Below are 141693 nucleotides of genomic sequence, written 5' to 3' on the forward strand. Positions count from 1 at the left end.
AGGTAAGAAACATTTATTTTTGCCTCATTAGTGACTCAGCCCAGGGAAACTTACTCCTGCCAGAGGGAGTAGGATATGTGTAGGGCATGGTTCCACAGGGGACCATGGGGTTTCTCTGCATGCATTGGTAGTTTCATCTCTCTCTCTTTTTGTCTAGGATCCAGGTGGATGCACCTAGGAGCAGGTGAAGAAGCCAGGTCTCTAGGTCACAGAAGCTTCCCTTGCTGCCTCCTCTCACTTGCCAGATAAACTAAGCAGGTCAGCAGAGAGCAACCTGCTGGTATGCTGTGTGCTTGGAAGTGGTAAGAGCTGATGTTTCTTCTCATTTAAGGATATAATATTGATTATTTCTTTGTCATATTGTCAGCAGTACTCTGTATCCTATTTTTCCCTGCAGGTAGAAAACCGAGAAGCTGCTTCATAGAAAAAGGTCCCCTCACAACAAAAAAAAAATAGAGCAAGTATCTGCTTCCCTTTCCTTCTCTCTCATTTTCTCACACTTGACTTTTTAAACCTTAAATTGTGCAACGACCTGAAGTTGTGATTTCTTTATTTATAGAAACGGAGGAATAAACTTTCCCAGCTTCTTACTACTCATGGCTTGATTCAATGTATGTTTATTTGCACCACAAAGCTCCAACTGCACACAATTCCAGCTGAGACTTTTGGGCAAAACTGTAGTCAGAAACATTAAATACCATACACTCCCTTCTCTGGTTACAATTCTAACCCAGTTTGCGAGCTATGCATATTTGCAAGAGTTTTCCAGGCAGCCTCTTACAGTCAGAGGATGCTGAGGGTCAGATGATATTTGTGTCTGTGGAGCATTTGCTAGCTTTGCATGTTGCTTTCCAAGATGTTCCCCTGTTGGGGAACGATCTCCCACCCCTTCCAATCACACAGACCCCTCTGTGCTGCTAAATGTGGCCAGGACAGCTTGCAGGTAGCAATGGGGGGCCCTGTCTGCCCTCCTGCACCACGACTGCACCCCGACTCCTCTTAGTTCTGCACAGTCAAGACAAACATCTCGATTACTGGGTCTATTGAGGTAGTTTTATACTTTTATGAAAAATAGGACTCTTCAATTGAATTTTCTTCAAAATGGAAAGCGTGCTTTAATTCTTTGCTCCGAACCAGATTGTCACTTAGAAGAGATTTCTCAGCAGCAGAAATTACAATGAAATTGCAGTGTAACTCATTTTTTTCATGCAATGTAATCTGAGATGCAGTGCAACGTATTTTTTATGTCAAAGCCTATTTTTTATATTCTTTCTTCCAGCTTTCAAAAGTCAGAGGGGCCTTTGCCCAGGTCAAAGTCCTTCTGTACTCATGAAGATATGACCTGTTAACTCTCATTTATATCACCCTGCTCCGTGGTGTATGTGTATTCTGAATATTGCATTCAGTTTCTGAATCTAATTGGAATAATTTTAAAAGTGTGGGATTAATAAAACAGCCTGCCACAAAGGTGAGACAGAGAAATGTTTTTTCAGGGTTTCAAAGCTGTATGCAATCCATAATTTCAGCTGATTATATGCCCAATAGTTTATCACATATACTGGCATCAGGAAATAACATAGTGAGAAATCAGTATGTTTGTGAGAGTAAATAAAAATAATAATAAAAAACACAAAAAGAAACAAAACTAAAAAATATGCATAAGTGAAATTTTAATTTATCAGAAAGTCTTGCATTTTCATTGGAGTGCTATTACTTTCCTGGTTAAAAATTTAGCTTTGCAGAGGCCTAAGTATCTGTGTACTCAGTCTTCTTCCCATGCACTCAGAACAAGTATGTTGAAGGATCAGGAGCTACAACATTTTTCCTATTCCATCTTCCCCATGCTCAGCCTCTTTAGGGGTGACTCCTCGGAGGAGGATGTATGCAGAGTGTATCTGATTGTGCCCACTGATGAGACTGTCAGCTTGCCTTGGTGAATCCGGTGTCAGGTCTCCAGTAGAAATATCTCCCAGGGGTGCCACCATGGGAGGCTGTGTATATGCAAACCCCATCTCTGACAACAGCTAGCATGAGATGTCAAAGGAAGATAAGGAATAGAGCAGAGGCACATTGATACATCCTCTGCTGCATCCTTGCAGCAATCTGCAGCTTGGGAACTTCCTGAATCAGAAGCTGTATCCCTTGTCCTTAATAGTTCTTGATGGCTTTCACTTCCATGAATTTATCTTATCCCCTTTGGCACCTACAGCATCCTGTGGCAATAAGTTGGACAGTTTAACTACAGATCTTTCTGTGTTATAGTAATGTTTAGAGACTTCACTGTACCTATGTCTTTGTGTTTACAATCCCATTTCAGACAAAACTCTACAAACAGATGTAACATTGGAGGATGAGAGGGAGAATAAAAGGTTTAATGGAAGGGTTTATTTGTCACTTGTCAACAGAAACTTCCATGTTGGTATCAGTATAATTTCATTTTCCAAATATTCTGTTGGAGGCCTCTTTCTCAACCTATGTATCATGTCTTTCAGTTTTTGTAGAAGCGCGTGATATATTTGAGGTTGGCTTCTCACTGCCCTCTGCCAACCTCTCTGAGCTCACAGCTCCTCCTCCGGCAGGAGAGGTCTCACAAGGCAGGACCGCAGGTAAAGGGGGTTACGTTGGGCTTGCAGCTCCACAGCTGCCAGCACATGGTTAACTGCACCAACCTCTTTCTGATGGGTCCCTTCATCTCTCAGTTACTCAATGGCTTAGCAGAGTAGACAAACGTGCAGTGTCTTTTTCAGCCTGTTATCATAAATTAATGACATAGTACGCATATCAAATCGAATCAAGTGTCTCTAGGCTACCTTTTATGCAAGATACTGTATAATCATATTGTGAGAAGCTGGTGGTTCATGTCTCTCTTGATAGCTTCTTGATATCTACTGATGTGCAACACTACAGTTTGTGGGTGTCACCCTCCCCTCAATGCATAACCCCAAATCAACAGTGCCGACTTTCCACTGATTTTGGTGTCCAGCAATTATGCTATTGTTGGAATATTTTGTGCAATTCTACCCTTTGTCTCTCAGCAACAACCTTCAAAGTGTGCAGGCAATCTATTAAGACCAGTTGAGCACCCTCGCTGTGCTGCGTATTTTCTCCATCAGCTACACAATTTGGTGTGAACTAATTCCTTTGGTCGATTTAAATATCATCTGTTCTAGGAAAACACTAAACACAAATGTTTGCTTTTAATTTCCCTTATGGGAAACAAGGTCTAATCCATTGTTTTTAGTGGGTGATGGTTTGGGGTCAAGTTTGTTTTTCAGCAGTCTTGGAATTTATTTCTGTCACTTAAAGCTATTTTGAGATCAATAAAAACGTCTTCCCACACACAACTAACCTGAATGTTGTTCTTAATTTGCTCTTTGTGCTGCAGCTGGGTATTTAGCACAGCATCAAACTGCTGAGACATTAGACTCCAAAATTGTCCTAGACACCTCTCCGCACAGTCTCAAGGCATACTGCAGTCCTATATCGAACACAGTTTGTTATCTTTGTTACTCTTGGTCAGGGAGCATTTGTGTGACCATTTCCTCTCCTCTACATCATCATTCTGTCTTCATCACTGAGTTGTTTGTTGGCACTAATTGTTGTAGACAAAACAATGCAAATAGACACATTGATATCGGACAATCCCTGGTAATATGGGGAGACACTGACCCCAGCAATAGCTGATGGCTGTTCACCCTTTCCATGGACTATGCATATAGCACCACCAAATCCAGACGGGATGTTGTAGCCATCCCTGCCTCACGCATTTTATGCTCTGGTCCAAAGCCTGTTGACATTGATGGGACGTTATCCAGGGAGATGAGCTGGCTCTGGATCCTGTCCTTAGATGTGTTGCTTGTGGCTCAAAGTACTCATCTTCCGTGGAAGTCTACCTCCTTACAGCCCAGGCAGAGCAACCAGCTATGGGTGGGACTAATAACAACTTACTGATATTTATTACAGCTATTGAATATTATCTTCCCCGTGGTGATATATTTCCAATTAATTTCTCCTGCATGCTTTTAAAAAGAAATTTTGCCAATATCTACTTTTTGCTCCCTATTAAATAATCTGTATCTTTATATCGAACATGAAAGGTTCAAACATGCAGAAGGAAAAACTAACAGACAAAAAATATTTAAAAGACATGAAATAGAAAATATAATTTGTTACTACAAAACAGTACAATAATTGGAACCGGTTCACTTTGTTTTAGCTTTTCAAAATAAGATTTTTTTCTAATAAAAAAACTTTTCACCTTCCAAAAATGTATCAACTTCTTGAAATGTTCCTTTTTTTTTTGTTTTTTTACCAGAAACTTACGCTTTCTTGTTCTCTGAAAATCTGTTAGGAATTATTGAAGTAGTTGCTGAATGCCTTTTTACCTGAAATTTAACATCATCAAAACTTCTGAAACACTAATTTAGCAGCACTTTGTAATGTGTTTTGAAATAATTTTATCCAAAGTTGAACACTTGGAAAGCGAGCACCATTCCAGCACGTTATCATTGAACAATTTTCAGTGTTTCTCATTGAACCCTATTGTGGTAGTAGCACAACAATGAGAGCAAATCATGGGGAGAATAAGCCATAAAACACACAGAGTAGTGAGGATCTATTGTGTGGACAGTTTTTGCTGGCTAAGTGAACCTGACAAGGAGACAGGTTAGTTTGTGCCGTGGCCGGTGATGTGCTGCTGCTGGACTCACTTATCCTCTCTTCACGTTTGACTAAAGCACAATGTATTTTGTTTTTTTTAGGAGAACATTCATCTCAGGGGAAGAATAAAACTCGGCAGTGTGATGATTCCTCTTCACACCTCAGCAATAAATACGTAAGTTGCTTACTTTTGTCTCGTGTCATGTAATGTTAGTCCTTGTTAGTCTCAGTAACACTTGTTAGTCTCAGTATTGTGCCATGTAAAGGGGTTAAAAATAGTGAGCAAAAAAAGTGAGCAATAATGTCAGCTGAGGCAGCCTCAACGAGCAATGGCTTAAACAAAGCTCAGCTTGAAGCAGAGTCTCAGGCAAACCGAGGCTGCAGAAGCCCATGGCAGCTGAAGAAGCTGCCACCTTGCAAAGGCAGACTTTTACAGATTTCGCATTTGGCTTTAACTGTTCAGTATTCATTTCCTGGTTGTAATTCCCTTGGCAAATTTCCTTTTTTTGTTTGTGTTAGAAGTAAGAGATTTCTTAAGACAGTTGTCTATAAGAAGGAACTTGATACCCAGAAGTGTTCAGCTCCTTTTGTTTCCCGAAAAGGTTTTGTCTGTTCCACGTCATGCAAAAGCAAACGCTCTTATTGAGATGGTTTAGTATGGCTTAAATTTATTGATTGCCAACATGCAAAACTGGCAGGTGTTGGACAAAGTTTTTGTATGTTCAAGGGCAGGGACCATCAGAGCACCTAGGAAATCCACTGTTTGAGGTAAGGGTGTTGCATTTTCCTGCACGCATGAAGCTTTCTAAGGCACCATGATCGGTCCATAGAGTTGCTTCCCTTGTAAAGGAGATAGAGGAGAAAGATGGCTTGAAGAAACAGGTATCAGATCATACTGTCGGATGGACTGGAAGAGACAGATATGCTGGGCCCAGACAGAGCACAGACTTGCACCACCATTGTGGGATGAAGTCCCCCTAGAACAGGTCCCATCACTGTCTACTGAGAGAGATACAGTTGAACAGAAACAGGGAGAGACCCTTTTGCAAAACATCTTTGAAGTTTTTGGCCTGTTCTTATTTCCCCTGGGAATGCCCGAAATGAGCTTTCCTGATGCCAACAACAAAGAAAAAATAAACTAATTTGTCCCTTGAATTAGAGCATCAGAACCCAATTTTGCCTACATTACCAAAAACTCAGAGCTTGCTCTGTTTGTGTAAATGCAGGACAATGCCCCGGATGATGGATTTACTCCTTGTTGTCTACTCCACATAGGATTTACTCTATGTCTGTCATCTATTTCAGTTTAGTGTTATGTTTTTGAGCAGCCTTAGCTGGAATAATAATCTTGAGGTATTGTTGTCGTTTCAGATGTGAAGCAGCCTGTTTTATCACAACGTGCAGGAATGTCTCATGAAGGTTGCAATGCTGCAGGAAATGTGGAGTAGCTGAAGCTTTTTACCAGGCAGGACACTTGTGTTAATGACCAGCCCTTGACTTCTAAACCTCAAGTGTCTCCTGTCCCTTCTGGAATGACATGTGCTTTTTTGATGGCTTATTAACTGGTATATCATATGTATTTATTATTTTCTTATATAGTAAAAGCAGGAAAGCTTTCAAGGAGGTTGAAGAGCGTGTTTGCATAGTAATTATTAAAAATGTTTTCTGCACATACAGGAAGGAATATGTAAGCATACTTTGTTGAACTAATGGTAGATAGGGTTCTTTTAATTGTATGTAGCAAAATACAAACAGGGCCCGACCCTTGAAACAGTACTGGGCAAATTGCCACTATGAAAGTTAATTCAGTGATTTCCATGAGACTCCTCACTGTAGCACACACTTCATTTGTCATAAATGTTTACAGGATGGGATGCCTGGGTGAAATCCTGAAGTGTGTGCTTTATTTCTGTGAAGGGGGGGAATATACCTTGCACTGAGGGGTTTTCGTTTTCGTTTTTTTTTTTTTTTTTTTAATTTTTTAAAGTTCTGTAAATCGCTGAGTATGGTCCTTGTAATATAGCAGGCAACATAGTTTATTTTCTCCTGTTCCTTGGCTAATCACTGTATTATGCATGCTATAAATGTCTCTCCTACAAGCTGCGGTGCACAGTGGGGATCAGCAGGATAAGAAATTCTGCAGCTGAACCCTGTGTTCAGAGTAATGCATGGGATTCCTGTTGACTATTAAATAACTCCGGAAGTTTAAAGAGTGTTTCAAGTGATAATTACAGACACTTGATTTGTACAGAGCTGGCACTTCAAAAATATCAAGTAGTGCTTCTACCTGCGTGTATCCTACTTTGCTAGAACTATAAATGTTTGAAAATTGTATTCTTTTGAGCATCTCTGTCTCAGTCCACTGACTCTGGCAGTGTGCTGAGAAGCTCCATCGTTTTATTGGGCAATGGAAAAGAGACAATTGGTGGTGTAAGTGCAGGACCAAGAGCTAGGACAGTAATCTGAGTTTTGATACCTACTGATACAATGCTTTTGAGGAACTTCTCTCTCCAGTTTCCTTCTCTGGGGCAAGAAAACTTACCTAGCAATATGTTAAGAAATCGAGCAGATTTGTTAGGTCATCTTTATACACAAAGATAGTGTTTGATTCCCTGTGTTTGACCATTGCTCTTATTTCATCTATGATGGATCTGATCCTCTGTCTTAGCAGCACCAAGATAAACTTTTGATGAAGTTTTGTAAAAGATGGGGAACCAGCCAGGGTGCTCCATGATGCAGCTGAACTTCTATGGTTTGTTCAGGTGTTCCTGAATCACTTGGGTTGCTCTGGAGCAGAGGAATCTTGAATGCCTGCTTTGGAAAAGTCAGGTCACTTAAAACACGCTGTTTAGCATCTGCACCTAGTCAGATTCCTGATTGCTGAAGTTTCCTATGAAAAAAGCAATCACTGTGGATTTTCATATTGGTCAAAAAAAAAAAAAATTACTTCATAGAATATTGCATCCTACTGAGAGCAGAAAAGAGCAGAGAAAAATTGTGAAAAAATGTGTATGTATAAAATTTGTTAAGAAACTACCATGACGTGTCAAGAAAAAAAAATATAACAAACACTTCCTATTAAAAGTTATTCTCTTTATTAAAAGGCTCTTCTTTTTCTCTTTGCAGAAAGGCAATTCATTATGCATACCTAGTACCAGTATCAGCCATTATACTGCACTGCTGTAGCAAAGGGTGAGCTGAACTCATTCTGGAGAGCCCAGAGAGCAGGTTAGATGTTTGGGGCACTGTGGTGGTGGGGGAAGCATCAGGCCTTGCAGAAGACTTGCTGGGGGTGGAGTGGAGTACAGAAATCTCCTTACACAAGTTGACAGGGAGAGAGAAGGGCTCACTGCAAATCCAGGTACTAGAAAAGTGAAAAACACAATGGGAGGGGAAGGTGCTTGGGCTTTTCATGGTGCAGGGCACAACAGGTGACCAAGCTCTTGCCAGAAGGCTGGGAAATGTGCCACAAAGTGACTGACTTGTGTGAGCCCATGTGATGCAAAAGAGGTGGATTTAGTGGAGAGCAGAAATGAAGAACTTGTGAGCCTGTTAACCCCTGAGGTGACAGAATTAAACTTGAAACCCAAAATGTTTCTACAGCTGCTGCTACTGATAATGTTAGAGTTAAGCTAAGAAAATATTTAAACACGGGCTACACTTGGAAGAAAAAGATTTTCTGTGCCTGTGATGCAAGAAAAGTGCTTGCAGTATGCCAGTAATTTTCGATTTTTCTCTATGCAAGCTCCTAAAAATGTTCCAATGGAGATGAAGACTCTCGTACAGTTAATTCAAACTTGATGACAGGGACCTTACTTTCTTCTCTTTAATTCACTTCTGTGATGTCCTTAGAAACAGTCCATGGTGCCTTGAGGGTCTGCAATTCCAGGCTGTAAAAGTACTCTACTGTGTCATTGTCAGAAAGGAGCACAAAAGTCTAATGATTATCCTTATCTCAGAGGCATTACAGAAGTCTTGTCAGTTCATTAGGTTGCCAAACCAACTACAAGGGGTGGGAGGAGGGACAAACAGGGACCATTTCAGTACTCACTAAACAATAGCCTAGAAAAATCTTAAACAAATAATCTATTATCCCTTATGAGTAGAAGATCTGGTGGTGAAATGATGCTTTCTTAAGTTTTTATAGTTCAGCTGTGTTCAGTGAAACAGGAAATTGTAATACAATATAATACAAATAACTATCTTTCCAGTCCCAGATTTCTTTTCTAAGGAGCAAAAACCATACTTGTACTGAAATAGCACATACCAGGTGGCAAAGGCTGCCCAGGAAGGCTGAGCCTTGGGCCAGGCGAGGCTCCATAGCACCTCTAGAGCCCTGTGGCAAAAGGCAAAGCCTCTCCAGCACCATCAATCACAGCTCCTCAATTTCTTCACATTAGGACGCTATATCTAATAAAATAAATAAGCTTAAAGATTACTCTATCGATTCCCAATTGAAGCTTTTTTTTTCTGCTTCTGGCCAAGGGCAATCCATAAAACACAAGCTTTAATTCACCCCAGCAAATGCAGTAGACTTGAAACACTGATGCTTATAAGATGCACACCATGCACGGCTGAAGAATCTTCTCAGCTCCCTCTCGTCCACCCTGCAGGATCGCCAGCGCCTAGAAGAGCAGTAAGAAACCTTTTCTGAGGTCAACAAAGATGGAGCTGCCAGCTCTACACTGCAAGCCTCTTCTAGCTCCTCTACATAAAAGTTATTCTTTTGACAGCTTTAATGCACATGAGCACGTTGCCTGACTGTAGCTGGTCAGAGAGGGAGGAAGGGTGAGGAAGAGTGTGCCAAACGCAATCTACCTGGCTAGGGGACATTTGGAGCCAGAGCTGAGCTCTGCCGCCCAGCTCTGCCCTGAGAATAACCTGTGGGAGAGACAAATCCATCTCCAACCTTCATTCTCCAGGTACAGGGGGTCAGCATGAGCCCCATGCTGCCACAGCCCCCAGTGCTACATGCTGCTTGGTCTGGTCACCCTCGGGTGCATTTGAGCTGTTTTCACGAGCCCCATGAAGGCACAGCTGCACCTTTCCAAAGAGGACGTAGGCCAAGGGAGTGTAGCAAAGAGCTGCTACTATCCACAAAATAACAGTAATAATAATAATGTGAAACTGGAACCTGGGATCTAATGGTCAATACTACCTCAATACTACCTGACAGAAAGGGCAGAAAGGAGGTTATCCAGCCCGCCATTACCCCCTGCCCTTCCTTCAGGAGCCTCTGTAGCGGGACCATGCTTGGCCCCAGTGCTTCACAGGGACACTTCTTACTGCTGTGGCTGGTTTTGCTCCCTCTTGCACTGAAATACCACACGCCGGGTCACCAGGAGGAAGAAAGCAGACTGATCAGCTGTGGAAGAATGCTTTCCCTCAGTTCCCAGGTCTAAGGTGTGCCCTCAAGGCTCCCAGTTCCAGGCCTAACAGCAGAGTCTGTGGCAGGCAGACACAGTTAGGGAAGGTGTAAGGCAGCTGGGCATGCACAAGTCCAAGGAATTAAAGGGGGACGCATTCAAGGGTGCTGAGGGAGGCGGTGGAATTCACTGTGAGGGCTCCTGTCTGTCTTCTTGGAGAGGTTATGATGATCAAGGAAAGTTCCTGAGCAGTAGAAAAAGGCAAGCTTTGCGCCCATCTTCAAGACAGGCAAATAAGAGGATCCAAGAGGCAACCAGCTGCTCACCCTCCCGTCATTATCTGGGAAGACTCGGGCCCCCATCTGCCAGAAGATCGCTGAGTGGCACACAAAGGACAAGGTGACCTCTAGGAACATTTGAGGGCAGCCCTGAAGAGAAGGACCTCGGGGTGTCAGTTGATGAGAAACTCAACATGAGCCAGCAATGTGTCCTTGCAGCCCAGAAAGCCAACCTGGGCTGCATCCAAAGAAATGTGGCCAGCAGGACGAGGGAGGTGATCCTCACACACTACTCAGAGCCTCCTGGAGTGCTGCGTTCAGCTCTGGGGTCCCCAGCACAGGAAGGACATGGATGTATTAGAGCAAGTCCAGAGGAGGGCCACAAAACAGAGCAAAGGGCTGGAGCACCTCTCCTGTGAAAGCAGGCTTAGGGAGTTGGGGTTGTTCAACTGGAGAAGGGTCCGGGGAGACCTCCCAGCTAGCACCCTTCTAGTACCTATCAGGGACCTCCAGAAAAGCTGGGGAGGGACTCTTCGTCAGGGAGTGGAGGGATAGGACAAGGGGAAATCGTTTAAAACTAAAAGAGGGTAGATCCAGAGTAGATATTAGGAAGAAATTCTTTACTCTGAGGGTGGTGAAGCAGCAGGATTGTGTCAGGTACAGTGACGTTTTCCATCCTGGTACAGGCCGTAAATCCAAACAGAAGAATGAGGAGGAGGAATCCAGGCACCGAAAAAAAATCAGTGGGATTGCTGCCTCCTTGGGGAAGGCATGTGCATATTTATGTACCCACATGTAGTCAGAATAAAAGTAATGAATGTGGCCCTATATATTTTCTTGGTAACATTGCAACCATCTCTCCCAGTTGGAAGTGCAGATACCATTGCAAGGACAGAAGTGTAATTTGGAAAGAGGAGAGAAGGATCATTGTTTTCTTGCACTCGAAAACAAAATATCGTAAAAGCTGCAACTTTCTGACACTTGCCATGGACTGCAGGATGAAGGTGACTTCAGATCCAGAAATATTTGATAAAAATATTCTGGGCGCGCTTTTTTTTTTTTTTTTTTTATTATTAAATGAGGGCACCTAACCAGCTGGTTTACTGTGCCAGTTTTAGGAACATGATCATTAGGATTCAGCTGCAATGGTAAGGCAATGCACTAACTTTAGCTGAGCCTCAGTCATTAAGCACAATTTATTTATTTTTTTTCCGTAGCTGGGTCTGACATATAAAATAAGTTATTTTGTCCGTGTGTGTTGGAAGCAGCAGGAATTAATGCGGAATATAAACAGCTGATCTGACAGAGCAAAATAAGGAAAAGTTAATGGATGTAATTACTGGAGAGAGCATTCCAGGTATTCAAGGTGGCATTCAGGGAAGAAGAAGAAGCCCTAATTACAGTGGATAAAATAGTTTCCAGGCAGATATCCCTTTCACTCATCTTATGTAACCCTGATAAATACTTGAGCAGCACCAGATGCCCAGAGTAGAAGCTGACCTGTGAATGTGTTGTGCCAAATGCTATGTCCGTTTGTTCAAAAATAAAAAACGAAGAAGGCCACGAAAGGAAAACAGGAAAACAAAAGTCAGTCTAATGGTGGAGAGGGGAATTTGGAGAATTCATCTCTCTTGACTTTGCTTGAAATGAATCTGCTTTGCCTTCCCATCGGTAATTTTTAGCTCTCTCTCCTTTAGGAGAACTGATCAGAAGCAGTCTCTGACAGCCTCCATGCACTTGCATGGGAAAAACATTTCCCCATCAGCATCTGCTAGCGATGGCCCCAAAACCCTAGCAGATGAGCCTGCAGCTTGTCAGGTCTGGACTCTCAGTCAGATTGATTTTTCTTAATTATGTGTTGGGTGTTAAGCAACCACAAGCAACACAATCCATAGCTAAGAAATACTCTGTTGCTAAACACCCGATGCATAACAAAGACCTCAGAAGCAAGTCACAAACCCGGGCACCCTCCGTCCTCCAGCAGACAGAGGGGAGGGAGAGCACAGCAGTGGACTGTTTTTAACATGAACCAGAGCAGTTCCAGCAATACTTCCCTCAGCATGCCAGTGGCAATGCATGGGTCCCAGGGATGCTGGTTCCAAATACACGGCCCTGAGCTGGGGGGACTGAAGCTCTGCTGGCTCTGGTGTGTAATGTTCTTACACAGAGCACCACCAAACTTCCCAGACAGATTTATGGATGCTCGATGAACCGACAAGTTCTTGCCTTGGTGTCACTGCGCTGTAGGGAAAGGCAGCCAGGGCAGGATTTCATCTTTGCAGGCAGAGACCAAGAGCAGTCACATACCGATGTGCTGTCAGGTTGTACAGGGCCAAAAAACAGTGCCGTTCACTTTGGCAATGTGAGGCATGTGTTACAGCAGGTGCATTCAGGTTTTCCCAGCCTGTAAGCTGCTTTGGAAGGGCATTAGAAAAGACTGTGCACTAGGAACCACCAGGACACCCAGAGTGGAGGGAGCACCAATCTAGATATTCTCCATCAGTCTGGGTGTTGAGCACCACAGGAGCATGTGAGCTGCCCAACGATGATGTCCCCAAGGGGTTGTCACCGGGGAACGAATGAGGACGTGTCCGTCTCTGGCCCCTGACTGTCCTGGTGGCTTCTCTTCATATCGGCTTCAAGCTTGGCACCATGGGTTTGGCAAACACTTGTTTGCATCACAGGCTGTTAATGAAATGGGTTTAAAAGGAGTAAACAGTTGAAGCAGTGGTTTTGATTTAGTTTCCATGAGATCTGTTGGAAGAAGTGAATGTACAACTTGCTAAATACACAAACTATGAAATGCATAAACTGTAACAGAGGACTAAATAATTCCTATCCCCAAAATACCTCTTAACAAGTTACTTTATGGAGGAAAGCAGTGCTTTCTATACAGCACAACTTGCAGCAAACTCCCATCTTTTAAATCAGATTACCAATAGACCAGAAACATTGGTGTAACTATACCACCATCCTCCATTTCTGTTTCCATCAAAGCAGAGAGAAATTTGGCATTCTGATTGCAAGTGCCCTTTATGCCAACCCTCATCATGGTGCATCCAGCAGTGGTGGGTAGGCAACAGCTTCTGAAGTCCGTGTTGGTTTATTTTTCCCTGAGAACAAATGTATCCATCCCCAGTACATGAAAACCCTATTGATGTAACAGAAAAAAAAAAAATTAAAGGAGAAACAAAAAATGTAAAGTGAAGCGAAGGGCTCCCAGACAGGAAGGCTACAGCCCCTGAGCCGCGAAGTGCCATGGCCAGTTAACAGATGGAGATGTTCACAAGCAGCTAAACCAGATCTTGTGAAATGCGTAGGTCTCGCTTAGCCCTGCAGGCAATTGGAGATAAGGCCTCTGCTTTCAGCGTGGTGTTTCCTTCCAAAAATACGGAACAGTAGATGCTGTTGTAGCTGTAGCTCCCTGTGACTGATGGGACAGCTTGCTGCCAGCCCACGTTATGAGCACCCTGGGTCGTGAAGCTCCTACTGGCTCCTTGTTCCCTCTGGAAATAATTCCCTTTTTCAGTAGGAGAGGTAGCTAATGGTGCTGCTGCTGGTCCTGGTGCTGGTGACAACCCAGCCAGCAGCCTACCACCAGGGAGACGCCAGAAATATCTAACCCTAGAGAGAAAGCTCTGGAGAAATGTGCACCTTGTTTCCATTTGGCATGGTTTAAATCTCAGGCAATGCCATCTTTCTACCTAACAAAGCCCTCCAGGTCTTTTCAGCCTCAAGATCCTCCACATTCCCCTTTGATAGGAGAAACCAGGGGTGAGTTTCCATCAGGGAGCTGGCAGGATCAGCCCAGCTCTTTGCCCTGCCGTGCTCCCCCATGGGTTGCTTGAGGGTTTCCCTGCTTCTTCAGTTCAAGTTTCCTCTGTTTGGCATCCTAAGTGTTGAGCACACCAGTTCATATCATTATAACCTTGTGACTGCCTTTAAGGTTATAGGCTTTTTAGAAGGGGAAGAGCTTCAAGGGCGCTGGCCGCACTGTCTCAAGGTAAGTATTAAGCTCATGCTTTCTAAATACATAGATTTTGGTTTGGTAGCTAAAAGAAAAAAAAAGAAAAAAGAAAAAAAAAGAAAAGAAAAGAAAAAGAAGAAAAAAAAAGAAAAGCCCTTCCTTATCCCTTCTTCTGGATATTTTTTTTTCTATATTTATTATTTTCTTCTGGATAGTATTAGAGTCTGGTGCTGGAAACTCTTATGAGACTGTTCTAACTTTCACCCTACTAAATAGCAATTAAAATGAAATCAAAGGATTTGATATTTTATTTTTTTTTTCCTAACTGGTGAAAAACTAACACTATGTTCTTACTGAGAGTCTGATACCTTGAAGAGCATCATTTCCAGCTGGAAGGCCGCTCCTCTGCCCATGCACTGTGGCTTGCCTTCCACCAGCTCTTCCAAGGGTGTTGGAGGAGTTTGTATGCCCCTGTGGGGACAGTGCCCTTCCTTCTGCCTGTAACGCTTCCCAAAATCTGCCCATTGGGTCAGAAAAAAGGGGCAGGAGACCCTCCAGGAACCCTCAGCCCAGGAATGTATACATTCAGGCTAATGTTATTCTATAGAAATGGAATAGGGCAGGAAGAAGTATTGTGAAAGTCCTTGCATGGTTACTTGTGACCTGCAATGGCTTGATTTACTAAGACAAAGATCAAATATTTCAATATAATTAATTGTAATTAGCACTCAGTGGTTTTAGGAGTTCATTTCCAGCCCCAGTGATCAATCAGCAGTCACCGGGACTCAGCTGGGCTGCCACAAGACGTCCTTTGAAGCCTTTCCAAGTGACAGCTTCAACCCCCTTGCACAGACCATACAGTAATTGCCTTCTCTTTTCAGCGCGGGAGATATGCTTTGTTTGAAGGAGCTCCTCTGCCATGCTTTTTGTGGGATATTTAAGGGTAAAACGCTCCGCAGCACATTTCGGGAGGAAGCCTACAGGTGCTGTCTTTCATGGTGAAATTTTTGGAGGGTGGCTGAGAATTTTTTCTTCCTTTTTTCACATCCCTCTTTGGGTTGCATGCTGACCCAGGTGAACTGCAAAGCTCACTGCCAACAGCTGAAAATACTTGGTGGTTTGTGCTTCCAGCAGCTCAGAAAGGAGCTCCATTTAGTGGCAGCAAACAATTTGGTTTCGTGAGGTGGTGGAGGTCCAGAGAAGTAGCCCAGTACTTCATCCCCAAAGCCTTGTCTGTGGTTGACCCAGGGAGCCTGGCTAAAGGTAAGTTGGTTGGACTACAAGGGGGACCCAAGCAAGAAAGTTCTGTGTGGCTGACAGAGAAGTATCTACTAGGAATGGTTAAAGTAGAATGAGACTTTTTTAAAGCCCTCTGATTGTAGGCAACAGTGGGTCAATTGGTCTGTGAGACAGTTATGTCTCTGATCTCTTCTTTTCTTTTTTTTTTTTCCAGTTCTCCATAGGAGCTTGAAGCATTTCTGTGGAGTCTACATCGGCTTGGAAGCCATGCAAGATCTGTAGTATGCACCAAATCCGAGACAACTTCTGTGAGTATACTTGCAGGGAAATGTGTGTAAAAGGCTCTTTGGGCACTAACCAAAATTGTATTATTTTTCTGTAAAACCTATATTGCTTTTTCATACACAAAGCCTAGTGTTTGGAAAACTCGTCTTCCCTAAATTGCTTTCTGTGAAAGCAGGTATCATACAGTGTGTTATACAGCGCTGGGCAAAATATATTTTTAAGGATCAGGTCACTATGGTAACCACTTCTTATCTCAGAATCAAAAAGCAGTTATGATTGTAATTAAAAAAAAAAAATGTATGCTGTCTACCAAGAATTACTCTGAATTATAATTCATTTTCTGTCACATATTGGAGATATTTTTATTGCTCCCAGAGGCATCGATTTTTATTATAATTCAGCAATGCAACTCTTCATACAGATAGACTATACCCTGCTTCGAGTAGACTGCCAGAAATCATGGTCAAAGATTTCAGCCTCGGAAATATTTCAGCAAAACACCAGGAACACTTTGTGTCCTTACGAAGGGGAAACTGTGAGATAAATACAGCCTGTTTGAAAGCTCATGCTTCGTTGCGAGTGGCCACGTGTCCCAAGACCAGTGATGATGAGTTACAGACATGAAAACTATGAACTAAGAGCTCCTGCCTAGTTATTGATGTCTGCTGTTGCTGGCAGCTGGTGGAGAATTTCCTTCAGCTTGCTCAGAAGAGTTCTCCTTTAAAAAAAAAAAAAAAAAGGAAAAAAAATAGATGATGAAACCCTTTCTCTGCTTTTCTTCCTCAGGCATTTGTGCCCTTCACTTCTGTTCCCAGCACCAGGGCCACGTGTGGAAGTCTCGGTGAAATCGCTGCGGCTGCCTTTAAGAGCCATAAAGTAAGTAACACAAGCATCGTGCTCCAAATGGTCCCGAAGGAGCTGCTTGGGAGTTCAAAAGTGCGTCTTGAATTCGACAGGAGCAAAACTGGGCTCGTGAGTAGGTGACCTGCTCCAGCTGGCTCTCACAGGGCTCAGCCCCACGCTGCTTTGTGGAGGAGAAAATTACATTTTTTATTAGATTATTTTAACCATTTTCAAATAGCACCAGGGTGGCCCCATGGCTTCCTCCCCAGTTTGGGTCTGCTCGCAGCTGGAAAGCCAAGAGATTGTTAGCGGGATCTCTGGCACTCACCCCAGTATTTCATTTTTTTGGACTGCAACCTATTCATCCTTCAGCTAATATGCTACAGAGCAAATATCTGCTACATTTTATGTAAGCAGCAATAGAATTGTTTGCCTAAATTGTTTTTCTTTTTTTCACCCTTTCCAAGAGGGAGGCAGAACAAATGTTTATCTTCCCCAGACCTGTAGCTTTAGACACTTTTTTTTTTTGGTCTCATTTCTCCATGGTACAGTCAAGCGCCCCCACAGATGACCAAGCACTTTCCCTTAGAAATGGATTTACTGCTTGGTGTCTGCAATTCTTCTAGAAGCGCACCCTGGAGAGCCTTTTTAGTGCCTAAAATGTGGGATTTACTCATCCTGGTGTGGGGAAGTAGGCTCCCATGATGGGGCAGCCTCCCAGTTAGGAGTAATCAGTCAGGTTAATGAGCCAGGGACTAATCCTTTGTATTCTTTTGGAGCTGCTCCAGCACCCCAAATGATGTGAGGTGAATGGGAGGTTTTAATGAATTAAGGCCCCCCTTTCTCCTTCTTCTTCCTCCATCTTTTCATCCTCCTTTTTCCACCCCTCCTCCTCTTCCTCACCAGGCCCTTGCTTTATGGAGAGAGCAGAGGAGTTTTAACCCCCCTCCCCCCAAATCCCTGATGCCCTAAATTCCTCCTAGAGCTGGCAATGGCAGGGAAAGGTTTGGGTGTGGTGATGGGATGGGGTGGGGAGGACCTGTACAGGTGGGAAATGAGGGTGGCAGGGTATAAGGAGCCGTGGCTGCAGGGTGGTGGTGATGCTTGCTGTGTGCTTTATCTTCATGGGTTTTGTGTATTTATTTTTTCTCTGTTAAAATAGCTCACTTCCACCAGAGCAGAAAGCGGTTGTTTGTATTTCCCTGTATTGCAGCAGTACTTCTGAGAAATCTTGGGTGTTTTTTCCCTCCAGCAGGTAAGATGAAACCATACGCTTCATCTAGGCAGGATTAAACCACTCTTATCCGCTCCAGAAAGTCTGTCTGCGTAAAAGGAGTGATGTGCTTTCCTTTTAGTAACCCAGAAGAGCACAGACCCCCTCACCAACACCATGGCTTCCTCAGGTGGACACTGAGAGAAGAGAAATGCTTCACAGTGGCTATAATGCATTTGAATGGCAAATGACTTCATTAAGCCAGCAGTGATAATTAGTTTAATCAGCTGAAGTGCGGCTCAGCGCAGCACACTTCAGAGGTGTGTGGCATGGCAGGGGCTGCTGCTGCTGGGCGGGAAATCATCCTCGGCCCGATGTGTCTTCAGGCAGGGGGCCGAGCAGGGGGTCTTCCTGCTCCTCCCGTCATCTTTGCAATTAATTTCCTGCTTTAATTAATTCCCTGATGCCACTCGGTGAGACCAGGCTGAGCTTCTGGGAAGAAATCACAGCTTAGCTGTGATTCAAGCTACAGGAAAATGTCCCATTCACCCCAAAACCCCAATGACTTCTCTGCCTGAAATCCCACCCCAGGCACCTGGTGTCCCCGAGCCCCACCAGGGAACAGCATGGGTCTGTGGTTGTCTTTCTCTTGAAGGGGGAAAAAAATACAGAATAACAAACACTGTTCTTCTCTTACTTCTTTTGGGACCAGACCCAAAGGAAACATGTCGCTTTGGGAGCGGCTGAGGCAGATGCCCTTCTTTGGCATGAAAACTAAAGGGGTCCCCTCGCGCTGATGTTCAGATCTTTATGAAAACTGCTTCAGTACCAGACGTCACAACTGCATTAATGTGTCGAAACACTTGCATTGACCTCTTGCACCTATCCTGTTTGTCTTTTTTTTAAAAAAAATTATATTTATTTTTATTTCACTTCTTGTTTGTAAAGGATGGAGGGTGTGTACAATACTAATAACTCTCAAGGGCATTTAGATTTGCAGGTTTGCAGAACCTCCCTAGCACCTGAGTCTGTCTTGCTGGGATCTGGCTGTTGTAACTTGCCGTGGGTTTTGTACCTGTGATGGTTTTAATGGCCATCATCGCCTTCTAGTCTGGTAGTGCTTGTGGAGGTCAGTCTCCAACACCACCATGGGAGGCTGGCCTCCTCTGCTGCCCTTTTGTCTTTCTAGATCCGTGATGGCAATCGCTTGCTGTTGTAGCACTACCCCTAAATGCACAATTTTATAGAATGAAAGGGGCTTGTCTGTGTCGAGGATAAGGATCCTATTTTCATCTTTCATTGTAGGGAGCCTGCTGTGAAATGCTTCTTACCATGAAGGCCGTGCATTGTGGTCCCAGACAGTGGAGATCTCAACTCCTCCCTTCATGAACCGCTTGGTGAGCAGTAGAGATGAGATGTGCTGCAGATGAGGGCAGAAAGGTGCCCGAGCACCACAGCCTCAAAACAGGAGGGCTGGCCGGGCTGCTTTCATAAAGCAAAAGGTGGGTCTCAAGCGAGTGTAACTCCCATTGTTCTCGAGCAAACTCACCTGACAATGCCTGTGCCATCTCACACCAAAGAGCTCATCATTTTGGGCGGCCTACTCCTTCTTGGAGCCACCGCAGTAGGTGACCCACAGCAAATTCTCCTGCTCAGAGGGAGGACACTCCGAGGCAGCTGCACCAGGCCCACACGGTGTCACACAGGCTGGATGGAGCCCAGGGACCTCCCTTTTACCCACCAACCCCTCTCCTTCAGCAGGAACCTTGTGCAGTACCATGGCTCCAGCCATCCTCACGCTAAGCCGTGAGGAGTGCTTGTGACTGATAATTATTCAAGATTAGAGGCTACAGCAATCAGAGTGATGCTGAGCTTACAAGAGCCTACTTCAGCTTGAAGTACAGTAACGTGCCTAGTGCTGGAGAGCAGAAACCAGCGTGAAGCGCCCAGCCTCGCTTCGCAACACGAGGAGCAAATCCTGCTGCTAGAGCTGGCTACTGCGATAATCAGGCCATCCATCTGTTTTTTCAGCCTTGAATTCATTTCCTCATCCTCTGGAGAGGGTAGGACGTGATCATCTTTGCCCATGAGACCTCAGAAAGAAAATGACCTCACGGAAATGGAAGGGATTCACTCACAAGACAGAAATAGCGTGTTGCTAAGGTAGGACCAGAGCTCCCTCCAACCCATCTGTTCTCCTCCGGCAAACAAAACTAATAAAAACCCTCCTGGAGTTCCAGATCCACTGCTCTCATCCTCTACCTATGGCTCTGAAGCTAAGTACATATCCTTAAGAGCTTCTGTGTGCAGGAGGGCCTGCCCTGCAGCCTGCTGGTGGAGTAGCTCAGAAGGCCGGGGTGTCGCACTGCTTGTACTTCTCACAACAACCTCCTGCCATGCCGCTGCTTTGTGGAGCAAGCTGGTTAATGGAGTCAGGGGAGAGGAACCAGGCCGAAAGAGGTGGTCAGGAGATCCAGGCAATGAAGTGTTGTATCAGCAAAGTCTTTCAAACAGGAGCCCTCGTGGATGAGAATGGAGGTGTGGAAGAACTGGATGCAAATGCCTTCAGCAGATGTTGTGTGTGAGCAGATTACTCGCTCTGAGAGGCAAGCACCTGGAAGAAACAGCCTTTCATGGTTCTCTGGACAAGTTCAATTTTCCAGCCCTGTAAATCCACCCTGTGAATAAAAATGAGGCAGAAATCCTGGGAGATCGTGAGTTTCGTGGTAGAGGTGGCCAAGGAAAAGCAACGCTTACACAAAGCAGGGACAGCCCAGTCCCACCTCCCTGCTGCTCCCACCATGTGCTGTGACATGGGATCCCAGGTTGATAGGTTTCATCTTTTCTTCTTTTCTTTATTTTAACCCTGCCCTTCCTTCAGAGAATCACAAATGTGGAAGAAGAAGGTTTTCTAGTGCTCAGGACAAAACTGTTGAAAAATAACAGTTGCATTGCTGACCACAAGGGCTTCCTGTGTAATGGAAACCTCCACTCCAGAAACCCATTGGGCACCGTCTTTGCAATAAAAGAACAACCCCACCCATCACCAGAGCCATGGTGCACCTAGGTGATGGAGCTGTGATATAGAAAGAGGGATGCATGCATGTCTTGAAAATAGTTTCAGGAAGCTTCTCTCTGCTGGGCTCCCCACGCCTCATAAGAAGGGAAATGTGTGTGCCTTTCTTTTTTCCCCTCTAAGATGTGAGCTGTAGGACAGCTGTGGCTGCTGTTTTGTGAACAGGCTGCAGGCATGCCACCTGAGAACAGCTGGAGGTGCTCTGCAGACCAAAGATCCCAAGTCAGTTGCTTGTCCTGCTTTATAAAATAATTTAATACGAAGTAATTCAGGCAGGGACTCAAGTGCTTTGCTGAATTGGGGCTTCAGGGCAAAACATGCTGGATTTTTTTCTTCTGATAAAATCCCTCTTATCTTAAACAGATGTTTATCAGAGGTTGGGCAAAACCGCTGACATTTTGCTTGGAAGTCTTTCACAAAGATCTCATTAGTGATAACCTGGACACCAGCATGCGGGCATTTGGGAAAAAAAAAATAAAAAAGAGCATAAACCAGCGCTGTGTTGGGTGAGTTAAATGGGAGAGGGAGAAATCATCCAGTTTAGCTATTTTTAGGCAGACAACTGTGCAGATGTGAGACACAAATAGAGGAGAACCGGGTGAGAGCCAGCTACGGTGGAGACCTTGATGGCCAGCTATTCATTTCAGAGGAAAATTGGCAGTGAAAGGGATCTGGTCAGCATTAAGCTCCGGCAGCACTTGCTCTAATCCTGTTGAGCTGACTTCTTGCTGCCACTCAATTAAATGGCTGCTTTACAGGGAGCAGCAGATATACCAGGTGGAGGCTGCTGTCCCACTTTTGGGTTTTCTTTTGAACACCAAGATTGGTTTTCAATGGCACCCAGGCACTAACCTTTTGCTAAATAACAACTTAATTCTGGACCAGTCTTGGGTCTTCAGAAGATCTCATGGCAATCAACTTCTCAGTTAAACTCCACGCAGTGCAGAGAAAAGAAAAAAATACATATATATGCTTGCAGGTTGGCAGCCTGATTATTTCATTGCATGCTCCTCACTTCAACAAGAGTCACTGACTGACTGCTTCAGGCAGTAGGTAAAGATTACCTTTTAAATACAGACAACGAAGTTGCAACTGTACATGTCTCTACCTATTTTTGGAGGAGACTTGGATGGTGTATTTGTATGTTAATGCCTCTCATTAACCCAGTATCAAAAGGCAAACATAGTAAAGCCATGGAAGAAAAGTGGTAGTTCAATTGCTTTTTCCCCAAGTTTCTGTTTTCCTGTGCCTGGATTTTTCTCAGGGTCTCAACCCATTATGTTCTCCATCTCACAGTGCTCTTTCAACAGGATTAAAAGAAACTTGAGAAGTATGAGGAATGTGGTTGTTCCCATCTTTACACCACTAAGATACAATGCTGGCTCTACAGAATTTGAAAGCAATGTTTTGGTAAGTCACGTCTATGGTTGGTGGTGTAAATGGGGCTGGAAAGCCAGGGCTGGAAGGTGGGTCAGCAGCTAGATGTGAGTGCCTGGGCACCAGTCACAGATATTCTGGATCTCATGTTTGTCTCTGTCTTTAAAATAAATTAAATATCTCTTTATTGTGGCTGGCAAGCAGCCAAGGATGGCTCAGCTGTGATGCTCCCCAGGATGAGCTGTGTGCGCTGTGTGTGGATGGTTTTGTTCAATAACCCCTAAGCAGAGAAAGAAAAAATTGCCAAAGCCTGGAAAAATGGGACTTCTTATCTGTAAGACCCCTGAGCTAAAACATTGTCTTCCCTCAGCAGCATTATCCAGGCTCAGCAGAGGAGACTCATTGCTTTAAAGCAGGATCTCCTCAGCCCTAGGCTCCACGAGGGAGGACGGGATGGCCTCTTGTCGGCAGTGACGGGTTACTTTTTGCCACGGGATTCCTTTATTGGGAGGCTCAATCCTCAGCAGGTGCTGTGCGACATGACAGCGTGTGTGTGTCCGGGAGGTAATAACGCTGTGCTGATGTTCTACCATGCCGCCAACCCCCGGTGCAGTGAAGTGTTACAAACAGCATTCATCTTCCCTTCTATCACTGACAACGCGCCCTCGTGCCAGGAGCCGTCTCACCCGAGCGGTGACGGATAGGCAGCGGGGAGCGGCGTGCTTCCCAAGGCCACAGTGATTTATATCACTGCACTCCACAGAGTGGAGGCTCTGGCTGTGGGATGGGGCACGGCCTTGTTTTGCTGCTGTCTTGTTGCATGTGTCTTGTAGGGTCTTGCATTTTCATTGCTACTTCTGCCTCTTTTCTTTGTTAGCCTTAAGAAAGAGAAATGGTAAGAAGCATCATGGTTTTCTGAAAGAAATTTCAATCATACTCCATGAAATACTGCTATAGTTTCCTCCAAATCTACTACTAACCTTCGTGACAGAGTCCCGTATGGATGGACCTGTAAAACATTTCCCATGTTGGAAGTTTCCCATTGAAACATTTCCCATGTTTCCTTCATACTACACAAGTTGCATCTCCTTGGTTCTCTGCTGGCCAGTGAAAACTGTGGGGCTTCAGCTCGATTTCAGTAGAGGGAAAGGAGCAGGATTAGATGCGTTTGGGTAATGACTTGTATATGCATTAAATATTTTCCTGATTATGGTTTTGGATAATTGGGGAAAATTTCAAAGTAATTAGAAGCCACTAAAGGGACACGATGTTGTTTCATGTAGTAAGCTCTGATTAACTGAAGTGTGGAAAATTTGCGCTGAAGAAAACAGCCGAAAACTTAGGGTATGTCTTTCATACTGAGTGGGCCATTACAGCACTCACTGCTTTGTAGCTTACACAACCAGAGGTCATCTGTAAGAAAACCCCAGTGCTGGAGACCCTAGTGTCACCCTTGGCAAGTCACTGCTAGGGCTGCAATTCACCCCCAGTCCTCTGTGTCTGGTTTTTGTCTTAGTCCCTAGCTGCCAGCAGCTTGATGCCCCTGAGGCTTGCAGAAGTCTTCCCTTGGGTTTGTGCATTGCCCTGACTCCTTCAGGAAGGCGCCAGCTGGTGCCCTGGGTCTCCATTCACACATTGGCTAAATAGCTGCTGGCATCGTGAGACCACCAGTCTACCAACAGAGCCAACGGTGGGATAACGTGTAGTTGCAGAACAATTACATGGCATCTGTGATTACGCAGATGTCTGCGTGTTAGTAGTTGTGATGATAAAAAAAAAAAAAGGAAAAGAAAGCTGGCCTGGCTCTTGAATGCCCCTAAAACGGGAGAGGTTTCTGCCTGGAAGTGGTGGGATCGCTGTCCCTGGAGGTATTTAGGAGATGTGTGGATGTGGCACTTAGGGATGTGGTTTAGTGGTGGACTGGGTGATCTTAAGGGTCTTTTCCAACCTGATTCTACGGGTCTAGGTGTCAGCACTGTCCCCAGAGCCACAGCCTCACTCCCCAAATGTTGGAGATGAAATCCAAATGACCCAAAACCGAATTTATCCCCAAGCTGTGCTGGCAGTATGAACCGCTGTGCTGCTGATCACCACGTGTCTTTTTAGCTGTGCCTGTTCCTAAGGCTTCCAGCTGCGGTCATCCATTCTCCCTGTCACTGTGCCCAAAGCAAACCCACAAAATCTCCCAGAGAGAGTCTGGACCCAGGCCATCCCGAAAGCACGGGGGTTTTCCCTGAAAACCCTGAAGACCGAACTGAAATAGGTAGCTCTGTAAGGTGCTTTTTCTGCCTGCACTTAAGAGATTTCCCAAAAAGATTTTGGCTTTGAATGCTCAGGAGCATGCATTTACACATGGGAAAGCTGTAATGTTCATAGAGCAAGCTATCACGGATGGCCTTTGGGAATACCCCAGGGGTGACTGAGTTTTTCATTAATTTCTATCATTTACTTTACTGTCCAGTGACAAAGTCCAACAGCAACGCAAAGGTGTTTCGGCTCTCTGCGTTGCACGTTAGGCTATAGGTGAAGGAACTGACCATCTTAAGGGATACCTGGAAACTTGCTGTAACGGGGGGGTGCAGATGAAAACCTCATTCAGAGGCATCTTGATAGCATAAGGGAAACTGAAACAACCAGAAATTACTTGGATTTTATTATTTATTATTTGGATTTTATTGCCTGGGCATCCCCTGTGCTGTGGTTCCTTGTGAGCAGTGGGCATCCCCTGCACTAAAAGTCCTAAATCCTGTTTTAAAGCAGCTGCCAGAAAGTGCTCTATGCAGAACACCAACAAAGCATAAACACGGTGTTCACTTTGTGTCTGTCTCACATTAAGCATTTCTTAAATACTAAAGGTACGATATTGTATTTTTCCCCTTTTTAATCCACTGGGGAAGGGGTGTGGCTTATCACGTGATAATCTGCGGGCTGAATATAGAGCTGTCAGGCGCAGGACATGGAGGTGGCAGCCCTTTAAAGTGCTGTGATGGTTATGTTGGATACCTGCATCAAAAAGCATTCATTTTAGCCTCAGAAAGTCAAATCCACCTCGTCTTCCCTCTCTGGGGGCCTCCTTAATTCGAAGCATTGATATGCATCAGTGGGATATGTAGCAAAAGGGTTTTCCTGACATTGTCTGTGCTGTAGGTAAAGTTACCTCCCCTCTGTGACCTGAATCACTGCAGTGCAATACCCAGCGGTGTGAAGCCGTGTTTCTAAGAGGGTTTTTGCAGGCTCCGTGCCCTCCATAAAATGCTGATCCTATGGGATCCTCGCGGGATGCTCTGCGCAGACCAGCTTGGGTTTGCATCTCCTGCCAGCCCAACCCTGCAGCATCCCAGCCCTTCTCAGCACCTGGTGGAGGTCCTGGGGGAAAATTACACGAGGAGGAAAGCCCCGGTGACAGCACCCATTGCCTCACACATCTTGTGGTACGTAGCCCTGCGCCGTGCCCTTGGCGAGGCACGGTGGCTTCTGCTCGGCTTTGTGTCAGCGCATTCCTGCTGCTTTTTGCCTCTGGTTTCAACAGAGCCTGGCTGGCGGGTGGGGGGGTGTGAGATTTATGTTGCAAGGAAATTCAGGGAAGCTTGAGAGTTTCTTTTTTTTTTCTTTTTTTTTTTTTTTTCCCTACAAAGCTTTTGAAAATCCACTGGGGACCCCTAATGTTTGCCTGCTGCAGAAGCACACACCTCTGAGCTGAAGCTGCAGGAGCCTCTTTGGGTATCCCTGGGTTTGGTTGTTTTGGTCGTTCAATGGTAAGAGCCCCAGAATGCTTTGGGGTGCAGAAATCTTCGTGCTGCCCATGTAATGTATGGGAGTCCCTTGTGCCCTGAGCCATGACAGCAGAAACGTATAACATGTCCAGCAGAAAAGTCAGCAGAAGGAAAATAGTGCTTGCTTTGCTCCATGGCAAGACATCATCCATTCAAGCAAGCAATCATTAAAGGGAAAAATACATTCATAAAGTGGGTGGTATGGCAACAGGACTTATGGTCCTTGTCAAAGGCAGTGGGAGGAATAACCCTATCAGTGTTTTTTTTTCTTAAGGCCACTCCACAGCCCCAAGATCAGCTTTATTCTGAGCTCTCTGAGTCCCACCCCATCCAAAAATGCTGCTGTCATCTTTCCCAGACCAGAAGCATCATTGTTATCTCCCACCCTCAATGTTACAGAGGAACCAAACCTATCCGAAGCTTTACACAGAACAACACTATGCTTGCAACGGGAATAAATTGCCCTTCTCTCTTTCAAGCCTCCAGCCCCAAAGCCAAGTAAATCAGCAAAACCTGGACTTTAAGTGGCTTCTAACGTACTGAAAGTCAATTAGAGTGATTAAAATGGAGCTGCTAACCACAGGTCTTCATCACCGATGCCGTGCTGAACATCTATTCTGTGTGGTTTGCAAGTAAAAGTGCATGGAGAGGAAAGGATTTTTTTTTAAAGCAGCCAAATTGCCTCTAATTAGCAACACAACTGTAGTCAAAACATAATGTGAGGATAATAAATTGATATTTGCATAATGGAGACACTACCAAAATGTACTTCAAATAAGCTGAATTGGATTATAATTAGAGCTGTGTTTTGGGAAAGAAAATCCTCCTAATTGCCTCCGTACCGACAGCATCAAGGAGGAGAGGGCTGCAGGCATAGGGCATGGCCCCGAAACAGCACGGCAGGGCTGGGGGCCTGCGGGAGTGGCTCCAAAAGGCAAGGCAGGCTGCCTCTTTTCCTTTTTTCCTTTTTTTTTCCAATGTTGGGAAACACTCCCAAAGCAGCTGCTGATGCTGGGAAAACCCCACGAAGCTCCTGGCTTATTTTCTACAGCCAAAACAGCACAGCTGAGCTGCTGGGTGCAAGGCATCGCATGCCTCAGCAAATGAGGATGAGTTTAGGAGCCTGTGACTGGGCTGGTAGCAGCGGCAAAACATCCCCCTCCTTCAACACTGTGGTTCGTGTGGTTGTGCTGAAAGAAAACCTGGGGGAAATCGTGTGGGAAAACAAGCTGGGTGGGAGAAACGTGTGTCTCTGGGGAGGCAGTGCAGGGATAACAGTGCAAGTGCTATTTCCGTGCCTCGCATGAAGCCTGTGGACGAGGGGAAGCATTGGTGCTGCACCAAGTTGCCATAGCCTTCTACCAGCTTTAGTCAATCAGCAGTTACTTGTTTCTGTTGATACGTATGCAAGTTGGCTCTTATTTCCCAACCATTACCAAATTAAATAAATAAAAAAAAAAGGCCAGCTGGAAAGCAGTGGGTGACAGGATGATAAGCCACCAGCTGGTTGTATGGGGCCATGGGTACCAGCAAGGCAGAGATCGTGCACCTACACGGGAGTCCCCAGGGAGCAGTGTTATCGCCAGTAAGACACCCTGGGGCTCTGCGTAGTGAGTGAGCTTTCCATCAAATGCAATTGCTCCCGCTGTGGTTCGAATGAAGGCAGTTTCCATTAAATTTAATTACGTTCCCCCCAAGCTGGTGCAGTAATGGCGAGCTTGTTAAGGAGAGGCAGCTATGCAGTGAGGGCGTTATTTATATTTTCTATTAAACCATGGTTATTTCTATTACAAATGACATCACGCATGTGTGTCATGCTGATTTATGATGACAAAGATAAGCTGTGATCATTCATTGCAGCACATAACCAGCACATGAAATACACGCGGCACAACGGCACCTACAAGCTCAGGTCAACGTCTGGATCTAGCTTAATATAGCAGACGAGTTGGTACAAGATGTGATTACCAGCTGGCAATTAATTATTGGTAAAGGAGAGGTGGATCGCTCCTTCTCTATAACATGAGCAGTTCTTGTTCAGCAGTGTGTGTAGGTCCATTGTCGAGATAACCCTGAAGACTATTCATCTCCCTCCCACCTTTCCAGAGTTGTTCAGACAGAAAGCACTGATGAAACCAGATTCAGCCCCGATCCCACTGGAAGAGATGTCTGTAACTCTTTTTCTTCCTCCATCTTCAAGAAGTCACTGCCATAGACCTCATCGTGGTGGTCCAGTGCAAAACAAATGTAGTCTCCTATTAAGGTTTCAGATACCTAAAGGTAAGACACAGCACAGACAAAGCAAGGCCACCAGGTGCAGAAGAAGGCAAAGCTGGAAGAGCATTGGTGCAGGCATTCAGGGCAGGTTTCGGCTCTTGAGGATGTTCTCCAAAAGCTCCTGAGCTTCTTGGAGCCCATGGGCTGCAGCCACACTGAGGAGTTTCTCCACTTCCCTGAAGGACATGAAATCTTCATAAAGAAAATCTAGAAAAAGGTATGGTTCGTTCCTATCTGACTTTCATTTACCCAGATTTTTATTAGAGGACCATGATTACTCAATCTGAAAGAATCTGTGAAGTCAACTCTCTAATACTCAGAAAATGATCTGGTTTTCTTTTTGCTTTTCCCTATGGTCTGGGCATGCGTATTTGGGGTTTGGTGATTTTCCCAGCCTAATTAAACTGAAGTAGAAATGATTTGGAGCTCCTGAAATACATACACCTTATAAAACCGAATAAACGAGTCTGCCTGTCTCGGGAGGAATTGGGCCCTCATCTGCAATGGAAAGGGGCAGGAGCAGCTGGGGTTACCCTTCCTCCAGCGCCGCCGTCATGTTTCGGAGAGCTCCCAGCGCCAGGTTGAAGGAGGAGTGAGGGTGGCCCTGTCCTGCTGCCTGCCTGAAGGGAGGAGAGGGGGCAAGGAAGGCATAAAGGAAAATACAAAAGAAAAACCTAATTCGACTATTTCCCCAAGCACCTGCAGTCTCGATCTCAAGATATTTTTTGGCCTCCCACTGGCTTAAAATAAGCATGAGAGGATGGGGAAGGCAGAGCGAAGTGTCTTGACCCCAAGCGAGACTCAGGGAGGGCCGGGCACGCACCAGCGCCGTGGGATGGTGCAGCGCATCTCTCCCCGCAAAAGTATCACCAGTTCTTTTTCCTCCTCCCACACCCCGACAGACTTTCCCAGAAAAGAGCCATGCACCGTGTCAGGAGTTATTTTTTTGCACCTCACCTGAACCAGCGCATGGCCAGGTCCTCGCTTTTTTCCACTCCAGCTCCTGAGATGGAAACAAAGCAGCAGAGTCATGGTGAGGATGTAACATACGGTGCCCAAAGCCCAGGGTGCAGAGCCACGTTTGTGTTCCCTGTACACAAACGTCCTCTGACAGGGAAGGTTACCTTGCAAATACCTCTGCCCCACGATGTGCTGGGCATGGGGGTACCCCAGGCGAGCGTACGCCTGCGCCACGCGGAAATGGAAGTCCTGGTAGCACAGCGCCATGTACAGCAGCAGCAGGCCAGCCGCAGCCACAGCCAACAGCTGCAAAAGAGGAGGTGCGAGGAGAGAAAGGAGCTGACGACCAGCTACAGCAAACACTTCATCCAAGCTGTAAAGCCTCCCGAAGCTCTTCCCCAAAGAGGAATGGGTGGAAAGCCTCATGGACCCACAGAAAATCAAAGTAACCTTTGATGCAGAGCCACTTCCAGCACCCATTAAAGCCAGCAGGAAAGGCTCTGCTGGCTCCAGATGGGTCCCAAGTCAATATCACTTCATTTTCCAGCAACCCTCGTGAAGTAAAAAAAATAAAAAATAAAAATCATAAGCTCGGCACAAGACACTGGTCTTTGAAACTAACATCAGAGGCAAGAGCTCTTCAAACTTTTGGTGCAAGCCTGCACCAAAAGACGCCACAACGATGCTGGTCACTGCTCATACCTCATCCTTGAGTTAAAATGCTGCAAATCACAGTAAGACTGAACTTCGGGATCCTACCTCAACATCCAAGCCAGGAACTGAAGCAAGCCCTTGTCCTGGCCCCCACCTGCGTGGCCAGGACAAGTCTAGTTTTTTCTTTGTGTATCACTTATTGCTACAGGCACTTGCAAATAACAACTGGTTCTGGCCATCGCTAAGTGGGATTAGTGGGTGACGAGACTTAAAGGAGCCCTGCTGGCTAGTTAAGCTAAGTAGTTAAAATAGGTGAGCTATAATTACACACAAATGCCCCAGCATTTGATTTTCCGGCTGATGAGCTTAAGGACGTAATGACGGTCCTCCCTCCTGGAAAAAAACAGCTATGGTTGGAAATACGGCAAGACGTGCCCCTTGCTGGAGACACAGCTGCTGTAAAGGGTCCAGCCCCAGCAAAGCTGAGGAAAGATCTCCAGGAAAGGAAAAAACAGCATTTCTGGCAAAGAGCAGGGGCTGCTGAGTAAGGTTTCGCCCAGCGGCTGTGCACGACCCGGCAATGTTACTTTGCAGTTTGGCCACCGCGGCACCAGACAGGCTGCGAGAGGTGGTGGGGGTGCTTTCCTTCCCTGGTGACTCACTCTGAAAGCCCCCAAGCTCTGCTCATATTGCAAAATCTTTTGCAAGCCCTTCATCATGCTCCCTGTGCCCGTGAACACACAGCCCTGGGGACTCTGCAGAGGCTGCGCTGACGCTGCCAAATTCAACCTTCACCCCAAGTCCCACGCTTACCTCGCAGGTGCTCCACGCCACGCTGGGGGGCTCCCCCCCTCGCGGGGAAGGATTTTCCTGACGGGTGCCAGCGCTGCCCGTTCCCACCCATCGCCGCCGCGCCAGGGGCTTGGTGTCCCCCATGGCTCCCAGCCGCTGGAGCTCTGAGAGCTGCCTGCCCCCCGTCCTCCCTCGCCGCAGGTCCCCCTGGTCACCTTCTCCCAGCTTTGCTCCTGATTTATGGTGGTAGCAGCCCAGCTGCTTGGCTGAGATAAGAGGGATGGATAGGCATCCCTCAGGGCATCACAGAAAAGGGGACCATCCTCTGCCAACACCCTTTAAAACTGCTACCATTTAACTCTGCGCTGGATGCTTCTCCACCTTCAGACTGCGCCAGGGCAGGTAAACCGTTAAATTTGACAAAGTTGAGGAAGAAATTAAAAACAAAAGTGTTTTCTTTTCCTGCTTTTCCCACGAGAAGGCAAGTGCTTCGCGAGCAGTGATGACGCTGCTCAGTGCCACAAATGTTCAGCAGCTTGTTATCTCAGTTGCTTGGGCTCCACAGGCTCCTGTCGGGCTTTGAATGAGCGAGATAAGATGCGGGCCCACCCCCAGGTGAGAAAATTAGAAAGGGTGCAATGAGGTATAACCAGGGAATTATCAGAACACACAACCCCCCGCCCTGCCCCAAAGTTTGATGGGATGGCATTATTATTATTTTTCAAGCTGGAAAAGGGCTTACATGCTAAAGGCAGTCATTTTATAGCTGTGTAATTGTGCCTTTATTCATCTGCAGTAACTCCACCTAGTGAATTTCAGACGGTAAATCATGTTTTGCCTTCACAGCTGAGCAAACGTCTGTTTTTAACACCAGGTGCTGCCTCCTGCATGTTGCCTTTTCTGCTCTGGAGCCCTAGCCAAGGACCTTCACTGAGTGGCAAGGCAGATGAGATGCATCTCATGCAAAGGGCTGACCTTGCCTGATTGCCTAAGAGTAAAAAATTAAAAGTTTTTTTTTTTTCTTTCCAATCTTACAGCAAGGGGAGTGCCATGCTGTGGTTTTGAAGGCAGTGATGACTCAGCCTAAAACCCTTACTGAAGAGGAAACCCTTCATTCTTCTGCATTGAGGTCAGGTTCTCATTTCTGGTGTTGTGCTGCCATCATGGGGCCAACCTCATTTGCTTGGTCACAGCCACATTACAGTCTGAGGTCCATCTTCATGCTCCTCATCCTCTTGATCAAAATGCAAAGCATTTTCACAGTATATAAAGCGAATGGGACATGAACAGTCGTACCGTAGGGTCAACTGCTTCTAAAGCAAACCCTGAGGAGAAGGACCTAGGCTGCAGTGTCCTTATGCTCATTTACCTTTTTTTTTTTTAGCTACGATTATTGGAATTTAAAGACAAACAAACAAACAAAAACTCATGGAGTCATTCTACTTGGAAATGAACCAATCTGTAGCTGCAGATCCCAAATTTTGGCAAAAGTAAGCGCCTGAGCTACTGTTACCATTGCTCATAAAGGATTATCTGCAGTAGATTCATCCTGACACCTAACCTAGCTCAATGAAATTATACTTTTCTCTGTACAGTCAGGTCCTGGTGCTTGCAGTTCTTCATTGCAGGTGACTGCAGTGATACATGGGAAAGTGTTATTACTTGCACATTAATTAATTGCACGTTATCAGTGAGGGGCATGCTGCTTGTGCTATAAGCCAGATGTGGTAGTGGTTCTCACGCCTGCAGTGAGCTTGAGCTGCTTCTCTGCAAAATCAGCCTTCAGCACAAGGAAAAAGTAAATCGGGTTGTCGATGCAGCAGCCAGTGATGGCTGTAGTAGCTGCCTCCTACCAGCACAGAAGAGTTGGATCACTTCTCTCTACCATGGCTTTGGCAAGGAAAGGACAAGGGGCAGGTGGCGTTTCTATTCCCCCTTTCATCTACAGCAAACAAGTTCTGAAGAACGACTTCCATCTTGTACAAATGAGCATTTTGATTGAAAACCTGGAGCCAGCCACGTTCAGGAAAACACAATTTTCCTCACGTTTCTTTTTCACTTGAAGGGTTTTGCTAATCATGTGGTTTCTCTTTTCCTCCTTGCTGTGTCGGTGTGGTTAGGGCTGGAAGCACTTAAATGCTCCATTTCAGTTGAAAGGTGGAGATTGAGTGCTGGAAGAAGAATGGGTGGCTGTGACTGGAAGGAGTTAATAGGACAACACCACTGTTCGGGAGAGCTGATGCCTAGACTGAGTCCCAGAGAGACAAGAAAGGAAAGAAGAATAATGGATTGCACTGAAACCCATATGTGAACACTGTGTTCATCCCTTCTCATTTGTTTTCTTAAAGTTTGCTATGCTTTGTCCCGAATGAAGAAACATATAATTGTTGAAAGAATGGTAGATGAAGGCTACGAAACCAAAATAAGCCATGCCCTTAGCACATTGCCAGTTCAAACCAAACACATTGACCTCGCCACCTCAGACAGAGAATCCAGGCACTGCCTAGGAGTGTCAGTGGCTGATCAGCCTCAAGGAGTTTTTCCAATTCACTTTGTTAGGAAAAGAAATGGGTATAGCCAAATTGATGTAACTGGTACGAGTCTATTTAATCAAAGTGTCCCCTAGGCACCGGTAACATGGGGCAGATTGGATTCACCCTACTTGTTCGCCAACTTGAATGTGGTTGAGTGCGTACTCACATATGGCTTTACAGCACAATACAAAACAGTGTGAATACTCCTCATCTCAGTTACCCTGCTGGTTGGAGCTCAAATGGAGGTAGCAAGGGGGACCGAGGTGTGCAGCAGCAAGGCCTTCCTTGCAGGGCAATGGGCAGGAGGTGGGCAAGGACTTGTAGCTGGCATAGTCTCTGACAGGCTCTGGTTTCATTTTGCCTAACTCTCTACAGCCTCCCTTCACAGCTGGCTAAACAAGAACGAGATAAAAATCTATTCAGACCAGTCATTATGGCATTATTAATAGCAGACAGAAGAGTGTACAATAAGCAAGACAGTAGGTATAAGGGGAGTTCGAGTCTGTCTGATAATCAGCATGCACACATTGTCTACAGATCTATTATGGAGATGTGTGAAGCAGTTTCCAGATACCAGATTAACAAATGCATCTGTTAAACCCAACAATTGCCCCCATTCATCATCACGCGCAGCACCACAGTGCTAGCAGAGAGCAGGTGATCCTCCTGAACCCAGGCACAGCAGCCAGCAGGGAGACCTGACGGAGACCGCCCTTTAAGGTGCAGCTGTGGGCACCTGTTCTGCTTCTTCATCCATTTTAAATGGCAAATAATTTTGCCCAGATGTCATAGACTTGTGATATATCTAGACAACACCACATTCATGGCCTGGTGGTTAGTGAGGGGTGGGAAGGGGTCCCTGCTTTACAGGATGTGTCCATGCTTCAGGGGTGAGTGAAAATGAGTGTTAGCCCCCAAGGAAATCAGATTAAGTAGCAGACAGAGCAGAAAGGAAAGCGGCACTGCATCCCCAATCTCCAAAGATGTGCCAAAAAACAGAGGGGAAAGCAATTACATTTTGCAAGAAATCATCAATCCCCAGGACAGGCCTAGGCGAAGCACTGGTAAGGCACATCTTCCCCCGAGCATCGCCCAGGTGTGGAGGTCAACTCTTACACAGTGACAAACTGGGGAACTACTTTTTGGGGCATAGCCTTCCCTGTGAAGTCCATAGGAAGCTTCAGCCTCTCATGCAGGGTACCCCTGGAGTTCATCCAAGTTCCCTAAAAGTACCTTACAGGCTCCTGTCCTTTACTGTGATGGACATGCTACACAACAGAATAAAGAAATGCTTCCCTTGTGACCTGGTGTGCTCCAGCTAGATGTTTGAAAACCACAAATGTCAGAAAATAGATCTGTAAATCCATACCGTAAGCAAAACCTGTGTCTACCCTATACTTTGCAGACAGAGGAAAATTAATCCTGCACATTGTCCAAGCTGATCAGAGGGACCTATCAATGTTAATTGGACCAACAAATGCCAATTTACTGCGCTCTGCCCCATTGAAGCGTATCTTCCCACTGCCACCACAAGGTGGTTATGCTATAAAAGCCATCTGAGTCAGTTTTTATTTCTCTCTTCTTAAATATTAGGGAGGGAGTTGTGGCGAGAGGCTTATTAGCTAGTGTGGGGTGATCCGAGACTAGTTTCACATACTGTGGCATGTCTCTAACCCTATATATACTGCATTCAATACATACACACCTTTGCATTAGCTTAGTAGCTACATGCCCTGGTCTTTGGTGCGTGCTGAACGGGGCTGTGCTTGCTGGAAGCCCATTGAGCAAAGCAGCACCTCAGGTGTTACGCTGCTTTGCCCACGTAGTCCAGGCTGTAAGGGAGCCGGGTGGCTGAAGGCACACGGCCACAGCGAGCTGCTGGGGAAGCGCATGAGAGGCCTGTGTCAGGGATCATCTCCAGCTGGTAGGAGATGGACTCCTTCGTCTTTCTAGCACTTCCCTGTACAGAAAACAGGGAGAAAATCAGCTTTCTCCTCCAATGTCTCTGTTGCCAGAGGGTCGTGTGACCAGGAACTTGGCTTCTCTTGCCCCTAAGGGAAAAGGTGAATCAAGCCTTGCTAGAGGCACTTCGGACAGGTCCCGTTTTTAAAAACAGCAGGTGGAAGGAGACCTTGACTTCCACAGGCTTCTGTAAAATCTTGATATTTTTTATTTTTAAACTCAAAAAACCCCAACTCTTCTTTCTTGCTGAGGGGAAAGCACAAACAACTAATGCTTCAAATAGAGGTACCAGACAGTTACATAAAATCAAAATGCCAGCCTCCTGCAGGTAGGAGTGTCTGATCCCAGCTTGGCTCTGCTTTTCTGTGCTTGTGGAGGTGGGTTTTTACCCCAAAGCCGCATTAGCATGTTGAAAGTAGACAAGTTGTGTTGGGAAGAGTAGCCCTACCATAACTTTATGCGTTTATCTCCTGTTAAATGTCTGTCTGCCAGAGTATTCCTCGTGCTTGGGACCTTCGATACTGAGGCAGAGGACATGCATATCATCTGCTACTGAGGTGACTGAAGTGTTTTGTGATTAGGTTGGTAACGTGTGTGGCTCGTGGTTAGGTTGGTAATACTGAGCTACTGGGTTGGCAGGCTGAGCTGCTCTTCCCTCCCAGAGCTGCCCAGTTCATGAGGTACCGGGATTTCCCCCTGGATACGCGCAGGGGACCTGTGAGGTGTACGGTGTTGTGGAATATAGCACAGTGTGCGGTTATTGACTTGGAGCTGAGGGAGGCAGATGAACTGAGGACCCCTCCAAGCGAGCTCTGAGGTGAAATGGCTTGGCTGCTTTTTTTGTGAAGCAGGAATAACGGTGCTGTGCTGGAGGCGGCACCTGAGACAAGACACGGGGCTAAGGGTCCTTGTGAGGGGGACGCGGCCACGGGCGTGATGTTAATTAACTGTTACGCAGTTAATAGACAAAGGGACGCGAGGCTGAGGCGATGTCCCCGGGGCCCCCCCGTAAGAAAAGGCGGGCGCCTGTCCCTTTAAGCGGGGGCGGGGCCTCTCCCGCAGCGCCGCAGAGCGCCGCAGAGCGCGACCGGCCCCGCCCCGCACCGCCATTGGCTGTCGCTGGGGGAATCGCCCCGCCCCCGCGCGCTGCGATTGGCCGGCGGCGAGGCCGGGGTTCCCGGATGCGGGCGGCCGGGCGGTTATAAAGGGCCGGGGGAAGGCGGGAGCGGGCGCAGTTTGAATCGCGGCGGGCCGGGACAGGTCGGTGCTGTGGGCCGGGCTCGGTGCGTGCGGGACGCTCTCCTCATCCTCATCCTCTTCCTCCTCCGACGGCACCCGCGCGGCGCCGCGCTCCGCTTCGCGATGGTGAGGAGACGGGGAGGTGGGGGGCGGGGAGAGGGGCGTACGTGCGGCAGCGTCGCCGGCCGATGGCGGGGGCCGAGGGGAGGCAGCCGTTGGCGGGAGGGGAGGGCGAGGCTGGCGGCGTGCGCCGCGGGCCGTTACCTGCCGGTAGGCGGCGACGGGGGGGGGGGGGGGTTGGGGGAGCCGCATGCGCAGTGGTGATACCGGGGAGAGGGGAGGGGCGGCCGCGCATGCGCCCTGGGGCCGGCCGGGGCCGCTGGATGTGGCGGGCAGCGCGCAGGCGCAGGGTGGAGGGGATGGGGGAGGAGGGGAGCGCATGCGCGGCGCAGCGCTGCGGCCTCCCTCACGCGTCTGCTGTCGTCGTCCAGGCTGGTGGCAAAGCCGGGAAGGACTCCGGGAAGACCAAGACCAAGGCGGTGTCCCGTTCGCAGCGCGCTGGGCTGCAGGTGAGCCGAGGTGGGGTGGGTATGGCGAAGTGGGGTTGGCCTTGCATCTGCCGCCTTGTACCGTTTTGAGTCCTGCTGACAACCTTCAGACTGCCCGGACCGGTGTAAGGAGCTGTCCCCCTCTGTTCTTTTAGGGCTTCTGCGTGTCTGTGCTGGGGTAACAGCATGGCCTTGCTGCTGACGTCGAGTTGAGAATCTAGCTAAGGACGCTATGCAAAGCATAGAGATTGTGTTATGTACAGTGAGGTATCTCGGGTGTTACAGCTCAGTTCGCTTTGGTTGTACATCTTTTACTAGGGCTCTGTTGCCCAGCATCTGTTTCAGGGTGGTTTATTTCTTTCGTTATCTCTGCAGTCACAGCCTGTTCATGTTTCTGTTACTTTTCTAGTTCCCTGTAGGCCGCATCCACAGGCATCTGAAGTCTAGGACTACCAGCCATGGGCGTGTGGGAGCCACAGCTGCTGTGTATAGCGCTGCGATCCTGGAGTACTTGACAGCTGAGGTAAAATTCATGCCAAGGGTGCATGCAAGCTGTTCAGGTCCAAAATGGCACAATGACCAGAGCCTCCTGTCTCTTGCAAATTTGGACTGGGGCGCGAACTCTTCACTCACTTTGAGCCAATTTTAGCTGTGTGCTTCCTCAGGAAGTTGCAAAGCATGCGTGGAATTTCTTGCTTTGCATTTTATGAGGATCAGATAGCTGTGATTTACAGCCAGGATGGAAGTGTGAAGTACTTGATAAAATGTGTAGCTGCAGCACTTCACGTCTGCTGTAAAATATTTTGTTCCTGGGGAAAACTAAAGCCGTACCTTGAAAGGAGGAACCCTTAAAGATGCATTGTGTGCTGTCTTGGTGGCACTAACAGTGCATCTGATGTAGAGAGTAAAATGGCTAATGCCATGCAGTTTTCTCACTTGATTTGTGTAACTCATCTGAAAAACATTCTTGTCTCAAGGTTCTTGAGCTGGCAGGAAATGCATCCAAAGACTTGAAGGTGAAACGTATCACTCCCCGTCACTTGCAGCTTGCGATCAGAGGAGATGAAGAGTTGGACTCTCTCATTAAGGCAACGATTGCTGGCGGTGGTACGTAAACTGCTTGTGAACTGCTTGTGGCGAGGCCTCTAACAGATGTAGAGGTGGCTTTTCTTGAAGTGTGAAAACTAGCAAAATAGTTGAAGAGAAATAACGTTATCTTAATTGTTGCTCTCCCGTAGGTGTAATACCGCATATCCACAAATCTCTCATTGGGAAGAAAGGACAACAGAAAACTGTCTAAAGGCTACGAGGATCCCTTGTTATCTCAGGACTCTAAGTACTTATTGTCCAGTGTTGGTGATTCCAGTGGACTGTATCTGTGAAACACAACTTTGCCTTTTTGTAACTTTAAGAAGCTGAAGCTCACCTGAGCTTTCTAACAAACCAAATTTCTGCATTGAAGTCTTAACCGTATTTAAGTGTTACCATGGCTTCAAAGAAGCTATTGTATTTGCAGTGGGTTTTGATTGAGCTGACTGTTTTTAGATTGGTTTGACTAAGTAAATGGAATTTGACGAAGTAAATGTTTGGTTTTGTACAGACTTTTCATCCACTAGAGTGGAAATATTCAATAAATGTTATATGAATACTGACCGTCTCTTGTCCGCTAACTGAAAAATGGTTGGTCTCTACAATGCCGCTCTTGAAGAGCACATGGCCCTGCAGCCTGCGAGCTGTACTTGAGGCGTGGGAAACGCCATCCTTGTGAAGTACCGCACTTGGTAAACATCACTGGGAGAAACGGTGTGCATGTTCTGGCAAGAGCTGTTTTAACTTTGCATATCTCAGGGTGAGTTCCCTTTAGCAAGGCAGCTGTAAGGCTTCTGCTACTGGAGGATGGCCCTGTTTGATGGCAGCCCTCACAGAGGGAGGGGTCCCTCACAAAGTGAGGAAAAAGGTGAGCTAAAGGGATGGATGTTGGTAAGTAGGTGGTGTCAGCCCCTTTTTTATTGGAGACCCCAACCTTTTTTGCCACTTTCTGTAAAAGACTGTGAAGACATCCCTAAAAAGGCACGTACTGCAGCAGTGTCTGCTGGCTCTTGATACGTTAACCCTGAGGACGTCTAAAACCAAAGCAGCAGTCAAGTGCCTCCTCCTTGACACGTGTTTTGTTTTCCTACAGCCAAGTCAAGGTAAAGCCCACCTGGCTGCAGTGGTGTGGGCTGGAAAGCGTTTCCGTTGCCTGCAACCCTACAGCTAGGTGCCAAGCTCCGTGACTTAGGGACGCGGGGGTAGAGCTGTGGTTTGAGCTCACCGTGCAGCAGGAGCACGCCCAGTGCTGGGGGCCTAACGGGGCGTTATTCACGGCCCTAGCTCCCTGCAAGCCCCTTATTTATTTAAGGAGGGGGCGGGAAGCTGGTGCCCTCTGAGGCCGAGGGCTGCAGCGGCTGGGGAAGGGGAGCTCTGCGCATCCCCGTTCCCGTGCGGGCAGCCCGGTGAGGTCGGGCCTCCAACGCGGACCCGAACCCCCCGCCGTGCCCTCCCCGCTCCGCCCGTCCCTACCGGTGCTGCCGGGGCCGGGGGGCGGCGCATGCGCGGCGCTGCCCCGGAAGCAGGCGGCGGGCCGGGCCGAGCCGAGCCGAGCCGTGCCGGGCCGCGCTGCGCTGCGGGTTGGGCCGGCACCGAGCGGCACGGCGGGGCGAGGGGCGAGGGGCGAGGGCAGGGCGAGCCCGGCCCGGCCGAGCGAGGGGACCCCGCCGCCCTGCGCCCGGCCCCGCTCTGGCTTCGGGCCCCTTCTCCCTGCGCTGCGGCGGGCGGAGGCGGCGGAAGGAGAAGCCCATGGAGGGGAACCGGGACGAGGCGGAGAAGTGCATCGGCATCGCGCGGGAGGCGCTGGAGGCCGGCGACCGCGACCGCGCCCTCCGCTTCCTCGGCAAGGCCCAGAAGCTCTACCCCACCGACACGGCCCGAGGTGAGGCCCCCGCCCGGGGGGGGGACCGGGGCCGGCGGCCTCCCCGCGGCCCGGCCGTTGGTTTGGGCCCCGCTGCGGTTTGGGGGTGGAGGCGGCAGCCGGGTTGTGCTGCCCTGGGGGAAACGGGGCGCGGAGCTCCCGGTTCTCGGGGCTGCCTCCCGCACCGGTCAGCGTCCTTCTCGCCGTTGGAAATCCTCACAGGAAGGGAGCGCGCTGGGGTTTCCGCGCTCGCCTGTCCCCGTGCCTTCGGGGAGCACGGCGACTTGTGGCGTTCCTTCGGTGCTCGCTCCGGGTGTCCGTGCCGCTGGGGAGGCAGGAAGGGCTGCGCCTAACGCCCTGTGCTGACCTAAGGGCCTCGCTACGGGACAAAACACATCCCGGAGTGCTTCCAGTTGCAGTTTCGCCCCAAAGCCACGCTCCAGAAATGGTAAACGTGAGGCCTTTTTTATCGTTAGATGTCAAGCGAGGAGATTCAGTGACCGTTTTCCATCCTCTCTTACCTCCCAACTCTTATACATAGGCAATAAGCTAAGGTGTCATCAGTGCTCTTCTTTTTTTTTATAGCATATAGGGTTTGTTTGTTTTCTCTGCGAGACCGGATGGATGTGGCTGGTAAATCAGCAGAAAGAAGGTAACTCTGCTGCCTTGTTTGGATCAAGCATGTGGCACTGTTTGTATTCTTGCCGCTTTACATACTTCTCAGAAATGAAAGCAAACAGAAGCTTTCTGTGTTCCCCTAAATTTCTGTAGTGTGAGATGATGACATGCATGGAAACGTGTTCAGCTTTTTGGAATCTGTGTGGGCCAGGAAGGCTGAGGGTTTCAATTCAGCCTGTTCCACCAAAGGGCACAACTTGTTTTGTCTGCTTCACGTACCTTATTACTACCCTTCGCCTCCAAAATGAGTTAGAGTAGCTCTTGGGAAAACAGAAAGACATCTCCATGTGATTTGTTTTGAGATCTTGTGTTTTGTTCTGTTTTTTATTTTAAGTAGGACCGCTACTGCGTAACCACCATTGCAAAGTATTCAGAGCAAGAAATAGATGGCTAATTAGGCTATTGTCTGTAGGACACTGGTTTTATTCACTGTGGAAATTAGCAAAGTGTGTCACAAATGAGGTACGGATCTGGTGAAAAGAGGATGGTCCTGTGGTTGTGGTAGTGGCCTGTGATCTGGGGAACTGTGCACTAAGTGCCTCACAGCATTTCTCTGTGAGGTTAAGTCACTTCACTCTGTTTCCATTAGTGGCAGCTAATTGCTTGTGCTTCGTTTTCCAGGTATTCAGCTTGAAACAAGGGCCTGATTTGTGGAACTGGTGGGCAGTTAAAGCTCCATCTGAAGCTAATGAGAATTGCAGATGCCCTAATACCACTGAAAAAATCAGGCCCTAGGCCTGATTTGAACTAAGTACTTAGAAATAAGGGGACACTGTAAACCTATAATATCTCTATGCTTCAGTTCGCTAGCTGTGGAGGTTGGTAATTCTTTTTTAGTCATCCCATTTCCTCCCAAAATAACACCAACTCCTTGAGTTTGTTTAAGTTTGTCAGGCACTGAAACTGACCTGTTAAGAGTGCAGAAAGCTGCAAAGACACAGAATATCCTGTTCTCAGGACAGGAACTGGAAATTGTGCAGTAAATCAGGGCTGGAATTTTACAGGGACAAAGAATAAATGAAATGCCTGCTTCATTATCTCATTGTCCTTTTAGATAAATTAAGTTAGGGGTCCACCTGGAAAAAAAAAAGAAAACAGTAATTCGTTAGATAATTAAAAATTGTGTCATGGCATATACACAGGAGAAGAAAATAGTTGAGGTTTCTGACTTAATTCTAACACAAATTCTTATTTTACAGATGTAAAACCCCATAAAGGGTTGGTTTTCTATGGTGAAAGGATAATATGACAGCCCTGGTTGCCCTTGTGCTGGCTTGTTCTCTCTTTGGGATATGTATTAGGAGGTACTTCTTTCCAGTTTCTCTCTGAAGTCACAAATTCACCATAGGGCATACCTTTAGTGTAAGTTTGGGAATAATTGCCCGCTGTTTCATAAATGATGTTCCATCGGTAATACAAGCAGCGAGAATGGTAGTGCTGAGTTGGGTTTTGTTTTTTACTGGTGGGACCTTCCTCCTCCTCGTGTTACAGTTGATTGCAAAAGGGCGTAGAGCAGGTTTTAACTGTTATCTCTAAAATGATATTACATGTGGCTTACTTTTGGCAACATTTGCATTTAAAGTTCGGTCATCAATGAAGTTTAGTTTTGCTAAACAAAGCCTGAAATGCGCTGACTGCAGCGGTGATGCTATTTTAAGGCTTTACTAGTGTGAAGTGGAAGGTCAGTGTTTATTCAGTGGCACTTAGCTGATGACTTCATAGGAACCATTCACGTTGACGTCACTCTTTGCTAGAAAATTGTTGTACAATTCAGCTGCTCAATCAAAATATTAAGTTTGATTATGATTTTGATAGTGATTCATCTTGCAACTGAATGGAAACTAATTGCTTGTCTGGAAAAGATTTGTAAGAGTGGATTTAAAGATAACAAAGGATGATCTCCTTTTCAAACATATGCGCCATTCTGCTTGGAGCTGAAGGCACCAGATGACATTACGGACAGCTTTATTTTTCAGGGCTTCTCAAGATTTCTTGCACTGCTTCTGATGCTGCCTTTAAATGCAAACGTTTCTTTTCAGGAGTATGTGAGCTTCGTTTTTTTTGGGGGTGGTGTTCTAGTAGAAAGAAGTTCAGCTGTTCTTTCCATTAGTGAAACAGGAGTCGTGTTCGATCCACAGTGGAATCAGATGCAGTGCGAGGATCTTTCATTCAGAAATGAGTAACTGTGCACACAAGAGAGCCTTCGTACACTTGGAGGTGAGATTCATTGTCCTAACCTGCCAAGAAAATAAATCATTGACTCCTTGCATATCCTATTTTAAATCATCTGTGCGCACTCTGAAATTTCTCTTTAATACACCGTTAGTAGTGCCATTCTAACATCTGGTTTTACCACCACCAGTTCATGGATGAGTCAAAATTTGTTGTGACTATGTAAACTGAATATTTTTTACCTGAAGGAAACCACAGCTCCAGACCCTTTGTAGGATTTTCTTTTTCAACGGAGAGCAGTAGCATGTTTGTGTGCTGTGTCCTGCTAGCTTGCAAAGTTAACGCTTACGGATTTGACTTAATAACGCTTACTTTCTGCGAGTGTCCTAGACTGTCTCCTCGGCACTGCAGCTCCATTACGTAGATGAGAGCTTTGGCAAGGTTTTTAGGAAGTAGTGGTGTTGAAAGCGTAGTGCAGGCAAGGCAGCTCCTGAACAGACTTACCGCCTGGATTTGCTCTGAGGAGTTGCTGGAGGTTAGAAATGCAAATTGTTGCCTGCATCTGCGTTTCTGCCATTACTAGTGCTTCTGCTACTGCACAAGCGTTAGTGTAGGGATGGGGATTTTCTAGAGGAATACAGGTACAAAGACAGGCTCTGCAAAACTGTTCATTAAGCATTGTTTATAGAGGGTAAGTCAGGGTGGCGTGATCGGTAGCATCCCACATTATACCATCATTAAATATTGAAGGACACAAAATAGAAAAAGAATAATTTCGTTTTCTCTTATCACTTATCTGGAGCAAATCTGGTCTGCAAGCGCTTCATTGTGAGGGCACTTGTGTTCACATCCCTATTCTCGATTAGTTATTACTTCACTGACCTGAGAACTTTAACTGCTGTACCAGATGGTATTAGAAGCAGCTTGCAGCTACTCAGATGTGTGCTTCAGTTATAATCCTTATTGCAACTATAGCTTTCCTGTTTTCAAGAACCTCACTTCGTCTGTAGTGAAGACATCCCCTGAGTGTACAAACCAGCATATAAGTGTGAGCCTCGTCTTTATTTCCGCAGTGAAAAGCCTGACCTGACCATTGATGAATCGTGCTGAGGCAGGCGCGAACGCGAGACCAGCGCTGAAATCAGCTGACTGTCTTGGTCAGGCCGCGTGGGGCTGTCTGCCTGCAGACCTTCGGGCTGCTGCTGCCAGCGGGTCATGGGCAAAGTATCAAGTAAAAGCAAACAGGGGAGCTCTAAGAAGCACGTCTCAGAAAAGTGCTTCTTTTCCTTTTAAACAAAGCTCTGCTTCCTTTTCCTTCCTGTGCTTCTCTGAGGTATAAGCTGGAATGTGTAGGATCCCAGTTTGCTGCTGCTTTGGGAGAGACCGTGCTAGTCAGAAGAGATTTTTTTTTTAATTAGATTTAGGAGAAAGTCCTTCAGGCTTCTTCTCATTAGCTTCTAGAGGAAAATGCTTTTTAACAGTAAAGCTACAACATGCTTCCATGGTGCGTGGGATCTTTTTTAATGACACTAAATCTTGCTTGTTTATGAAATGCTATGTAGTTTGCCATCTTGCTCTGGAAGACTGTCTCTTCAGTAAAGAGAGGCCGTTTAATAACCTATTATCTACATTATGTTTCTTGTGCAGTCCCCTAGGTTAGAATGGGACTGGTTCTGATTTATTGATAAGACGGATGCCCCCAGAATGCAGGCTTATATCCAGAAGGAAGAAGGCAACTTCATGTCTGATGCTTTGTTAAAATGACTGTATTTGAGATCTTTCCTTCTGTGATCTGAGAGAGGATTTAAAGACCTAGCAAAAGTACACTGGCTTTCAAGATTGAGGAATCAAGAGTTGGGAGTAGCTGACTGGTCCCAATTTACCTGGGGCAAACAATAGTTGAAATTGCAGCTAGTGTTGTCTGAAGGGGGGTATAGAACATCGGTTTGTGGCCACTGATGGCTCAGGTTACAAATACCTGTATAATGCAGCAGCTGACATGCTGAAGAAGCCCCTAGTAGGGTGTGTTGCAATTTTCCAGTCTGACGAAAATGTGGGTTCATCTTTCTGGTTCTCATCACTCTTGCCATGACGAGACATTATCAATGCTTTTCTGAGATGTAGGGGTTCTTGTTCACTTCCCTGGATAAGCGTGGGCTAGGTTGTGACACTAGTCAAGTCATTCATCCTGGAGCTCAGGAACCGAGCCCATGCCCTAAGCCATTCTTTGTGCATTGGAGTAAGGATGCTGCCTTTGTGTTGTCTGAAAGCATTAACACCAGTGTAATGAAGCAGCCTTTATTTTGGAATCCAAGATTGCTGACATTCACATGAGGCCTACCCCTGTTCCACAGGCAGGGAGGTACTTCAGTCCTGCTACCTATTTTCTGTTTCCTCTAAGCATGTATGTGTTCTGTCATGTTTGAATTTAATCAGGAAGTCTCTTGATTATGACCTTACTAGAGGTAATGAGGTAACCCCAAGGCTGCTTGTTGGGAAAGGCATGGAGCTGAACAGCCCTGTTTTCCTTAGCAGCTGCCAACAGAAGCCTGCACCTTCAGTGCAAATGATGCCCAGAGTTTGCAGCCTAGTTTGGATTAGGTGCCATGGGCTTTTCCCTGGGACATTATACGTTACTTATCTTTTTTATTTTTTTAAAGAAACAATGGAAATGAATTGTCAGTTTTGCTGTAAAGTCCATAACTCTTGGTTCAAAAGGCTGTTAACCAGATATCACCAAATATTATTGTGTCATAAATATCAATAAATCTGTTGTCAGGACAAGTTTGCCTACTTAGGCAAACCAGGAGCTGGGTTTGGGCTCTGGGTGGAGTAACTGTCAGGTTCTTTAGGGTGTTAGATTCGTTCCTCTTTTGTTTGCAGTTACTTATTCAGGTACTTTGATGTTTTCACCCCAAAGAATGCGTTCAGTGCCTCTAAAACACATGGAGATGGACTACCTGGAGATACTCTCTCCAGTATTAAATTACCTTGACAGAGATTAAGAGAATTCCAACCATGAATTTTGAAACACTTTTCCACAGTTTTGCCATGAAAAGGAGTTGCAGACTGGTTTCAGATATGTTTGTGGTACAAAGTGATGATTGAAAAGAAAGGAGAATGTAGCAGCTAGTCTTTTACGATGTAGTGCTCCCATTTAAGATACTTGAGAGCCCTGACTTAATTGCTAATGCCTGTAATGATACTATGATATCCTGTTGTTTTACAGTTTTGTTGGAAGCTATTACGAAGAATGGAAGTACTGCTGGGGGAGGCGCCTACTGCCGAAAACCAGCCGGTAGCAATGATCAAAGTAAGCCCAATAGCACGAAGGAGAGCAATGCATCTGCTGCGAGTGAAAGTGGAAAAGGCTACACCAAAGACCAAATGGAAGGAGTATTCAGGTACGGCCTTGCTTAAATACACCGCTGGTTTTCATTCTGTGTGTTGTGTGCGTACGTTTTCAGAGGTAGCATCAAGAGAAGCAACAGAAAATTCAAGCATAGCTGAGAGTAGTTACCTGTACTGAACCATAACTAGAAGGGAGAGTTTTACTGTGTTCAAACACAGTGTGATACACTGTCACTTTGCAAGAAAGTTGATGCCCATCTACATAAAATAACCTTGATGAATTAAAAAAAAAAAAAAATATTCAAAATAGTTATTAAGCAGATCTGATGGTAAATGGAAGTAGTGATGAAAAGTCCATAGTACAACTTGCAGGACGGTGTTTCTATTAAATATTTTTATACTCAGCTATCTAAGTTTGCATTACGTACTTACTCTTAAAAGTCTATTGTCAAGCTAATCTTGCTGTTCAGGCTGGTCTTAGAACAGTGTTAAAAACTATTTTGTTCTGGAAGTACAGATACCTGAGAAACATGGAAGCACATAGTCTAAACACCGTTTGTAAACTGGACTTCATGTAGCATGATAGTATTAAGATGGGACAACAGCAGAAAAGGAGGATGTGAGAAAAGAAACAAAGATCAATAGAAATGTCCTTTTGAGGCGAGTAACTCTTATGTTACATGATCATTATACGCTCGTTGTCAGTAGGAGTGAGAAAAATACTGTTTGAGATGTGCTCTTTTTTTTCCTTTGCTAAAGAAATGTTGATGTGGCCACTCTAAAACTGCACACCTCAAAACCCACCTTTATTTTCGGATAAACAGAGCCCAGATATTTTCAAGGGAGTTCAAAGAAGGGAAATCAAAAGGTCCTCATCTCCTAGTTTGTGTAGATTGACCTATTGTGCAGAACACAAATCTGTGTGTTAATTTTTTGATGTGAAATGTACGTTGCTGTTAATATTGTCTTGGGATCTTTTCCTGACGTTCAACAATCTGTTCAGCTGTGCTGCCAATGAGGAAAAACTCGCCTTTCTTTGTTGATACAGCAGCACTATATTCAGGCAGGTAGAAAACAGCATCTCATGATTATCCTCTTATTGTGGCTATTTACTAAAACTTTTCATTTACCATCATCTCCCTGCTTGATTGATACAGTTGACCTTCATGGTACATCTAAAAGTAAACTCTGAATAAGCACATGGATTTTCAACCACCTTGAGATACTGGCTGCGGTATGTGTGCATGCAGGTGAGGCCGTGGACACGTTTGTGAGCCAAAATATCCAGGAAGTAAATCCTCCATAAAATGGGGTTTAGATCAGATTAAGACATGTAACACATTTCCAGAAAGCTGCTACAAGTAAGGCTGTATTACTGCCAGTATTCACTCCCCCGTGACACGCCATTCTGAGTTGCGGTCTGCTTTGACATCAGGCTGCCTGCAAGTTGTTTCTTGTTTGCTTGTTTATTTGTTTTACGAGAAAGTACTGTTCTCTACTTCGTCTTGCCTAAAATGATGCTATAGAGCCAGCTTTTCTCCATGGTATGCTTTTATGGGATTGTTTCCTTGAAGGGCCTTACTAGATACCAGACAAAATTATTCCAGTTTGGGGAGATCAGAACCAGAGGTATTCACCCACGTCACACATTGAGAATAATATTGGTGCAGCACTGCTTTTTAGTGACTATTTCAACAATTTATTTTGTGAATAAAAAATGTGGGGTTTTAACACCCCCCCCCCTACACACACCCCCAGGGGGTGGTTACGAATAAGCAATTGTACTAGCTTGCAGAGTAGCCCAAGTTTGTTTATATTTTACATACAACATAGAAAATCAGCTGTTAAAACAGTATCTTGATGTTAGTCTGAGTGATGCATCCTTTAGTAGGGCAGTTAATAAACCTTTGGAGAAAGACTGCCTTTTAGTTTAGACGTGCAGTAATCAGCAGAGCAAATCTCTAGCCTTGCTGGAACATTTTAAGAGTTTGTCACGTTGTCTGTTAGTGACATCAACACGCCACTTAAAAAATTTGTGGTGAAGAAGAAGAAGATGTTTTCCTTGCCAAGGAGAACAGTATTAAATACAAACAGTGGGCTAAAACCTAATGGAAAAATATAACACATTCAGTGATGATAGCTGAAGGGAAGCTCATATTTAAACCACAGTGAGAATGAGCTTTTTAGTTGGAAACATGACAGGCTGCATAGGTTATTGCTTCAGTCGGGCCCCAGACTTTTCCAGTTAAATGAAACATGCCCCTCTGGGAAGGGTATTCTTTAGAGAGTCAAGCTTGTCACCACCATATGCTTCTGCCTTGCCACAGCTGAACAGTTTTCAGAGCTTTGAATTGGTTATAGAAATGCTGTGTGAAAAAAAGGTGGGTTTAATTTTGTTTCATGCCTGATTTCTGTTTTTTCCTGTGAAAAAATATATTTTTAAATAGCAAGGTAAGCTATCTTCAATTCTTTGTTAATTCTGAACCTTACAATGAATTTGAGTCCATCAAACTAAATTGTTTTGTATTCTTGTGATTTGAAAGATGGTCATTATCCTCAGGTATTCTTCTCTCTAGGAATTTTTGGTTCCGTGTTAGTAACTCAGTATAGACTTGAGAGGAGGTGTTCCAGATGTAACTACACGTGCCACGTACAACACTTTCTTCCAGGCACTAGTGAGCAGTAGGACAGGGATGGCTCTGAGCTCTCCAGCTTGAATCACTGATTGGTATGCTTGGAGTTGCCTAGAAATCTTAAATTTGCCTTAGATGTAAGAAGCTTAGTGAAGACACTTGGATCAGTATAACTAATTAAACTGCATTGCTTTTCAGGGTTACTCTAATAGTGTGGGCAGATACGAGTACAAACAAACACCTGAGTGCTGTTTTTATTTTTTCCACGTACACAGGGGACGCTGATCACTAGCAAGCTATCATAACACATTTCTAGAGCATTGCATGAGCTTGCAAACAAGTTACTCGACAGGGAGAAGCCTAAGATGCAATACCTTTCCACTGATTGCATAAGTGCTGGGCGATGCTCTGATCTCTGTAAGAAATGAGCTTACTATTGCAGTGGGACAATTGGAAGGTTGAGATATTCAAAAGCACCTTGTTATTTTTGAATTGAAATTCTGTGGAAACACCATCTGCATGCATGCATCTTTTTCTTAATGGTGGTTATCTTGTCACCAGGGGCTGGATCAAGTTGCCATTGCAGTTTAGGTGGCCTGCATGTCATAGCGATTGACAAGAGACGAGCAGAAATCTATTAGGACCGGCAGTAGGTTTAATGTGTTTTCAGAGCAAGTGCTCTAGAAGTCTCTAGGCAATCGAATCCTGTCTGAGCAATGTCAAGATAAGTGCGTGAGAATCATGCATGGCAAAAACGGGAGATTTGCTTTTGGCTTCTGCAGTCTATACTTAAAGCAATTCCTTAAATGTTCAATATAGGTTATTGGCACTTTTTACTGAGATAAAGAGATGAAACATCTGTGTAAGAAAGAAAATGTAAACTTATTTTTCTTTTACTTAACTGGAAAAGTGTTGGTTCTTACAGATTACAGTTGTCAAAGAGCTGTTAATTACTTTCAAGTAAATTCTGTTCATAGTGTATCTGCCTTCTTATACCAAGTGTGCAGATACTTTGGAAAGGTTTTGTGAAATAGCATGAAATTAAAAATAAATAAAAGAATCAATTGCCTGCTGTGTATTAATCTTTCACATTTCTTTTTATGCTGTTAAATGTGTGTTATCTTTTACTGCATAATTTGAATAAAAATGTTTTGGAGCTGTAGATAGGTTGTACACTTTACAAAGATTCCCTTTAAATGATCTTAAAATTCATGTGACATCCAATGCCTCTTTAGTGAAGAAGCTAAGGCATACATTCCAGATTACCTTTTTGAGAATGGAAAAATAACTTCCATGAGTAGTATATGTTAGACTTGGTTTGCTGTCTTGTGAAAGTTTTGTTGGAGTATTGCTTCTCCTGCACTGCTAGTGCCTGCCCCTTGGAAGAGAGCACAGGAAAGATTTATTTTTTTTTTTGTTTGGATCTTTGAGCTAGAACCAAAACAAACCGCCAGAGGCATGAGTTCTGTAGGAACCTTGCAAGGCAGGATTAAATTTCATCCAGCAGTAGTCAGCAGTTAATCAGCAACTTGACTTGAATTCACCGAGCAAACCAAAAAATTCTCTCTATGCATTTCATGTAAGGAATGCAAGCCATGTGACTTTTTGCAGGCCTTCTGCAGAGACTTCTGCAAACTCAGCAAAAAGATATAGCGTTACTTTTTATAACATGGGGTCATGAAGATAATTAAAATAGAATAATAAGAGCAGTCAACAAGTCTTTAAAAAGAAAGAAATCAGGGCATGCCTTTAATTAGGCTTCTAGAACTGCTGTGAATCGTTGAAACATGCAGTTGAATGGTTGGGAAAGTCAAGGTAGAAATCACAGTTACAAGGTCTGTCATGGAGAAGTGGCACAGAAGATACAGTGTCAGAAAGCTTTAATGTACACTTTTTACAGTTAAGCCACACCTTACAGTTAAGAAAAGAACTTAAAATCTGGAGGAAAGTATGCTAATGTGAGCATAGAGTTGAATATTTCATTTAATACACACAGGAGAAACAAACTGAGTGAGTGCATCTGAGACCAAGTACCAAGACATGCACCCTAACGTGGTGTTGCATCTGTAAGAAAAACAGTGGACTTAAACGTCTGGGACATATTTGGGGTATGCTGATAACAGCTTGAGCTCTGCAACAGCAGCATGAAGATGCCCCTCTTTCCAATCTAGAACACCTGTTGCAGACCACACTTTTTTCATCCAAACTGTGACTGGCACATTCCCAATTCAGCTGCAAGATGCCATTTGCTTCAGGCTCTCCGTCATCATTTGAGCCTATGTAGAAACTGGTTTGTGCTTTAGTACATTTTTCTGCTAAACGCTGGGATCAGTAGTCAGCGTAGCTTTCTTTTGCGCAGTTCTTTATCTCTGGCATTCACATTGCTGCATGCTGTGCTGCTCAGTTTAGATTACCATCGGGAGAAATAACTGTGACTCCCAGCAGGAGCTTTTGGAGATTGTGGTCAAAGTATTTGTCTTTGGGGCCATCCCTATGCGTGCACGCAGAGGTTTTGGAAGGCCCTTTGAAATATGTAGTAGTAATCAAAATCCATAGCTACTGATCACTGCAGGTATTTGATGCAGAAATGCAAGCAGGTTTGGTTAACCTGATAAAAGCTGTTGACCTAATCTGAACTGTAGATTCGAGCAGTGGAACAAGGAGCAAAGCAATAGGATCACATCATTTTGTAGGCACAGGAGAAGCAGAGGTGGTAGCCCCAGAATTTCTGCAGGTGAAAGCAGACGTCTCTGGACCTGCTCTGCCATCAGAGCAGAGAGAGGATCGCAGCAGCAGGCAGAGCTCGCTGGGCAGTTCTGCCACAGGTGGCTTGTCTACTGCAAGCAGGAATGGTGGAGGTTTGCAAGCCATGACAAGATTCCTCTGCCAACAGGCTGTGAATGAATGTAGGCCATTGCTTACTCTGGTGCAGTTTGAGAAGACCGCTTTCAAAAAGTCAGATATTTTTTCAGGAGCATCCGGCACTTGTGCCCTCCTAAAACAGACGGTGAATCTGTTAACCAGAAGGATATTGCCAAGGTGCTGGCAGGGGGCTAACAATTCAGCAAGGGCAGAAATTAGCTAAAGAGCAGAAGGAACTTCAGAGTGATTCTGAAATAGAAGTAATCCAGCCAGAAATGAAAACTACAAGAATCACAGTTCACAAAAATAAATTGACACTGAAAGCAACAACTTTGAAATACGCCAGAAATAAACAAACAAACAAAAACCAGTTCAATACAAAAGGGGGCAGTCCATAAGCAAGTTGCAATTTTAAAAAGAAACATCTGTGTGGGGTTTACATATGCAAGTAAATAAGCACTGCGGATTACTGTGCCTTAACTGCAGCAAAACCAAACAAAAATAACAGAAATGTAGCTCTTGGAAAACTACTAGTTCATGCTGCAAGTGCTACAGGACCCGGGTTTCAGATGTGGATAAAAGCCACAACTAACATCAGCGATCGGCCTTTTCTAAAACATCCACTGGTTTTCCTCTAACTTTTCCCAGCCTCTGCTGGCCTCTGTTGCGTGACTGGGAACAGGAGACAAGTGGGAAGACAAGTGGACAATTGCTCCCTCCATCCCTCATGAGACAAATTTCCACAGGACAGCTCAAAGTTCAGGCAAGGGATTGTGGCAGCATGGGATTGTGATGCCTCAGTCTACAATATCAGTTGGCTTGGAGACAAGCGGTGAGGAGTATGTCTGAAAAGGCCTGCTTCTACTAAGGAGCAGGGATCAGAAGTGGGCCATGGCTTCCCACACCTCCCAGCAGCTGGAGAGAAGTTTCTTACAGGGATGGTGGCAATCTGAGGGAAGAAGGCTTAAGTCTCGGAGAGCCTTTGCCAAGCCCATGATCCCCATTTCGTGAAGGTAGAGGCAGGAGGAAGTGGTGTCAGAGAAGCCTGGTGACTGCACAGCCCACGTGTGACAGGATGGTCTGGTGGATTGCCCTAGTGATCCACTGCAGTTTGTCCTGCTAGTTAAACCAGCTTACCAGGTTGGATTTCTGATGCATTCAAGTTTTGCCTCTCATGGGTACACCGCAAACACTGATAAATTTGTTTAACTGGAAAGCACCTTCTGATAATCTTCACTTGTGCTGCCTTCCCCAGTGCAAAGTTGCTGTGGAAGGAGTTCTGGTGCAAAACTACTCAGGCTTTGCTGAGGGGGCAAGAACTGAGCCATTACCCTGTAAGGATTGCTTTTTGCCTTGAAGTGACAAAAGAGTCATGCAAGACTCTTGTCTAATGTCAGGGTGTAGAGAGGGTTTCATAGCACAAAGTCATTGCTGAGAATTCCAGATACAGGTACAGTTTTTGGCCTCTGTGTATTTACACAATCATTTGATGTACTTTAGCTTTAAAATTAGATCTAACTAATCCAAAGTCCTGCTAAACTCTGCAAAATTGCCTTGCGTGGTCCTCGTGCTTCACTATGAAGTGACCTGCAGCAGTGCTCCTTGGGCTGTCCAGCAGAGTACCTGCAGATTGTGTTTGCTGCTGGGGTTTGTAAGAGCCAGCACTGACCTGCTTGAGATCTGAAGATGAAGGTCTGAAGGCCAGGCAGTGAACAGGAGTCACGTATCTCAGGGTTCGTCCTGCGCAGCAGCGAGGAGGGCAGTGTCCCTGGTCTGGAGGATCAGTGACAGATCTGTGGCAGGCAGCATTTCTGCGAGCAGGCCCATCCTGACATGAACCCACGAGGAAGAATAAAAGTCTGGGGTGGCCATCACAAACTCACAAAGGCTTCTTTGTTTAAGGCTGGCTGTTTAGCCTGGGCTAGCCAGTCAGGGTATGAGGGCAATTTGGAATGAGATGTGCTTGAAATACTAAGTCATAGCTTCATACAAAATCATGAATGTTGGAATGGAAATATTTGTGCATTTGCATATTTTGTTTGACAAAGCAGACATTAACAAAGATATGCAAAGAGAAAATAGAAATGTGTTATACCTTGGCAGAATGTTTATTTCTTGACACGTAACAGCTCGTTTGTGTGCCAGGTTCGGGATAGCAGTTTCATTCACCTCTTCTGAGGGCCAGCTCTGTATGACCCACCCAGCAGGTTCCTGCCTGCACATCCTCATCAAGACGTAGCTCTGGTTTGGTGCACTGGCTCTAAGCAGTTTGTGGGGTCAGAAACTGGTGAGTCATGTACTGACCTGCACATCTTCTGATCAGTAACAGCCATTTCTACTTTCCCCATCAGGGTTGTCCACCACGGGACTTCCACTGGCCGTGAATGGGAGGAAAGTCTGGGGCAAGTTTTTGAGGATTAGAACAGGTTGAAGTTCCTTGGGTTGGTTGTTGTTGTTTTTATTTGTTGTTGTTGTTTTTTCTCTGCTTTTCTCTTCATCCTACAGTGTTATGAAATATGTGCATGTCAGATCTGCACAGAAGTAAATTTTAATTTTTTTTCCATGTTTGTTACTTCCATGAGAAATGACCACATGCTTTTGGGGGAAGAAGTTGAGGTGAAGAACTTAGACCAGATGCTGAGATAGCAATTTCTTGAAATAAATCTTAATCTGATACTGTTAGACTTTCAAATAAAGCTGTTTGTTCTTGATACAGTTCATAAGTAATCCAGATCTTGAGGCTAAAGATGAAGGGACCACAATTTTTGCTAATTGTACAAGTTAACAAACACAAGTTTCCAGTACTCAGAGTGTAATTTAATGTATTTTCTTTCCATTACTTCTTGTTGATGGATTTACTGTATTCTTTTTAATTAGCTTTATCAGCTTCCTAACTACAGCTTATTAAACACTACTTCAATATAATGAGCTATATTTATGTCACAGGATGTTCGTGTTGGCGGCTGCCTGCATACATTCAATTCAGTGCTCTTGTGAGCACTGCACCGAGACAGCCGTAAAAGCTCATGTTGTTCCATTACACCGGAAAAGGGATCCCTCAAATGAAACCTGATTTGATCAATCTGAGAACTACAGAGGACCACACACGATGGTGTGGTTGTACTTCTAATGCTAGCATTCCCTTAATTACAGGGTCCCCATTCTTCATTCACCAAACTGCCAACGGCTTGCTTACTCCCTTTTTTTCCACTTGGCTACTCTGTGTATAGTCTTTGTAACACTAAACCCATATTTACATAGAAATGTGTGCATTTAAAAGAATGTGGACACATTTATAGCCATGTGAAGAGACTCACATTAAGCTTTTAAAGTATTTCTGGATGTAATTTCTATTTCTTGCTCAGACCAGCTCTTTTCTTTTGGTATTCACCAAATGTTAGTGTGCCTCATTTCTGCAGCGCAGTTCTGTGGTTCAGCCTTATTTTTCTCTGTTTCTGATCTCTTATGATGAACTCTTAACTTTTTATCAAAAAAAAATAAATAAAACTTAGCAGGATTGATTTTAAGGTGTATTTATTGGTTTGATAAGTTCTTCCTACCTACACAGAATTAACGTTCTCTCAGTCCCTTGTAACTGCAGTTTCTCTCTTCTGGCTATTGTAAAGTATACAAATCATCAAATAATTTCCAGATTTTGCTGTTCATCTCTGGGTGAGACTGCTTGTAGTATAGACTGCTATATATAATATAGACTGCTTATACTGAATATTTCCAGGTTTTCAGAGTCTTCACTGAACATTTGAGATGAGTTGAGTCTGTAATTGCAGGAACTGTGTATGTTTTTTTAACTTATATAAACACGTACAGAAAGTTTGTTAAGATCCAGGTGCATTCCCAGCAACAGAGGTGTTCTCACATACCTTATTTCCCTCAAAAGTGAATGTTTGAATGAATTGTGACTTGACTTTTGTTTGGAGAAAGGAAGGTATTGTTTTGTTTTATATCCTGCATAACAAAATACATTTGCTGTTGACAGTCAAAACTGGTCTTTCTACCTGCTAGCTCTGCAAAGTAAATTTGAAATCCTCATTTTATGCATTATTAACAGCAATATTCACATAATTGGAGATGAGGAAATTCTATAAAAACTGCAAACAGAAACCTTTTCTTACAACGGTAGTAGTTTTACAATACAAGTAGAGCAAAATAAATGTATGTAGTAAGTAATTTTGAATACAATAGTTTATTGTGCTCAGTTTTGAGCTTACTGTGAAAAATGGCTTTCTTATTTGTTTGTAGGGTGGAATTTTTTGTTTATTTTGTATTAAAAGTGAGAGTTGTAATGTTTTCCGTCAGTGCAATGTGTTACCTCATTTGCAGCTGTGTTCTAACATACTACAATTACATCTTTTTGGTTACAATATTTTATTTCATTTTCTTTTGCAGTATAAAGAAATGTAAAAATTATTATGAAGTCCTTGGGGTGTCAAAGGATGCAGGTGAAGAAGACCTAAAGAAGGCTTACAGAAAACTTGCTTTGAAATTCCATCCAGACAAAAACCATGCACCTGGAGCAACAGAGGCTTTTAAAAGTAAAATTTTTACTTAAACTTTCTTTTATGATTGAACTCTGTCAGTTTAAAAGCAATTCATCTGCATTGTTTGATTGTCATTCTATAAAATTGTCAATGTGGTATTTTGTAGCTAATATTAAACTGACCTTTTTAGCCAAAGAAATGTTTGACCTTTATTATTTTGGCATATACCTAGAAGTTGAGATGAATAATGTGGACTTCTGGAGAGGGTTCATTTTAAGAGGATTGACTGTAATTTTCAGGTACAGAGAGAGAATACTAATGCTTGCTTTGTGAAATCCAGTTGCACTTCTTTGCTGTCATCCATTTTGACTGAATGCAAGTCTATTGGTTGAAGTTGGTTCAATGTAATATCGGTACATACGATACGATTATTCAGGTTTTTGAGGGGGGGTTATAGCATTTGCCATTACTTTTGCTTCTGGAAAACCTGTATCAAGAATGGTGATTTGAACGAAGAGTAGTAGTTACATGGAGTAAATATTAACAGTCCTCATAAATATGCTATTTTTTAGGATGGGAGTAGTACACTTAAAAGGACAAGTGACACTTACTGGTTGGTGCGTTGCTTTTACTGGATATGCGGCTTGTAGTGAATGATATTATATTATGAGATAAGTAAATTGATTTCTAGTTTAAGCATTGATGTAGCCCTCTAAAACATCCAGACTGAATACACAAAATTGCCATGGGCATAGTCATTTTTATATTGCTGAAATGAATAGAATTTTACTAGGTATGCATTTGAATCCATGACATTTGCTTTTATTTCAAGCTTAAATAGCAAAGTAATACTTAATAGCAAAAGGCAGTTTTTACTGAATCGTGTGCTTTGCTAAGTTACCTTTTCGTTACAATTCCTCCCATGTGTGTACTTTTGTTACTTTTTCCATACAAAAGCATTTATTGAGAAATGCCTATTAATAGTTGCCTTTGACTGTTTCTTTGGTCAAGATTTACAATCTGATCTGACCTGAGGCTGCCAGGTTTTGCACATTGCAAGGAGAATTGTTTTGAAGAAAACTACTGCTTCATCTCAGACATAGATGAAAAGCAATATGAATCTGTCTGAAATGACCATGCAGAAAGAAATGATCTGTGGTACTTCAGTATTTTTTCCTGCATGAGGTTTATATTCAGACATTTGAAAAAATTTATCAGTTACAATTCTTACATTGGGGAAAAAAACAAAAAAGGAAAAAAAAATGCCAACAAGACTTCTCATACAGATTTTAAGGGGTAATTATAATAGCTTGTTAACAATTACAGAGAAAAGTAGATGTTCCATAGCAGGAAAGTTTATCAGTGATTGTTGTTTTAATAAAGCTATGTGATGGCTTTATTGTAAAAAAGGTGTTGTTCTTATAAAATTGTCTCCAGCCATAGAAATTAAATAATTCTTCCCTGTTAATAGCATTTTAAATAATCTTTGAAATCTTGGAAATTGGTATCTTATTATTTAATCTTTGATTTAAAATGAGCACTTTGGTCAAGTTGGATTTCTTGGACTTAATTTCACTTTCTGGTTCTTAACTAGATGAGTGCATGAACAGAAAATCTTGCTGACTAAAAATTTAAATAATTTTAAAATAACTATTTTTAAATATTTAAATAATATAAATTTTTAATCTTTAAAGAAAGCTAGCATTTTTCTTACATTGAAATGATTGTTGTCTCTTTGTATGGCTCAGTAAATGTATCATTTAGTTTGCCTTTAAAGGTGCCTGATGAATTTCTGACATACAGTTGAGAAAAGGAGTTTCATAACAAAATTTTAAGAAAATTTACTTTATTTTAAGGAAAAGTTACATTAGAAAACAGGATTGAGTTTGGTGTCAGGCAAGGTACTTAGGTCTTAAAACTACCTGGTACTACCCTTTGTTGTATTAAGCAATCTTCCTCGAGGTTTTATTTTAGGTTAGAAGTTTGTGATTTCTTCAAATATAATCACTTTTAATCTCTTGGAATCCCTTTCATTTTTATGTCCTTTATTTAAAGATAACTCTATTTGGATCAAATCTGTTTTGAATTAGCATCAAATAACCAAAAGCAAATAGTAAACAAATAGTCAAGAAAGCTTGCTGACCATACCGTGACAGTATGGTGTCTTCACTTTATTTGCTCACCTGATTAATGTCGCCTTCAATTCTTAATTGTTGAAAAAAAATCTAAGTTTTTACTACTAGTTTTATCATTGGCTGAGTAACAGAGTAATCTTGTAGCAGTATTTGCTGTCCTTAGTGTGTATCACATACTCTCAGGCTTAATTTCTATGAGTTTTCTTCTCCACTTAAAGTAATTCTTAATTATTATTGTTTCTAAGGGCATCTTAGGTTTAGTGAAGATGTGACTGAGTGAAGATTGTGCATTAAGTGTCAGCAGAAGTTTTCCTTAAATCTGCAAGAGCTATGTCTGTGCACAGCAGCTGGGGTCAAAGCTTGTAAAGCAGGCAGACCTTGTGGTCTTTTCGCACTGATTCTTTCCATGCACACCTAGCTGAGTTTTTCCCTTTCTGCTTTCAAAATTGAAGTTGTTCATTCATGGTAATGTAGCATGAAGCGGGACAGGCATCCAGGCCAGACTCTAAATGTTAAGGTTGTGTCAACAGCCTTAGGAGCGCACAGGTTCCTGTCATGCATGCACGTACTCCTCACGTTACATCGTGCAAAACTTTGTGTTATTAATGTACTCCATAAGGAATCTTCAGAATCGTGAGGAAAAATATCATCTACAGTGTAGAGTAGGAATGTAAAGTTTACACACTGAAAGAAGTTACCACTTACCACATGCAACCAAAGAAACCTGCTGAATCCATGATGATTTTAAGTTAAGCTGCTAGAGCTGACTGAACTTTGCAATTGCCCAGCTTCAGAGCTTTTCTTGTAATGCTTGATTCTTTTTTCTCAGTTGCAGGGAGAAAGAAAATTTCCACAGATGTAGGTGTTCCCCTAAAAAAAGGAAGAAAACTGCCCCACCTTCTGCCTAGTTCAACAGGTTAAAAGGCCTGGGAATAGTGTTGTTGGGAAACCTGGTAAAAACCATGCTACAAAAAGTAGAGATGTTTCTGGACCCCGTTGTACTATAGGTGATTTGTAACACAGTAAAGGACATCAGTCTCTGCCTATTCTTGACTTCGAAATTGCAGTTTTCATGCTGGAATAGCTCCTATCGTTCATTTATGAGAGTTGTCTTTTATTCCTTGCTTCAGAAATCGGAAATGCCTACGCTGTGCTGAGTAATCCAGAAAAACGAAAGCAGTATGACCTTACAGGCAGCGAAGAGCAAACTTGCAATCACCCTAGCAATGGTAGATTCAACTTCCACAGAGGCTGTGAGGCAGATATTACTCCAGAAGATCTATTCAACATGTTTTTTGGAGGGGCATTTCCAACAGGTATTTGTATTCATCGGCATAATCATGGGAGTGGTACACTCTGAGCAGTAGTATTCAGAGTGGCATTAGAGTTTGTGACATTGTAAAACAACAAAATTACTCCAAACATCCTCCATCCCCAACTCTAAGCCATGTCACATTTTAAATTTCCTCTAAGTGTTGCTAAATCCCTAAAATGTGAGTTTGATTGTTTGGGGTTTCTGTGGTGATCCTACAGTACATGAAATAGTAAATCAGTTGGTTTAAAGCTTAAAATATTTATTTTAAATGACTTTGGAATTGTGAGTTACCTTAAAGTTGGGTTATTTTATGCATCATCATGTGGTAATGTTAAATTCTCTATGTTGTTGCTCCTGCTTTGACCTCTAAGTAGTTTCTTTTAGATTTTAAATATGGATATTTCTTTTCTTAGGTAATGTACACTCATTTTCTAATGGTCGTGCTGGCTACAGTCATCCCAATCAGCACCGTCAGAGTGGACATGAGAGGGAGGAAGAGAGGGGTGATGTATGTTTAAGCACCATTGACTTTAAACTGTGGATTGTGAAGTTTTTTTGTTGTCATTTTCAGCAATGTGATTTTACAGCAGCTCTGTACTGTAGAGGAAGATCTGTACTTGCCAGTTACATATTTTAAAACTTTGGCAGGTGGTAGTCTTACTGATGTGGTAGATGGACATGCAGATTTGAGAAGATAATAGCATGTTTTTGTAAATCTATTGCTGTATGCCACTATCATGCCAGTGACTGGTCACTAATTCTTGCTTGCATTTAAAAGTTGATTTGGTCTGAAGTAAGAATTGTACTTACGAATTATACGAAGTCCTATGTAATTACATATGACTGTATTGATGAGTCTAAACATGGAGTACTATGTGACTGAATTCAGCTATTAATTTAACAGTGTCTTGTGGCTACATGCTAACTTACGAACGCTTGCAGCTTCAGCACCCTACAGATACTGTGTATGCATTGGAAAGTTAAGATAACACTACGGTGTTTGCAGATTTGTGGTTATAGTTTCAGAGTGGCTTTTGAAACTTAAAGCAGAAAGTCATGCTTAGAATTAAATTATGTCAAATGTACCTGCTAAATTGATACTATTTTATGAGATACCTGAATCTGTTGGTTTTTGTTTTTTGTTTTTTTTTTTTCCTTAGGGAGGTTTCTCTATGTTCATTCAGCTGATGCCCGTTATCGTGCTGATCCTTGTCTCCTTGTTGAGCCAGCTGATGGTATCTAACCCTCCTTATGCCTTATACCCAAGATCGTAAGTAATTTTCAATCACATTAGTTTAAAGCAGAGGGAAGGATGTTGTAATGACCTTTTCCCAGTTAGAAGCTTTTAAAGAGCCTTCCATTAGTTGGTCCGTGATTTCCCACAGCGAGGAAAGGGAGAGAAAGCGTAGATGAAGTGAAGCAAAACAAAACTTTTAAGGTATGTACTAAGAATATGCTATGCGAATGTAACAGAGAAAAGAGATCAACAATACTTGAGTTTAGGAGATCTTTTAATATGACATAAAGGTGTTTATGTTTCTCCAATGTATTTAATCAAATGCTGAAACCTGCTAAGGCTCATTATTCTTTTGGGAGTCATCTGTGCTTATAGCAAGCAAAGTGCCTGACAGCAAACTTACCCATCCTTATCAAGTAGATACGGACAAGAGGAATTGCCTGTTCTAGATGATGATAGTCTATCTCTGTTTTCTTGCAAGGGATTTTGATAGTGAAACTTACCTGTTTTGTACAGAAGGATCCTTTTTTTTTTTTCCTTAAGAGAAAGAACTTTTTAAAATACCAAGCATGCAACTACCTAACACACTTGTCCCACTCGTCACATCTATTTTAACAATCCTCAGTTTCATCTAGAGCTCTTAGCTGCGCAGCAGAAAGGCTTTTTTTCTCCTTTATTATTTTTCCAGAGTTCTTTATTTCCAAAGTGTGTTGTTGTTCTTTTCTGCATCTAAGTTATTGTGATATGTATAAATACTTACCTGCTAAAATGTTTGTGCACACTCCTTGATTTTTAATCTGCAGAATGCTAGCAGGAAAACGGATTTGTCAAGGGTTGCAGAAAACAATTTAGCATGGAGATGCCTGTACTGGGTTGTCACAATAGTGACCTGTTTTGTTTTTTCTTCTGTTGTGTTTAAATGTAATTTTCTATTATCAAAGCTTATATGTGGCTAAAGAGGTATAAAACAAGTGTCTTACTAAAGTGGTTTTTTAAAGATTAAGGATGAAAACAGCAAAAGTTTAATGTTCAGGTGAAGGTAGTATTTTCTTCTCTGGCAGATGGTACAGCCATTCATTTCACTACTTGTCTTGAAATGGCAAATTTAGTGATGCGCTGTTCTTCCGTAATAACAATATTTTTAAAAGTATATTTGTGTTATAAAAAAGATCAAATAAACATCTAGTCTCTCTCTCACCCACCTCTTTTTTTTTTTTTTTTTTGCAGAAGTACAGGTCAGACAATTAAAATGCAGACAGAAAATTTGGGTGTGGTTTATTACGTCAACAAGGACTTTAGAAATGAGTACAAAGGAGTGTCATTACAGAAAGTGGAAAAGAGTGTGGAAGAGGATTATGTGTCCAACATTCGTAATAACTGTTGGAAGGAGAGGCAGCAAAGTAAGTTTGTTAATATGTTTAATTTCATAAACACATGCATTACTAAAAAAAAATTATCACAGGCAAGAATGAAGTGCTTGTATTATTAATATAACTGAATGAGAAAGCAAGGGTAAGGTTCCACACCATTTCTCACTTCTTCAGACTGTCCCAGCTAGTGTCACTTAATTTTGCTGTGACCTAACCACCATCTGAAAGTCATCAGCAATTTTAACCTATCATTTTGTTATCTGTGACCATTTCTTAGAAAACGACTACAGTGAATTGATAGTGAGAAAGGAGTTGCTCTAAGTTCAGGACGAAAGCTGAAAATTCTAATCTCTTCCACATTATTTTATCATGGCATCATCTTTTATACTGTGTATCATCCTTAGGTGCTTTAATATAAATAAAACAAAAGCTTAGATACATGTTTCCAGTGAGAGAAAAGATAATCTGCCTTGGACTACAGTACCAATGACACTGCTTTTCCAGGCAACCAAGGACGCCCAACATGACATGTCAGAACACCATAAGCTAGAAATCAGTGCTTGATCTTTTGCCAGTGCTGAGTGATTTTTTTTTTTCCTCCCTGGACTTGGTTCCTTGTCTACATCAGACTTTGAAAACAATCTTTTTAGTTCACCAGCTATGTTTCCAATCTAGTTGAATATCATGCAAAGAGCAATTTCCTTGAAGGAGATGCAGCATAGAACTTAGTGTTAAAGCTGAGTACTGAGTAGCATCTGCCACCTCCAAATTATCAACCTGTTATTCTATTACCTGTGACCAAATGGTTTGAACTTTCAGCTGGTAAACTTCGGTTGTATCCTACCAGAGAAAAAGTTCATTCATGAACTGTCAATTGCTTACTGAAAGCAAATTTCACTCATTATCTGAGTGTAATTGTCTGTTTCTGCATAACTTTACTCTCTGCAGACCAGTGATGTCCAGCCTTTCTGCTGAGATGGCCCCTTAGCTTCTCCAAGCTGTAAAAGCCAGACAGACATCACAGTTAGTCAGATGCCTGCACAGGACTGCATGCATTCATTACAGTTGACCTGTGTGTATACAAATACAAACTACTGTCCATGCACAGCATGCCCACTGCTTCCCAGAGGCATTACCCTCCATATTCATGAGTACATATTGCGTATGCCAAGTAAATCTCTAAAGGTTTACAAATTGCCCACAGGAAAGAAGAACTGTTGGCAGAAAACTATGCCAATCAGTCACATGTATGCAAGAGAAACACCTGTCCTTTTGGGGGAGAACTACCAGATGATTGCCCTGACTACTAGATTTGATCAGAATAATTTTTTGCAGATTTTTCAAATACAGGAAATCGTCAGAGTATGTTTGGGTATAAAACAAATAAATATCAAAAACTCTTGTATATTTTCCAACTGTATTGTCCTTTGATTATCTTGAAATGATTGAATATGCTCGCTCTTCAAGAAATTAACATCTCATTTGCCTTCTACAAGTGGCTGCTAGATGAATGATTGGTAGTCATATATTATGAAATGGTTTGCAATAATGAGAGATGGTTGTTAACAAAAATTAAACACAAGAGAGAAGCCAGCACAATAAAAAGGGTACATATTCTTTGTACGTTTTTTTCAGCAAAATGTGGATTTGGTAGAACAGTTTACTTTTAGTGATCTAGTCATTACACACAGGTTTTACTGGTATATGGTATGTGTGTCTCCTGTCACATATATGTCTCCTATTTTTACTGTCTAAATACCTTTGAAAAGGTAGATGATACACAGGTAGTGTATCATCAGGAAAAGGTAGTTGATACACAATCTCCACCTGGGTAGGGAAAGAGGGAAAAAATACCTTTCCCATTTTTCAGCATTTGTCCTTGAAATGCCTATTTTGTTAAGCATGAGCAGAGTCCTTGACTACACAAAGAGGTCTACCCTTCTGTATGTAAATACTTAATGGAAAAGATTTGATGACTGGAGAAGCATCTGACCCTAGTGTAAAGAAGAATAACAACCTGAAGGTGGTGACTGTCATGTTGTTTGCTGTTTGCAATTTATCAGATTGTGAAAACTACCCTAACTGACATTCAAGAAAGCAGCCCCTAATAGATTTTCTCTACTTATAGAAACAGCTGACTTATATTTTTAGAGATTTAAAACACCTGTTCTGATTTTGATTTTTTGACAGTTAAAATCTTCTTTCCAATGTTGATTGACATTTAAGAATGAATTAAAATGCTGTTGAACACCAGTATAACACAGAGAGCTCTTTTAATAATTCCTCTGAACACTAGCAGTCTGAAGCAGCATCAGTTGAAGTAATGAGCTTAACATTCAGAATGGATTTTTGGCACAGAGAAGATGCTAGAGCTTTCAAGAACGTGCAAAATGAGTGTTGTATATATTTGTTTTGTTTAACGAGACCTGATGCAAGTAGTAGCTTTTGCTTCTGTTTTGTAATCAGGTACTACTGTATGAAATGTGAGGGTGCTGGAAGGCTGTTACCACTTTCACTGCTGAAAAAGATGAAATGTTTGGGAAGACCCAGTGAAGGGAAGCCTGTAGCAGCGCTGTTTAGGTGGTGTCCGTGTGTAGTTAGAATAGACAGAAAGAGAAAAGGGTGAGGATTAAACATGAGGTGTTTTGGACAGCTCAGAAGAGGAATGCATCATGTGCAAAGCATTCAGTTTCTAACCTGAAAAATCTTCTTTCTTTTTTTCTTAAAGAAACAGACTTGCTTTATGCAGCAAAAGTTTATCGAGATGATCGTCTCCGAAAGAAAGCAGATTCCATGTCCATGGACAACTGCAAAGAACTAGAACGGTTGACCAGCCTCTATCGAGGAGGATGAGCAACAATTGTACACATACATCTTTACGTATGCCGTTATTTCTCTTGTAAATTAAGAAGAGATTTAGTTTCACCATGAATGCTGGAAAAGAGGGGTGGATGTAAAACTCTACTGTGTAGCTGTTTCCAGAAACCTTATACTGAAATATCATTTAATGGCTTCTTTACCTACTGTGAAATATAGGTAACTTTAATTGTCTAGATTTTACTTCAAAGCTTCTGTGAATTCTTTCAGCGGAGAGAACAGCTCAGAAAGGATGCTATACTTGTAGAGACTTAGTCATAGTGGTTCTCCTCTACCATATTTGCCATGTAAATATCTGTGGAAAGAACACTTTGTGTATATACGAGTTAAATGACTTTCTATTTAAAATCTCAGAAATTTAGTTCCATACAACATTTTGTCTCACTGATGGAATAAATAGTATGATTACATCACTCCTGTTCAGATGTCAAGTGTGTGGAGTTGAAACAAGATTTTTTAATATTTTATCTCTAACTCTATGTAAAATCTTTAAGGTTTGTCAGCTTAGAAGAACTTGGTATTTTTAAATATAATAGCATATATTCCTAATTATCTGTTGGGGTGTATTGATCTGGTGTAGAGTAGCAGTTCGCTGTTGTAGTTTTTTAGTGTTTCTAAGCAATGCAGAGAAAACTAAGAAAAACACTAATCTCTTTTCAAAGTAAATATTTGCAAATTCTGTACAGACCATTGAAAGCATTGCTTTTAGTACTTGCAAAAGTTTACAGCAGCTCTCCCATTTGGTATTCCAGCAGCAGTAAATCCATATGTATGGATAACACGCATCTATAGCTTCCTTAATTTTCACTGGAAAGGTAGACGAAAACATGCGATAGTAAATCTCAAAAGCTCTTAAAAAAAAAAAAAAAAGGCAGCCTTTTTTTTTCTGGGAGACTTCCATTTTCTTACTATTTTTTTATTTCAAGCTAGGTCCTAACAGTGATTCCTCAATGGGTACCACAAGTGGAGCATGGAAATACTGCTAAGGACAAGCTTTGTGCCTTTCTACACTTTTGCCAACTGTTTAAATGCTTGCTGGCTTGCAGTATGCTCCTATGGTCGGAGCCATGTCACTTGTCCCGGGCCAAGAACAAGAAATATGCAGAATGATGCTATTACTTTCAGAAGCATAAAGATTAACCTGCTCTAAATATGGCCTGCAAACATTCTTTTAATATTTCAAGTGGGTGTTTCTCTCCTCGTGATTTTCTCAAGTCTTTTTTCTCAAGTCTGAAGGTTTTTTTCTTCAGAAATGTTACTGTCTTCCCTGGTCTTGCTAAATGGAATCTGCTGGAAAATTCAGAACAAGTTTTCTTGTGAGCAAGATGCTGATTGAAGAGTGTGGAGTACTGGAATCTTTTCAGATGACCTTTCCTCAGAAGGTGAAGTTCTCATTAAAATAAGATATTGGCAAGAAAAGGGAAAAATTAAATTGTGTTTTTGAAAATCCCTCAAGTTTACTAGCTACTAAGAATTAACTTCTTACTCTTTTTATTTCGTTATGACCTGTGTTGAATCTGGAATTAAAGATAGCACAAGCGTGGGTTCTTGATCTCTTCTTTAAAAGAGCAAGCAGGAAAGTCCTGCAAAAAGTAAAAATCTTGGCATGATGTTTTGACATACCATGATGAAAATGAGAGATGATTTGCATCTGCTGAAATGCAGCATTGGTATCTATTCGATTTATGGAGCATCCTGAGTCGCAAGCAAGTTCAGTGTTCACATCTGATCGTTTCCCTGCAAGTTCTCTAACTGTTTAGGAAAAACAATTAAATTTGGGTTTTTGACTTTTTTAAACAGTCTTGATTCTTTTACAAGTTTCCAAGAAAAGGTTAAAAAAAATGTCATCACTAAAATGTAACAGGTGCATTTGAAAAGGCAGCAGAGACAACTTTATATATGTTTTTAATATAATTTTGTAGTGAATGCCATAAAAGGATTAAAATGGGTGGGCGAGAATATGTTTTGTAAGGTTGTTTGCTCCATAAATTTCCTTTCATCCCCTAAGCAGTTGTAATCCTTCCTTCTGCTAGAGCTGTCAGAGAGAGCAGAGGGAAAATGCAATGGTAAAACCAAACGTTTAGTTTTAGAACATGTTTTTAGTTTATGCAAATTCCTGAAACTATACCTTAAATAAGTTACCTTATTACTTAAATAAGATACTGCCTCAGGTGTTTACATCTGGTAGATGCAGTGCAGCCTGCAGCAGCAGAGGAAGCTTGGTCATTCCTGAAGGCTGGCTGACAGAGGCCCTGGTGCCGTATCCCCCTCCTGCCAGCAATTTGCTGCGCCATGCAAGTATTGATCTCGGTACACTGCTTGTCCCATGTTTCCTTGTGAAGCCTCACGCAGAGCCTACTGAGGTGTAACAAATGTAAAAATGTGTGCCGCATTTGGTGTATTGTCAAAATACTTTGGGGAGCAAACAGTACAAGGTAATAAACATAGGAAAGAAATACGCCTCCTTCCTCCCCATATTTCTCTTGTCCAGGGTAACTGTGAGGCCCCTGGGTCTGGCAGGAGCTAGATCTGGGCGCCAGGTTTCTTGGCAGTTGTAGAAGTGACGTGGGAACACCGTGTTTTGCTACGGTGTCATCCTTCGTGCAGAACACACTTCTCCCCTCAGTGACATTCGGGTTTGCGCACAGGGACGCTGAGTGTAGAAAGGCTGTTTGTTGTTGGCTCTGGAGACGAAATCCCCATTAGTATTACCAGTGCAGGAGCAACCTCACAGACACTCCTGCGCCTTCGGTCCTGCTCGGTGTGATGGAGAAACGGGTAAAACCAACTATTCCGGGTTGTGCCTGCACATTTTGAAATGTTTACACATTTTTGGTGTGTTAGGGACTAGCGCAGTAAGTGAGCGGGCCAGGGTTTGACGAGGAATGGTTCCCAAAGCCCCACAAAAGCCGACGGGCAGCGTCTTCCCCGTCGAGCTCTGACTGACTGACTGATGGAGCCCCGCCGGGCTGGCGGCGCTGCGCCTCCCCCAAGCGCCGTCCCCTCCCTCCCCTTTTCGGCCCCGCCGCCTCCCCGTAGCGGGGCGGCGCTCCCGGCTGCCATCACGTGAGAGGCGCTGGGAGCGGCAGCGGAGGCTCGCCGACCGGCAGGTAGGGCGGAGTCCCACCCCCCCACCCCCCCCGCGGCGCCGCGGTGGTCCCGCCCGGCCGCCACCCCCGTCCCGTGAGGGGAGCGCACCACGGCGGCGGGGCGGGGGGGGCACGCGCGGGGCCGACCGTTCCGCCTCTCGTCCCGCAGGCCGGCGGAGGTGGCAGCAGCGCCGGGAGGCCGCCGAACATGGCCGACGTAAGCGGGGCGGCCGTTGGGGTTGGGGGGCGGCCGTTGGGGCGCGCGGACGGCCGTTGGCGGGCGGTGAGGGGGGGGGTGCCGATGCCGGTCCTGGTCCTGTCACGCCGCTCTCTGTCCCCGCAGGACCTGAAGAGGTTCCTCTACAAGAAGCTGCCCAGGTAAGGTGGGGGCGAGAATATTTCTCCTCCCTCGTGCGCTTTTTCAGATAAAAATACGTTTTTTTTTTCTGGTAATTCTTGTGTTTTTGACGCCGTGTCGCTTCGTGTCCCGCAGCGTGGAAGGCCTTCACGCCATCGTGGTGTCGGACAGGGACGGGGTGCCCGTCATCAAAGGTAACCGCAGCGCCAGGGGGCGGCAGGTGCCGCGGGACGCCCCGCCCGGCGCCTCAGCGCCACGAACTGCACCGCTTGTGCTTCCTCTACCTCAGTAGTTCCTTATGCGTGTGTTTAAACTTACTCTAGGCACTCCTCAGCAGTTGTAGGCTGGGGGAGCTTTCCTCTTTCGCCTTGTTACTAAATAAAGATGATGTGGTGCGAGGCACTCACATCTTCGTGTCACCCCCCAACAGATACGGGGCACTTACCAGTGCTTTGTTGATTTTGAGGAGCAACTGAATCCACCTTTTACATGCCATACAGTTCACTTTGCTTTTTAGTGCTCTCATTTTTATCATATCTCTGCAGTCCTTGTTTCAGGCATTTTTATACTGCAGGCAAAACGACTTAAGAACACAAAGATTCAAGTACTGCAGTTTTATGTGTTTTTTGTTGTTTTGGTTGGTTGGGTTGGGTTTTTTTGTGTCCCAAAGTATGTAAGCAGCTAGCAGCACTTGCACGTTTTCATCCGCTTCCATTCAGTGACTGGAATTTGCCATTAATCACTTCGTTTAGCACGTGGGTGTGTGGGATGTGGAACTGAAGTGCCACCAGCACAGGCTGTGTGTTGTGAGGGGGAAGGCAGGCAGGGAAGGGTGCTGTGTAGTGACTGTAGGTCACTTACAGAGCACTGAGCGATGTGCTGCTCTTGAGGATTTTGCTGTACTTGTTGCGGAGGCGCAGATGATGCGTTACATGTACACCAGCACCAGATCTGCTTTTGGCACTGAGAAAGACAAGGATTTGTGATGCAGTCAGAGAGAGAGTATAAAAGCAAAAATGTTCTTGTTCTGTTCCAGTTGCCAATGATAATGCTCCAGAACACGCCCTGCGACCTGGCTTTTTGTCCACGTTTGCCCTTGCAACGGATCAGGGCAGTAAACTGGGACTTTCTAAAAACAAAAGTATCATTTGTTACTACAACACGTATCAGGTGAGTAACCTCAGCACGGCTTGTTCTCGGCGACTAGAGCTCTTCGTATGTTTTACCGAGTAAGGGAGAGAGCGTGGTTTGAAGCACGCTAGGCTTCCACTTGGCTGCTATTTCTGTTTTCTTTGTCACACTGCTTAAAGCTGACTAAGCTGAACTTTTGCAGTATTTGTTGAACTTCTCAGTCTTGAGAAACATTTAAGAGACCATTCACTGGTGGAAAATGGTGAAGTTTCTGAACAGACAGCAACCAGGTATAAGCAGCAGGTGCTATTGATGTGGCTGGCCTTCAGAGTCTGCTGTGAAGGGTTTATGTTCTTTTGCAAAGGATATTTGTTTATAATTAGTGATGCCTACAGTTAAATAAGCACGAGCAGCCTACTTCATAGTTAATGTTACTGCTGCAAATATGACTTCCAAGAAAGGTTTGAAATACTCATAACTTCTACAAACTGGTTATTTGCGTCCTGGAATCTGTCACCTACTACGCTTCTGCTCCTTCTCAAGTTCTGGTGGCCTTGAGAGCTTTATGTTTTGGCTGCAGTAAACCAGCCCGCTGTTTAGCCCCTAGTATCTTGTTTTGTTTGGAGGATAAACGGTTGAATGAATTAGTTTGCATACATGAGTACCTTGCTGCAATTCTCTTGATGCTACTAGATTGTTGATGTGCTTAAGATTGAAGTTCTCTATCGATGGAAGAAAAAAACATTGCTATATATTGAATCATGTTTCAAAACAACAACCCTGCCAGCCCTCCTGTTATCTCCTGTTAGAGAGCGGTTCCCACAGAGAGCTCTGCAGCTTTTGCAGCTGAGGTAGCTTTCAAGCGGGTAACACTGGAGAACACCAGAGGGAAGGGAATGCCAGGCCTTCCACACACAGCTTCCCGCACTGCGGTGTAAGCCCTGCTGGTGCTTGTGACTATGGCATCCATCATGTGAACACTGCTGCTGAACGCTGCTCTCTGTCTCTCTCCTTGCAGGTGGTGCAGTTCAACCGCTTACCTTTGGTAGTAAGTTTCATCGCGAGCAGCAATGCCAATACAGGTACGTCTTACGGTGATTTTTTAAAAATATTTTGGTATTTTAAGCCCCAGGTGTTTGAATAATTGAAAATTAATATACCTTGATGTAAATTCAGGTAATTTACTTTTCTCCTGCTGTGAATTTTGTCCAAGTATTGTGAAGGGAAATGCGTGGGTAGAAATTCGTAGCTTCTGGGTGACGTGCTGGGGTTGTTACTCTGTTAGAAACACCTGACTTCTCCTGTGCTTAACCTTGCTGTGTGGGCGGTGACTGCACAGCACGAACCAGCTGCTCGGTCTCTTTCCATCAGTCCCAAGTTGTGTTGTGCAGTGAGACGTGCAGCTCCGTCCTCAGTTCTGCACGACAGGGCAGTCCTTCAGCAAGGCACCTGGGCTCGTGCGCGAGCAAAAGGGATGGAAGGGAGGAGGGGGGAATTGTGCTGCGCCGGGTGTTCCTGCTGGGGCTGCGGGCACTGCCCGGCAAGGACAAACAGCTCAAGTGAAACCCGTCCTGTGACCTGGCAGGGGAGGGAGCCACAGGTTTTGGAGAGGGGCTTCTCTCTGTTATGTCACCTGATGGGATGCTCCATTTATTTTCTTTTCCCAGGGCTGATTGTAAGCTTAGAGAAGGAGCTCACGCCCTTGTTCGAAGAACTGAGGCAAGTTGTTGAGGTTTCGTAGCCCGGTGGTACAGTCAGAGTGCAGCATTCCTCTGCAGCCCGGTGGACAGAAAGATTCAATGATCCTCAGTGCAATAGCACGTCTCGGAAGAAATACCACAGCTCCTTAGTATACTAAATAAGAGTAAATTGTACATAGTACTGAATCTGAAATGATCTACTAGTGTGTTGTCGGTGGATGTTACTTTAGACCACGCTTCTTGTATCGCGCAGTACCGGAGAGACCACTACACAGCTCCCATGGAGTTTAGCTCAGCCAGCGAGATGCTGTTGGCTCAGATGAGTGGCCCCCAGACCCCCTGCCTTACAGGGAGCCAGGCGCACGGTGGTTTGTCCTCAGGTGTCATCAAAGATGTGGCTGAAAGCGTTGTGAGGGCCAGCGTGCTAGCGGCGAGGTATCAGTACAATCAGCCAATACCCCATCTTTCTTACGTTGGTGATACTTCGGTGAAAGAATCTTACTAACCTGGGTGCTGGCTGCATCCTGCTTTCATTAAGAACGCTATTTCCATGAACAGTGTTGCTTTAGGGGTTTTCCTATTGCCCACATAAAAGCACCTGAACAGCGATTCACATCTGTTTTTGTTTTGTGTGTAATACATTTGTGAAGTTCTCACGTCTCTTAGTTTTGTGTGGGTTCATCACTGGTGACACTCAGCTCATTTACCTTTAGGTTTTCCTAAGTAAATATAAATAAAAATCAGTATTTTTAAATGACAGAGCCTGGTCTGCTCTTCTTTTGCGCCATAACACTCTACAGCATCTTGCATCACCTTTTCTGTGCAGAGAACAGGTCTCGTAGTTGTGTGTAAGTGTACAAAAGCCAGGAGTTTACGGGCTGAAAACTCACCAGTGTGCACCTCGGCTGGGCTGTGTGGGTGTCCAGTCCTGTGTCAACATACAGGTGCAGAAGTTCTGTGTTTGTAAGACCACGGGGGCTCCATCCCGTGCCTTCACCTCCCCTCTTCTCTCCTTCAAGATGACTCCGGTGCAGACGTTCAGCTCCAAATCCCACCAGCGCTGGTGAAAGACCCCCTCTGTGGCGCCGCGTGCCGAGCCTGCTTCTAACGTTTTGTGCCACAGCCTGTGCGTGACGAGGAGGGGTGCTTTGTGGCTGCACTTCCCGCTTCGTTTCCAAGCCGCTCGCGCAGAGCAGTGGGAGTATTGGGCAGCACCAGATCTCTCCTCCCTGCACGCTGCCTTTGCCACAAGCAAAGTCACCACAGCTTTGTAGCTGAATTGGAGGTGCCGGTGTGTTAGCCGACTTCTTTACGGCAGAAAGAAGGATAGGTGTATTCTGCAGAGCTTTAACAATACAGTACAGAAATACGGAAGACCTGTGGTAGTTTTTTAATGACATTTTATTCAGAAAAGTCTGTATAAAAAACTATTTACATATATTTTGAATTTCTAAGTTGAAATAAAATACTATTCCTATGTCCAAATCTGCATTTTCTTTTTTCTTCCAGTGTGTTTTTCCCCTCTCCAGTTTTCTGACACTACAGGCATCTACTGAACACTGCTGACCTGCTGCGTGAGCAACACCCAGCCCTTCGCCACAGCGTTTTGCCCAGCAGGGGAGGTTTGCGTGTGGTGTTTCAGCAGAAATGTGACCGCTGCACAGGGAGAGGAGGATCCTGCAGGAGCAGGATCACTCAGGGGCAGACAGCAGGTCTGGCCTGGAGAGCCCTCAGGGTGTCAGGTTTTGCTTCCAAAATGCAACACTTCTTTTTACTACAGCACCAAAGTACGGGGCTTCTGCTTCTGAACTCTGGTGAACCACGATGCTGTTGCATGTGCCCAAGTCTTCCAAAATACAGAAATTTTCATCAGGTTATGTAGAAGATAAGTTCTTCTAAATTCATATTTTTAGAGGACATCATGCTTTCCTGTTACTATTGCTCGTCTCATTCAATTTAAAGCAAGCACCTCTTAATTCTAGAGCACAGTTCTGGACAAAGCCTCCTGTATGCTGAGTTCTCTGCCTGAGGAAAATGTACAAAATCCAGCCCATTTTCCAAGGGGCAGCATAAGGGACCAAAATGCAGGTGGCATTCCATTGCTGTGGTATAAATCTAAACTGTACAAAAATACATTTGACCAGAAGTGTTACTCATCCATCGCCTTGAAATATTGGGTTTAATTGTTTGGATTGTAATCTAGGTATTATTTACAGGAATGTAATTAGCTCTGTCATTGTTCTTTTGAGTTAGACCTTAAACAGGCCATACAAAAGAAGTCTTTAATGTTTCCAGAAGGCCTGGTTTTAAGTAACAGGCTCAAGGTTACAGACTCTGCTGCTAATGGTTAGTAGTGATGGAACTTGCAGTAAATTCTCAAGAGTGCTCTGAATGACCGCAAGGTTTTGAAGTGACTACTGTGACTAGCTAATGGGCGTCTGAACTGTGTGCACCATGGACATAAATCACACATATCAAACCGACACTGCGATTTTGCAACAGTCTTCACACATGACTCAACAGCCTGAAAGCACTCGGCTGTACAAATCTGCGTGCAGAGCTGGATGCAAACATCTGTGTGTGGCAGACACACGTGCACAGGCCCTCTGCAAGTCATGCAGACATTTGAAACTGTCCCCTTGTAGCCAGGCGCCTTCCCCTTGGCAAAGAGGCGATTCATGCCCAGGGAGCAGTACTGGAGGTGCAACTAGGAATTGAGGGCGGAGTTACGCTGCTCCAGTTGCTTCCGTATTTGTGACTAGAACAGAAAAACAATCCATTACCATTTGTCTGCACTGATGTGGGAAAGTAAACACGAATCCAAATACTGATTTTTTTTTTTAAGGAAGTAACATTGTCAAGCGTTTATGTTGTCGTGTCATTGCTCCCTTCAGGACCAACACATGCAGTCTGTGCTGATGCTCAATACCGTCCACTATCTACACAGTGACATCTTTGAAGATGGAAGTCATTTCTTCTTCGTAACAAGTATCCAAAGGGCATCCCAAAAATGTAAAGTAGGTTTGCAGACGTATACATTACATGAAAACTACGTATTCTGGTCTAGCTGGCCCGGAAGCCAGAGCAAGCACTCCTCGCTGATACTAGCATGCTGTAATACTGGGGCTTAGTACGGTAGTACCAAGGGCACTGTTTCCCGAGACGCAGTCATTTAACACCACACATCACCTTACCAGTTTCCATCGCAGTATTTTAATCCACTCGTCCGCTTCTATTCCAGTTTTTGCGCATAGGTAGTATGTCCTTAGTGGGAACACTAAGCTGTGGGTAAACAATCAGAACTATTTCTTAAATTGCTGGAACAACCTGGTGGCTCCTCCAAAAACCGAACCCATCTGGCCTGTATGTTATGTATATGTATTAAAACAAAGCAGGGCAGTGATGTTGAGAGGCTAGCCGGCGGTGGCTCACAGTCCTTCACAGCTCATGGACATGCTGGCCTAGGCCCACGTGGACCCAAGACTCACATTCGGGCACAAAAGCAATTACTGTGTGACCTGTAGCAATATTTGATCTGGCAGCTGGGCCTTCCCTCACTGAGCTCCACGAGTCTAGGTGGCAATTATACACGCTTACAGGATTAGGAAAAGAAGTGCCCACAATATACAGGCCCACCCTCTTCCTCCTCACCAAGCCAAAAAAACCTCTTGCCACTGGCAATGAGCCAATGCTGTGCAGGACTGACACAGGATGGGTAACAAGAACAGGCTCATGAGCTAGAGGAAGATCAGGGCTGCAAGGTCAAGGGAGCTTTCAAAAGCATCCAGTGGCTACATTTAAAACTCCTGGCTATTTTGGCCTTCCCAGCAAGGTGCAGAAAGAACAGCAACTTACCAGAAACAATTGACTCTTTCTTGGGAATAGTCAAATTGCACAGCCGAGCATTCAGTTAAGTCAAGTGCCCGAATTGGTTCTGTAGCCTTGAAAATAAAGTGGTTTTAAAATGGGAACACATGAAAACAGAATATAAGGCTAATTCAGTTCCTCTTCAATGCACATGGACCCTTATACACACTCCAGGTTTCTCTGGGTGTAGGTGCAACAGGTACAACACTGCAAACCCAAACTAGCAAAATCAACATCGGTGCTAATGTCAGATGAATGCAGCTAAATGTAAGATACTGGACAGTAAGCTCAAATCTGGACAAACAGCAAACTACTGCTGCAGGAAGTCAGAATTAAATGCAGACTGCTGAGGGTATGGTTGATTCATTGTAACGTAACAGATGCAGTAACAAATCAGGTGTCCAGCTGAGGCTCACAACAAGAAGGAGATAGTTGTAAGTCTTATCAGGTTTAACCAGCTGTTGGATATTTAATTAATTCCAAAGTGCTCTAAAAGGCTGAAGCTGAGTAGGGAGAAAGGCAAAAGGAGAGCTCAAGTAGTGTGTGTATGTAGCTTTCTGGGGATGGGCCTGGAAGTGCTAAGGTGCAGGGATGCAGAGTATTTGCATGTGACTGCAGCCCAACACCCTTAAGAGTTACCTTCTCTCCAGGTGTGAGTCCTTTTGACTTGTTTCTCTCACCCTCACCCTGTTGAGCACCTCATAAGAAGTGGCTGAAGTGGAAGAGCAGCTGCTCTCTGCTCAAACACCCTCAGCAGCTCCCACAGTCCTTTGTCCAGCATACAAAGTGTTTTCTCACCTTTCCTTATGTTTTCCTCTGGCTCATTGTCTGTTAGTTGTGCACCACGTTACAAGGAAGCTGCTTGCCCGTAGGTATCTACAGCAGCAGTGGGAGTGCCAAGACCTGCTGTCATGGAGGAGGCTGTATTTCTGCCCAAGATGCATTCTTCCCTGCTAAGCCACAAATGCAGCTCACGCAATTGGGGTGCTGCCCTTACAAATGTTACGCTGGAAGCCTAATTCAAGGTGGCTTAACTGAAACGAACACCGATGGCAAATCCCACAAATACTATATAGTTGTTTATAAATGGGAATGTTTGGGATGAGAGGGCAGGTGCATGCTGTTGTGTTAAAATCTGTTAGGCACTTGAAATAGGGCTGGGCAGAGGTAAACCATTTGGCTGCACTTATGGAGGAACTCACCCTAGAGGTCTTGCAAGGGTAGGGAAACTCTAGCTGTATTTTTACTAAGTTTAAGACAAAAATGGAACAGCAACTGAAAGGGTGAACTTTTTCCCAGCTGCAATAGGTGAAACTATGTGCTAGGTGGAGTGCTAACAAAGAGGTTTTTTTTTTTTTTTAATGAACAGCTTATGTAAACTGTGCAACCTTTTGAACTAAAAGGATGAAATCAAGGAATGCAAAACATACTTCTGGTATTTGCAGAAATATTTTAATAGCACTGCTTTCCGTCAGGCTGTATGTCAAAACTACCATGAAAGCTGTGCTGGTAGCTTGAAATCCACTAATAAAAATGCCCTGTAAAGAGCAACTCTAACTAGTAGGTAAGACTGACAGAGCACAGATGTTTTCTAGCTGTAAAACTTACTAACTTGATCGTTAAGGTCATCAGCAAAACTCTGACTTTGAAAGGTCTTACCCCTCTGACAGCATGGGAAGCTGTAACTTGGTAAGCTGTGATAGATATGCAAGAAGCCAGAGGTAGGAGGAGGTTGCAGCTGCCTCTACAGAAGTTTAAAGAGTGGAACTGGTGTTTGCTACTTACTGTCTGGTCTTTGAAATATTTAAGTTCGTTCCTATGCAATGTAAACCACCTTGTCTTCCAGTTCTGAAAGATTAAGAATGGATGGTGATTGCTTTGTGAGAATTTAGTGTACCGCTTCTCGGGAAAGAAAAACACAAATTGTTCCTCTCTGTAGGGAAATTGAGGTCAAGCCATTTCAGCTCTGCATTCTCTATCCTGTGTGTGTGATTACAGAGTAGAAGCAAGGAATAAGAGGTTTTCTTACCTTGACTATTTTGCCTTGTTTTACCAAATATCCCTCTTTCGTACCAAGCTGTGAAGTAAGAAGGAAAGGGATCGGGATTAGAGACAGCTCTGCTTCCATTTCCCACGTCCTCCTCTTTGCCTACATCCATGAGATGGAAGAGCAGTCTATTCTCAGGAAACTTTCCCTCGCTGCTTGCACTATCCTCAGCCCCGTGTGCCCTGCTCCCCTTGTGAGGCTGGATCCAACACCGGGATAAACATGGACCTGTGCTGGCTCTAGAGGCAAAATCTTACACCGTGCCTCCCTATTCAAGCTTCTGGCCTACATCTTGTCAACCAAATGAAGCAAAATACTTGCAGTTATGGTTGATTTTTTATTTAGTACACTTGGTTGGCTGTCCCTGTGCATGTTATAACCAGAAGTACCCAGGGTTTACCAGACAGTGGAATTACCCACAGAAATTGCTGTTGAAATGCAAGAAATTTCTTCTTTCAAGCAGCCACATGTTTCAGAGGAAAGACCTGTTACATTCTATGCGCTTACTGAAAAATTATTTTTTGAACTGTTTTACTGGTACCATGAGTGACTCTAGGAGCCGGTGATTCCTCAGATAGTCGCTGAAACTTTCTGTACGGACCTCACTGTGAGACTGCTGACCTCTAGAAACCAGATTCTTGGAGAATTGGTTACTATTTGCTCTTGGAAAAAAACATTGCCTTTTATGTGCAAGCCAAGTTTCTTTGAAGGCTAAGTGGAACTCAGACATGAATAGTTAGTTGTAGGATACAAAGTGTTTCTTTCATGGACTTAATTAGCCTGTATTAATGTAACTCTTCCTCTTTTACTCTCAAAAGTTAGTTATTAATATACTTTACTCTGTGTTTTGAGCAATAGTGTTCTGGACAAGCCACCTGTCTCACTTAGATATGAGTTACCAGGGATTTAAAGTCTCTAATTACTGTCCAAGTGAGTCACAGATGTCAGAGCAGATGGCCCAAATGGATATGAAGATGTTCTCTTGTTTCTCACACCAGGAAGGCATGGCTTCTAACATGACACAGCTTTTTACTAGGGCTGAAAGGGTCGAGGCTCGCCTCTGTCATATTGCTCTTTCTATTTTGGGTGCAAGTCTGTGTTAGAATATAGTAAGCCATCTTCCTTCTTATCATAGAGTAAGATAAGATGATTCTAAAATAGTAATAAGTTCAAATGAGAAAATGCTAAAAAATTCTTTCAAATAATGTACCTATCAGGATACAGATACACTTACTAATTTGGTTGTACCACACTTCAGTCTGGGGTTTCCTTTCATGAATGTGTCCCTGCCTGTCTTTTGAATGTTTTTGTTTGTTTGTTTGTTTGTTTGTTTTTGTTTTTTTCAAAAGCTCCCTTTTTAAGTGACTTAGGAAGTCAGAGTTGCTCTCTTCCTTCCTTCCAGTTAGGAAGGGGTCTGTATATTGCTAACTGAGTAAAAGAATTCTGCCAAACCAAAAAGGATACTAAAATAATGAGCAATGAGTTTCTGTCTAATCAGGACCACTGTTCCCTGTCAATTAATCCCCATGTTCACTGAGTGAGACAAAATATCACAGATCCTGTAGCTATTACGTGCTTTAGTTATTGTGTGTTCCTCCCCACACCTGTGGAGAGAGGAATTTCTCACTGACTGTAAAGGTTTGCCCAAACCAGGGCTGAGTGCAACCTGACAAAGGTATTGTAGCATACAGCCTGACAAGTTTGTCAGAAAGACTTGAGAAGTGCTTGTCTTCTGTGTTGTTTTTTTAATTCCTGATAATGTTAGTGATAAGGTGGCATTTTAAAGGGAAGATAATGCAGGAGAACTAAAACCCTCCTACGTACTTTGTTTCGATGGCCAGACTCACCTAGACCAGCTGCAGACAATGTTTTCGCACTGACAGCATCGAGGTTCTCAGAGAAAACAGTTGTGAAAGGTTTTGCCTGTACCTAGCAAATCTGTTTTGCCTTGTTTGGCGAAGACTTCCTGTATTTCAGAACCCATAAAGGGATGAATTATTGGTGTTATTTCATAGCTCGCTCCAGCAATCATACTAAACTCAGGCCACCAAACATTCCTCACACCAGAATGTGACTTACTGAGGGAGCACTTGGAACAAGATCACTCTCTGTCCTTCCCGTCTGCATTGCTGTGTGAACTCGGACAGACTCATAAATGGATGGTTCTTCCACTTTGCATGGATAGGGATGCTTCAATACAATTAAGGTTCCTGGAGAGAAAAAGAGCAGGAGTGAGTAATCTGGTAAAACAGTCTTAGAAAATAACTGGCAGTAGCTGCCTGCTTGTGGAATGGTGAACCTGACCTTTTCTTAAAAATGGAAAAGGTATAATGACTCTCTCATGTTGATAAATCCAGTCAAATATTTCAAACCTGCACCATTTGAATAGTTCAGACTTTGTGAAGGATGTCTTCTACAAGAATTCACCCATGCTACAGAAAGGCACTTGTTGCTGGATTCACTTGCCCAGTCTCACCCTCTTAGCTCTACTGTGTTGCTCAAACAGACTCCACAATGACTTGGGCACCTGGATCTTGCTTAAATACATTCCCTCATCCCTGTACACATCCCTGGGTGTGGATTTGTTCGTGAAAACCCTCTTCAATTCTTCTAAGTAGTAGATAATTAAAACCATCCTGCAATGCATTAAAAAAAAAAAAAAAGTGGGGAAAAAACAAGGTGGCAATCCTCAGAGGTAAGTGTCTCATCCTGCCTGAACCTTCTTTCCAGTCACGGAGTAACTAGGTAGTACAGAATAAATAAACTGAATCACAGGTTTCATAGTTAGTGAACGGTTACAGATGAAATGCTGACCTAAGCATAGTCAAAATTTGCCTTGTGACTTTCTTCAAAGTACAGGCATCTCTTTCACTGCGTGCACAAAGATATGACTACAGCCGTTATCATGCCTGTTTATAAGCATCTGTGAAAACTGTAAATAAATGGTGCCTCTTTAAAACTTTTAAACCTACTGGCGTTTACACTGGGACATATTAAATTCCCTTCCCGTGCATGAGGATGGGTGAGTAGGCAGGATGCTATACTAGATATGAGGTCATAAATTGTCCTGGTTTTGCCAACTCCCCACACTTTGATTCTGCATAAATCCTTTAATTTGTCAAAGATAGACTTCAAAACAGTAAGCCTGCATTACCATCACCTTTTATTATTTTGCCATAGTTCTTCCTAGTTAGTAACATTTTGATTAGAGTGATTCTTTATTCTTCAAATAAGTTTTCTTTCTCCCATTTTCTGCAAAAAACTGTGTTCGCAGTAGTGAATCTATCTCACTATTCACCACAGTGAAGAACTTCCTCAAAAAAGGAAATGCTATACCTTTTAATCTCCTTGTTTAAACACAATATCGCAGCGTACTAAATGCTGCTGCATTTCCATTTTATGCTGGTATTGTTAGCTGTTGAGGAGGAGAGACGCTAGAGGTGGCAAGGACTTGGACTTGAAACCCGGAGGTGATTTGAGTAACTTAAATGTGAAATAAGGTTTAAATTATGTTTTGTAATGTGAAGAGCTACAAAGGGAAGTGGAACCATGACATCTGAAGTAGCCAACTGAAATCTGCTCACAGGCGTACGTATGGGTGTATGCAAATACGACACATTCAATTTGCAATAGGTAAAAAGTCAAGATCAGTTTAATTCTCTCTGACCTTACAGGAAGAAAATGCTGTACGTAAAAAAGGAAATTGAGACACACCCCATCACCAGCCTACAGAAACTATTCCTCAGCACAGACACTGAATATTACCATACGTACATCGTAGACGGAGATCCCCACGGCAGAACTGGCAGGACTAGTTTAACATTTCATACAATACTTGTTTTCTAGTAAGCTCTCCATGTTTTTTTCTCCACAAAAGATACTTGTACAGAGTCATTTGGTAAATATATAAAAGAACTAGTAAAAGCTGTACTGCAGCAAGATTCTGCTGTTTGTGCACAGTATCTATTTCTAAGGAAGAAGATAAATTAGCCAAGTTGTTGGAAATGCTAGGTTCGAATGACTTTTGCTTTCTTGTCTGAGTAATGACTCTATGTTTCTGTATGTTTTCAAAGTAATTTAAAGGAAAAACTGTTAAACAAAACAGACAGGTAAAAATAACATTTTGACCTTGTCCCTTTGAATAAAGACAGAAATATGGAAATATTTGCTTTAACAACATTAATTAATAGGTTCAGCTTGCCTGTTCAAGAAACAATCTCACAGAGCACAGTAGCCTCAATTTCCTTTTAATTATCTGTACTTCAGGAGGAAGTATACATGTTGCACTGCAGAAAAATAGGTTAATCCATGCAGCAAGCTGAAATGGCAAATGAAGCTGTAGCAAGACAAGGTTTGTTGGCCTTGGAGCACAATCCTGCAGCTGTCCCAGTACGAAAGAACCACTGTGCTCCACTGACCAGTTTGCAGGGCTGTGGCCCTCCATGTTCAAGTACTGATCAAAGAGCCTGGTGTACCTCTTCAGACACACAAATAGCTCCAGTGAGACAAAACTTGAATGGAAAATAGAGGAAACTATTACATACTCTTCTGTATTCTCCTGGAGAAGCTGGCAGCCCACGGCTTGGACTTTGCTGTGTTATAAACACTTTGCTGTGTTATAAACTGGCTGGATGGCCAGGCCCAGAGACTGGTGATGTAAGCCCCTGCTCCCTTTCTAGTAGAGATCGGTTATCATCACAGAGAGTTTTGACATCTGCATCTGAAGGAATGTTGCCTGAATGCAAGCGCTCTCTTCCTCTCTACTGCTATCCATAGTAAGAAAAGGCAAAGCATTTTTTGATGGGATGTTCAAATGTTTTTTTGCAAAGCGACCCTTGAATTTAATGCCTGTGATCAACTTCTGTCAAAAGAGCACCGATGTGTATTTGTGTGATATATCACAGTTACTGCATATGGCAGCTATTATTTAACTGGTCACTTGCATATATGATTAATGCGACTCAGAGTTATTTACATACACTTTCTACGCAGGATATTAAAATTTTTGGCACTAATCTGTTTTGACTCATCTTCTACTCTTACATCTGAAGCTTATTGTTAAAACTGTCACTTTCATGCTAACACACACCTGTTTGTTGTGGGATTCCAGTCTGGTAGTGCTCATCTCACTTGTAGGAATACAGTTTAATCTTTTGACTCTTAATTCAGATAGTATGCTGGCTGCTAAAGAAGCCTATGTTTTTCTCCTGTTCTGAAAAGCTACACCAATCACTGTAATAGCAAATGAAATCAGCAGACTGATCTGCTGTAGACAGAAAGAGGGAGAAGTCATACAGAGCACATTTCCTACAAAAAGGCGGAGCATATCACTGTAGACTTGCTTGGATGAGGAATTACGAAGCTAAAGAATTTCAGGTCCTTTTTCTACTTATTATTATTGGGGGATTTCAACTTCATATATGAACACTTATTTCCTCACTAGTTAAAAACTCTGCTTTGGTTTTGCCCTTTTTTCAGAAGGTTCTGCTCCTCCCATTACATGCATATTTTGAAATGCTGCTTTCTCTGGGAGGCCAAAAAGAGCTCATGTCCCTAGATAGCAAAAACCCAGTAAGTTTACATGTAGTTTGTCTTCACCATAACTTGAGTTTTTGAAGAGGGATATCTTAGCTACCTCAGGTTAACACAAACGTAAATTTCTGAAGAGGAGCACTTCAGCAATAGATCTACCTTTTAACATATCAAAAGTTCCTTTTACTCAGATCTGTGTGAAGCATGACTATAAGCATGTTGATACAAACATACGTCTCTCCTTACCTGTTTCACTTCCAATTAAAGGCTGATTTGCAAAGTGCATGACTAATTCCTTCAAGCTAGAAAATTCGTTAAATCCGAATTTGAATGAACTTCCTGTGTGTTCAACATGGAAGTGTTTCACAGAATCTTTTCCCCTAAAACAGAAAAGAAAAGTTGTCAAGGCATAAATACCAAGGGCATTTGGCATGTAAAATCCTTAAGTAGCAGCTTCCACTACAGGAAATCAGATCACAGGCTGAAAATCATTGTCCTGGCAGTAATAATGCTGCTATTACTAATAGGCACTAATAGTCAACACATCTGAGAATCAGATTTATTAAGAAAATATAATTGCTGCCTTACAGATGAGGGATAGTGAGAGCCTAGAAAGGCCAAGTAAGTTAAACTAATTATTGTTGCCAATAAGTAAAAAGACATAAACAAGGTTTCCAGCCTTCTGTCAAAGCAGGATGACACTCTTTGTTCATCTGGCTTTGGTCATGATGCTGTACCTGGGTCACTCAATGTATCTTATTTTTCAGGTGTCATCCCAATCTCACTGAAAACGCTTTGTTGCTTTTTCAATCGTAGGCTTTTTTGCACCCAAAGAGGGATTTAATAGCCTAACTTCAGACAACTAAGGCTTTAAAATTTGTCTGCTTTGTCTCTGTCCTCAGGCGAAGGGTTCCTCTACAGTGGGTGCTGTCAAACATGAACCAGGGTCCTTTTCCTGTCAGGGAAGTAACATTATTTGTTTATGAAAGCTGATGATATTTAGAGAAGTGTGCAAGGCCTCACTTCCTGGATGGGTACTTATTTTGACTTCAGAAGGCAGTGAAGCACTTAGAGCGAGTATCTCTTCTCTGAAAAAGTTACTTTTGTTAATATTACTAGCATCCAAAGGAGTCCAGAGAAAAATCTGTCTCAGGAAAACTGTATGTAGCAAATACACAGACAAATTTTGCAAAAGAAAGGGATTTGTCTTTTCTGTTGTTTATTGCCACTTCCACAGGAGACTAAACAGCACTCAAGACATCATATTGTAGAATATGCCTCTGTCAACCTCTCACGTGCTTTGCTCTACAGCCAGCTCAGATACAAAGCGTGCAAGTCAAGTGCAGAAGCCCTATCTACCAAATAGCCACTACAGCCCTTTGCTATAATGACAGAGTTTTTATCTTTTCATTTAATTTCACAAGAAATACAATGTTGCAATGACAGTAACTTCTACTCTATTTCCTTGTTCCTTTCTAAAGTTGGCTAATTTAGCTGGGGAAGGGAGTTTCAGGCAGCATATAGTCTCTCTCCCTGTTCTTCTTACAGCTGTCAGTTAAAACCCCAAGGGACGTTTGAGCACGGTTTCCTTTTACAAATTACAATAACGACTGGTGAAGTTTCTTCAGAGGCAGAAAGTAAAGTAAAAGCTGTAGAAATAATTTTAGGATAGAAGAAAACGGCAGCTATAACTTCCAAAATAATTCTACAAAATAAATCAGAACAAAAATGAATTACTTCTTCCAAAATGAAGTTTTAGTATTAGTCAAAAAATGCAAAGGAAAACTTAGAGTAGAAAATGGACAAATGAAGTATTTTAAAATCAAAATAAGTATTTCAAGGGAGTTGTACCACCACAAAACTGATGTAACAGATTAAAAGACCAAGCATCAGACTCAGGTCTGGAACACTCCGTGCATACAGTGATGCTGTGACTCTTATCTTATGTCAAGAGATGAATAGAAGAAGATTGGAACTGGCCCAAAGTAGACTTTTCTAGGTATCACAAGCCTAGAATTTGTTAAAATGGCAAATATATTTTCACTAACACTTTAGCTTTCATTTCATATTAGAACAACTACTTAAATTTCATTTTGTTATGATGAATTGTTTCCGAGTGCCCTTGAAAACTAGTTTCACAATTTTTTTTTAAAACTGAGGTAGATTATTCCAAATAATGTTTGGTTGCATTTTATAGTCAAAAATACTAACTAGCAAGATATAGGTTCTTCTGAAATTACTTCTTTAAGGCAGGCTATTATACATACATGCTACCATTCTGCTTTCCAACACTTGCACTCAATTCAGACATTCCTACTCTGAATATCTGTTCTGTAACATCAGCTTCAGATCTCAGTCTAGCACCCCTCAAGCTCCCTCTATAAATGGTTGTCTATAGCAGTAACAACTTTAGCAGTGTGTGTATAGTCATACTTGCTCCAGAGCCTTCTACCAGAAGTCAGCGACACAACTGATATTTACTTTTCATACCTCAGGGGATCAGGACATGGGCAAAGTGCACTTTCCTCGGGTTCTGAGTGACTACGCTCCCAAATCGTAACAGCTCCTGGTACTGCACATAGAAATTCACAGTTTCAAGGGAGAATGCTGGGTTCCTATCTACCAGGGTCATGAATAACTAGCATCGTTGTATCTATCAGAGTGACTTTGGCTTAAAAAGTTACTGCGATTCAGCTGAGCTGTGGTTCAGAGGCTTAATCTGAGGCAGAAATGGGCATGAATGCAATAGCTTAAATGTTCACTACAGGCTGATAAGATAAGAACAGATACTACACTTGATCTTAGCCAAAAGGCCAAGAAGCAAGGCTTGATATACCATACAGTTGCCAAAGGCTATGAATGTAATTAGGGTTGGTTTCCTCCGTGAAGCAACCACCTCATGTGTCTAACGTGTGTCCCATGTTGACTGTCTAAAATACTTTGGCTTCTTTGCCTCTTGGGTTTTTGAATGTTATTCAGTAGCAACTTACTCAGGCTAAGCTACACCAGCTTTGTATAGGCTGTGTCCTGAACTGATGTAAATTTCTGTAATTCTGATGATACGGTCAATCCATGGAATAATGCTTTCTCCAGTAAAATTAGTTCATAGTTTGGAAAAATGAGAGCAATTTCCAAACCCAATGCACGTTCAGGTGTCATTCAACAGGATTACATCATTAGGAATATAAATTAAAATAGTTTGGGCCTTAGAAAGAAATCTGAAGGTCATATCAAGGCACGAGATGCAAAAAAACATAGGAGCAAGTGAGACTAAAAATGCCAGTTATGCAGCATTAGATGAACTCACTTCTGTCTGTACCTTACCTTACAGAGAGGGAATACAAACCTTCCCTTTCATTACTCTTCCTCAAGAGATAGCTTCCATCCTGCCCGTTGGAAAGAAGCAGAGCTTCTGCTGCGTGTCGGGTAAGATTATCATGATACCACCTAGGAAGACACAACAGGATTAAAGCATCATTCACTCTGCTCTTAGTTAACAGCTTCTGCTGAGTTATGGAAAAAGGAAGCACTGCAACTAACACTGCTAGGATTCTACATTATTCTTCTCACAGGCTCACACAGATTGCACAAAACTTGGCCTCTTAAGGAACCTCCTTTTGACAAGCTCAGAAAATGATTTTCATTTTAATGATGAAAATGTGTTCTTCCACAATTTACAGTTGATAGCTTGCTGAATCTTTTTAAGAAGCCTGCAAATTCTACCTGTGTAAGCAACAAGAAATACCCAGACCTATTCTGAGAAGGTGAATGCAATTCTGGGGGGTATGCAGGATTCCTTCTCTAATTTCAGAATCTGTACTTCCTGCTGTATCTACACACTTAGGTATGCTTTCTCTTTTGGGGCAAGCACACAGCACTTTAAAATAAAAATCTCCTCCCAAACTCCGTATTTCTCACAACTCAGTTCACCTGCACTGCTACAATCTGCAATTTAGCAGATTTGCCTAACCTTAAATTTTTTATTTGAAGCATAACCTTTTTTGGAGGATGGAGCAGAGGGAAGGAGCAAGGTTAACCAACAGAATTTGATGTGAAAATTTAGAAAATATTGCCATCACTGCTGTTCAGCCATATGTGGTCTGAGGAATGCAGTAAAGTATCTGAACACTTGCTGCATTTAACTTCAGTGAATATTCATTACTTTTTCAACACAAAAAAATCCATAAGGAATACACACGGAATTCTGTGGAAAAAAAATCCTGCAATGAAGACCATGAAATGCTGTTCACAGCCTCATTTGTGTCCAAAATGATTCAAAATAGAAACAACTGATTTGTTTCAACAGAAAAGGATGTCATTAGAAACATTCCCCAGACTGAACACAGAAAAAGGGCCACAGCTATAAAAGGCTGGAGTGCCAACCCTGTAAGAGACACTGTATGCAGATATGAAAATGGCTATATACACACACCAGAACTTCTGGTGCAGAAGAAGGAGAGAATACAGTGACTCTGGTACTTCTCCCCTCCTTTGCATGGGGGTGGTGCTGTTTCTCCTTCCCCTTCCTTTAAAGAAGGCTCTTAGTGTGTGCCTGTAGTTTTGGGGTCAAAGTCCATTACTATTTCAGCTATTGAAATATAATTTGTTTGAAAGCAGAAGGTTGGATCACAGCACTTTCTGGCATTTGTATCACAACAGTCTTCAAACTGAAGTGATGTGTAACTGTACACTCTTTCTCCTTATCTGTTCATCACAAGTTGCCACTAAACTTGGCATCTCCCACAAAGTTTTAACTCTGAATTTAGCTGGCTGCTTATTTGAAAGGCCAGCTGGTTGATAAATTGCTTTATAAGAGACCTCAGACTGTTAACCCTGTGCAAGACAAGTTCCATGTGAAACTCAATACAGGCAGAGTATTGCTGCTTTGGCTCTAGAACGTGCTCTGTGGACCATCTACACAGTAGAATAAAATAATGAGTATTTAAAGATCAAAGTGTCATCCTCTGAAACACCTGTCAGCCAAAATCTGTTTTGGGATTAACTGCCCAAGTAACAGTCAAAGGTCAGATCTGTTCTGATGTGATGAGGATCACAGCAGCTTGCAGGGTTAGCTGGATCTACAGCTGAGAAGACAACGCTGTGTTCTGGGTGGAATGTCATCATGCGTTTTCTTTCACATCTGTGCAAAAGAAATATATTCAGAAAACGTCAAAAAAGTGGTCATTTTCATAAAGAAGGCACGTTCGGTTTGAGGTTGCTCATAAGTGTGCTGTTATCTTATTTCCAAAAAGCCTTTTATTTGGATTTTAAAACAGATGCCACTTAAGTTCATAAAATGTTCTATTTAAACCTCTTTACACACAAGAGTGACAAATGAAATTCTGCCACTATGTTAGCAGAGCCTGGGGGGAGCACTTGGGAAAGTAACCTTGGCATAAAGTGGATATTTAAATCAGCTGGAAAGGTTGCACCACTCTTCTCACATAAATATGCTATCTCAGACAAAAATCCCTCAAATATTACCATGGTCATCTTGTTCAGCTTAAAAAATAGAAGTGAATGTGAACTAATAATGCAGCTTTCGCTGTCAAAGTGGCTGTGTTACACAGCTATTTTATCCCCTCTGTTGTCACAGATGGCTCAATCAGTAACAACTGTCAGGTTACTTGGCTATTCCACTCTGAAAATGGTCATCAAAATTCGTTTCAATAACATAAAAGCAGGTACCATTTAAAAATCCTGTGGAAAATTTAGCATTTGAACGTGGACCACCAGTAAAGTAAATACACATCCATGGAAATATCTGAAGGTCCTTCTGCTCTCCTCACCAAGTCTATCTGATGACGCAAATAAAAGTAAACAAGGCTAAAAAGAAACCCTAATAACCTTGTACTTGGATACTGCTAGATGCACTTCAATTGAATTTAAGTATTTGTTGGGAGGGAGAAATCCTTTTTTTTTCTTTTTTGGAAAAAATCTTGAAGGCAGTTTCTTGAAATTTGCAGTCAAAATGCAGGATTAAAAAATAAATACATCATGGTAATTTGATAAATTAGCTGTTGTATGCTGTCTGATACCAACTGAACTTTTAAGATAGCAGACTGAAGCTCAGTCTTTGTGGGTATCAAGGAGGGGAGACATGGCTCATTCAGCAGCACATTATAAAGGGCCGTCACCCTTACCTTAAGTTTTGTTCTTCTGAGTGATAACTGGAAGAGGAAACTGTAGATAGAAAACATAATATATCTACTTCCCTGACTCCTTAAATCAATAAATTAGTTCAAGTTGAAAGACACTACAACTACCCATCTGTTTGAGGTCATTAGGAAGCTCTGCTTCAAAAAAGCTGAATTATCTGGCCAACGTTTTCGTTTTGAACGACAGCCCATGCCTTGCATATTGGGATCTCCCTAAAGGTCCTTCAAAAAGTCAGCTCTATTTGACATAACTTACAGAGCTTGCATTTACTGCAAAAATTTTGGAAATATGCTCTGTACTCTGACACTTGCCAGACTGAAAATCACCAGGAGAGCAGAAATTGTCTGGGACTCCTGACACAGACCTCTCTGAAGAATACGGAGGGAAAGAAAGAGAAAAGTCCTTCCCTGCTTCTGAGCCTCTTCTGCTGGGTGCCCTTGGCCTTGCACATGCTCCTGTCTCAAGTACAAATTTCTAGGAGGTGTTTTTTTTGTGTGTTTGTTTTTCCCAGTTACTTTATTTCTCCTATCAAAAATCCTGTATGCTCCACAATGCTATTTCTCCTGCTCTTCAGGGTGGAAGCATCTGCTGGGCCCATCAACAGCATGTCTTAAGACAGGCACACATCATACTGACATTACCTTTGTTTCTCTCTGGAAATATAACACTTTTTCAGAAATCAGACTACCCTTTAGATGAGATTTCATCAGTGACAGTGTAGGACCGGCCCTGCTGTTGTCACTGTTAAGATGACGAGGGGGCAGAAGAGAGACAGTGCCCCACGGAGCCAAAAAGCCATCACAGCGCACGGCCTTCTCCTCAGGATCCGCCCACCAGCGGGATTCCCCCGTGGTGGCTGACACACCACAAACCACATCTGTACCAGCCATCCGTGCCATTATCGGTATGCCAGTCTGTACAGGCCCAGGATAAGGCACTTTGACATGAAAACTTATTTATTTTTTTAAGATCTCTATGTAGTTAATGCAGTGACTAGATCTCTCACCACAGCAGTGTTTGGGGTGGGAAGCTCCCTCTTCAGATAATAACAGCATCCCCAAAACGTGCATGTGTTCTTTAATAACCCAAAATACTTCAAAGAAAAATGTTACTGAAACATCATTTCTAGGTCCCCTACGGATCAGGCAGTTCTTATGCGTGTCATCTGCCATTTCCAATAATGTTGTTGGCAAAGAAACGATATGGGTATTTTTCAAAAATGTTTCTTTTCAACCCATGGGGCTGGTGAATAAAGCTGCAGTTGGCATCAGATGGATTAACTTTTTAACAGTATTGGAATACACAAGAAACACAAACACTCATCCATGGCTGACATAAGGATAAGTGCTGAGAGACTTGGCTAATCCTCTTCTCAGACATTTCTATATGCAACTGCTTCATGTCCAGCAGCAAAGCTCACTTCTCCTCATCAATAAAAATGACAGATAGCTAGTAGCTGCACGGAGCACAGCAAGAAGTTTTGACTGCTGTTTGCTTCTCATGTCTGAAGTGATGCTTAACTTTGAGGTATGCCTCACTATCAGAAAAATGCAGTAGGGCTTATTTTTTGCATCCTTATCAGATTATGTTCCCAGGTAGTTACAGCCTGGATAGAGTTAGATACTCTTTGTACTTTTGGGTCACTTCTGTAAACGCTCAGGCAATTTCAAGTTCCTTCTTTGAAACAGGAAGGAGATTCTCAATATTCAGCTGAATTTCAGCTGAAGCTCCCTCCCCTGCTGCAGTAGGTGCACTACTGCTTGTTCTCCGTGGGTGAGCGTCCCTGCGGATAGCACTGTGGCTGCCTGAGCTGCAGGAGCCAAGCAGAAACGCCACAAACTAAGTCACCTCTCATCCAGCTCTGAAAGTGAACGGAGACACACATCAAGGGGAGACAGTCTAGAAGTGCTCTCAGTAGGACTTCATTCCTAAATTATTCAGAGCAGCTATTTACCCTGGTTGCTGTTTGTTGTTATGGTGGTGTCGGTAGAACTTTGCAGGTTTTGCACCTTTTTATGTATAAAAGGAACCTTCTACCACAGCAAGTTGAATTACTTTATACTTTGAAATTATATACTAGCCTCAAAGATGTATTCCAATCCTTAGTTTAAAGGAGTAGTATACTGCAGTGCTTGATTTATCTCCTTTGGCTGGACATGATGCTCTTCATGTGCATTTACCCCAAAAATGACTCTACAAAATGGCCTCACTGGTTTCTCTAGTCTCTGCATGCTGCATATTAGCAACTTCAAAATCAGACAAGTCAATTTCTTTTTCCTATTCAGAAACCCTAGAAATACTACCTATCACCATCACGAAGGGCTCCTTGTATGTCACGTCAGTGAAAGCAATGATCTGGCAATGTCTTAATTGCACGAGTTGACAGAGCTCTAGAGAGCCTACAAAAGGGTGAGAATGTTGAGAGAGGAATTATGGGTGGCAGACAACCAAAATGGTATTTAATAGACATCCTTTCAATGTGTCACACTGAAACACTAAGTTTCAGTGTGTCACAGTCAAGCACACACCCATGGAAAGTACTTTGCTGGAATACAAGGGTGCCACCTCATAGGAACATTAACTAAAAAACAGAAATATAAGGAAGTGACTTCAGTGCACCCAACCTTAAAATTCACATCTTCTATCTGCACGCTTTCACTAGTTCAGCTTCTGCTTCTCACTTCCATTTTCTCTCCTCCTTCTCTCAACTGACTTTGTTCTGTGTTTCACACATTTCTTTGGCCCACTTTCTAGCTGAGTTAATTTTGACCTTGTTTACATTAGAGATATAGATGAAGAAAAAAAATTATTCTGACCATTTCCTCTGCCCTGGTCATATCAGTTCCTCATCCCAGAAACAAATTTTATCATAGTCTGATTCATGTCTGTGGTCTGATTTCTTTTCTCTTACTAAAACTAAGCATGAAGTTGCTCATGCTTAGACTTATTCAGTCTTACAAACACTGTTTGTCACTATATTGTCAAACCTGGAGCAGGAGAAACATAAAAACTGTGCTACAAGAGATGACAACACTGGAGCTACAAAGGGAAGAATGCTACAAAAACCTGGCTCCTCTTCCCACATTTCTTTCACCTCTCAAAGACAGAAAATAAATCAGCGTTGCCAAAGCTGTATTATGTTGGGAACAAAGGTGCATTACCAAATCAGTCTGTAATTACTGAGATGACGAGATATTCCACATTCTCATCGCTTGCGCAAATAAAAGAACCACAACGTGGAGTTCCCCAAACTCACATTATACGTGATCGGCTACTGGAGTTTCACACTGCAGTACTCAGGCTGTCCTTTTAGCACGAGTAACAGCAATAAATGCAACTGGAAAAAGTGCTGACTCCAGGAAGAGCCAGAGAGCTCTTGAGAGAAGAATCATAAAGTCAGTTTCCTTTTCCTTTAAACCAAGATACGTCTCTTTTGACAACCCTCAAAGCTCCCTTTCAAATATTTTTGGAACATTTAGGTAAAAATTTAATGAATGAGGTAACATGTTTTTTACTTATGTTCTGGTTTTGGTCTTCCTATTCATTCAGTATTAGTTACATCTATAAACACCCTGACAATGGAGCCGACAGGATTCTGGGTGTCCACTTTGAACTCTTGACTGCCTGACCACCAAACCTATCAAATAGTTTAGATGGCTTCAAATAAACAAGCCACCATCTTCCCACAGACTGAGCGACTGAAATAAATTGTTTAAAATAACAACAAAAAGCCAAATCCATCACACTTGCTGTGATGTAAAGGGCTAAAAAGTTCTTCTTTATAAATACTGAGGCTTTGCAAACCTACTACCCAATCTAATAAACAGCTTTAGATATGCCTAGACGTCTCAGTGTCTATGATTGTCCCTGATAACAATTTGGATTGTTAAATCTCATTTCTTGATTTTTATTTTTATTTTTATTTTATTTTATTTATTTATTTATTTATTTATTGGTGATGGGTGATATACCTCTAGCAGGAGCAAAATAACAATGGGGTTTGTGTAGATTGACTTTTTTTTTTCCTTCTCCCTTCTGCATTGCTCTCAACAATGTACTAATTAAAGTGTAATTACAGGAGCATTAATCTAGACAAGCCCAGTGAACACCAGGTCCTCCAAACCTAGCAGAGTGTCTGATAGGTTTTGTACTGTACACCCAACTGCACTGTTGTCAACTTTCCATTTTGATAACCAGCTGACCTGGTAAACTCTTAAATTATTCTGGTACCAATCTCCTTTCCCTTAAAAGTTAAAAAAAGTGCTTCCCATTTCACACTTCTTCAAACCTTCTCCAACTTCTTTGATTTTTGCACAACAAAGCAGAAGCTGTAAAATAACCTATTTCATTTTTTCCCAAAGGCATGTGAACATCAAAGTTGCTCCTCATTTGAATGAGCTTTTTCTCTATTGGTCTTTACTACAGCAATGACATATATTCCTCACCAGAATCGGGTCTCAGCTGTTCTAGATGCTACACTGGGTGTAAGGGAAACTCATCACTACCATAGCACCAGGGACTAAGATTAAGGGAAAAAAGTTGTGGTGCCTGAGAATTGGATGTTATGGTCTGGCGAGTGACATGCTTACTTCTTACAACTGAAGAAGTATTTACATTAAGAAATCTTTTAGACCATGCCACCAGCACGATCATACTGATTGCCTCTTTTCCTATTACTTGAAACTTTTTCCTCTTTAGGAAAAAAAAAAAAAAAAAAAAAAAGTGGACTTAGTACTACCCCCAAAAAAAGAAGTGCTTTATTTAATGATTTGAAGGGAGTCTTTGTTTGGCATTGATTATTCAGCTTTAGTTCATTTAACTCAACACACTGCCCTGAAGGAAATGCTTAGTATTTTGGAGTAGGGTGAGAAGTTTAGATCTTGCCCCTAAAGCAGAAATAAAATAAAGAGGCTACAGCTTTAAAAAAGCATCTTTGTAGCTTTCTCATTTGCAGTCTTCCATTCCCACTTGTACCCAAGCAGGTTGCTGTCCTATGGGACCATCAATTAGGATGAACTTCTTGCCAACAAAGTCATTTATGAGCATAGGTCACTGGCATAGATCAGCTCAGGCCATATAGTCTAAACAAATGAAAGTCTGGCAACTTGGAATCATGTTTTCTACAGCAGCTGAAACTCACTTTTTTTTCCTGTAGCCTTTTTTTCAGGATGAGAGTAATCTTACAATTGTACAGGGAAAGCAGATAATGCCCACTCTGGCTACCATTACAAAAGTGACTTCACTTCATTTTGTAAGTTAGATGCTTCACTAACAAGGCACTTCATTAATAGGTGCTTCCAAATATGCAAACTTATTAGCTGTATGGAGATAGTAATTCCAAGCCTTTGTATTCCAACCTCTTCACTAAGTGAATTAATCCCTAAAATAAATGGTTATTCAGTCCTCATCCGTAAGTACCCAGAAAGCAAAAGTTTTGCTTTTTTCCTCTTTTTGAATGCAGAGATGACACCAGAGCCTGTTTGCTTTTTCAATATCATCACTGGTCTTTTTTTCCTGCTTCGTCTCCCCTCCAATTTGCCACCACAGCCCCTTCCCTCCCTGGCCTTATGGTTGCCACCTCTGCTGCTCCACCAGCCTCCATTTCTTCCTATCTACAGCAACACTGCCTGTGGAAAAAGCAACGCAAGCCTTCCTGGTGTAAAAAGCAAAACTAGCTAGAGCAGACAAAATGGGCAAGACACGTCAGACTGCCAGCGGTGAGGAGGGAACGAGGTCTGTGGCAACCTGCAGACTTCCTTTTGCTCCTGGGGCTTTGTTTTGGGGTGAGGATGGCACCTTCCAGAGGGCTGGCAGCTGTCCACTGCCTGCTCCTCTCGCTGCCAAAGCCCAAGGTGCTCAGTGAGGTGTGGAGTTGGGGTGGCCTGGGTCCAGGTCAGGCTGCCCGCTGGGGCTGAGGATGCTCAGAGGATGGGCTTGGTGCTCCCTTGGGATGAGGCAAGTAAACCAACAGCCAGAAAAAAATCCATCCCCTGGCCCTACATGGGGACACCAACATAAAAAGCAGCGTCTTCCTGATGGAGAGGTCTTAACCAACATAGATATGCCCCATCCTGGAAGAGCTGTAACCCCCTGGTTATATCTGAAGCGCCTGCCTGCACTCTTGATTTTTCTAATTATTATTTATTCCCCACCTGCTGTGCACCAGCATCCTCTGTACACCTGTTGCTCTCTTGGACCCCATCACCCGACGGGGTACCAAGCCCCTCCAGCGGGCTCGTTACAACAAACCACTGTTTTTCTCACTCCACGCTTTATTAATATATATATACTTCTTTTTTACCCAACGCCTTATTATTAAAGCTGGCACTGCCAGCCCCGCGCTGCCCCCCACCCCACACCGCCGCGCCCCGGCGCCGCCATTTTGCGCGGGGCACCCCGCGCCCCTCCGCCGCCCCGCGGGCCGGGGGGCCGCCATTTCGCGGCCGGACCCCCGCAGCCTCGCCGCCTCTGCCGCCGCCGCTTACCCCAAGGCCTGCAGCTCCTCGTCCAGCCGGGCGGCGGGACGCGGCTCCCGGCGCTCGGTCATCGCCTCCGCCCCGCCGGGGGACGCCGCCGGCCCGCGGTGGCCTCCGCGGGGTGCTGGGGAAGTGCGCGGACGGGCGGCCCCCGGCGGGTGCTGGCCTCTTGGCGGCCGCCCTGCCGCGGGGAGGGCCTGGCCGCGGGGATGGGGCACCCGGTGCGGGCTGGCTTTGCGGTGCTGGAAGCACTTTTCCCAGAGTGATTCAGCCGTGAGAGCACACCAGGGGTGGTACTTGCTGTCCTCATGAGCGCCCGCAGTGGGTACCCCGACCTGTTTCGTGTACACGATGAATGAACCCGCACAGATCTTTTACTTCATTTCGTTCACGTTTTACCTCTGACTTACGATGTTACATCTCTGACTTCTGATGTTTCTTCAACTGTGCCAGTAATAGGTTAGAACTTGTTTTTTCCTAATGCAGATCAGAACTGACAGAGATTCAGCACGTGTGAACGTCAATATAAATACACACCGCTCACTCATTATAAAGGCTCTTACGTTCAACAGACTGATGAAACATACTTTTATTATTACTTTCTGAAGCTGCTGTCTCTTTTTCTTTCTTTTATCTATTTGCTTTGTCAGCTTCCTGAGCACTCTTTTACACTCATAACTGCAAGTTCAGGGATAAGTGATTTCTGCAGCGGTTGTCATCCCTCTCCATGTAAATTTTAAAGAGATCATACTGATTGTCTCTTGGAAACAGTAATGGGAAAATATTGTAAAAGATTGCCAAAAAATATTAATGTAATATCTAACAGGGAATGAAGTTTTATTAGATGATGACTGAGCTCTGTGAAAGAGAAATTTCTCAGTGTTAGCTAGTGCCTGTCCTTCCAAATGGTTAAAAGACTTGTTGGATAATAGAGGATATCTGTAATCCCTAATACATCATGGGCAGTAATTATTACAGTTCTGGCAAATTCTTATCTTTATTAAACTTTGACAAAAAAGCAGGGCTCTGGGGAGGGGAGGGAAGATACAACGCTATTTTCCAGTCACACACCAAAGTTTTCCCTGGGTATCCCGCACTGAAAACTAGTTGTTTCTAGAAGAACTGATATTTCAAGAGGCCAGAAGAACTATCTGTTTTCTCATAAGTAGTCATTTGAACAGTGTGCTCAGTGTGGAACTAAGGTTAATTTGGAACAGGTTCATTAAAATCCTACTGTTCCTGATGCTCTCAGTGAATCGGTTTAGGAAAAGTTTTTTCTAGCCTCCTAAATAGGAAAAGCTTGACAGACTTTCCATACATCAGATCAGACTGTCCTGCTCCTGGAGTTTCTAATTGTGCTTTTCCTGGTTGCAAGCTGCTCATCTCCTTTACTTGACCATTCATCTCAGCAGCCAAGCATTCAACTGTAGACAGATTTCATAAATTAGCTGTTTTTGTTTTCTCCTTCCTAGCTCTGCCTGCTTTTGCCCCTTCCTCTATCACTTATTGATAGCTTGTGACCAGATATTGTCTGTGCTAATCTCGTCCTGAGATCCACGACCTTCAGTTAAATAGTTGTTTTTGACATCTCCACAATTTGCTTGTATTTATTTTTTTTTTCTCCTGATCTGAAAGCTGCTTGCTTTGTTTTCAACAATGCTTCTGCTTAGTCTGTTTCAGGTTATCACGTTTGCTTGTGTTACTAATATAGGAAGAAAATTAAAGAGACTGGAAAGAAATCAATTAAATTCCAAACAATGATGAGCCACAACTGAATTTTAGCAAATTCTAATTATATCACAAATTGTCGTAAAAGTTCAGCTTTGCAGGCCAGAAGGTAGTTTCCAATCCTCCTTCATGTTTTGTGCACCAGTGCCTGCGGTGGGAGAGGGTTCCCATCTCAGAGCAGATGCTTCCTCTTACTCTGCACCTGGGAGTGCACTGTTTCCTCTTCATTTACAGAAAAAAATGAAAGCAGAAACTGAACTCTCTTACAGCATGGATCAGCCTTCCCTTTAATCAAGTCCACTTAGTAGTTTTTTACACACTTCAGCCACGGAAAAGAAAGGCTACAGATTCCCAGGTCGCATTTCCCAAAAGCCAACAGGCTCTAGCGATAGGGTGTAGGTCCCTTTCCCAAGACAAAATCTCCGTGGATTGGATTTGTGTGTGTTTTGAGCACTGCGCAGAGCAGACCTGTAGGTAGCAGCAGTGCTCCAGCGCTTGCTGTGCAGTCCCGAGTGCTGCTGAGCACAAAGCATCCCTGCAAGAAACAGCAGAATAAGGTGCCTCTTTGGAAATCAGTGTATAGTTTTTGTTTGTTTGTTTGTTTGTTTGTTTCCATCTCTTCATACCTTTCAGTGATTGTAAACCAAAAAGTGTGATTTAATTCAAGCCTTGAAGTCTTGCTTGAATTGCTGTACTGCAGGAGAAAAAAGAAAAAAGAAAAACCTATCATTTTAATTTCAGGTCATAATTAAACAAAAGGAAAACTATGACGAGGAAAATGGGGAGGGGAAAACCAATAATGATACCTATGTCTATGTATTTATTCCTTGTGTGTCACTCTAGGCTATTACATAATGCCATCGTTACAGAGAGACTTTAAACGCCACTGAACACATTGCAGCCACCAGGTCTGACAGACTGACAGGTGCTTTCTGTTAGGACAGTGCATTTTGGGAAGATGTGCCTGTGTTTGGGCAGAAATTGTGGAATCACTAGGTATTGCTATGTATCTCCTGGGTCCTACGAGCAGTCAGATCCCAGCATCATGATGGTTCTTCCGGGTTTTCAAGTTTTTTACAGAGCAACTGCTTAAAACTGTCTGAAATAATTTCGATTTATTCAGAATTTAGGCTAGGAAGCCACCATCTTCTATTCAGATAAGCGTAATTATGTGCTTAGGTCCCAAGATATGTTAATGTAATAAAGGAGAATTTGGCTAAGATAGCTGTGCAACTAATAAAGCTGATAAAGAGATGTAAGTGCTGCAGAAGTATAGTTAAAGAACTCCAAATACTTTACGGAACTTGACAGGAAAGAATAGAAAACTTTATTTTGTTTTTCCATTTATTATTTAACCTCACCTTCTAACAATCTGAGTGGACAGCTATGAACCAACCAAAACAAATGCTAAAGGGAAATCCAGGAATTACAGGAACTAGAGAAATTCTTCCAGTGTGTTCACAGACACACCAACTATTGCACACCAACACCTTCTGCAATTAACTTGGTTCTTCCCTTCTGAATGTGTCACAGATTGGCTTGGAGTGCTTATTGAAAACCATTTATACTGTTTTCTTGGTTGGAAGGCACTTGATGCACTAGATATCAACACATTAATGACTTTTTCTTCACACATTTTGAGATGCCCGAGGCTTATTTATTTAATGTGTTCCCAATTTATGTGGCACATTTACAAAAGGTGCCAACTAACCCAGCTTTGTCTGTGGTATATTCAGACAGGAGATGCAGAATAGAGGTGGGAAAAGGGATGAGAAATTACCAAGGTTCTTAGGGAAAAGGGGCTTGAGGAAGTGTTGGGCATAAGGAGAGGATGTTCTTCCTGCAGTTTTCACTGGCCATCGCCTCTGTATCTGAAAATCACTGTAGCCATGTCAGCGTGAGGGCTCCTTAGGTGAGGACTGCATCCACCTAGGTGCAGCAAGGGATGTTAACAGCCATGTCCTCCCAGATCTTTGCAGAGTTCCATCCCAAGAAGGTTGGGTACAGCCAAATCATCTGTAAGTATGATTACGTATGGGATCCCAGAAATAAGTATTTAATAATTCAACTTTTTAAATCTCTTAGTTCAGCCCTTAGTAAAGCAAACCCAAAACCAAACTCACATTCCCCAGCCTCTTGAAGATGCAACTCTTGGGACCACAACTGGTTAGCGTTTCAAAACACATTACACCTTGTCTTGTTTGATTAGTTCTAGGAAATACAGCTACCCTTTCAGAGGAGAGTAAAGAATGATATTTTTCTGATCCATGAACTTACACGGGGACATGAAAATCAGTACAGGAAATTTCTGATGGTGCTTATTCATTTTTTCTAGTCCTTGCTTGCTGTGTCTATAACGAAGAGCTAGGGCACGTGTATTCTGAGATAACTGGAAATTAAATACCTGTACTCAGAACAGCTGTTATTGCACGTGGCTCAGTTTCTACAGGTTTGATAACGTAGATAATGATGTGAAGGTTACATGTTCCCAGTTTCAGTTCTACAAGAAAAAATTTCTAGGAACTTTCTCAATCCACTGTTCAATGCACACGTGTGCTTGAAGCCTTCAGCACATTTTTCAGGTCTCCTCAGAAATGGCCAGAGTCTCTTTAAAGCTTCCCGTGTTAGAGCAATATTGTTCTCTCTAAGTAGAAGGTGTGTGTTGCAAATGCTTTTTCTATCCAACCAGTCCCCAAGACAACCTCAAGAAGCAAACTTGGTCTGTGCTGTAGCGATCTGGGAGCTGCAGTAGGGTTGGAGACTGAATGTCCTCACACCAGGAGTCCCACCAGGGATGGGATGGGGTGCTTATTTCCAGTGTAAGAGTACCTCCCTGCAGGAGAAAGACAAAACTGATGGAGATTTAGTGTGTGCTTATAGGCTTGGGTAAAAGTATCTTAAAATACAGAATGAGACTTTTTAAATTACAAAGGAGGTTAGGAAAAAAGCCAAGACTAGTTTTGCTTGCCTGTTAAAGGAATTCAGTTTCATGCGTAATCTTACTACAGCTCCTTTATATAAGTTTTTTCTTTTCATTTTGAAACTTTTCACATTAGCTTTATTTAGCATAAAAGTCTAGGTTCAAATAGCATACAAACTGTATGCATGCACTGGCAAACTCACTAGCCCTGCCCCTTTGTGCCTCTACATATGGATACTGGGACAAACTTTATGAGTAGCACTGAGAGCTAAGCAGAAAGGAGCTCAAATAAAATTATGTTATATCAGTAGCTCCAAAAGCATTTGATTTTTTTGTAATTTTGTATTTTAGGGTGCCATTACTGAATAAGCAGGGTACTGAGGATCTGGGTCAAAATGGAGATGTAAATTACTTTCTAAGGATAATGATTGTAATTGTAATGCTTTTCGATTGCTGGGGAAACATGGGTTAATAGGCTGCTCACATCTGTGTAATGGACACTCAGAAGGCATCTTGCTGGAGTTACGGATGCCAGGCATTTTCCACAGCCTTGTCAAAAGCTCAGTACATTGCCAGTTGCTAATTTAAAGCTGCATATGCCCCGTGACAGGACATTTTTTTTTTTCTAAAAAGGATAAAAACCTAATCTTAGAAAGGGTGCAGATGCTTTATGATTAATATTTCATGGACTTTAATCAGTTTAGCTGGTGTTTGATGCGCTGCAAATTCTCAGTATCGATTGCTTCTTTTACTAGCAAATGGCATGAATGGCCATTTTCAAGCCAGCAGCGGTTTCATCTTCCATTCTGTGTTGAGGCATTTCAGCTACTCTAAAAACCAATACTTTGTCACATTAACACCCAGGACCAGCCACCTATCGGGGGCCGGGTTATAAATAGAGATCCTCTCCAGAAGCCCGGCCTCACCTGAGGCATCCCTCCATCTGTGAGTGCGGCGAGGCGCGAGGCCTGCGTGTCTATTGCTTGGCAGCCCTGCTAAGGGAGGAGGGAGGAGGCCCAGCTCTGGTTATTGCACACAGCGTGCTCTCCTGGTTCAGTGCTCCTGCTCACAGAAATGAGAGCAAGCGCTCTGTCAATTTTACTGAGCAGAAAGTCGTGTCCAGGTAATCTAGGGAGGGCTGCATGAAGGCAGGGCAGGGTGGGAGAGGGAGGCAACCATGCCACGTTCTCACCCAAACCTTCAAAACACACCAACATTGTTTTGGCATGCACTTACACTGCAGACACGCCTGGTTTTTAGCAAAACGAGCATAGTCAGCCAAGTAGCACAGTAGGTGGTGTTAAAAAATCCCGGGTGGCCGTGCAGCTTCCCCATAGCTATTTATTGTAGCATGGGCTATAGCAGCTGCTCTTGGATTCCACGTGACATACATGTTTGGCCTGTGCCAACATATCAGTCAGCCCGTCAGGTCCTTTTATTTATGCTGCGACTTTCATAGCAGCAATCTCACCCCGCTTCGCATGTTATAATTAGACCTCGAAAACCAGTGCAGCTGAACATAACTCAAATGTTAAAAATCTGCAAACTGATTGACATAAACAAGTCAGGTAGCAAGGGGCTGGGGCGTCTGGGTTTGCCGTGTCCTTGCCAACGTGACTTTGGCACAGCGGGCCAGCTCTGTTTTGAAGGGGGCAAAATACAATTTGGGGGCAACGGTTTCACATCGAAGCAAAAAATGCTTTCCCTCTTGGCTAAACTGAAGAAAACGAGTTATGCAAGGAAGGACGATTGCTTGGCATGTTTGCAGCATGGTGGTCTTTGGCTTTGGTCATGTTAACTTACAGCAAATCAGGGTTTGCTTAGGTTTATCTTTTGCAGAGTGAGCGTAGCTCAGACCTTGTCAACACAGTGGATGTGCTCCAAGCATAGCCACCAATCCAACTTCATTGCAGATTGGCAAACGTAATTAGAAGACAGTTGTAACCCTCAACAGAGAAGACTGAAATATAAGCTATACTTGAGCAAAGAGGTAATTTGCCTATGACCCAAAAATGAAGCACCGGAGATTTTGGTCTTTTTGAAGAGGGAGAATTAAAGAAAATGAGATTTGAGACACGGACCTGATACTGTAAGAAAACAGAGGAAACTCTTAGAAGCACGGGGGTCATGTCATTATGGCCTGATTTGAATTCAGAAAGTTAAGAATCTCCTTTTCAGATTCAGAAGTTCAGTTGGCACATACTAGATGAGTTCACTTTCTTTCCAAATCTTGACAGATTTTAAAACCTAGCACTGGAATTTGGGAGCTCTTATCAGTCACCTTCAGTTCTTGGCATTCCTCCAATTTTTACACTTTTGTGTGTGTGACACGGACTGGAATCAGTGTGGGCTGCATGCAGGCTCCCAGAAAATCATGAGTTTGAGGCAAGAAGCTCACGAGGTGCTTGCTCTCAATGTCATTATTTTTACCAACTTTCCAATTTAATGAACTGCTTCCTTGCTTTGCAAGCATTTGGCAGTCCACAAGTCTGTTTGCTGGAGGTGGAATAAAAATAAAAATAAAAAAAAATAATTAAAAAAAAAAGCACAGTCTACAGTCTCTTGAGAAGTGCAGTAAAAGTGTGTAAAGGAAAAAAACAAAAACAAAAACAAACAAACAAAACGACCACCACCTACACCTGGGAAATTTTAGTTATTTAATCCATATTTCTTGCCTATAGCAACCCAAATCTTTCATGCCTTAAAAAAAGACATGGATTGTTAGTTCAGCTAGCACTGGCCAAAATAAATGTGTCGTACCCACAGGAGACATTTTACTAACTGGTTTAAAAAAACTTATATTGTACATATATGAGTTGCTACAATTCAATCTGGGTGTAGCAAAAATTGTGGCCCCTGAGAAGCTGGGCACCATTTAACCTGTGGCATATTTTGCAAGTGATAAAAAAGCATTTTAATAACAGATGCATGTTCATGATCACATTCCTCAAAGGAGAGTTGCCCTTGCAACATACCTTAGAGGTGTCTCACTAACATACAAATAGGGATCACACTCACAGCATCACCAGAAAAAAAAAACAAAAGAAAAAAAAAAACAACTGTGGAGTCAGATGCATGGACGGGGCGATTTGGTTGATGCCAAGAAGGAAAATGTCACTTTGATTCTTTGTCTGCTCTCATGGTTACAAGAAATAACCTAGGCGGCAGCAGCAGCACCTGTCAGCACTATGAAAAATGAGGTTTTGCTGTTTGGGATTCAAGGTGATTTGGGGGGTTTTGAGTGACAGATTCTGCTCACAGCTTTGTGTTGCTTCACAACACGGGCTGTGGACCTGACTGGCTACTCTGTGCTACCGATGTGTAATCACGTGCTGAAAGTTTCCTTTCTGATCTGAAGTACAAGGAGTATAAACTGTCCTCCTTGCAAATTCAACTGCCTGACATCAGAAAACGTCTTATTTTTCTGCTCTGCTCTTAAATTCCATTTTTCTTTAACATCAGAACATACAGTAATAAAACACACTGAAGCTGAGCTGTCTCCGGGATGTCTGAGCCCAAATACATATGCCACTGGGGAGTAACAGCAGCAGGGGAGGAAAGAGGAACTCTCATCCAGGAGAGGCTGGCACATTGCTGCTACAGGGGCACTGTCAGCTCCTTCAAACTGATCCAGATCTGTATCTACAGGATAAATATATCTACAAATAAAACTGCAAGGAAAATAAAGCCTGCATCAAATCTTTCATGATCACAACCCAAGGCTTCAGGAAGCCCCTGTACTGCCATGCTGATACATTTCTCTTATTACAGGCTTGTTCTTTGTGAAAAAGTGTCGTTCACACTGAGGAGCTTGGAGTGCCAAATTAGCAGGGAGAGAGGGTCCTCGACCTTGCTATAAAAGCAACCACATTTAGATGCGATCCCCTAATTTATGTGACAGCGTGTTTTGGTAGTATTTTTGCAGCTAACTAAAGAATCATAGCAAGTAGGTAGGCTGCTGCGTCCGTCCCAGTTCTTCACAACAAATACATTATAAGTATCTTATTGAGAGGGAATTTCTTATGAATCTCATGTTATTCCATGTTTCCTGAAAGTAGAACTGGAAAACCCAAGCAGCAGTCTAGCTCCTTGCCTTTACATGAGGGAATCTTTCCTACTTGTATTTTATTCCCAAGGTTTGATCTGGGAATAGAGAACTGCTATTTATTTATAGAGAAGAAAGAAGTCAACATGCAAAGCTCAAATTTCAAATTCCCACTGATTTCACTGCTTGAAGGCCCTATTCAGAGCCAGCTGAACATACTTGCCTTTAATGTATGTTGGGAAGAAGCTATATATATGACTGAAAATGCATACCCAGGGTTTTTTCTTAAACAACCATTTCCATTCCCCTTTGATTGTTTACCCTCATATTTAAATAGGAATATGTTTTGAGCTACTGTCTTAAAAGCCCTGTGGCTAGATTTTTAGGTGAGACCTTGCACCTCTAAATTATTCTTTACGTGTTGTTTCCCCATCGGTAAGACAGGATCCAGCATAACCTGCCTCATTTTACTGTATGTAATGCAAATTGTCATGTCCAGATGCTCAAATGAAGGACCCTGTGGACTTGAATGAAGCATGAGAAACAGACTCTATAGGGGGAAAAAAGAAAAATAAGCTCTTTTAGCTTTCCTGACCTCCACTTGGTGGAACCCTGCCGTTGAGGACAGCTGAAGGAGATGCCCTGAACCAGTATGTCTGTCAGCTGCCTTGGCCACTCGCCCTCCTCGCCCACTCTTTGGGCTTCCCTGGCTATCACCCTGTCTGTATTTATACCACACTCCCCAAATGCTGCAGTGGTCGCAGGGGTATAAATACTTCTAGACAGCTATACATCACCCTTGTCACTGCCGTGCCCAAGTCTGGTACAAATACAATTTAGCACATGGGTCTCCTTGGTGCAAAAGAGGGGTTTTAGGCTTCTTTTTGACACCAGGACCTCTTCCATCACTGTACCCCCTCTTTGGGACTTTGTGCCTGCATGTAGATTGAGGGGAGCTGTGGTAAGCTTGGGGCAAATCCCTTTTCTTAAAGACAGACTTGTTTAGAGCTATTCTGTGGTGAAAGTGCACTGCTGGGCTTGGTGTTGCTTGGTTTTCACTCTTGGCAAAGTCAAGCTGTGGAGAGATTAGTGAAATAGGAAGGAAAGTTTTAACAAGTAAGGTGCTTATGACACGTTTTGCACTTCTAATTTTATTTTGTTTCGTTTTTTCAGAAAAACACTTTTTTTCCCATTTTGATATACGTGTGGGACTTGGCATAGCTTTTTTTGAAATGCCTGGGCTGCTTTAGGAGTCTCTACATAGGAAAATGTGTAAAACTTAGAACCAGAGGAAAAGAAATAGTAGGCTTCTACTTCAGAGGTCCATGAACCTCCCTGAGGGAAGGGAATACAAAACACCATGGTTTTATTTTGGAGGGAAGTTTCAACATCAGAGCTGTTAAACACAAGAACCCAAAAGGCTGATTTTTCTTTTATCAACCAAACATCTGAAACGCCTCTGTCCACTGTCACTAAAGCTGATTGGAGTATATCATCCATTTGTTTTTGCACTGAGGCATCTGTGTGCATGTTGGACCATGGTAATCTGATTTCTGCTTTCTGAGCTCCTTTTTTTTTTTTTTTTTTTAGATTTAATCAGGATTTCAAACAAAATACGTACCTATGAAGGCACTTAGTACCTTGTGAGCAATCCTGAATATGTAAGTTTAATATAGTTAAATGGAATAAAATAAGCACAAAGGGAGTGGACAGAGAAGACAGGCAGCAATGACAGCTTGTAATTTCTGTGGAGAGCATGAAAGAGACTTGAAACTCTTCCAGGCAATACTTAAAAGCTCACCTACTTAGTAATTGCCCTGAACCCTCTTGCTACCACTTGGGATAGTCTTGCAGCTGTCCAGATGAGCTGTTGAGGCAGTCTGTCACCTAAATTTAAAGACCAGACTTAAATTTCTACAGCTGGGGTCAGCACATGATATCTGAAGCCAGAGGAGTGGAAAAAGTGGAACTGTCTTTCTTGGCAGGGCTTGGTCCAATGGCTGCAGAGTTGTCCGGTTTTTCCCTTCACCTAGTCATGATCTTTTTTTACTTATTTTTTAACAAAGAGGGAAAGGTAGATGGGATTTCACCTAGCAGTTGCACTCTGTGTGCAGTTGTTATATTGCATCTATCATGCCTCATCCCCGTGTCGGGTGAATGGGAAGAGAAAATATAGGTTATGTACTGCAGATCCAATGTATGTAACTTAGCTGATGCTGTTCTTGACTTCACATACAGACCCCCAAGCTGCATTGCTTCGGGCCGTGGGAGGCTGAGGCTCAAAGGGAAACATGGGTGTCTCCTGGTGTCTTGCAGATTAGCCAAAGGCTCCTTGTCTACCTCTTTAATGATGCATGAGCAACCCTGTTTGCACTGGGCTGTGCCCCTCCACTCTCCCTGCAGGCACCATGAAGCCTAGGAGTCCAACCACAGTAAGTCATTCATCGAAAACCCCACAAGCACCAGCTTAGCTGGCGAGGGAGGAACATCTCACTCTTGACTTTGCACATAAATTTTCTTGGAAGAAAATACCTGGCTGGCATTTCAAGTGTGTCCAGGAAAGAGCAGCGAGCGGGTGCCAGCACGGGATTCTCCGCGTTGCTGGATTGCAGGGCTCTGAAGAGCCTCTCACAGTAAGGACTCAGCAGCACGCACAGCTCCCATCCCTGCTACAGAGCGAGACCAGAGGATTTTCCTCCCGTGGCCCTGCTTGCAGTCTTATGGTAGATTCATCTTTTTTATTTAAAAACAGTGGTAGCATTCTTAGTTATTCACAGTTCCAATTTTAGCTTAACAAATCAATTCTTCCCCTAGCTTAAAACAAGTGGACAGTTATTTTCACATCAAAATATTTTCTTCCAAATATCTTTCCATTACTTCTTTTGCTCTCCCTGATGGCTCATCAAGCTCCTGCAAACACCTGTGACCTCTCTGGATCACAGGATGTGCCACCATCATGACAACAGACCACATTTTGAACTGTGAGCAGCTCTGTCTGAAAACACGGAGCAAGAAGCTCTCCTCGTTGTGTGTGGGTGAAATACAAAACCATGAAACTTTTAAGTGCACCAAGAAAATAATAGTGGCAGGAGAGGAGTCAAAGAATGGAGGTGGGGGCAAAAAGTAATGGGATTGCCAAGAAGGGAAACGGAGAAATAGAGACCAACCATGAAATTTAGTAATTTAGTTGTATATTGTGCGAGAGAGGCTGTGGTATTAGTGTCTGTTAGCATATAAAACTGCAGGAGCTTGGAAAAAAATGGATGAAGTCACAGGTAGGACCTCAATAAATTCACAACCAAACAACAGTGATAAGAGCTGAATGTTCTGGGCTTTCAGGGGATCATTTCTAGGGCTGGGTTGGGTCAGGCACTAAAGCAGTGTTCCCGCTCGCATGGGGTCTCGGGCACTGGGTGCAGGTTTTGAGCTTTTTTGGAGGTCTGAGCTCACAAGGAGGAAGCTGAGGTGGCTTTTTCCAGCATAGGACATGCCCTGTTTTATTGCAAGCAAGCAGGCAGGAGCCAGACAAGCTAGTGAAAGAGTAATTAAGGTGTAGGTAGGAACTAAATACAAAGTACTGAACAAGGAGTTGTTGCAGAAAGAAAAGCCTTGATTGGGGAGATGAGAAGCAGGCAGTAAAAAAGAAAGCTCGGAGGATAGCTGTAGTCCTTGCAGGCATTTTGTCCAGCCTATATTTAAATAGCTTCAGTATTTGTGGGTCACGGTATAAATAGCTGCTGCTCCTCAAGGGTAATGTCAATGAGGATAAAAGCATAATGTGAATTTGTAAACAGGTGTCGACCTGTGGGTTCCTAATGCAACTTAGAGTATCAGAAGGATTTCCTTCTGGTTTTGAGTAGGGATTCATAGCACCTTTTATACAACAGCAGTAGGGAATATATATGTTTATGGGCTTATTTAAAGAGATATAGGTGTTTAATCCTGAAGCCAGGTGCCTTTGGAGCACCGCCAAAGTCTTGTGTGATTGTGTACCACCATATGCAATAGAGGAACTGGGGCCTCTGCAGGTTTGTAGCTTACAAAATTACCTTGTTTAACAAAGAAGTCCCTGTGTGGGTGTGTATATGTAAGTGTATGCAAGACGAGGATAAAGCTGTTAAGAAGGGGCCATGGGGAAGCTGGTTGAGATAGATACAGACAGACAGACAGACCGACTCCCTGCAAGGCGCTGCCTTGGAGCTGGGCAGGTAGCAGGCTGCTGGCTGTTTGGGAGATGGCTGTCTGGTATTTTTAGAGAGTTTAGGTGTCCAAAGAGGCCTGTGTGTTGGAAAACACAGGGACTGCTCGCTGTGTGCGCGTTTGGGAAGCAGGACAGGGATAGCATCAGTTTAATACGATATAAAACCAGTATGCATCATTTTTTGTGTCATGCTGCAGAAGACCTGATCTGGGAAGAACTGCTTTTACCAGAGGAAAACAACCACCTTGCTTTTCTCAATAGTGAAGTGCCAGTGGCTTGTCCTGTTTTCTTCATGGTCCCCGAGGACAGGAGCAGACAGTGGAGGATTTCTGAAAGGCAAGGAGGGCAGAGGCACACACAGCAGCAACACTGCAGCCAAGCCCAGCGACCTCACCCTCCCTTTCCCCCCGAGGACAAAGCAAGGGTTTTGAGAAATCAGCTCCTTCTGAGGATTACTTCAACCCACTATCTGCTGTGTCCGTGCATCCATCCGCCCAGACGCTACTGCTTAACTCTGTGAGGCTGGGGCTTGTGTGATATTTAGAGGGCAGCGTATCACCTTTCCTTGGAGCTGGGTCCAGCAAGACACAGGAGGTGATCTAGCAAGAGGAGCTCTGGCCTTCGGGTCCTGTCTGCCCCATGGGGGTATTTCTGTTTCCATTAGCTGACAGGCAGAAGGGTAACGTTAAGTGTTGGCATATAAATGTATGTGTTACAAAGCTGTAGGAAAATTAAGGTCAGAGGGGACCTCTGGAGATCATCTAATCCAACCCCCATCTATAAGGCTGTTACCCACCTATCTGTGTGCCTCTTGTATGAGGTTTACAAAATAGTTTTAATCAGTGTTGTAATTGCACTTTAATTATCTCATCATATAGCCAAGGCAAGCAAAGATGATAATAAAAACTGAGAGGAGCAAGGAGACAAAGTGACATCAGAGCCCTTAGCTCTTAACCCCCAGCAATATTTGAATTAAACCAGAACTTGAATTCATCGTGTTACCTCTGTCATGTGTGTGTTTACATCTAATATTTTGGCTAAGTATTCTAAATGTTGTGTTTTCAAAATTTGTTATGCAGGCAGAAAGCACACCGCCTTAGTGAGTTAAATAGAGCTTGTTCACACTGGATTTGCAGACCTTTTCAAAATAGTGAAGAGGGCTTGGAAAAAACATTAATTTTTACTGTGATCACTGAAAGCATAATTGCAGAGCATTGCACTGCATGAGTGATATTATAATTATTTTTGGAAAGAACTGGGGGTCAGACAGCCTTCTGAGACAGGAAATGTGAGACAACAGACAACCAGCATTGTTCACAGGACACACGAACAACAATAAAATAATGTTAAGGAAGTCTTGTAGAAACTTTTTTCTTTCTGCATAATCCTTCTCTGTTCCCCTAATACCCATATGTTCAAACATCCTTTTCTAAGACTCTCATTCTTGCTGTATAGAACAAGCTTTGTTGCTGACATATGGAGTGGCTTTTTTTTTTTTTTCCTTTTTAATGATTCCTACTACGCTCTCTGTCCTGAATCCTATCAGTGTTGCTGGGGTTTGGACACCTGCAGGAGGATTTTGCCTTTGAAATGCCATATGCAGAGCAGCAGGGACGGCTGATGTCACACCCTTTAATTTCATCGTGAGTTTAGCAAGGAGCAGGAGAGGGCTCAGCACAGAGCAGCACTGAAAGACGATTGAATAAAAAGTGTCAGGAAACATAACTTCAGCAACAAGCAGTCATAACTCAGGCTCAGACCTTTGCACCCCTCTAGTGGCTGACCAACTACAGGAGTCTAGGAGAGCCTTCACCCGCCTGTGACTACCCAGACCCGCTGCTTCACCTTCACCCCTGCTACAGGATAGCACATACTCAGAGTGTGATTACCCCAATAGCAGAAAAGTAAAAATAACAACCAAAACAACAAAAACACATGCTCTAGCAGGGAGCATGAAGCACACCCCAGGAGGAGCCTAAGGAGCCAGACAGAGCTCTGGTGGCTGCTGCTTAAACCAAGTTACTGGGCCAAAGAGCTGCGTGGGAAGGTGATGTCTAAACCCAGCAGAATTTTGGAAGGCATATGTTTCCTATAAGTTCACTGGTGCCTGCAAGAGAGGCAGCATTTCCTCCATTTTCTCTGTTCCCTGCCTTACACCTCTATCCCAGCCAGCAGTTTGATCCCTGAGGAAGGAGGCAGTTTGGCACATAAATTAAAAGAAAATTTGGATGCCTGAGAGACATGAGGAAAAATGTAGCCCCTGATTTGGGTAGGTAGGCATTTCAAAACTTCCGCAGGAAATTCAGTGACGGTGCCCGCAGGTAGCTCTGATTTATGTGTGACATAACCGGTCTGGTTTCTTCCCTGAGGGGATATCTGGAGATCCAAAAATAATCGTGGCATGCTTTGTGTTTTTGGCAAGATGGCACAAATACCTTTCAAATTACTCTGTTCGCTAGAAAACAATCGCCCTTAGGGCTCTGACAGCGCCAGCACCTGCTGCCTCCCCAAGTTTATGTGCAGCGTGAATCATCAGCAGGCCTCGCAGTGACACCGGTCCATGTTAGGCCCTGGAGACCTGGCACATGTGAAGGCCTGGCCTTTTATGGGCCCCACCTGGAAGCCCATCTTCTGCTGGTTGTCTTCCTCACCCTCCGTCCTTCCTATAGGAAGCAAGTGTAAGCTGCTTATCCCAGCCAGCACCACTGTGGTTCTTGCTCCCTCAGGGTCTATGGACACTGAGTGGGCTCTGCCCGCCTGGGTGCCCAGGCCCTCGTGTTTCAGATCTTTCACTGTTAGGAGCCAAGCACAGCGCAGTCTTTGCCACCCTGTGGTCTGTAAAGGAAGTGAGGGAAGCATGATCACATCCATGGCCTAAAAGAGCAGCGAAAGGCTATTTCTGTGCAAAGACATATAAGCTTTTCTCATCCAAAGTACAGCAATAGCTGGGCTGTTGTCCTTCACTAGCAAAGGAACTGTGTATGCTACACTGTTCTCCAAACTGCCAGCAGCTTTGCAGACATAATCTGCTGTTTAACTCTTACTGCCTGGATTTCAGCATCTTCAACATTATTTACAGCATAGAGCTGGAAATATCGTTATAGATGTCTGTACCTCAAGAGCTGCAGAATCTTAGTAACTCTGAATGCCCTTGGATGTGAACAATGCTAAGCAGCAGGCACTAAATGTTTTTATAGTAGCAATTACATAGCTAGGCTGGCTTGTTTAACAATGTAGGACTTGTCAAGGAATGTCTTGGTACCATGATTTCCTTAGTAAAGGGAGTAGAAGGCAAGTCATGATGTGGTGTGGTTTCCTACGCTGTAGGAAGAAAAGCCGCATAAGGATGACTGTGTCTGTTTGCATTGAGTGTGTTCCGGCTTTCCTACGAGTGAAAAGCACACGTGCAAAGGAGCAGGGCATTGAGATACTGAAGCCAAACAAGCTAGCTCTGGCATCAGAAGCAATACAGCCATGACATTGAAGTGCTGAGCTGGAAGTAAGTGCCTCGGTGGAGATGGATGTGACTGCAGCTTCCTGTGACCGTCCTGCTGGGCTCTGCTGCTGTGCAGCAAGTGCAGCCATCTGTAAGGGTCTGGGGAGCCTCAGCCCCATGCTGCGTTTCACAGTGTGGGGACGCTCTGGGTGTTCTTGCATAGCTCCAGTTATGCACGCCGTTCGCATGTCCAAAGCCAGAGCCTCTCAAATAGCTCCCTGAGAGCCGGACACGCACCCGCGGCTTCTGTCCTGAAACAGGACAGCTGCAACTCGTCTCTGTTCCCCCTTGCCACCTACGGCAGCGAGGCATGGCTGGCAAGGGTTTAACTCTCCTTGAAATTCCCAAATGTCTCCTGCCCTAAATGAATGTGACCCATCTAGATTCGATCAGACGTCTGCCACCCCCGATCCTCCTGTGTGCGGCATTTCAACGTGATTGACTTCAACCCCCGAGGGCTTCGAACCTGCTCTTCCTGACATGGATTAGTGCTGCTAAAATATGGGCACAACAGATGTCTCCTCTGCTCCATAGGTGCCAATCTGCCCCGTAGGTGCCCCTCGGCGCATCTCCCTTGTTGCCATTTAGCAAGGGAATCTGCAAGGTCCCTGTAGACGCTGGCCCCGTCTCAGAGATCTACTAAAATTATGCAGCTAAGTATGGGCTCATTTGAAGCGTGGTTGCAGCATGTAGCCCTGCAAACACTTGCCTGTAAAAGGCAAGCATCTAAACTGAACGCAGACAGCAAGTTACATCTGGGAGATGAGAAGGTGCTGCAGAAATCTACAGCAACCCACTTATTTTCATTGAGTCATTGAAACAACACTGCATTTCTTTATTTTTTTTCTTTATTTTTTTTTCCCACTAAAAAGCTTAATTAAAAATTACAAAAGGAGGAACTGGGTCAGATGGACTAAAGCCAAACCTCTTCTGTGATTTCTGGACTCTGTTTTCAGCACAGCTGGGACTCTGTTCCAAACAGAGCCTTTGCTGGGACCATAGCACGGGAAGTAACTGTAACAGAGCACCTGTTCTGCTTAAAATGGCAAAGATGGGTAATTTTGTCTTTCTGAAAACTTGCCAGTTGCTCACCTGATGTGCAGAGATACTGCGTGAGTTTGCTGCACTGCCATTCACATTAGTAAGCTATGATATCTGTGGACAAAAAGTAACAGAAAAGCACACGTTTTGCAAACCGCCAAATCTGTATTTCAGGTGTTGCAGATGTCAGAGCTGCCTGGATTCAGGGTTTTAGTTCAGTTCCTTTAGTCCAACAGTACAAATCTCAATTTCCACTCCTGACCAAGTATTTCAAACTGAATCTTGAAATTCCAAAGCCAGGTGCCTTGTTTTTGGCTGCGTTGTCTTCCATCTTCAACCACTCTGATTTTATGATATAAGGTGAATTTGATCAGGTTGCTGGTAAAGTTAGCTTCTTCGAGCTCACAGCTCTATGAATGTCTAACAAAGGTCATGATATCCTCCTCCCTGTTGGTTATTAATGCTGCTTGTCAGGTGTAATGATCAATTAGTGAACGCACAGACTCTGTTCTTCTCTGAAGGCTACAGTGAGAGGAGCAAAGGTATTGTGCTGGGTATTTCCTCCCATCCGACAGCTCAAAGAGAGCACTCTCCATGGAGAGCTCACTTTCCATATAGAAAGGTCACGTGAACTTCACACTTCCCAGATTTTATTACCCAATTTTCGACATCCTTCCTGATGGCTCTATCACGTGGCTAGCTTGAGCATTTCATCCTTCATTAGCAGTGATCACCATGTTCATTTTTGCTCTTTGTTCCCTGTTGCTACAAAAAGTCCTTGACCCTGTAGATGCCCACTGGCTGCTCAGCCCCTGCAGTGCTTGCACTTTTGTGCAAACATGTTGCCTATATTCATCCTGTGGATTAGAGCACTCTGAAAGAGCTTGTCACTTATACAGCAGAGCCAGGAAATTAGGCAAGTTTCTTTAGCAGCTGCAGGCACTAAACAGGGCTAGGTAAGATACATCCACCTTCAAAGATAAAACTGATAATTATACTTTTATAATGATGTAGCTGAAATTTGCTTTGGGAATATTTTGCAGTCAAACTCTCATCAAGAATGTGCCTTGTTTTTAAAGGGATACTGCTGTGTATACTTAATGCACATTTTAGAAAAAAGGCACGGCTGCATTGTAACATCTTAGTGACAGCGGTAGAAACAATGTTGGGTTTTGGTTTATGGTTAATTTTCCATTGTCAGCTTTTATTAAAAAAAATATCCATGATTTAATAGTTGAGTTTGAGGGTGACCAGTGCAGACTCTAAACCAGTACATCTACCTACACTGTTTTCAAAAAAAAAAAAAAAAAAAAGATGAATTTTGCGTTATAAATGTTTGGGATTGGTAATATGATTAACTATTAATCTAGTGCCAAGAATTTAACATCTACCTTCTCTGAGGTGTTACTACAAATTGCTGTTGTTGTTTTCTCTAAAGATCTGACTTCTCTCCTAGAAATTTTTGCACATAACCAGTGAAGTGCAGGGGTGTTCTGAAGCCATCTGCTGATCTTTATACAGTGTCTCTATAAATAGCCAGTGCAGCCACTGCATCCTCTGCTTAGTGCTTATGTCAGCATTAATGTGACATAAAATAAATTGTCTCTGGAAGATACCAGGTCCTTAAGGCAACAGATTTTGGATGTCTTGCTTCACCTTCCTATCTTTTACTAAAATACATTTCAGTCATGTCCAGCTGATAAAGGGTGATGAATATGATTTTTATGGTAACCTGCACTTAAAGTTAGACTGAGGGGAGCTGTTAAAATGCTGCTTGACCCATGCAAACCCAGCTGGGTACACTGCCATGCTCTTCCATGTAGAAACTGAAATCACCTTCTGCTTGGGGAATAGAAATACTGTTCGGTTGGGAGGAATTCCCTTTCTCATGCCGAGTGAAAATATTGGAGCAGCGCTGCAACTGATTCAGCAGATGGAGTGAGCAGTTGATTCTGCTTCCACGCTGGTGTAAATCTGGAGTTATGCTGTAAAGCCAACAGGCCAGCCACTCTTCTGGTCAAAGCAGGAGAAGATTCACCTTGTACTGATGTCAGGGGCACCTGATCAAGGTGAAGCACCCGGATATGAGCTTGGTGCCTAGTTCTGTTTTTCTAGTTTTGCAAATCAAAGATCAGGATAACTTTATTTTAAGAGGCAGTTGCCTTCTCTCTGTGATTTATAGGGGAAAAAAATAATTATTTTAAATGTTAATTTCCATTACTTTTATTTTTAAGGTATTCTGTTCTGCATTGCCAGCCAGCCAACACAGCCATAAAGTACTGTCAGAACACTCTGTATTAAGGAAGATCAGATAATCCATATTCTGTTAGGTCATCTGATCAGTCAGGAAATGATAACCAGATTCTGTAATATTAGTATCCAGGGAGACACTGCACAGAAACAGCAGCAAATTTATACAATTGCAGAAAACTTTTTAAAGCACTGTCAGGAATATGGATAGCTGTGCTGACTTTTCTTACTGCTCTTTTGTGTTTTTTATTTCCCCCCTCACACAAAGTAACAGGATTTGACCTAAATGATATACCATAGTACCCTTTGTTTGATAAGCACAAGAGAAAGAGCTATTTCTTCAATTTTCAATGTTTTCCTTTTTGGGATGCTCTTAAAAATAACCTAGGTTTATTTTTAAGATGTTCTTACTAGGCACTTGTTCACTACTTCTGGCACTTAAATTTATAAACATGATATCTGAACATAAAACCTGTGCAGAATGTGGTAAAACCTGGTTGCTAACACAAATGTCTTTTAATCTCTTTTGCAGCAGCGTACTATGATGGTATTGAATTTTCAGTTGCCCAACCATTTCCTGATTAGCAAAGCTCAGGAGCAAAGCTCGTTTGTTAAAAAGGAGAATGCAACGAGCTTCCTTCACACTTGCATGCTGAGACCTCTCTGCTAAAGTCTGGTTATGGCTCATCTTCAGAGGGCATTCGTGCACGTGGGGGCGAGCTAGCTTTTGTACGTGTATCTATGTCTTGTCTGTTTGGCTTTTGTGCCAACTTCAAAGCCATCTGCTCTGGAGTAGAAAAGCCTGCCTAACGGACTAAGGCAGCTGCCATCGAAGTTTTTGCGTGCTGATCTCTCAGCTACTTCTCCTGTAACCTTGGATGACCATCTCTTCTAGGTAAAGAGGGAGAACATTAATCTCTGGCTTAGAATCTGATAAATTGTGGGTTTTCCCTAAGCATACATGACACGTTATATCACTCCTGAGTGAAATTGTGTGACTGAGAACCTGGCAACGTGCACTAGAGACGGGCACTGGTCTGTTCAGCTCAGCACTGTGCTATCATATGGGCTGTACTCCCTCCGTCGCTGCACGGCTCTTCTCGAGTTGCCATCCTATCCCTGGAACTGCTTTTGTGCTGCTTCTGATCATTAAAGCAACTGTGCAGCACAAACAGGATACGTGTTCGTAGAGCTTTATCATCAAGTGCTGCTTGACTTTAGCCCCAATCGCTTCCCAACATAGTCACAGTAAGACGTATGGAGATTTCAGCTGAGAAGAAATTTGTCCAGAAAGACCAACATATGCTTCCCTCTATTATCCAGTGATAGAAAATTATTACTCTGTGTTTTACTCTTGCTTCATATTCACATCATATGATTTACTGCATTGGAAAGGCAACTAGCTTAGACGCCAGTGTACCAGAGTAAGACCTTTGTGGACCTTCCCCCACAAGGAGGTGAACATGCAGTAGCTAGATGTATGTGAATCAGGGCTCGAATGTTCACTCAAGCTAAATATATCACTGCAGTGTTGTTTGAGGTGTCAGACACTAAGCTTATATGAGACTGCTTTTTTTTTCTATACAAATCCATTCAAACATTTTCATCAGGTTTGCCACCATTCACAAAAACAGCCAAAGCACAGATTTTCCTTTGCTTTCCGTTTAGTGACCTGGACTTAGTGGGACCGCTGATTCCAGCTCAGAGTAACCCATCTCACAGGTCTTCATACTGAAAGACAGCAGTGGGTTTCCAGTACCTCACTTACCTCTGTGAGACCCCAAAAGGCTCAATTGCTCTGGAAACTTTGCTTTTCCTTACAAGTGGGAAGTAAGGTGGTTATTTTATGGCCACTCAGTGAAGCTTGTTTTACATACCGTCATGCACCAAAGTGACTTGTCTAAAGTAAGAAGCAAATTATTGTAGGCCTCCCTGCCTAGTGAGAGATGAACAGAGGAACTGAGACTTTGGGTGGATTTAATACCCTCTTTGCTGGCTATGCAAGGAACCCGCACTCCTAGTTGAAGCAGTTCAATCACATTTCTGGCACTAATTGGGATGAATTGGTGAGTGGTAAACTTCGAAGTCTGGCCAGAGAGGCATTCAACTGCTTTAATGAGTCTGCCTTGAGTCTTTTCAGCGTGAGAAATCAGGCAGGGAGATCTATAGAATTTCTCTGACGAAGCAGACATTCTGGGGTTGGGCCCTTGGGGATATTTGCTGTTGCAGAGGTGACCACAGTGGGATGAGATAAAAAGCACAGGCAAGGATACCTGGCTCAAAAATTTAAAGCTAGCTCAGGTACCTCTGTGCCATGTGCTGCCCTGCAGCCACAAACTACTATAGGTGTTACTAGTGTCACCGCACAGCACTCTTTTCTGTCACTTATACCTGCATTAATAGCGTCGGAAAAATAGCAATTACCAGACTGTGGCCAAAAAATAATTCCAGCTTGTTCCTTATTAATTGAACGCTTCAGTAAGTTTGTTAGTTTGGGTAAAATTCAGCAAATAGTTTAGCCTGGAAAGGAGGAGGAGAAACAGTTGTTAGTATTTAAATTTTCTGAAATGTATGGTTTTTTGTTTTGTTTTGCATTTAGATCTTGATTCACCGGGAAACCTGGAAACGATGCACAGACAGGAGGGAGAAGTCCTTCCCTCAGGTTCCTCTCCTCATAGCGACTCCCCAAAGCAGAAGATGACCCATGCTCAATTCCTCCATGCCAGACCTGAGCAGAGACCTCAGCCCGAGGTCCCATCTGTCCTGAGAGCGCCCTTTGCACCAGCCCACTCTGGCTTAAGCCACTCCTTGTCTCCCAGACTAAAGTTGCCCCAGTTTTATAACCACCCACAGGGCCAAAGAGGACGTGTGGGGAGCAGTGGGTTGGGTTGCTGCCCTTTGGGGTAGAGGACCATCAGTCAGGTGCCTGCGTCACACTGGGCCCTCTCATCCTCACAGTAATGTCTCAGTGTCAGCGGGCATTTGGGACTTCAGCCCCAACTAAATTTCCTTTCCTCTGATGTAAATGCAGCCTCAACGTGCCAAGATCTGCTTGCCAATGGAGAGCAAAACGTTCCATGTCAGGGCAAGCAGATCATTTGCCTGGCACAGCAGTGCTTTAACACGGTCCAGTGCTTTAACATTTCAGCTGGAAGAAGCAATGTTTGGCGTCTTCCAACTGCCTTGGGATGGTTTTTCCTCCCTCTGCTTTCTCAGCAGGAAGCTCTGGAGCAGCAGAGGGACACACGGGGCTCAGGGCAGTGCTGCAGGGCTGAGGCTGGCCTCTGGGGCCTGGTCACTTGGATGCGTGGGGTCTGAGTCGGGGCTGTGCCAAGGTTTTGGTGGGAACCCATTTTCCATCTCCATGTATTTTTGGCCTTCATTTCTTCACAGTGGTCTCCAGAGCAGCTGGCACTTGCCCCAAATGCACCGCAGACCACGTACCATGGACAGTGTCATAGGCAGTATGAGCAGTTTACGAGCTGAGACCCTCCTCGGAGGCAGCCCTGGAAGACGGGGCTGTCACAGACTGCATAGGGGAGGACTCACAGAATGGCATGGGGAGAGATGTGGTCAGCCCTGCCTGGCCCGGTGGCCCGGATCGCAGGGATTTGTGAGAGCTCATCGCTTCCCAGGAAGCGCTCAACACCTCGCAGGATCAGGCCTGCCTGCAGGGAGCCCTCCGAAACCCTGCCGAGTGCTGGAACACCACAGGTGTTTTACTGATACTGTGGTAGAGGAAAACAGTAGACTCAAAGAGTTTCAGGCTGCTTGGAGAGAATAAAATAGAGGATGTAAGATAATCCTATTTTTTCCTGAATCGCCGTTGATTAAAGGAACCGTGGAAAAGACAACTATAAACAAAAACCCAGCATAGCTATAGGCAGAGTGAAAGATCTTGTATGCTTTGAGGCTGAAGCTTGAAACTGCAATTTAATGAAAACTGCATTATTTTTCAGCATGAAAAGAACTGCCTGGTTGATGAAGGATGTGTCCAGGAGATTACAGTCTCCTAGAGACTGTATTCACTCATTGCACAAGAATTAGGGCAAAGTCAAAAAAAAACAAAACAAAACAAAAAAAATTGGACCTGGTGTTAACACTGCTTTTTGAAGAAACAGTATTAGGTTGAAAGAGATCTTTACCTTCCAAATGAAAAAGTACTTTTGCTCAGGTTAGGTACACAAATGCCCATCCTTAGTGTGCCCCACTAAGATGGTAACAGGTTATGTTTGTATGCATTTATATTAAAAGGAAACCTTTGACTATAAACTCTTTTAGACAGGTTGTCCTCCTGTATCACGGTAGAAAAATGCAGTTTCTCTAAGACAAAATTGTGTAAAAATTTGTGTAACAACTCTACTATTTCTTCTTCTGAGGCTAGCTGTTAAGAGTTGATGTCTTATGTATATATTTGCAAAACAGACATTCATAGACATTAAAAACGGATATAACCTTTCAATTGTATATGAGGGGAAAAAAACATGTAGAAGTTTTTGAACATAAGATTACAGAGTAATGTCTTAGTTACCCAAATTAAATTTTCTTACCTTAGTTGTTCAGCTGACTGGAGGGGGGGCTACCCACACAAGTAAGGATTTCTCATCTCAGTAAGATTTGGCAGGATAGAGGACAAAATTCAAAATAAAAATAAATTTAAAAAAAAAGTTGTCCAATTTAAATAAATCCTTTGCTCTAATATTACTCAGCTTCAGCCAGGCTATCATTTTCCAGCCTCATAAAACTGTCATGTCATTAGCGTTTTGGGATGATCTCCTTATAAACCTGACCTTTACAATGGATTTTACACCTGGGTTTAAAAACCTCATTCTTGCTTCCCTCTGCAGTCGCCTCATCTGCTGGCTAATGTGGGTTGTCGGACAGTAGCTGGTTTGATTTATATTGACTTATTATGCAGCCAATGTCTCACGTGTAATTGTTTAATTTGTAAGCCAAATGAGCCAGTGAAGAAGCACAGACCTACAGAGAGGGATGTGCGTGACCTTAATTCTGGGCAGGCAGATCACAGGCAGTTCCTAAGGGTGTTTATTGAACTCCTCTATATATAGACGCTCCAGCCTGGAAGAGGCTTCACCCTGGGAGCTGCGTGATCTTCCTTTTCATCACCACGCGGTGCAAGGCACTTTAGCTGGCTGTTACTGTAAGCCCGGGGAGAAATACCCACGAGTTGCTTTCGGCACGAACCACTGCTCAGTGACCAAACATAGGCCCCCCGGCAGGGAGGTGGGCGCGATCAACAGGGATTGCTTTTCACCTGCTCCTCCAAACACGTTGCTTGAACCCTGCGAGAAAATTAAGCCCAGCCCAATGCTGGCAGTTCTCCACGGCATGGCAATTTCATGTTACGGGCTCATGGTACGAGATGCACGATTTACGGTTTAGGTGCACGGTTGCCTGTAGAGGCTGTTGTATGGAAAACTGTTGTTGCCTTCTGCAATGTAGTTGATTGCACAAAGGACTGATATAATCCAATGCAAAAGCAGCCCAGCTCCTTGTGTTTCTAATTCTAAAGTGAGGGAAAACACGCAATACTGCTTTATGTTTCCATCTAATGGCCACCAGCCAGCTAAAAATAGATATTTTTAAAAAATATGCATTTAATCCTGTTATGTTCATGTTGCGCTAAGTAACTATTCCTTCTTCTCCCACGTCCAAACATCTTGAACTAGGAAGAAGACTGGTTTTGAGACTGAACGTCTCAGTTCGAGGCTACCTCTATAAATAATTGGTTTAATGTAATTTTAATGAATGGCCATAAATCAGTTCTGTTACCCCCCTCCCAAGCTTGGCTGATAACACTCATGGAAAGGTCATGGTTTCGGGTTTTGTGGCAATCGTTTCCACAGTTCCAATAATCAGATACATCTTCAGGTCTCGAGTTACCCGATAATGCTGCACAAAGAATAGGGTCACTGCTGAAAGTTCAGCTCCAAAGACGGGCCCGTGATGGGCAACTTTAGTGAGCTGGAAGATGTGATCCTATGGAAGTGAGACCCCAAGAGACCTGGGAGAAAGAGCAGCAAAATTTAGATCAGTCGATATATTTTCACTTAAATTGGCATAAACATGCAGTCTGTAGGCCCTGAAAAGATAAGGAAGGGATAAGTAACAGCCAATGTGAGTTTGGTATGGTTTGTTCTTGACAAGTCCATCTAATTTCCTTTTAAAACAGAGGAACAAGGCTTTGCAGAGAGAGCAGAGATGGCTTTGGATTTGGTCTGGTGTGACATTCTTCTTTCAGCGAGCTAGGGAAGCAGTGTACAGATGAAATTATGAGGTGAGAAATGATAGCTTGGGTCGTGCTTGGAGATCAGTTACAAATACTGCATCGCTTATACTGACAGCAAACTTGGGGACTCAGCACAGTCACATTTGTGGGAAATTTTAATTAAAAATTGGATAATGAAGGGAGAACATGTTTGTAGTAGGGCATGCTTGCAGAAGGGCATGAGCTGAAGGACACGGCCACACCAATGTGAAAGAGTCAGATGATACTCAGGGATCTGTACGTGGGTCACAAAGTCATCCTTTCCTTCTCACCATGGATGAGGATCCACCTTGCACCTTGTAGCCGCTTCTTCGCAGGGCGCTTACAAACTTGCTGAAGAAAGTCCTAAGCACAATGATGGGAGACCTAGCAGGTATGTCCCATGGGTAAACATTAAGTGAATCAGAAGAGATGAGGAGCAAGGAAAATACACCAGCCACGCTGAAATATGCAAGAGGCTGCAGCACGGAGAGTGGGAGTCACCTCTTCTTCCACCCATGGCTGAAAATACAGGCTTACAGCAAGGAGGAGGCAGGTCTGAGGACAATCTTTCAGGTGGCATGGGTGAAGTACTGGAGGAGATCACCTGGGGAATCTGCGCAGTCTCTGCAAGCGGACATTTGTCAGGGCAGGCTGGGCAGACACCCTTCGGGATGTTCGTGAAGGCAATAAGCTGTTTATAAGCAGTCTTATTCAATGCAGTCCTACAGTTCATACGTGCGATTGCTGTCTAGGTGTAGAATATTCTAGTGTATCCGTGACACTGGAGACACAGTATATCCTGCCATTTGTAAAACTCAGCCTGGATTTAATTTAGTTCATCTGGGTAGCAGACACCCCATATAAATACACGAACTCATATTTAGCCTGTGTTTGCAGCATGGCTGTAAAATACCTAAGAAATCTAAGCTTGTTCTGGGATTACTTTCACGCTTGTTTGTTTTGGCACGAGATTTTGGGGTCTGGAAAAGAAGGATGGGTAGTGCGGGGGTGGATCTGATTTAAAAATATATGCAACTTCTGCAGACCTTCTAAGGTAGCCAGTGTGAGCTGCCTATAGCTAGGGCCAGAGAAAGGTGGGTGTTTTTTTTTTTTTTTGGAGGGGGGAGGATTTGGTTTGTTTAACAAGTGCTTCAGCCCCCGATTCTGCAGGGGCTTGGTTACACAGGAGCACGTCACAAAGCACAAGCCCCCACTTGGTTTATATTTGCAGGTTGAGCCCCTAAATCTCTCCAACAGGCTTGGGATGGGAAGGAAAAGATCCCCTTGGCTTGCACAGCCCTGTGTATTCGCAGGGGCTGCCCCCTACACATGCTGATTTTCACTTAGGGCTCAGCACTGTGTCAGCCAGGCCCTCGCTAAATGCAAAGAGACAAAAGTTTTAGTGCAAGCTCAGGAAGTCTTGGGCTTTTTCCACTTGGGCGCATTAGGAAGTTTCCATACAAAGTGCATTTGTGGGTATTGTATTTTCTTTTAATGTATCTGGTAGCACTCGGAGATTTATAATGTGCGCTGGGCTTTGCCGTTATTGCTAAACCACAGGCGCTGTTCTTTCTCAAAGTGGCTCTTTTTCCCTCCTCCCCAGTCACTATTTCTGAGGGCAAATCAGAATGCCATTTTTGGTTTTCTTTTCTCTTTAAGACATATCTAAACTCCAGCCAAAACAATTTGTTTTGATTTCAGAGAGAAGAAAGATGATGCCTACCATGAAGCTCATTTTGACAGTGTACAATATGACCGAAAAATTGCTGAGCGAGAAGTCAAATTCAGCAGTATTCAAATTATCCAAAAGAGATTACTCTGCTAAAAGGAAAGCTTCTTCCTGTATCATTCTTTACCTCTCTCCAAACCTACAGTGAAATGAAGTCTCTTGCTGTGTGCACAGCAGGCAGCAGAATCCTTCCGCGATTTCATTCTCTGCAAAACCCATCATTTCTTTCCATGTGAGAAACAACCTCTTCTGCAGGCCATCTTCCCTGCTGGAACCGCTTCTTCCTTCTCTGTGCAAATAATACTCTCATTTTCCTTCTCCATTGACCTGATTTTACTAACTTCTTTGTTATTTACATTCCTACTTCAGTTCTTAAAAACTGTGACAACACCGTAAGAACTAAAACGTGTAGCGTGGTATTACCATCTCTTACTGTTAACAAACCAATTGATATTTTCCCTTACCCTATTCAGGGCAGGCTCAAATAATCCATTCTCCTCTCTTTACTCTCCTGCCCACATGCTGGCTAAAAGAACAAACCTCGATGCCTTCTGCACAGCCCCCTTTAACCTCTTAATTCTGCTTTCAAGTCCCTCTTTTTAAATCCCTTTTCAATCCCACTCCGGCCCCACTTCCCTGAGTGATGTATTTTAAGGTACACAGATAACTCAGTCTGCCTGATTTTTTTCCATCACCTTTACAGTGGCTCAGCCACGTGCGTTCTCATTTTGAACAAAGAACTGAAATGTGGCATACCTGTCACACTGAGAAAGACGTCCCACATACGGATTTTATTTGACTTTTGGGACAGCTTCATGACAGATTTGGATGTAGAAATCGTAGACACTGGCACCTTTAAGGAGTCAGAGATAATTAAAGGTGAAAACAAAAGAGTAATCAGTGTTAATGAATGCCTCAACCAAATGTGATTAGAAGCATAAGGATGACGTGCATTTATTACTGATTTCCAACACCATTAGGTAAAATTGTTCAGATTATTAATCTGAGATTAATATGAGATGTTTTTCCAGCAATATTAAAAATGAGATGCTTTGCCAGAATAAAGCAAGAAGTTGCTATTTGCAGGCACTTGGGATGGAGACACGGCTTTCCTGGTTAATTTTGGTCAGGAGCAAACAGCTCTGGCACTTTACTTGGTGTAGGGTTTGTCTGGCAACTCTAAGAGATGCTGAAGACTTTTCAAGAATCAAATCCACAGCTTTCCAAAGCTGTTGAAGAACTTTGATCCTCAGACAAGTACAAGAAATTCAGCCTGCACTGACTCCCCTGAACTCACCTGTTTGGCTTGGGTCGGACTGTGGAGCTTTCCTCTAGAAAGGATACTTGCTTTGTGCTGACAACCTGATAAATAGTAATCCGTGGAACAAACCACAAACAAAAACAAACAAAAAAGAGAGAGAGAGGAAGAAATCCTCTTTTTTTCTCTTTTTTTTTTCTTTTTTATCTTTTTTTTTTCCCCTCCTGCAATACACATGCAGCCATTAGGGCACTTAAGCTGGCTGTTACAGGTTCTCTTTTTTCAATGGGAGTTAGGACTGGGGTGGCACCATAGGGCCCCACAACACCTTAGGACCGGGGTAAAGATACTGACCTCAATGCCTCGGGCACACAGAGGCCAGCAACTCCTCTGTGGGCAACAGGTGCGGATTTTGTGAGCGTATTTTTGTCATCAGGGGCATAAATGCCCTGTGGTGGAGCTATAGGAACGCAGTAGGGGTATGTACACGTGTGCTCCGTGATGGTCTCAGCCTCGGCTGTGAAAATCCTCAGCCGGTTTTGTAAGGTTGAGCTGAAGTTATCACCACAAGAAAATAGCAGGAAAAAAAGGTTTCTGGACCGTATCTGGAAACAAGACCACGGAAATAGATAAAGATAAATAGATATAGATAAATAGATAAATAAAGAGTCGGGTTTCAGCTCTCGTTTCGGAGGGAAGCTTGGCCGGGGATCTTGGCAGGGGTGCCCGAACAGCTGCTCCAGCTAAAATCCCAATTGTGCGGGTCTCGGAGGCGAAGAGCTGATTTATCGCGCATCCTTCGGGCGCGGAAACCCAGCCCCGGAACGGGGGGACCCCGCCAGGAGGGGGGACGGGGAAAGGTGGGGAGCGGGGTCTGCAGGGGGCTGCTCGCAAGACCCCCTGGGGACCAGGAACGATCGGGGCTTCAGACCTGACACCCCTCCCCCCCCCCCCAGTATGAAAGGCCGGGGTTTGGGGATCTATTTCTGTCCTGCCGCCAACAAAACCCGAGGTCTCCCTTTCCAGCGAGGGGCTAAAAATACCGCTCTTCTCCCCCAGCGCCGCCGCCTTCCGCTCCGGCTGCCGGGGGCAGGGGACCGGGGGGGGACGGGGACAAAACCCGGGGACGCTGCGGGACCCCGGGGCGGGCGGCAGCGGGGCGGCCCCGGGAGCGGGGGGAAAGCGGGGGAAACCCTCGTTTTAGCGCTCGGGGGGCCGGGCGAGCCCCCGCCTCGCCTCCCTGCCCGCCCCGCCGAGGGGAGGGGGCCGGGGAGGGCGGCCCGGCCGCCCGCCCCCTCGGGCCACTGCCGCGCCCCGCCGGCCCCAGCATGGACGCGGCTTCGGAACGGGGCCCCGGGCCGGAGGAGGCGGCCGGGAAGGGGAAGGAGGAGGAGGAGGAGGAGGAGGAAGAGGCGGCGGTGTACGTGGAGGTGTGCGGCTCGGCCCGGAGGCACGGCGCGGAGAGCGGAGCCCGAGGGAGCGGGGATGCGGGCGGCGGCGCGGCGGGCAGGGCTGCGGGGGCAGCATCCCCCGAGGGGACGGGCACCCCGCCGCATCGCCCCCAGCGCCAGGACCCGGCAGGATGCGGCTCCGGCTCCGGGGGGGCGGCCGGGACCCCCGGCGGGCGGCTGGAGCCTTCCTCCTCCTCCTCCTCGTCCTCGTCCTGCTGCCCCTGGCCGGGCAGCAAGGCGGGCGGCCGTGCCTCCGCGGGGGAGCCGGCTCCGACGGAGGGCAAAGCCTCCTCCTCCTCCTCCCTCGGGTACGAGAGCGAGGGGGAGGACGGCGCGGGGCGCGGGGAGGCCCTGCCCGGCCGCCCCCCCGGGGCGCCCCCCGTCGGGGGGGACGAGGCGCACTACATCAGCACGCGGGAGATCCAGCTGAGCGAGGTGGACCACGACATGGACTTCGACGCCGGGCTGGCCGCCCGCTGGGACTTCGAGGACGACAACGTGATCTACTCCTTCGTGGACTACGCCTCCTTCGGCAGCGCCGAGACGCCGGGGGACACGCCGACGGAGGAGGACAATAGCTGCTACCTCAGCACGACCACCAGCGAGCCCAACAACCCGACGGACAGCGCCGACAACGCCAGCGGCGCCGAGATCGCCAGCAGTCGCTCGGAAAACGATACCCCCGGCGGGGACAAGTGCGACGGCTCGGAGGCGAGCCGGCCCCGGCGGCCGGGCGGCCCGGCAGAGAGCCCCGCGGGCCAGCTTCTCCTATCAATCAAAGCCGCTTCCCGGGCTATAAATGAGCCTAGCAACGGGCAGGAAAAGCAAAACGCCGTCCACGCTGCCAAGCATGAAGGCGACATGAGCCTCCGTGTCCCCACCGCCCCTGAACGCGAGGCGAGCCGCGGGCAGGACGCCGTCCACCACCACCACCACCACCACCACCACCACCAGCAGCAGCAGCAGCAGGCGAAGAAATTCATCGCGGTGCCGGCGCGGCTGCAGAGCGGCTGCGGGGCCGTGCGGGCGAAGGAGGTGGGCGAGTACTCGAGCGGCGCCTCCAGCGCCGTCAGCGAGCTGGACGATGCCGACAAGGAGGTGCGGACCCTGACGGCCAGGGCTTTCCGCAGCCTGGCGTACCCCTACTTCGACGCCCTCGCCCTCGGCTCCCGAGCCTCCTCCGCCTCGCTGCCCGACCATGCGCTGGGCTCCAGCCGCTGGTCCACCTACCTGGACCTCAAGTGCGGCAGCCTGGGGCCGAGGGCCGAGCCCGGCCTGCCGCAGCTCTGCCTCCGCTCCGGCAAGGCGCAGCCCAAAGCCCTGGAGTTCGTGGTCAGCAAGCTGGACGGCGAGATCGCGCACGTCGAGGCGCCGCCGCGGGTGCTGAGCCTGCTGCAGCCGCCGGGCCCCGGCGCTGCCCCCCGGGCCGCCGCCGTGCTCCCCGACGCCGGGCCGCCCCCCGAGGCTGGCGGCGGGGAACCCCCGCGCAGGGACCCCCCGCATCCGTCGCTGCCGTCGGAGGGGACGAGCAAGAAGTCGCAGTTCGCCTCCAGCCTCCTCAAGAACGTCATCTCCAAGAAGATGCAGCTGGAGCACGAGTTCAAGATGGAGCGCGGCGAGATCTCCGACACCTCCTCGGCGGCGACGGACCGGGACCGGGACCGGGACCGGGAGCGGCCGCGGGAGGGCGGCGTGCAGCGGCAGAGCTCCCGGCACTCGGAGGGCGGCTCGGAGCCGGGCGTGCAGGCGGCTGAGGAGGCTGCGGAGGGCGGCGGGGGAAGGTCGCCGGCATCCAAGGCCTCGACGCCCCGCGAAGGGAGCCGCAGCCTCGACAGGGCGGCCGCGGAGGAGCCCCGCGAGGCTCGCCGGGGAGGCTCGGAGGCGGCCAGGGCCACCACCTTCCTCCGCAGCCACAACAGCGCCTTCAGGACCTGGAAGGAGCGGGAGGCGGAGAAGAAGGAGGAGCGGGCGCCCGTCGGAGGGCTCAAGCCGTCCCCGCGGCGCGACCCCCCCGGCGGCAGGGCCACCAAAACGTCCCGTCTCTTCGTCCCCGCCGTCCAGCCGGCCACCGGCCCGGAGCCCAAGGAGCCCGGCGGCCCGGGGGGGGTCTCCGCCTCGCCCCCCGCCGCCAAGCCCCGCGGCGCCGAGCTGCAGATCAGCCTGGGGGGCCGCGACCCGCCCTTCCCCATCGCCGAGCTGCTCACGCCGCAGCTGGGGGGCCGCCCCGTCGAGGAGGGCCGGGGCCAGCCGCCCAAAGCACCCAAGGGCGACGGTGCCGACAGGGTGCCGCAGTTCCTTGTGCGCGACGTGCGGGAGGGCAAGGGCAAAAGCCAGGCCCCCCTGCACCAGGTGCGGGACGTGCGGAAGCTGATCAAAAGCTCCTACAGCGGCGACTCCGGGGATAACAGCAGCGACAAGGGCAGCGTCGCCTCCGACCAGGGGGGCGCGGAACACAAGCCTCGGCAGCTGGTGATCGCGGGCATCCCCCGAGCCCTGTCCCCCGTGGTCATCACCTGCCAGGCGCTGGGACACGCCGGGGCCAAGGCCACCGACGGCGGGGGCAAGGCGGCGGCGGCGGCGGCAGCGGGGGGCCGGGCGCTGGGCTGCCCGCCGGAGGGCACCGTCCTGGTGCACCGCACGTCGGGGCGGCTGCCGGTGGCCACCATCGCCCCCAACAAGAGCGACCCCCGGCAGCCGGCCGTGCTGAAGATCGTCGCCAAGGCCGGGGCGCCCTGGCGGCACCAGCAGCCCCCCGGGGCCGCCGACAAGGGCCGGGGGCCGGCGGCGGCGGGGGGGGGAGGCGGCGGCGAGGAGGACCCTCGGGAGGAAGGCAAGGCGGCGCCGGTGCAGAACGCGCTGGAGAAGCTGACGGCGGCGGTGCGCAGCATGGAGGAGCTGTACAGCTTCAGCAAGCGCGAGTGGAAGCGCAAGAGCGACCCGCTGCCCATCACCGGCAGCCACGTCCTGTCCCTCATCGCCAGCCAGGAGCGCGACGCCGGCCCCCGGCCGCCCCCCGCCCCGGAGCCGCCCCCCAAGGCGGGGGAGCCGCCGCCGCCCCCCAAGGGCCCGGCCCCGACGGGCGCCGAGCGCCTGCCCCGCCGCCCCGCCAACCCCGCCGCCACCTCCGACAAGGTGTCGGCCAAGGCGGCCGCCTTCGAGAGCCTGGCCCGGCAGCGGCAGCGCGGCCCCGCTCCCCCCCGCGCCCTCCTCGCCCTCCGCGGCCCCACCGCCGCCTCCGCCGCCGCCCCGCCGCCGGCCAAGGCGCCCCCCGACGTGGGGCTGCGGGGCCCGGCGGCGCCGCGCTCCCTGCTCCGCCTGCCCGCGGCCGGCGGCGGGGGGCGGCCGGCGGGGGAGCCCGAGCACGGCCCGGACTGCGGCAGCTACTTGGCCCTGCCCCTCAAGGCGGCCGCCGGCACCGCCGCCCCCCCGACGGCAGCGAGCGGCGGCCGCCCCTCCGCCGTGTCGTCGGTGGCGGCGGCGGCGGCGCTGCGGGGCCTGCAGCCCTTCGGCTCCGCCAAGCCCTCGGGCAGCCCCGGGGGCCCGGCCGCCAACACCGAGGCCTCCACCGCCGCCGCCACCGCATCCCCAGCGGCCGTCGAGGCCCCGCCGGCTGCCCTCTTCCCGCCGCCGCTGCCACCCTTCGCCGCGCCGCCGCCGCAGCTGCTCTGCTTCTCGCCCTCCGTGCCCGCTGCCGAGCCCCTGCCGCAGCGCAGGGTGCTGCTGGACGTGAGCAGCGGGCAGTACTACCTGCTGGACGCCGCCCCGCAGCAGCCGCCCAAGCGGCGCCTCTTCGACCCCGAGACCGGGCAGTATGTCGAGGTGCCAGTGCCCACGCCTGCCGTCGCCCCGCTGCCGCTGCCGCTGCCGCCCTTGGCCCTCAACGCTGGCGCCTACGGTGCGGCCTACATGCTCTACCCCGGCCTGCTGCCCGCCGCCGCCGTGCTGCCCGCCGCCGCCCTGCCACGCCCGCTCTCCCACCCGGGCAGCGATGGCAGCGCGGCAGCCGATCCCGGCAGCCCGGCGGTGGAGGCCGAGGGTCCCTACTTCGTGCCCGGCGGCGAAGGCCCGGCCACGGCCTCGACGGCGGCCTCGACGGCCGCGGCCAAGCCGCTGATCAGCATCACGGCGCCCGCCGGCGGCCCGCGGCTCGTCGCGCCGCCTTCCTTTGATGGCACGACCATGCGGCTGGTGGTGGAGCACCGGTAGGCGGTGGGAAGGGGTCCCACAGGGGTCCCCAAAGGAGGCCAGGGGAGAGCAGTGCCCACACAGTGGCAGGATCGTGCCTGTGGCCCCTTCTTGTTTTCCCCATCACACATGGGCGTGCAAGCGCAGCGTTGCCATTCACCTGCATAACGCCCTTCTCCCTCGGCAGGTTTGTTTCTGTATTTCTGTCTTTCAATAGCTGCTGCCTCGCAGCTCCCTCTCTTTTCCTGCATCCTCTTTGCCTCCCATGCCCCGGCCTCACCTCTGTGTTTGCTTGGGGTCGGTTCTTGCGCTGAAGCAGCATCAGTAGTTTTGTATCCCATACTAATCCGAGGACAAACAGTTCACCGTTTTTCATTCCAACTGCTTTCAGATCGGGTGTTTTCATTGCAGCAAAGCTGTGCAGATCAGGGCACGGCTGTGAAAATCCAGCCGGGTTTCACCGCTTAGCCACAGGCCTTGGGCAGCGCGAATGAAACGCTGTCCTTCCCAGGCCCCATTTTCTTCTAACCAGAGCCTGCCTTGAGCTCTCCTTTCTTTCCGCTGCTGTATTTCATCCCATGCTGCACATCATCTCTGCCTTCCTTACTTGTTTTCCTCCTTTCCCACATCTTCACTCACAAACCATGCCGCTGTGTCAGGGACTTGTCCCTCTTGGCCTTTGTTACCTGTTGGCTCTTGGCAGCACAGTTCTTGCCTGGGTTTCCTGCCACCCTTTTCCTTTCATACGGAGGGAAAAAAACCACAAGGGATGCTGATTTCCAGTTGTAGTAGAACGTACAGCCTGCACTGTTAGGCAAAAACGTCAGCTGACACTGAGAGATGCTGCACGTTGGCTTCTGATGCCTTCACGGACGGTTCAGTGAAGCAGCAGGCCAGCTTTAGCGGTAGGGGGGACCGGTCTGTGGGGAACTGCAGGGAACTGAGGATCGTTTCACACCCCAAGCGTTGGGATGGGCTCTGCTGACAGCATAAGGCTGCCTGACCACTCACTTAAAAAAGCTGGCTTGCTGCTCTCTCATTCTTGGCAGTAGATTAGGAAATTAGTAGCAAGAACATCGTGGCAGAGAAGGAGATGCTGTGCGCTTCTCTGGAGTAGTGAGGATTGCTTAAATGTTTGTGGCAGCTCTCGAAGAATCAACTTTTTATTAGTGACCCTTGAATGTAATATTTTTATACCCCAGTTCTAGAGGAGAGGACAGCATTTATTTTTCTTTAAGACTGCTGTCTTTTCTGCAAAAACTGATGATTTTGCTGCCAGCAACTAGTTTGTCTCAATAAAAGAGAATTACTAACACGAGGGTGAAACTAAACTACACTAGTGTGTTCCTTGCCCCAAATTTCAGTTCAGAGAAGCACTTTGGGAAGCCCGTAAATGTAAGATCAAGCCTAAATTGTTTTACGTAAAGCTTTCTTGAGGTTGAAAATTTAAGATACTAATGCAAATCCTAAAAGTCTGTACTTGAGGATTTGCCACTTGGGAGGTTTTCCTGCACCCATTTCTAAATCCTTCCTGCATATCCACCAGGTCTGCCTCATACACCTTCAGAGATTTGCTGGTATTTTAGCCATGCTGATCTATTTTACCTGGCAAAACGTTTTTTCTACATTCAATTTTCTCACTGATGGAAGCTGTATTTCTGAGTGTGAAGGCTTTGCTGGGACTTTCTTCACGTTTTCATTGCTGTTTTATAAACTTCATGATAAATTTCTAAGTTGTTTTTTAAGACCCCATAGGCTGCCTTTTTTGTTCTTTGAGGTGTCCAAATTAAAAGGGGATACATATGTAGGTCATTAAACAAGATCTTTACACCTTGTTTTGTTGCTCAGATAAGGAGAGTGGCCAGAAACAAATCCGTTTGGGGAAGGAATTGACTACTCAAAAATATTTCCCGTGTCTTTCAGTTGTGTTCAGTGCCAAATTCCTAATGTTCATTTAAAAGCAGCATTAAATTGGCCAGGTTTGCAAAGCAGCTCCAGTTCACTGTGGCTCCAACATGCGAAGGTAGGGCAGGCCTTTCCCAGATACTTGTACAGCAAAGGGGAAAAAAGCATTTAAGTAATCAGAACCCCAAATTTCTGCTGCAATAATAGCAAGGTTTCTGTAAACGTGTATTTTTTTTCACACAGAGGAGAAAAATAACCTGCTTGCTGCTAAGGAAGTTTCAGGGTTTTCTCTTTTTAAAGAAAACCCAAGGTTTTAATTTCCATGAGTAACTTGCAAGATAGAGAGAAATCAGCTGCGACTGTCTTCATATGTGTGCGGTTTTGTTTCAAGGGAGTTTATTTGTCCACAGGCACAAATTGAAATAGCCCTCAGGATGAAATGCACAGCAAGATACAGATAGTGAGCGATTTAACGTATATCTTCTCATTTGTCTTCATCACTGTGGAAATTTAATGCAAAAAATAACATCCTGATCCTCACTAAGAGCTTGAAGTGCCCAGCTAGAGCACACAGCGTGTGAGCTTGACTCCCTGCTCCTCAGTCGCGTGGTTCGCAGTTGCAGGCCTTCACTTTCTGCCAGGATTCTGGCTGAAAGCCTCTTAAAGAAAATGAATGCTTCTTCACCATTTTCACAACAGAATAATTCTGTACGCCTTACAAACAGAGCATCAGCGTTAAGCAGAACAGTACTTGGGACTGCAGGACAGTGCAGGTACCCGAGTAGGTTGTCCACAGGGACAGCAATGTGTACGGTACGTTTGTTACAATGCCAGCATCTGTATTCAAACAATATTTGCCTCCTATCTCTTCCTGTATCGGTGCTCGGAGCGAAGTTTCACATTGCAGTTTACAAGATACAGGTTTACACACACAAACTCAGGGTTTACAGTTCCACCCGGTGTACTTGAAAGGAAAAAAAATGCCTAGAAAACAAGTGCCCAGGATTTCAACGTGTGTTTGTTGGAGGAAGATTTTGTAGGGACTTTTTTTGTTCTTTAGCTGCCTATAGAGATGAGAGCAATGAAACGAGGCAATACCAACAGCTATTTATTTTCTCAGGGGAGATTTCTTCAGGGGAGTGTGTCACTTCTAATGTCAAACCATGTTTGCTTGGCTTTGTCGATGACTGAACAGACCCCGTGTTTGCATGGAGGAGGGTCGGTTTTGCAAGGAGCTGAGCTTCCCAGACCCAGTCCAGCAAAGCCCTCACATGCACCCCAACTTCAGACACCCACGGGGATTCCTGGGGGCCCTGGTGGTTGCCCACCGGTGCAACGCTTCGCTGAACTCGGCCCAGGGCGCTGGGCGCCTTGCAGACCCAGGTACCCGATCACCTGGGTGAGAGCAGCCAAAATTCACCCCCTGCGCTCAGCTGGGCAAATCCCGTCCGCCACTTGAGCTCCAGGTCTGCGTCTTCCCGAATTTTAGGTCGGCATCGGTTTAAATGACGAGGCGGGACGGGAGGGATGCGTGAGTGTTGTTCTGGCCCTTTGCAGTGGGGCCGGTTTCACTTGGTTAAAATTACTCCTTGGTGAATGATTTAAAATGTATTTATGGGTTGTGTGTGTGTGTGTGTGTGCGTGTGTTTTTTTTTTTTTTTCCTGTCTGCATTCAGAGGTGCCTTTACTATCTAGTGTTGATGGCCAAGTGTCATTCCTTATTCTCATAAATTACTTGTGGCTACCCCAGAACACATAGAGTATTTTAAAAATGCTTGTGTTTTTTCCCCCTTTTTCTGTGTTATTATTTTTTTCTTTTTGTTTTCCTTTTTTCCCCCCTGTTTAAGGGGGTGGGTTATCAGTGTAAAGACATTTAAAAGTGCACATGTGAAGTAAGGACAGCGACTGTTAAGGGAATGTGGGTGGTGTGGCTGATGGGAGAGCGGTGGGTTATAAGGCAAACAGGAAAATGCCGTGAAAGCAGTGGGTGGATAAAAAGAAAAAAAGCTATATAATCGGAGAAAAATGGACTCTCTGAGCTGCTTTCAACGTAGATGACACTGTGGGGTGTGTGCAGTCGAAGCCTGGAGCGGTCCCACTGTGAGGACGCCGTGCGGCTCCAAGAATTGCACTAGCGGCGTGCTGCATGTCGGGGACGCTTCGTGACGCCGGGATTGTGTGAGAACAGACTGGTTGGAACCGCTGGATACCAAAGGTTGTAGCGGAATGAGTAAGCATTTGTATTATTGGGTGGGTTTTTTGTTTTGTTTTGTGTTGTTGTTTTTTGAACGTTATGACAAATAAAATGTATTTTTCAGTAAAAGACACATTGCAAATAAGCCTGCTTGGTCATATTTTTGAGTTTCCCTTGCTGCTGTATAGAAAAATAATAACAGCGACGTTACTTACCTGAACACATAAACAGTAATGAAGAAAAGATTTCACTGCAGAGGGAATGCAAAGCCTCACACTGAGTCTCCCTGAGTTTGTTTCTGGCCTGACCTCACTCTGTTTGCCCAGCCCTTTGGGAACAAGGGGAAGCCGAGCACATGGTTTCATTTGATTTTTATTCTTTTCCCAGATATAAATTCAATTGAAAAGGAACTGCACTGTTTCAGTGCAGTAACTTTAACTGGTACATAGGTTTGGGCATCCAAGAAACTGTATCTTTTTCGTGGTCTGTTGGGACAGCAGTTGGTAAAGCAAACAAATTTTTTTCTGGTCATCCTCTTTGCTATTTTCCTTGTCTTATATTGCCATATGATCAATAATAAGATCACCTCATTGCTAGAGAGCAGTATTGCTTGAATTATTGCTACGAAAACCCTTTTGCTGCTTTAATGTGTTGCTTTTACCCCTGCAGAGAATGAGTAGCTCTCTGATGTTAAGCCTAAATGCTTAGAAAAGCATGAGTCAAACACCAACAATTCACAAAACGGACTTGAAAATTTTAAGATTAGTCCTTCAGTTTAGAAGAATCCTTTCTCTTCTCAGTTTTCAGTATGTAAGAGGCAAACTATATCATCCTTTATATCTATTTTATTGTATAATTATGTATATTATCCTTTTAACAGCATGCCTGAGATACTTAAAGGAAAACAGATTTTCACCTCATCATTTATTTGCAAGTAATACAATTTGAAGTAAGGCACCTATTATCAGTCTGCCATATTATTTTAAGACATTCTCTTCCTACCATGCTGAAAGACCAAGTTTAATGGTAAAACAGCGGTTTGGTGTTTGTAATATTCTCTCTCTCTGGGTTCTTTGAAATGTGTATCTTAGCTTTGCATCTAAGATAGATGTCATCAATGACTTAACTGCCAATGTATAGCTAATGATTCTTATCTGTATCTCTTTGTATGTACGGAGATACAAACCGACTAACTGAGAACAGGTGGAGAAAGGAAGAATTGGGAAAAGGGGAAACGAACTGTGGAAGAACGGAGCCACGCAGCCTCATCTCAGCAGGAGCAGGCTGGGTGATCCCAGGCTATCAAAGGGCGACCAAAAGAGAATCAAATTGTGGGAAGATAGTGGAGAGAAGGGCTTTAGATCTCCTTGTTCAAACGAGAGGAGTCTGAAGTCACAAAGGGAACTGGGGTTGTCAACCGGGAAATTAGAGACCTGCTCCTTTACTTTTTACCAAGAAGAGTCTCTGAAACCTGGAGCCTGCTTGCCATGCAGCTCTGTGAGGAGCAATTCCCATCACTGCTAGCTTCGCCTGATAGATGATTTAAGCCGAAAACTCTACTAAACAGAGGTCCAAAGTACCTGTGTTTAGAGAAATGAACTCTCCCCTGTCCCCAAGAAGCCCGGTCTTGCAGCCAGTGTCCATTTGCCAGCAGCATTTGCATCTTACACTGCAAGAATCCACTGAAACTAAGATGGAAGAGTCGCTTAGGCTGCCTCAAATTAATCTGACATGTCAGGTGAAATATATCTGGGATTATTAAGGGTTGGTGGAGAAAATCTTCACAAATAGTCTTCAAAACATCACTGGTAGGAACGATGTAGGAAAGGTAGAAGTACAGCACTTTTTGTCAGAAGCAGTGGGAACAAGGCAAAAGGAGAAGAGATTCCCTGATATCAAATCCAAGCAAGCAATCCCGGATAACACAAGGCAATATGGTGCATTTGGGGAAAAATAAATAATAAATAAAAACAAACAGGCAAAACCATGCCTATTTTACAATAGTTATCATCTTGGATTGTTACTATGGAGAACAAGCAATTGGCTTGACAATCCCAAGCTGTATCCCTAGTGTATCCACCTGTTTTATTTTTGAGGTACCTATCATCTAGTTACCGAATTAGAACCTGATGCTGTGAAATGCTGCCTGCCAGTCCAGCACTGCCACTGCCCTGCTTTGCCTTGACCTCAGCCGGAGCAGGCACGCATTTTAAGTTGAAAATGCAGTTAACAGCCTTGCTCAATCAGGCCCTCTGTTTGGTTTGCAATTTTTAACAAATCCCCCTGCATGCTAAAGTACATGGACACTGCAGCGTGCCTTATGTATGTTCTTGACTCCTAAAAGTATTCATATATAAGGACTTTTATTTCCTTCTGTTCAGTAATCCCCATGTAGCCAGACAACTCAGCACCAGATGCCCTCAGTGAGCTGGAGCTGATTCATCAGTAACGTATCCCTTGAAATCTGGGCTAAGTATTTTACAGGTTGCTGAACACGTGTTCAGCTAGCAGCATTCAGCAAGGATTGATTCATTCTAATAAAGAAAATAATTGAAATTAAGATCATGGTCCCTCTAACAAGGGAAAACGAATGTGCTGCCAGCATGCCTGAAGGCTGGTCTGAGCTCACACCATTTACACCCAGGCCGCTCTGGTCTGTGTCTATTTTTGGCAGGAAAGGACACATTTTGCCAGTAGTTGTTTATGCTCCAGTTATTTATGATTTACAAAAATCAAGATGTTTAGTCCTGATATCCGCTAACCATCAACATCATCGACGGGTTAATTCATAATAATTCTCAGGGATTTAAGTACAAACCCAAACTGTATTGCATGATCTTCTGTGTATTTCTTCATCTGGCAAATGGAAACAGGCCTCTCTTTTTATTTTGCTTACAGAACTTTGTGTTTAAACATTGCACAGAGCCCCTAAATTATTATTTCATAGAAGACAGAAATGAACTCTCTGTCTCGGAGGAGGACTGCCTTCCAATCCATTGATCTTTATCTTCCACTGTGCTCTGTGCATGAGATTATGTTTAGGAGTGGAGCAAGATGACTACTGAAATTCAAATACTTTTTGAAGAGTATATGAAAAACATTCTTTAAAGAAAAGTTTCAAAATCTCTTTTTCAAAGGGTTACTTTTTGGAGTTACTATTCCAATTCCTGAATTATTATTGTGTTGTTCTTTCAGTGTCTTTTGATTAGTAAGGATTGAATATTTGTTCTTCATATACTTCAGTGTGAGATACTATTCAATTGCTACCACTGCTGATTATTTAAAAGCACATGTAATAGACATTATTAAAATGTATGTTACATATTCGCTGTTAACCCTCCATGGTCTGATAAGCATCCACAGTGTTTGCTTTGGTTGTAGCCCTAAGTGTGTTTTCTCTTCAAATGCAGGATTAAGCAATGTATTAATTTCACCTTATTTTTAGAGGATCATCAGTTTTGTTGTTTCCGTAGCTATGGAGCCCACATAAGTAAGCCATTGCCTTCCATTACCCAGCTGTTGGCCTAAGACCCTTCTGGCATCCCCATTATGTCCAGCTGTTAGGGTCAGATAACTTCGGACACAAGTGTATTGCTGCCGTTCCAGGGGGAAGCCTCGAGGACATTTATCTTTTCTGAAGGAGTAACATGGGCCTTGCAGGCTCCATTTGATTTAGTTTCAAGGGATGCTGTCAAAGCTGTGGAAGCCCTAATTTCAGAATGTCCCATTCTGAAAGAGCTCTTTTCAATAATTCAGATGGTCATAGGATTTTCCCCAAGAAGATGTGCCAGGGCTTGATGAGCAAATAAAAAAAACAAAGCGCACAGATCAGTATCTCCAGGGGACTTGACGTATTTATGTAAAACAGACCTGTGCACGTTCACATGGAAGAAAAACAAACTCGGTGTTGTTGGCCAAATACTTGGCAGTGGCCAAATTACCTTTCATAGTCAGAAAATACTTCATCTCTACTAAGTGTCGATGCAGAGGAGGGGCAGGTGTGTTGTACCTCTCCTCCGGGTGCAGCCGGACGGGTACCTCCAGCACGTGGTTCTTCACGCTTGGGCTCTACCACCCATTGCAGCTACCACCATCTCTTGGCTAGAGTGGGGGAGCCCCAGGTAATCGGGTGTCCAGCTTACGTTGTTGCGTCCTGCATGGTGGGGAATGAAATGGTTCCTCTTGCCCCCATCAACTCCACTCCTTCCGGCTATCCCAAGCCCAAAGGTAACAGACAAAACCAAGACTGAAAACAAAACAATTTTTTCATACTGTATTTTTGCCTGTTTTATTTATACTTTGACTAGAAGAAGTCAGCATCACCAGGAAAGACAGCAAGCAGACTGTTTCATCCCATTGATAGTTTGATTTCCGAGGATTGGGTACTTTTGGTCTTTTACAACATGAAAGGATATGGGATTTTTTTTTTTTTTAATATTCCTGTAATACATTGTTTCATGACAATCTATGAGCTTTTTTTTTATTATTACTATTTTTTTTGAAAAAAAAAAAAAAACATTCTTCCTGGCTTTTTCTTCTATTTTTTGTTACGAGCACTCACATATCTTGTCCTATAAAATTAAATCAGATGGATCATGTCAGAGATCAGCTAAGCTGGGATGAGGTACATATTTTTATCTGCAATGCTGTTGTAAATGTAAAATGTTTTCTTCTTCTTTTCCACAGTTCTAGTGAAGCCACTACTTGAATGAGCAAAAAGGTACTAATGTAAGTTATTTTAATTGGATGACTGGCATGAGTAGCTATTACTTGTACTTACTCAAATATGAGCCTAACTTATATAGAAAAAAATTGTTCTGGCTCTGCACAGACTTTGCTAGACTGTGCATTCAAAATTGATTTCTTTCAGGACCTTTTCATTCGTCATAGTTCAGAATTGCCTTAGTGGGTGGGTTCATTTTTTGGACTATACCTGCCTTGATTACACACGGTGACATAATTTTTCAGAAGGCAACTTTGAAGAGCAATTGGTGTTGGCTTAACTCTGCTCCTGCTGGTAGCTACAGAAATTATACCATTGATTTCAATTGGAACAGAATTGAGTCAACTGTAAGTACTTCTGGAAACGTTACCCGGCATTTTTAATCAATTGTATTTAATTGCGGCAGTGAATACAAAAAAAAAAAAAAAAGAGAGATAAATAATAATAATAAGCAAGTTCTGGCTGCTTAAAAAATGAAAGATACTGTTAAAATTATGTAAAATAAAACCTGCTCTTTTTGTAAACAGGCAATACTGAGTAAGCAGGAATTCATGGTCCCATCTAGATGTTAATTGTATTTGAATATTGGAATGAGGATTGGTCATAGGCCTAAACACCTAAATACTTTAAAATATATTCATAAATAATCATTCTTTATACATCATAATTTTTCTTACTGCATGTCAAAAACATGGACTTCTGTATTCCATAAGAAAGAAAAATGAGGGATTATTTTTGCTTTTGGCACAAAAAAGTAAAAATAAAGAACTAGCACCACCCTTATGGGAGTGCATGGTACACTACCAAATTGGTCGTTATTTGCCCTAGCTTTTTCTTTTTTTTTTTTTTACAAAAGTCTTAAATATAGGTTAATATGTAAACACTGTGCACGCACTGGGAGTCTGATCCTGGCCTGTTGAAATCAATGGCAAATTTCCCATTACTTGCAGTAGTGCAAGATCAAGCTCCGAGTTGGTACGGTACGTACAAGCCTAAGGCATTGGGGAAGCCATGGATTCAGGATAGCAAAAGCTCAGGTGCCCATTTCAAAACCAGCTGCTGGAGGAATCGGATGCAGTGCTGAAAACCTTCCTGCACATGTTGGAGTTCTCTTGATGGAGAGGGTATTCACAACCCGCCAATGGTTCTGCTGTCCCTTTCCTGGCGGTGTACCGTCTGCCAGACGGTAGACTTTCATACTTGGTCACGGAATGCCTGTAAAGGTACAACGTGGTGGTCTGGCATTAACAAATGTATGCAAAACTGTGCCTTGTAGGTGAGGCCGGAGACGAACACTTTACATAGGTGGTTATACTGCCACAATGTGTAGGTATAATCAGACAATGTTTTAGCAACTTCAGAGCAACAGATACTTAACAGAATCTTAAGATTTCCTGGAGATCCTCAAGTTCTTTAATTCCTCTCAGGATTACCACCTTTTGGATCAGAAAAGACTGAATGGAAATCTGGCACCGGCTCTGCAAATGTTATTGCCTTTAGGTCTTAGCAAATAGGGATTAGGAAGGAATAATAAAGCAGGCTTCTCACATGGCTAATGCAGTTAATACTCTTTGGCTACTGGAAAGCATCTTTTACCTTATCGTCCAGTTGTTTAGATCTCAGGAATGCTGATGCCTTAATAAAATACGGTAGCACAAATAACAGTTGCAGCAACTACATGCAACAGGTACATTTATCAACTACAGTAAATAGCAGATCATGAGGAAATCTTTCAAGTTCAGCTGGGTTATGGCTATGCACTTACTCTCTCACTAGTGGAATAGACAACTACAGCCAGCAGAGTTTCAGGTCACCATCAGAACTGATCATATGCTCAGGACAAGTCTCCTGCCACATCAGCTAGTTGACTCGTAAAACCAAATTAGAAAACTGGACAAAAGTGCACACTCAGAGCAAATTCACTGATCTTCTGAATCTCAGGGGTGAGGGGTGTGGAAAAATAGGTTAGCAAGAGGCTGGTGTGCATGACAGCTTGCTCTGCACCTGCTTGTGTTAGGGTGAAATTTGGCCTCTGTTGTTAATCTCTCCTGGCTGTGAACACCAGAAGTTCCAGACAGAGCAGCTGGCTGGAAGGACACCTCATAAGCTGTGTGCTCTTCATCCTTACCTGAACGGAGACTCAACTCTGTCCATCTGCATACAGACTAAAAATGGGTACTGCGAAAACTGCACGGTGGAGATGAAGTCCAATGTTGTTTCTACTTCCAAAGTGGTTTCCATGCCAGTTTTTATAAAGAAGGAATCCACCTCTGTGTTACCAGATATAAACATGGCTACCCTGAAAATAAAGGTATTACAATTAGTTCAAAACATATCAAGAAAGAGGGAAATAAATTTTATATATTCCTAGCATCCATTTATTAAATCTGCCCCCAAAGGAGCCCGTTTTTCAGCTAAAGGTATATAAATTCAGAATAAACCAGGAAGAACAGGTATTTCCCAGGTGGAGATGAAAAGAGAACAACCAGTGTTCTCCCATACACGTAACTATTCTTCAATTTTAGCTCAAATACGAGGTCTTTTATATTTAAATTCTTCTCATTGGGACTACCAGGGCCCAGGAGCCTGAGCTCTCTAAAGCTACAGCACACACGGGGGGTATCTCACCTGTTCTTGACGTTGGTTTTGGACTCCCTGTACCACAGGCTGAACTCCATCCCTCCCGAGATGTCGATGGCCAGGCCGCCTTGGAAGTCTGCGCTGGCCCTCGGCCCAGACTGCAGCTGAAACTCCTGGAGCCAAAAGGAAGCACAGGGACACCCCCGTTACTGCCTGCAGACCTTGGTGGTTTCCAT

At 44.6% G+C, this 141693-nt stretch overlaps 6 protein-coding genes and 1 pseudogene across 6 annotated transcripts in view; 4 read left to right on the top strand and 3 right to left on the bottom strand.

Moving 5' to 3' along the window:
* Window positions 1-36396: 36396 nt before the first annotated feature.
* LOC118244275 (histone H2A.Z) lies at window positions 36397-38695 on the top strand. The gene is made up of 5 exons (XM_035539151.2): window positions 36397-36620; window positions 36986-37063; window positions 37452-37565; window positions 38020-38149; window positions 38281-38695. The coding sequence occupies exons 1-5, from the start codon at window positions 36618-36620 to the stop codon at window positions 38340-38342; spliced, it is 387 nt and encodes a 128-aa protein (XP_035395044.1). The 5' UTR covers window positions 36397-36617; the 3' UTR covers window positions 38343-38695.
* A 948-nt stretch (window positions 38696-39643) lies between these two features.
* DNAJB14 (DnaJ heat shock protein family (Hsp40) member B14) lies at window positions 39644-66665 on the top strand. Its single transcript, XM_035539139.2, has 8 exons — window positions 39644-40013; window positions 46072-46246; window positions 56096-56241; window positions 59453-59638; window positions 60051-60145; window positions 60798-60907; window positions 62102-62274; window positions 64973-66665. The coding sequence occupies exons 1-8, from the start codon at window positions 39881-39883 to the stop codon at window positions 65095-65097; spliced, it is 1143 nt and encodes a 380-aa protein (XP_035395032.1). The 5' UTR covers window positions 39644-39880; the 3' UTR covers window positions 65098-66665.
* A 1475-nt stretch (window positions 66666-68140) lies between these two features.
* On the top strand, window positions 68141-72158 carry LAMTOR3 (late endosomal/lysosomal adaptor, MAPK and MTOR activator 3). The gene is made up of 7 exons (XM_035539692.2): window positions 68141-68231; window positions 68380-68427; window positions 68554-68588; window positions 68704-68762; window positions 69605-69738; window positions 70718-70781; window positions 71367-72158. The coding sequence occupies exons 2-7, from the start codon at window positions 68419-68421 to the stop codon at window positions 71438-71440; spliced, it is 375 nt and encodes a 124-aa protein (XP_035395585.1). The 5' UTR covers window positions 68141-68231; window positions 68380-68418; the 3' UTR covers window positions 71441-72158.
* Window positions 72159-74106: 1948 nt separating this feature from the next.
* Window positions 74107-95551, bottom strand: DAPP1 (dual adaptor of phosphotyrosine and 3-phosphoinositides 1). The gene is made up of 9 exons (XM_035543562.1): window positions 95490-95551; window positions 86170-86292; window positions 83092-83225; window positions 79393-79523; window positions 77296-77343; window positions 77052-77114; window positions 75255-75340; window positions 74594-74681; window positions 74107-74157 (listed from the first exon to the last, which is right to left on the bottom strand). Exons 1-9 carry the CDS (start codon window positions 95549-95551, stop codon window positions 74107-74109), a joined length of 786 nt encoding a protein of 261 aa, XP_035399455.1.
* LOC118247874 (uncharacterized) lies at window positions 85554-85670 on the bottom strand (annotated as a pseudogene).
* Window positions 95552-125747: 30196 nt separating the features above from the next.
* On the top strand, window positions 125748-134287 carry C4H4orf54 (chromosome 4 C4orf54 homolog). The gene is made up of 2 exons (XM_050710365.1): window positions 125748-127250; window positions 127392-134287. The coding sequence occupies exons 1-2, from the start codon at window positions 125748-125750 to the stop codon at window positions 130074-130076; spliced, it is 4188 nt and encodes a 1395-aa protein (XP_050566322.1). The 3' UTR covers window positions 130077-134287.
* Window positions 134288-138421: 4134 nt separating this feature from the next.
* The window catches only part of MTTP (microsomal triglyceride transfer protein), a 28596-nt gene continuing 25324 nt past the window's right edge, over window positions 138422-141693 (bottom strand). The window contains exons 16-18 of the mRNA XM_035538009.1: window positions 141506-141630; window positions 141006-141176; window positions 138422-140092 (exon numbers count right to left, since the gene is read on the bottom strand). Coding sequence (XP_035393902.1) covers window positions 139924-140092; window positions 141006-141176; window positions 141506-141630 — 465 coding nt within the window. The 3' untranslated portion in view covers window positions 138422-139923. The remainder of the gene's footprint in view (window positions 140093-141005; window positions 141177-141505; window positions 141631-141693) is intronic.

This window comes from Cygnus atratus, chromosome 4 (genome assembly GCF_013377495.2).
Source record: "Cygnus atratus isolate AKBS03 ecotype Queensland, Australia chromosome 4, CAtr_DNAZoo_HiC_assembly, whole genome shotgun sequence".
NCBI lineage: Eukaryota > Metazoa > Chordata > Aves > Anseriformes > Anatidae > Cygnus > Cygnus atratus.

What these genes read in the sequence shown, in the direction of transcription:
- LOC118244275 (XM_035539151.2), top strand. An exon ending in CGCAGCGCGCTGGGCTGCAG is followed by an intron (nt 37,064 to 37,451) that starts GTGAGCCGAGGT and finishes TTACTTTTCTAG; the next exon opens with TTCCCTGTAGGCCGCATCCA. An exon ending in GGCAACGATTGCTGGCGGTG is followed by an intron (nt 38,150 to 38,280) that starts GTACGTAAACTG and finishes GCTCTCCCGTAG; the next exon opens with GTGTAATACCGCATATCCAC.
- DNAJB14 (XM_035539139.2), top strand. Translation starts at nt 39,881, where the DNA reads ATGGAGGGGAACCGGGACGAGGCGGAGAAGTGCATCGGCATCGCGCGG. An exon ending in CCCCACCGACACGGCCCGAG is followed by an intron (nt 40,014 to 46,071) that starts GTGAGGCCCCCG and finishes GTTGTTTTACAG; the next exon opens with TTTTGTTGGAAGCTATTACG. An exon ending in TATGCCTTATACCCAAGATC is followed by an intron (nt 60,908 to 62,101) that starts GTAAGTAATTTT and finishes TTTTTTTTGCAG; the next exon opens with AAGTACAGGTCAGACAATTA.
- LAMTOR3 (XM_035539692.2), top strand. An exon ending in GTTACTACAACACGTATCAG is followed by an intron (nt 69,739 to 70,717) that starts GTGAGTAACCTC and finishes CTCTCCTTGCAG; the next exon opens with GTGGTGCAGTTCAACCGCTT. An exon ending in GAGCAGCAATGCCAATACAG is followed by an intron (nt 70,782 to 71,366) that starts GTACGTCTTACG and finishes TTCTTTTCCCAG; the next exon opens with GGCTGATTGTAAGCTTAGAG.
- DAPP1 (XM_035543562.1), bottom strand. Translation starts at nt 95,551, where the DNA reads ATGACCGAGCGCCGGGAGCCGCGTCCCGCCGCCCGGCTGGACGAGGAG. An exon ending in GAGGAGCTGCAGGCCTTGGG is followed by an intron (nt 86,293 to 95,489) that starts GTAAGCGGCGGC and finishes GTGTCTTCCTAG; the next exon opens with GTGGTATCATGATAATCTTA. An exon ending in TTGTATTCCCTCTCTGTAAG is followed by an intron (nt 83,226 to 86,169) that starts GTAAGGTACAGA and finishes TTTCTGTTTTAG; the next exon opens with GGGAAAAGATTCTGTGAAAC.
- C4H4orf54 (XM_050710365.1), top strand. Translation starts at nt 125,748, where the DNA reads ATGGACGCGGCTTCGGAACGGGGCCCCGGGCCGGAGGAGGCGGCCGGG. An exon ending in ACGTCGAGGCGCCGCCGCGG is followed by an intron (nt 127,251 to 127,391) that starts GTGCTGAGCCTG and finishes CTGCCGTCGGAG; the next exon opens with GGGACGAGCAAGAAGTCGCA.